The 143,808-nt window shown below is 44.6% G+C and overlaps 2 protein-coding genes and 2 long non-coding RNA genes across 8 annotated transcripts; 3 read left to right on the top strand and 1 right to left on the bottom strand.

Moving 5' to 3' along the window:
• The first annotated feature begins 25,311 nt into the window (after positions 1–25,311).
• On the top strand, positions 25,312–106,368 carry PINX1 (PIN2 (TERF1) interacting telomerase inhibitor 1). 3 transcript variants are annotated; one of them, XM_082469020.1, is made up of 7 exons: positions 25,313–25,461; positions 29,752–29,861; positions 31,472–31,564; positions 33,304–33,382; positions 43,969–44,061; positions 50,511–50,587; positions 105,668–106,368. In XM_082469020.1, exons 1-7 carry the CDS (start codon positions 25,443–25,445, stop codon positions 106,139–106,141), a joined length of 945 nt encoding a protein of 314 aa, XP_082325146.1. In that variant the 5' UTR covers positions 25,313–25,442; the 3' UTR covers positions 106,142–106,368. The 3 variants fall into 3 exon arrangements, with proteins under 3 accessions (XP_082325147.1, XP_082325146.1, XP_082325148.1); XM_082469022.1 differs by lacking the exon at positions 25,313–25,461 and adding an exon at positions 25,505–25,674; XM_082469021.1 differs by lacking the exon at positions 43,969–44,061 and having other exon boundaries at positions 25,312–25,461.
• LOC309664124 lies at positions 33,393–37,662 on the top strand. Its single transcript, XR_014265636.1, has 2 exons — positions 33,393–36,434; positions 36,805–37,662. It is a non-coding gene; the product is annotated as an uncharacterized lncRNA (long non-coding RNA).
• Positions 106,369–118,935: 12,567 nt separating the features above from the next.
• On the bottom strand, positions 118,936–131,728 carry LOC309664112. Its single transcript, XR_014265625.1, has 3 exons — positions 131,581–131,728; positions 127,853–128,032; positions 118,936–126,797 (listed from the first exon to the last, which is right to left on the bottom strand). It is a non-coding gene; the product is annotated as an uncharacterized lncRNA (long non-coding RNA).
• Positions 131,729–131,928: 200 nt separating this feature from the next.
• Positions 131,929–142,699, top strand: SOX7 (SRY-box transcription factor 7). Of its 3 annotated transcripts, none has more exons than XR_014265550.1 (3): positions 131,929–132,339; positions 135,676–136,981; positions 141,942–142,699. XR_014265550.1 is itself a non-coding variant. In XM_082468945.1 (2 exons), the coding sequence occupies exons 1-2, from the start codon at positions 132,102–132,104 to the stop codon at positions 136,593–136,595; spliced, it is 1,158 nt and encodes a 385-aa protein (XP_082325071.1). In that variant the 5' UTR covers positions 131,929–132,101; the 3' UTR covers positions 136,596–138,453. The 3 variants fall into 3 exon arrangements, 1 of the variants encoding a protein (XP_082325071.1); XR_014265551.1 differs by lacking the exon at positions 141,942–142,699 and adding an exon at positions 137,145–138,453; XM_082468945.1 differs by lacking the exon at positions 141,942–142,699 and having other exon boundaries at positions 135,676–138,453.
• Positions 142,700–143,808: the final 1,109 nt, after the last annotated feature.

The following is a 143,808-nucleotide window of genomic DNA, read 5'->3' as shown; positions in this document are numbered from 1 at the left end:
GTGGGAGGTGTATTTCAGTGGGATGTGTCAGATGATTTAAGAATTTCTCTTACCTTGAATTTGAAGTGTGGTGCAGCAGTGGTAGAGACTTCTTGACCTTGGACCACTGGGTCTGCCATGCACTGACGCTCCTTGCGAGGACAAGGTGGTGGATGATGAACTGATTTCATCCCACTGGAGCTTTCCTGCCAGACAGCATTCCCACTTCAAATTCAGTCAGTCACTTGGCTCTCAAATATTTCTTAAACACCTACTATGCCAAGTGCAGGGCTAGGGCAGAAGGGGCTCTAAAGAGAAAACAAACCTCAAGGAATTAAATATGAGAGGGAAGAAATGTGCATAAATAAGTATAATACAGTGAAAAACAGAGCCCTAAGAGAGTGCAAGGTGCTAGGGGCATCCAAAGTGGGAAGCAGCGCTTCCAAGTGGTGATATAAGAGGAGACTTTAAAAAGACTGGTATTTGAGTTGGGTTTTGGAGGCTCCATAGGGTGCCTGAAGATGGCTGAGTTGAGTTGACTGTGCCTACAGTCATGTGACATCATTCATTCATTTGAGATGTTGCCTGCCTTCTGATGAGAAAGCAAGACAATTTCCAGCAATGTCACCGTCTGTTAACATTCACCCAACCTCGTTGAAAGAATAGTCCTTCAAGCTGCAACCGGTTTCTCTGCAATTGGTACTGTGATTCAGAGAATGGCTTTCCCTTGTCGCTAAGCCCTCTCCCTCCTCGAAGGCTTCACGGAGCTCCCAGAGCCGGGCTTGTGGATGCTCATGTGTGTTCACGTGCACATCTTGGCTCAAAGTTTAGTTCCCTGCAGCTTTGGTATGTTTGAAACCCGTTCCTCTGGTCCTCCCAGTGCGGTGGAAGCCAGAAGGAATGAGGCCTTCACGTGGTGGTGATGTGCGTATCTCCGCAGGTGAGGGCAAACCAGAGGATTGGAAGGTGTCCATTGACCGTTCCAGGTTTGAATTAAGGCCAAAGGGGAGGAAGGCTTGAACGATGAATGGGATTTCTTAAAGCCCAAAGCTGCCCATGAGACACAGAAGAGCCCAGTCTCTGTTTCTTAATGAGGTTTTCAGTTCAGTCCTGCTCAGGCCAACCTTCCAGAATATTTGAGACCACTTCAGCCTCCCAGAGGGACTGAGGCCTGCAGACCTCAGCCAGCTCTGGGTGTTCCCTGTAGCAGCTGGTCACTATGGGCACAGCATATCCTAAGGGAGTCTGAGTCTTTCAGACACTGGATGAGAGATGCAAGGCACAAAGAAGCAGGGCAAGCACGAGACCCTACCCACCAATGGGTCCCTTCCTGGAATTCATGTTTCCCATTCGGAGTGGCCTGGCCTTTGGTACAGACCTCAGATTCTCAGCATGTCTAAGTGGACATGCAGGGGTGGCTGTTCTGAACATTAGACCCTGTTAATAGAATAAATAGGCTTGGCCCTCTAATTGGAATCCCCTAATTTCCTTGGTCTGGTTCATTATAGTCATTCCCTCTTTAACCTCCATAAAATAAGTCTTTGTTGCCAATCCATGGCCTGGAATCTTTTTAGAATGAGAGGGATGATGGCCACCTGCATCCCTGAGGCTGACAGACTAAACATATCAGCCTAGCATCCATTCAGAAAAGGTGGGCTGCTATTCTGCACAAGTTATTTTTAAGAATAAGTTAATAGTGACCTTATTATCTGGGGGAATCTAATGTAGAGCTTTATTTTACAGAGGAGGAAAGAGACATAGGGGTTTGAATGATTTGCCCAACTTCCCTTGATTAATGAAAGACAAACCACGATGTGGGCTCAGGTGTCTTGATTGAAAAGGCTTGCACCCCCTACTTAAACTGGTGGGGTCATCTTACCTTTCTTTCCTTCTCGCTGCCTAATGGAACTCTGAGGGTCCACCCTACAGTGAGACGTTTATCTAAGCCTGTAACAACCCAAATGGCTTGACTTGTGTATAAACAACTCCTACTGAAATGGGCGAAGAGCAGGGCCCCTGCTACTGTATCAGGGTCCAAGGCCCCTGATACTCAAGGTATCAGCTTGAGTCGACATATGGGAAAGAAACCCTTTCCCTGATTTCCAGTGATGCTCTGAAAAAAAAAAAGGGCCTAAACAACATATGAGGAGTTACTTTTTAAGTCAATCGGTGTTCCTCTGATTTCTCCCGACGGGCTTCTTGAGCAGGATCCACCCGTGTTGTAGAGAAGAAATCAGGGCATTGAGTGTCACCATTATCTTTCGGAGCCCAAGCTGCTAAAAAATTAAAACAAAACAAAAAATGCAGACAGCAAAGCTCTGCATTCAACAAGAGCTCCTGCCTCCAGAAGGACTGCCCCGCAGACCCGGAAGAACCCTGGTTCTAACTCTGCTTCAGGAAGCTTGTGAAGACCTGGCTTGGCCTCATCCCAGCTGTCAAAGCTGCAGCAGTCTTTCCTGATGTGAAGGAGAGCCCCTTCTTTGAGAACCAAGGGCTCAGGACTCTTGACTCATGGCCAGTCTGTTCATTCTCTTCATAATTTAGTCTCCTTATTTACTCACTCATCCTTCAACCAGAAAATATCCCAGGCATTGGACTAGGCCCTGTCCTCAAGTAATTCACAGTCTGGGCAGGGAACTAAAACCTGTACATCAAGGGCTGAAGGGTAAGCCTGAAAGTGATGAGTCCAGATACAGCTCTCTGAGCTCTAAGGGGGAGGAGATGACATGGGTGTTGTCAGCTCTTTGCCTCCACCTGTCTTTCTGAAAGACTGCTGAGCATTCCTCGTGGGTGGCACACTTTGGATTTAGGACCTTAACACAGTGTGTCCCCTACTCTTCCTCTCCTTTCCCTAAAAGTAACCCCCAGTGTGCACCAATATATTGGTTCCCTTGACCACCATTTTTAGCAGATACCTCTTGTAAGATCACCAGGAGCCCTGCTCAAAAGCAATGCTCTCTTCGGAAAAATGGCTTGACCAGAAAGAGGAGACAGAGAGAGGAGAGTAATGAGAAGATTCCCCTTTCCCAAAGACAGACTGCTCTAGAAAGAAAACAGGTTGCTTCATCCATAATCATGTTAGCCTTGATCTGGAGCTTTAAAAGGGATGCAGATCAGGAATTCAGGAAAGGACTCTGTCTTAGTTTGGGCTTCTATAATAATAAAATAACAAAGACTGGGGTTGGGGGGTTGCTTAAACAACAAACATTTATTTCTCACCGTTCTGGGGGCTGGAAAGTCCGAGATCAAGGTGTCATAGGTTTGGTGTCCGGTGAGAGGTCTCTTCCCAGTTTGCAGATGGCTGCCTTCTTGCTGTGTCGTCACGTGGCAGAAAGAGAGAGCTCTGGTCTCTTCCTCCTCTTATAAGGGCACTAATCTCATCATGGAGGCTCTACCCTCATGACCTCATCTAAACCCAACGATCTCTCAAGGACTCCACCTCCAAATACCATCACATTAAGAATTAGGGCTTCAACATATGGAATTTGGGCAGGGACACAAACATTCAGTCCAGCAGACCTCTTTACTGCCTTGCCTCCAGGAGATGTGAAACTCAACATTCCTACGCCATTCTAGCCATTGTTCTTAGCCATCATTTCTTCATGTCCACGAACACATACCTCCATCCTGAGTTTATGGGCTTACAAAGTGTAGGTTCAGCAATGTGCTATGAACGTGTACATGGGTTACAGAGAACAAGAGAGAAGGCTATTCCCTTAGGAGAAGCCAAGAGAGAAACAAGGCACAATAGCATGACTGTATCAGTCAGCTAACCTTCAAAGTTTACCTGTGAAATACGAAGCCCTGGGCTGATCCCCACAAAACGCTCACGATGCCCCTTTAGGCCAACGAAGAATTGTCATTAATTCCTCTTAAGAATGATTCTTTTGGGGGCACTGTTCTGTTCTCATGGTGAATGCTGAGATATGTCTTGAGGTCAAGACATATAATGATAATGAGGTCTGCATTATCAAAAGAGTTTTTGAAGTCAAGACATATCAAACTTATTGCATCCATCACTAACCAGGTGCCCATCTCTAAAATATTACATATTAATCTCCAAGTAAGTTCATTTTAAAGCTACAGGTTATTCAATAGGTGGTGGGTTTTTTTTTAAAAGTCCTCGGTGTTTAACAGTGATGAGAAATAGTGGGCTTTTTAAAGTCATTGTTAATTCCTTAACCCCTAGTTCAGTTCACCCAGCTGGACCACTGTAAGCCTATCAGTAGTTTATCCAGCTGCTCTAAGCATGGCTGGGTGAGAGCAGGGTAGAAGGACTTCTGTGGTAGAAACACAGATTGTTTAGGAAGCTGTGCTGTTACATCACAGGGCCAAGGAGAGCTGAGCTCCAGCCCCATCTCCCCTCCGAGCAGGGTCCCGCTTCCCTGCAATCCGTATGCAGAAGCAGGGCCACTGGAGTCGCCACCAACCCACTGAACCGGCTCAAGGACAGTTTCTCTCCTGCAAAATGAAGACGACACTCCCTAAGGTCCCTTCCCATCCTAAAATTCTGTTCTCATCAATACATCCACTCACTCAACAAATGTCTGTGAAGCTGTTAATTGTCTCCAGACGGTGAACTAAAATACCCCAGGGGAAAAAAGGTAGCTTTTCCTTTTAAACTCATCCTCATGTTTATAAGAACCTAGGAGATCTTCCTTAAATGGAACGTAAACATCTCCGAAATCAATTCAACTATATTTCTCTTGCTTTAAAAGAAAAGATGAAACCAACTTCTCACCGTCTTAATAAACATACTCAAAATTTGTATCTTGGAGGTAAAAAACATTTTGTTTCCCTCAATCCCTCTTCTGTTGTTGTTGTCAGTTTAAGCGTACTGGGGTAAAGACCAGAGCATCCGCTCGTCATGAGAGGAGAATCAGCCGGATTGGAGGTGCAGAGATTATTGACCACCCCACTTCTCCCACCATTGTCCCTGGGATGATGGTACCTATGCTCTGCAACACCATTCCTGGAAATCTCTTTCAGCCAGGGCAGCTCCACAATTCATGGTAAATAGTACGAAATAGTCCCAGGAACCGAAAACGGGGCATCACGGCCCAGTTCTGTACATTTTCACCAGGCTTCACGTTTGCCTGGGGACCACAATAGGAACTCAGCACAGAGGAGTCTTGGAGCATTTCTTTAGCCTTCAAGCCACACTACATACCATTTCATTCCCTGACTTCATCCCATCCCTTCGCTCGTGTAAATACACCTGTGATCACAAATCCTCAAATGATAGTTCAGTGGCCAACCGCCAGATTAGAAACACACCACTTGGAGAGAGCAGATCTAGCTGGGCAGAGCTTCTGGGATTTATCTCAGGAAGAACGCAGGCGTTTGCTGAGGCCATTCGGGCAAAGCAGCTTGCACCTTTGAAAAGTCCTCCACTGGAGGGGAGACCCATGGTCAGCGGTCCCTGTAGACCTCAGCTGGCTTGGAGGCGACCAGCCCCTTGGTGGCACCCAGAGCTGTGAGCAGAGGGCTTGTTTGGGGTCCCACCACCTCTGTACACCAGGGGACCAGGCTGTGGGCTGTATTTCGAGTCAGAGCTGGGGGGCGAGCACAGAGAATGTTTCTAGAGCAACTGCTTTGCTAGAACAGGTCGGGTTGGGTAGTGAACTCTGGGTAGGCTGGGTAAGAAACGGGATCGGGGAGCCTAGGAAGGGGCAGGGTCTCTTATGGCCAAAGGGATGAGGATGTGTGAGCATCTTGTGCTAAAAGCGATGGACACACACGCAGGTTCTGCCTGATTCCACAACCCCTAGGGTCAGAGCAAGCCAGGGAGGTGTGCTGGGGGAAGCCTCGCGCTTCGGCTGAGCACGGCGGTCCCCTCCCCGCTGGGGAGCAGAGCCGGAGCGGTGTGGAGGCACTGGGCCTGCAGGGTCTGGCGGAGCTTTCTTTTCTTCTTGAGGAATGTAGCAAAATGTGCAGAGGAAGCCCAGATTTCCTCCAGTGACCAGATCACAACCAAACAATTGAGTGCAGCACCTCACACTCTATTTCAAAGGTAGGAAGCTTTTCTACCAGGATGGAGGAATGTGTGTTTCTTCTCTTTCTCGGGGATGTGGGTGTGAGTAAAGGGGTCGCTCACCTACGCAGGTCCCTCGTGTGAGGCAGGTAGATTCCGCCACCCGGGCCGCATCCCAGGGGGCTGGGAGACTGGGCTGCCCACCCCTTACGCAGGACTGGCGGATCCCCGGCCCTGAGTGACAGCCTTGGCTGTCGAAAACTGTCCCCTTTTAATTTCAACAAACCTGGGAAGAGTGTGCCCCACTGAGTTAGGAAGAATTGAGAGCGAGTTCTGCGTGGGTCTGGGCTCGAGGAGGAGGCTCAAGAGGGGCTGGGAGGAACAGGGGCTCTGCGTGGCCCCCGCAGGCTTCCGGCCTGACGTCTGTGCCCACGGCTGCCAACATCCGCCCGCTCCTCTTGGAACGGAGAGAAGGGCTCTTTGAGGCTTTCCAGGGTGTCTTGCCTCTCCTGACCCAGGCTGACTGTTGGTTCTGGAGAGGAAAAGCATGATTCCTCACTACCCTTCCTTCTTCTCCCATCCCACAGCATGAACGTGAAGGCTGTCGCCTTGTCACTTCATTTAGCCAGGTGGCTCTCTTCTGGCCACTTGCCCATCTCCCAAAGGCAGGCTCTGGGGCAACGGTGGCTCTTCCTCTGAGATATGATTTGCGGTTCTTGACTCCTTCCTCCGCATCCTTTCCAGAACTGGCTCTGAGAGTGGCCTTGACAAGGGCCGTCCTTTTGCCAGACGAAGGCTCCTCAGTCCCTGCCCACCCTGGCCCCCCAGCCCTTGCTTAGCAGTTCCGTTGTCCTTTCCTGGGGGGCGATTCTTGATGGCACAAGGCCGTGACCTCCATCACGGTTTCCTTTGACCCCGTGAGGTGGTGCTGCTTCCCTTCCCAGCAGCCTGGGATGGGGGCCAGGGAGCGGGACTGAAGCACAAGGCAGCATTGCCCAAAGAGGCTGATGCTGAAACAATTCTTTTTATTTTCAAGTACAATGGGAAAGCTCAGTGACGTGGGAAACTCCCTTCAGATGCTCCGCCCTTCAGCCCCAGATTTCCAGTCCTTTTCTTGTTGGAATTTTAATACCATCCATTTCTTTTTCCTTTTTTCAACGGAGGAAGAAACTCATGCTAATAGGTTGTGCAAAGGACACCATCTTTTGTTACAATTCGAAGGGGTGGAAGCCCTAGTGAAGTGTGTTTCTGTTGAGACATCCATTTCTTGTGCTGGGTTGATTTCAGACTGGTGCATCCTCACTTATCAGGGACCTCTGATTCCAGCAGAGCAAAATCAGCTACTTACTCTAGTTACTGTAAGCAGACACATAACTTTTACTGTAATTTGAAAAACCTTGCACTGTAACGGTTTAAAAACAAACAAACAAACAAAAAGCAAATCTTACCGAAACTGATTTTGTATTTTTGATTACATCTGAATTTTCACATTTTTGTATCTAACCGTGACCATGGTAGTGCTTCCATAGCTTGTGTTCAAGGTCTTGTTTCTTTCCAGGTTGAATTCTTAGGATCGTGTTGACGCCAAATGTTTCAGGGGCAGGATTGGGGCCTGGCTAGCAGGCCTGTCAGTGGGCTGTGTGCTCCCTCCACCAGATCACCGGCTGGCACGGGGAGCTTGGGGACCCGGTGAGCCGACGTCGCATTCCACTGCGTGAATTCCCACAGACAGCTCATATCTCCAACTAATCTAAGGCCAACGGTTTTGGCCAAACCTTTGCCAAGGACTCTTCGAAACTCAGCTGCCCCGACCCCTGCACTACCCAGCTTCCTGGGTAAGGGAGGACATTTTTAAAACAAAACTTGTGAAATTAATTTGTGATTATGGTTTTTTTTTTTTTCTTCTCGCTGGAAACGTGCTGGGAACCAGACAGCATGATGTTAATCGCTCTTTCTGCTTCTCCAAACCAATACACCTGTTGTGCTCTTTTGCTTCTTAGTGAAGAAAATTCTAGACACAGACCTAACTATGAAATCTTTTCCTCCTGTACTTCTGATTAGCAACTCTCCCTATGTATTCCTAACTTGTTGAAGTGTTTTCCTTCTTAGCATTGCTTCTCATATCTTTATTTTTTTTTACTGAACAGCAACAAACCCACCAAGGAACAAATAATCTCTTTCTCTTTTTCTCTCTTTCTCTCTCTGACGTGTAATGTTGTGTTGTCCAGATTCTGTATAAAAATATGTATATGATGTATCTGATATTCGGCAGCCACTGGCTGTTACTTTAACCAATATAATTAACAAAAAAAAATGCATATTGTTGGTGTTTGATTTTTTTACAAAAAAAAAAAACAACCTAGTTAAGATGTTTGTGTATTTTTGCATGGTTAAAATGTACTTAGTGCATTGAGAAATGTCGTGGAGGTACTCAGTGAAAAGGCCGGTTTACTTTTTGATTCTAATGGTGATTGGTTGTTGACCAGACTATTCCCTATGATGTCTGTCTTTAATTTAGCATAATTCTATTTACAACTTGTTTTACGACTCAAGATTCAGCATAGTGTATCTCTCTATCTCTATTGTATTTACTGTTCCTTAAAACCAGGTGGTGGAAGTTCGCGTCGTCTGGCACAGATGCCTCCATTGCTGATTTCTGATGAGTTGTGTCCCATTTAATTTGCTGTACAGTCCAGATCTGAAGCACCCCCAGCCCAATAGACAAAGACTGTCATCTCTCCTTCCAGAGGTCTGTTCCTCTGAGCAGTACTGTGGTTTTCCCTCACCATGGAACATCTATTTTTTTTTTCCAAACCAAGTTATGTAAAGGAAGAGAAAAGGACAGGGAGTTAAGCAGAAATCTACAAATTATTTATATTTTATACCTAAGAGTACATATATTATAGATAAATAGACAGGCAGACAGACTTTAAATGCAAATGAAGCAGAAAGGCAATGGAAGATATCAAAAGAGAGAGAGAGAGAGAGAATGAGAGAGAGAGAGAGAGAATGAGAGAGGGAGAGAGAGAGGGACCCTGGGTTTCCCTCCCAGGTGTGTCACTAGATCAGTATGAGAGCTGCAGAAAAACTGTTTGTCCTTGCTGTGCCTCAGTTTCCCCAGATGTAAGATGAGGAAGGGCAGTGTTTGGGGTGGGATGAGGGGAGGCAACTACAGTTTCCTGAATCTTCAGTGCACGTAGAGCAAGAGTGGTCTTTAACTGCCTAAGAGATGTGACTGCCGTGTGTCCGGAGACCATGCTGCTAGCGTCCTCGCTCCTCCTCAGGACGTCTAGGCCTGTTCAGGGGAAAGACGTGTCTTAAAAGGCATGAGCCACCCTGGTTTGGCATTACCCTGGCTTCCGAAGTCTTCTCTTCCGTGAGGTGGCGCCTGCCCAGCTTGGAAGGAGGTGGGATTGGTAGGCAATATCTCTGGTGAATGGAATTGACTTTCTGTCCCCTGGAATCATATCTTTTCTCTAATCGAGTCGAAATCACAGGCTTGCTTTTCCCCGAGCACACAAGGAGATTGCTATTCTGTTTTTTCCCACCAAAAACTGATAGACTCTCCCTACCCTGACTGCTAGGAAACAACATGCACAGTTGGTATTAGAAGCCCCTGTATTTCCAGCATTTGTGGTTTTGCAGACGTTGGTCTTCTGGCAGAAAAAATCAGCTGTCTCCAAATAGGCCTTTCCTTCCACCTCAAATCTAGAGACACAGCCAGTTCTCTGAGGTCTTCAGGCTTCTTGGCTTTGCAGTGAAACATCAGTCCTGACAGGCAGCCAGGTGGAAACAAGCGCTTACTGCTGTTTTCACTCTTTGGAGTGGAGACCTCAAAGCTCAGTCGCTTGTCATGGGCACTTCATCTTGTTGGAACGTACGTGACCATGAGCACCGAGCTCATTACTGACCATTGCCATGGACATCTTTCAGGATATATTGACGTTTTCATTAGGTTGAGTAGCACTTGCTACACACTTCCTCAGAGTCAAGGTTGACCGCATAGTGGCAAGATGAGGAAACTCCAGTCCAGAGAGAGGAAGTAATTTTCCCAAAGGAACACAGTTAGAAATTACATCAGATCCCCACGGTGACGCTCATTTGTCCCTCTCCTGACTTATAACCGGTAGCTCAGAGACCTTTTAATTTGTGAAATTCAGATGATATTTCCCAAACCGTCATGTTTTATATAAGTTTCTGGGGAAGAAAAGCGTCTATTTTCTCAGTTACTGTGGGCAATGTGAACACACACATAGACACACGCCCTCTCCAAACCCAGCTCTCTGTAAACCAAGTTAAGAAGCTTAGGGTATTGAATAAGAAATGAGCTGATATCTTATTTAACCTATATTTGGAGGGACGAGGAAGAACAGTGAGAGTAAGAAATAGCAGAATTGGAATCTATAACTTACTAAGTCTCTTGCCAGAACAGATTTTTCTAAATAATCGGAAGGGTGTGTCCATCCACCCAGCCACCCCATCTCTCCTTCAGTCATTACAACTTTCCTGGACATCTTCCACGCCCAAGGCATCTCATCTCTCCACGAGAACATTCCACAGTTTCTTTTAGCTGTTTCGGGAAGCCCACACATTTAAAATCCAGGCTAGTGTTCATAATTCTTACTATAAATTCCTTCTGTATTTTGGGTTTTTTTTTCAATCTCACCTCTCTCTGCTAACTTTCATCTCAGCTGAGCCACCAGAACCCAAAGCGTGGTTTCCTTGTGCAGAATGATGGACCCGGAACTTTCCTGGGTGTCATTCTTCTAAAATTGGTGCAGGCCTTCTGACCTCACCTTCTCCCTGTTGGGAACTTGGAACTGCCTGGCTTTTATGGCCTGATTTCCTTTGGGAATACACCCTTTGAGGTGTGTCCTCATAAGCTTACAAGGATGTATCTGGAACATTTTTAATGTTCAAACTAAAGTCTACAACTTGCTACCAAGGCCCCTTGGTTCCCTACCCGTGTCATCACTGTGAGAAGAGCCCTGTCTCCTGTCTCCCTTTCCCAAGCCTCCAGTTCTTAAAAGTCTTTTTCGTATTAAATGGATTAATGTCTTTGATTCCAATTAGATTACAGTGCTCTTTCTCTAAAGAGATCCAGTAACCTGGGTGGAAGATTTTTAAAGGGATTTATTCCCTTCAATGGCTGCCATACCAGCCCTTTACACCCCTACACCCGTCATAAATGTGACACTCCCCTCCCCCTACCGGGCCCTCAATCAGGCTCCAGAGAAAACTGCACACGGCCAGGGGCTCAGGAAGGACATTCAGTGCCCTTCCTGGTGGTGGTTCCCGTGAGAAGCAGCTACAGTGACTGCTTTGTCCCAGGAAACCTTAGGGGACAGTGTCTCCCTTTGAAATGCTGGGACAAAAGAGAGCCTTCACAGAAAGTGCCACTGGTGGCTTTATGGGAGAAGGGTACTTGCCATTATTATTATGTTCTTAGGGCTAATTGGCAGGATTTAAAACAAAAAACAAACAAAAAAACCCCCTGCTTTTCAGCGTGGTAAGAGCAGAGCTGAAGAACCTGACATTGATTTAAGGATGTCAATCCAATCCATCTATCTTAATCCCTGCAGAAAGAACGCTGGGGTCTAGTACCAGTACTGCATGAACTCCCCATGTGATTCTGGGTGCTTAACCACTGAGTTCTGTCTGGAAAATGAGGGATTAAGTTAGAGAACGTCCAAGGGGCCTTGTTTTGTATTGTGGATAATTTCAAAACATATATTTAAACACAAATGAAAATAGAATTGTACAGTGAAGTCCCACAGAACTACCAATAGGTTTCAACAGTGATCAACTCCTGACCAATCTTGTTTCATCTGTACCCTCACAGCTTGATGATCACATTGACTTTATTATAGATGTGTTATTATAATCCTTGGATTCCTGGAAGAAATGTTACCTATTTTTCTTAGGACCAAAATAATATGGCTTCCACAAGAGAAAAGTCAGGCAGGGCACTGGCCCCCAGACGGCTGACCATTACAACTGGCATTTCTCCTTCTGCACATCTGGTCCCCGTGAATGCCCCCTTTTGAGGTGGTGCTGAGTAATCAGTAATCAGTGGCACAGCTGCCACTGTGTCCAAGCCATTGCATCCTCGGGCCCCAGGCATCTCATGGAGAGCTCTGGCATTAGGCTGTAACCTAGTGCTACAGGATAGAGGGGATATTGCCTTGTTTACTGAGCTCACATTTGCTGGAGTGAGTAGCTGTACCTTTTAGCAACTGCCTGAGAGTCAGTTCTTCAATTCTAGGCCCCAGCAGTCAAATCACCCTGCATTTTGCCAGCAGCCTGCCCAGAATGGAGGCAACTGTTAAGGTTTATCCTTCCCATAGCATGTCAAGGTCTATTTCCTTCACTCCAGAACAAGGGCAAAGGAAAAGTTTCTTCCATCTGTTCTGTTCAGTCTTCTGTACATTTCCCTGTGAGTGGATTCAGGTCAAAGGAGCTTCTTTCACTCCCCTGAGGACCCAGACATGAGCTCACAGACCTTCCCAGGACCTCACATTCCCATGGACTTCGTAGCCGTCATTCCATCTGATGTAGGGGGAACATTTCTGAACCCTGAAGGGCTAGTCCTGTTCTCCAGCTGAGCATAGGTCTCACTGGGGCATTTGAACATCAGGCCTTGCTTTCCAGGACACACAGTGTTCAAGGCCACTGGGATGGGCCAGATGGTCTGTGGCAAAGGACTTGCCCTAACTCTGCGTGAACCTTGGTGCTTCCACTTTTCATTCAACAGCTGGGTGACCACAGCTTGCCCTCCTGAGAGGACCTCAGGAAAGAGAGCCTGGAGAAAGGAAACTTGGGTCAAGTTGCCCCAAGCCAGGGATGAGCCTTCTTTTCCATGGAGCCTTCCAAAGGGCAAGCCATCTGCTACCGCATGCTGTAAATTGAGAGCTTTGTGAGCTGAGACCTCCTGTGCTTGGGGCGGGAAGGTAGCTGAGGAGAAAGGGACTCCTTCTCACCTTTTGTTTGCCTTCAATCTGGCTGAATTTAGCTGCCCTTAATGTCTAGTTTGCTAAAGTCCTTATTGCCTTAACAGCCACCTAACGACGGGAACCAGAGGAGGAAGCCCCTTCCGTGGCATTCATGCAAGCCCCACACCTGTCCCCGTCTCCCCCATGCTGCTGTGCCTGAAAAGAGTCCCAGCCCTGTCCCCAGAGCGCTGGGTTAGCCCCTTGCTGAGACAGAAACGTTCCCAGGCTGAGGGCAAACCCAGAACTGCTCAGGTGGAGAGACCACCCCGCCCCACTCTCATTACCAGCCACTGTTTCCATCCTGCCCACTTACTTTGCTTCAGATCTGGACTCGTCACGCTCTCAGCGCCAACTCTTGCTCCAGAGACCCTCCACACCCCTCATTCTCAGAGGCGTTCCTGAAGACCGTCCAGACTTTCCGTTCTCCTGTACATCCTGCCCACCTTCAGCTCAGCAAACTCCTTCAGCCTCTCCACCAAGCTCTTTAAAACGAAAGGCAGTTGCTGTCTTCCCGTGGACAATACTGAATGTATCTACTGTTAAGTGCAGACCATGCAGAGAAGTGGCCGGGTTCATCACAAAGAGGGTTTTTGTAAAGCCTGTTTATTTTTTTAAGTCGGTTTTGAGCATTTCTATTTTATCACCCTTCACATGGTTTTGGGGAACCCAAATTGTATCAAGGTCTCATGCCAAAACAAGCCAAAAGTTGTTTTCTTTACCTTTTTCCTCCATGCACCATGATTTAAATGATTGTTTCAGTGTCATTTTAAATGTTTTCTTGTGACATGTACTGACGATAAAAGTCATCTTGACAAAAAAAAAAAAAAAGATTTATACATGAATCAGAAAGTATTTATTTCAATTTTGTACCTTTCCATTTTAATACATTATAATGTATTGACTCAACTGAGATATATAAACAGTTCATTTTAATAACATGTGTGTACGTGTGCCTTTTCCTTTGTTCATGGTGGGGGAGGGACAGATGACTGTGGAGTGGAAAACTCTGGGTGCTTATTGGCAGCAGTGTAAGCTGAGGTGGCCTCCGATTGGACCAAAGGCTTCTCAGAAGCAGCTGGCAACCCCCAGGAGAGGAAGAGACCTTACAGGGGGAGGGAGGAGGTAAGTGGGTGGGCCCTCCAGGCACTGGCCACCTCCTGATAGGCTGATACCGCCCCCCTCTCCAGGTAGGAAAAACCCCGGACCCCAAGCTACTGACTCTTGGAGTCTGAATGCAGGCTGGCAATCAAAGGTTAGGATAGGGGGCTATGTAGGGGAAAAAAATCCTTCCTAAAATTGAGTTTACCTGCTTTGCTAAGTGGTTTCATCAAAGGCAATATAGAAGACCCTTTTCAGCTACATGGAGAATATATGAGTCTAGAATGTCAGGGTCTTCCCCTGTGCCAAATGGATTTGCACTTGGGGATTTGTGATTCTGGACCCTCTTTTCTGTGTTATTCGTAAAGAGAAGTTCGGCTGTCTTGGTCCCTAGCAGTTGGAGTTGGGTGAGGGGCTAACTGGGTGAACCACTGTCAAGTTCATACTTGCTGACCACACACACACACACTCACACGCACACACACACACGACACCCTACTCCCAACACACAACCCATCAGCCCCAGGCCCCCTAGCAAGTGCTGCTGAGGCCGGTTAGACTCACTTCTTCAGGCGGAAGTTGAGCCGTCCTCCCTCTGTGCCCTGCCCCGTCCCTCAGCTTTTCCACCTCGCTTTCTTCCTTCCAGCTCCTTCTTTAGCTTCCTCTGTGGTCTGGGCCTGGTCTGATCGCCTCTGTCCCCAGATTTCAGTCCATGCATTTGACTTGTGGTCCCATGAAGACCTTCAGTGCCACAGGAAGGGAGCGCCCAGCCCAGGACTGGGAGTGCCTTTCCTCATCCTCCCTGCCCCAGGCTCGGGGGAGCGGAGAGGAAATTCATCCATGTGGCCTGGGTCTCCCTGCAACACTTTGGCTTCCTGACTTCAGAGAGTAGAGCTGCGGCTGCTTCCTTGCCCCCCAGCACTCTCCATCCTTAGAAGAAGTTTTCTCTCTGGTGCAGAGTGGTGGGAGAGGACTCATGCACTCAAATAAACTCACACTCCTCCCCTTCTTTTTTTTTTAAGATTTTTTTGATGTGGACCGTTTTTAAAGCCTTTATTGAATTGTTACAGTATTGCTTCTGTTTTATGTTTTATGTTTTGGTTTTTTGGCCGCGAGGCATGTGGTATCTTAGCTCTCAGACCAGGGATCGAACCCACACCCCCTGCATTAGAAGGCGAAGTCTTAACCACTGGACCACCAGGGAAGTCCCCTCTAGTGACATCTTGAGGGGGACAGAGCCACATACCAGCCCCTTACCTGACATACGCCAAGCCCAGGGAGCACATACACTGCTGTAGCACCTTCAGGAAAAGAGCCTCCATCCCCTGTCCACAGCCCCATACACAGCGATGGCAGAAACGTGAGGCTCGCCTTGGGCATAGGAGAGACACACAGAGAGGAAGGGAGGCCCCAGAATCTTCAGTAAACATCGCCCTCGTCCTTCAAAGCTGCTTCTCAGATCCCCTCAACACCCACACCTCCTCGGATGTGGGACACGGAGCACTGATCTAACTCAGTGTTGAATTTTCAGATCAGGCTGCAGCCCGCAGGGCTAACAGCCAGTGGGAGCTGGTCTCAGGCACAGAGAGGCAAAGCCTTCAGAGGCTCCGTCTAAAGGACACACGATGCAAAGCTTAGGAAAAATGTAGAACACAAAGGAATAGTCAAGAATTTTCATGCATACGTTGAAAATCCCCCAGCTCTATTTGGATTGTACTCATCTTGTTAGGCAAACCCTCCCCATCTATCTGCTGAAGGGGAAGGGCCTTGGGCATTTGGGGAGGAATTTTAGAAGCTGCATTAGGAAGATGAAAAATGTGCTGTGTCTTGCCCTCTACCTGGAAATAACACGTAAACATGAACAGAGAAGGAAAGAAAACATATGGAAAATTTTTCACTTTCTGTTTGTTTTCTGGGAATAGCTGATCCTTTATAGACCTTGAACCAAGAGCCTAGAATCATAAAATTATGTTGGATAATATTTCTGCACCTCACTTTTCTCAACTGTAAAATGGGGACAATAGTATCACCCATCTCACATAATTTTGTGAAAATAAATGAGATAGTACCTGTAAAGAATTTAGAACCATGCCTGCTTCTGACAAAGACTCTCTTCTTGACCAAATTCTAGCCAGACCCCTCTGTGCCCTCTCATCTACTAGGCTTCAACACTGGCCTCAAAAACTTGAACAAAATATTAACGCAGTTTCTAACAGCTCAAGTCTACATAGCCTGGGCTGACCCTAACCTCCTTAAAGTGCCGGCCTGAGAACACTCAAGGCTGCTAAAAGAATTTACTGTTTGTTCCAGCCGCCATCTGAAGACAGCGCGCTGTCTCCCAGCCTCTGTGGGAGGGGAGGGGCTTAACTTGAACCAGTCCCAGTTAGAAACCCAGATGGGTTTCACAGGGACCAACCCCCTCCTGCTTTTAGTAATTTTTCACGTCCCTGACTCTACTGAGCCTCCACTCACCCCTCACCCCCTCACTCTCCCATTAAAACATCCAGTCACCTCCGTACAAAAGGATGCTAAACTCAGTTCGTGCTGGCCTCTTTTCCCCATTGCAATAGTATATTACTGATTAAGACCAGTGCTGACCACTTTAGCATCTGGCTTTGCTTGCCTTTGACACTGCATAGTAATACTCAATAAATGTCAGCCATTTGCTATCATCATTTAGCATTATATAACATAATATTTCCCTCTTTGCACGGCTGCTATAAGCTCAAAACCAAGTGGGCAGCTCACCTTTGACCTTTAGCTCATGTTTATGGTATGCATTTCCATATGCTAACTTTACCCTTGATCTAACTTATTTTTTCTAACCATATTCCCTTTGACCCAATTTCTTCCTATTTTTATAATATTTGTAGTCCAACTATTTTTGTATGTCACCTCAAGTTTTCTTGATGAAGGAAATTACACATTTTAAAAATAAAATTCAAATAATAAGAATTAATAGCTACAATAATCAGGAAGATCAATGGCTCAAAGCTGGGCTTTCGTGGCTTTGAGTATTTGCTTGTATTTTCTACAGATATATTATGGAAGTTGAGACCTAGAAAGAAATGTTGACCTTTGTCCCCTCCCCATCTCAGTAAAGAGTCAGAACCAACTAATAAGGATGAGAAGTCATGAGGTCTAATAGCCAGACACCATCTTCAGAGGCTACAAGTTCAAGAGCAACTTATGCATGTTTAGCCTTGGTCCTGCCTGTGAAGTCACTAAGTCATACAGCAGTCACCACCTAACCTGTGCTCTACTCTTCCTACATCAGGATGTGATTGAGGTAGGTCCCCTGTCCCAAAGGAAACCTACTCAGTGGCATAACTGGAGAGATATAATGGATGCCATAGAAACCAACCCCTAGATTATGCCGAATAAAGAGAGTTAATACTCCTTGCTCAATGCAGCACCTATGTCGGCTAGCATAGCTCTCTCGTACCGTGATTTCTCTCCCAACCCTCTTCCCTACAATTTAGTCCTCTTCCCTGCATTATTTGAGTGTAAAGATAAGTCAAGTTCAGTATCAGATTTTTGTTTCTACATATATTATCTCAGTTAATAATCCTTTAGCCAACCCCAAAGTAAATATTCTTAACCCCATTTGAGAGATGAGGAAATAGACTCAATAAGGTTAAATAACTGGTGATTTAGAAATACCAAGCCCATCAATTCCACTCCACCTAGGTTTCCCGATACCCCAGCACCCTCCCTGCCCACCCACTGGACGTCCCCCCTTAGCCTTGACTCTCAAAAAAGCTGGAGACACTGCACGGAGCCACACCCAAGGCAGTTCTTTTCCAGATAGAAAATTCCCACACGCCCTCTTGTTGTGAAGCTCAACACGCATCTGGGCTTTGCTATATAGACAAGTAGCAGAACCATAGGACCTCCTGGCCCAGGGAAAAGGAAAGTTTAAGATGAAAAATACTCGGGTTGTGACCAAGGAGTCCTGGTCGATGACTTGGTTAAACATAGACTCATTATCACAACTATTATGACTATTACCACTTCTTCATCGTTTATAATTCTCTTTCAAGCATATCGTCCCATTTGGCTGGGTATTATTATCTTCTTCTTTTTTTTTAAATTAATTAATTAATTTATTATTTTTGGCTGTGTTGGGTCTTCGTTTCTGTGCGAGGGCTTTCTCTAGTTGCAGTGAGCGGGGGCCACTCTTCATCGCGGGGCGGTGCGCGGGCCTTTCACTGTCACGGCCTCTCTTGTTTCGGAGCACAGGCTCCAGACGCGCAGGCTCAGTAGTTGTGGCTCACGGGCCTAGTTGCTCCGCGGCATGTGGGATCTTCCCAGACCAGGGCTCGAACCCGTGTCCCCTGCAGTGGCAGGCAGATTCTCAACCACTGCGCCACCAGGGAAGCCCTATTATCTTCTTCATTTCATAGACATGGGAACTAAGCCTCTGAGAGGCCAGTTGACCTCCCTGCCCTGGAAGTGGCAGAGCCACGCCTGATTTCTAGGACTGTCTGCCCCCAAACCTGTGCTCTGCCCACCACCCTGTCACCACAACACTGCATATACACAAACACTCAATCCTAACAACACCGTCCCCACCCACGAAGTTAAAAGGGTCTCGTGGACCGCACCAGGGGTCTAAATGGAATGATGTTAGATCTAGTTAACAATGGATTTGCCAGTTCTAGGAACAGGAAAGCAGGAAGAAGAGCTCCTGGGGCAGAAAGAGCAACGAAGGGCAGTCTTGACGGCAAAGCAAACAGCCGCAGAGGACTCGAAAGTAGCGCAGTCCAGATCCAGAAGCCAGGAGGGAAGTCCTCTGGGGAGACATCTAAACGAGGGCTGGTTGAAATCGTGAAAAAGAAGGAGCCCTAGAAAGCAGTGAGACTCTGTGGAGAAGAGAAGACCAAACAAGCAGCTTAGTGATAGCTAAGGTCAGACATCTGGAGGAGGAAGAAATGATAGCAAAGGGGAGAGAATAAAACGTAGGGAAAGCACTTAGTGGGTGTCAGGCAGTGACAGAGTGAGTGATGAGAGCTGCGCAAGGCCCTAGGCTTTGGAAGGAGGCCAGCGGTGACCTTGGAAAGTACCTGTATCACAGCATCCTCACTCCGCAAAGACTATGGAGTTAGGACTTACCCAGCCTACGGGGCAAAAGGGATAAGATTTTGCAAACCTCGGCCCCTATCTGGAGCCAAATCTTGGAGTCAGTAGACCCCCTTTATCACTGGCTTTTGCTTCCCCGTGTTGAGTTTGACTTTGAAGAATCATTAATTCCATGAAAAAGGCAGTGGCCCCAAGCAAGATCCTGATATCAATGAATGAAGCTCTTCTCCTGACTGCACTGCATTATTACCTTAGCATGTGGTGTATACCCAACGCACAGTGTCCGGTAAACTGGATTGGAGCTCACGCCTTAGGATCACAGCCTAAGTGAAGCTTCTTCTCTGCCTTAAGTCAGACTCCTTCCCCAGCTAGCTGAAGATCTCCAGCGCTGCCACGGGTACAGGAAGAGAGGGAGAGCGAGAGGAAGCAAGATGGGCAATCTCACCCTAAAGAGACAACCCTGGCTCAGCCCATTCCTTCTGCCACCAGCGAGAAAGCCACATCCAAGTGTGTGAACACATGGCTTTCACCACACACGGTGACCTTCAGCATTAGAAAATGTGGTCTGATTGGTATCTTGAAACCTGGACCCTGTCAGTTCAGTATATCTTTAACTGTCTTAGGGAGGACTAAGCTGGGGGGAGGGGTGGGCAGGACACAGCATATATTCCTTTTTTTTTTTAATTTTTATATTTTATTTTATTTTATTTATTTATTTTATTTTTGGCTGCGTTGGGTCTTCATTGCTGCTCATGGGCTTTCTCTAGTTGCAGCGAGCAGGGGCTACTCTTTGTTGTGGTGCGTGGGCTTCTCATTGTGGTGGCTTCTCCTGTTGCGGAGCACGGGCTCTAGGCGCACAGGCTTCAGTAGTTGTGGCATGTGGGCTCAGTAGTTGTGGTGCACGGGCTTAGTTGCTCCGCGGCATGTGGGATCTTCCCGGACCAGGGCTCGAACCCGTGTCCCCTGCATTGGCAGGCGGATTCTTAACCACTGCGCCACCAGGGAAGCCCCACACAGCATATATTCTTGACCCCCTGCCTAGTCCCCCACAAGCTGCTAACAAGTGTAAAATGGTGCTTCCTATGGCTTTGTAACTCATATGGCTGGATTTTCTATTGATAGAGTTAACTTTAAAAAAGTGGTTAAATGTGGGCAAAAGGCCTAAGCAGACATTTCCCCATAGAGGATATACAGATGGCAAATACATGAAAAGATGTTCAACATCATTAGCCGTCAGGGAAATGCAAATTAAAACCACATGATATCACTATACAACGAAAACAGTGGCAACACCAAATGCTGGAGAGGCCGCAGAGAAACCAGGTCACTCACACACCATGGATGGGAAAGTGAAATGGGACAGCAACTCTGGAAAACATTCTGCCAGTCTCTGGGAAGTCCCCGGTGTCCAGTGGTTAGGACTCGGCACTTTCATGGCCGGGGCCCCGGGTTCAATCCCTGGTCGGGGAACTAAGATTCTGCAAGCCACGTGGCTGCGTGGCCAAAAAAAAAAAAAAATGTTGTCAGTTTCTTACAAATCTAAACATGGATTACCCGATGACTCAGCAATTGTACTCTTGCGCATTTATCGCAAGGCAATGGGTATTTATGCTCACACACGGGAATGTCTGTGATAATAGTTCCGAACTGGAAACAGCCCAGATATCCCACAACAGGTGGATGATGCAACAGTGATACATCCACACCTGGGAATGCTGCTCAGCAACAAAGAAGGTACAGACTGTTACCCATGCGACAACTTGAATGAATCTACAGAGACCAAGACCATAGACGGCTGGCCTGCCTGCAAATACTGAAGATGTCATTTTAATCAGAAGAGAGTTGCAAAGCCATATGATTGACGTCTTCACATTTGAAGCTTCCCTCTCAGATATCTAGAAATTTCCACAGAGTTGCGTCACAGGCCAATGCCAGGCAGGGCTGCCCAAATGGAGCCAGACAGGTAGTCGTGGTGTCTGAGCACCTGGGGCAGGAGAGGTCCTCAAGAAATCAGGGACCAGAAAACCAAAGAAAGTCGAGCCAGGATCAAGAAGTGGGAGCCCGGAGGTCAAAGATCCCTCAAAGGGACAGATTCAGAAGTAGGAGCTGGAAAGCCACAGAGAATCAAGGTTGAGGGGAGTCTGAAGAAACATGGACTCGTGGCAGAGCCCACAGGCCCACAGGGGCCACCGCTGTACAGCTGGACATCATTCCCAACGGTTCCCTCTTCGTCCATCTCTGCCTCAGGAACACGCTAAAAGTGTCCAGTGGTTTCCAAAATGTTGACAGATTACTGTCACCTGTGCCCGTGACAGGTTTCTGGTGTGCCTTGGATTGAGTGGATAAGATGGAATTAAATTTCCAGGCAAGATATTTACGTTTGTTCCACCAGACAACACTTCTATAGGGAGCATGCATATTAATACATAGAATATATATATTTAAACTATTCTGATATAATAAAGAAGTAATGTGTTATTATGATTTAAAAGTCCTGATGATATACCAATACGTATTGCAGAAAATGAAAAGTCTTCCGTAATTCCTTTCCCCACTCCCCTGAAAATGCCAGTATTAACAGTTTGGCATATAGTCTCCCCCAGTTTTTCCATGCATATGCTAACGGTATATGTATGTATATGTAGACTATTATATTTACTTTTTATTTTTAAAAGTGGAATTTAAAAAAAAAATGGGGCTCCTACAGTTTTGTGAATGGTATTATTTACTTAATGGTATCTCTCATAACAAAGTTTTTTAAAAGAGACCAAATGTGAACGAACTCTGTGTAAGTAAAAGATGACCCTAAAACACTTACAGAGATTTCCTTAAAATATCCCCTGATGTGAATATTTGTGCGCCACGATCATGGCCTCCTCTTTATAACCTCCTCAGTCAGCAGTGACCCTGGCTAGCGGCTTAACAGGTCTACAGTTCCGAGGGGTTCTATGCCCAAAGGCAAGATTCCACGCCCCCACCCCCGCCGCCAGGAATCTCTCTCATCTGTTACTTTCACTGGAGAGATTAAGATGGTGGCCTTGGTGTGCAGTTAAAAAACAAAACTGTGTGCACTCAAATACAGACAGAGCCATTTCTCGAGTTCCTTCTCCACGCCAGACACTGTCCTCCACTACTTCAGAACTTCGTTTAAGACATTCATTAAATCACTTCATTTAATCAGCATCACAACCCTTTGGGGCAGGTACCAGCATTATCCTTATCAGATAGATGTGGAAAGTGATGCACAGGACACTTAGTAAGCTGCCCAAGGTCAACAGCTGGTGCTCAGTAGGAGATGAGAGAGGAACGTGAAGAATAAGGATGGGGCAGATTCGGCCCAAGACCTGCCCGTAATTCTCAGGGTAAACAGCCATGGCTGCCTACAGTATTATAGTGCTGTAGCCCACAAGGTGTCCTCATGTGCTTTCTACTTAATTCTCCCAGCAACCCCATGGGATAGCAGATAAAGAATCAGAGAGCACACATAACTTGCAGGTGTCAGAGCCAGATCTGAACCCTGTAACTTTGGAGCTCATTCTGTTAATTACTGCACCAAGGAAAATCATGGTGGGGAGGACGGACCACGCGGACATAGCTCCCTGGGCTGTGCACTGCTTACCCAGAGAGCAGCAGAAGCCAGAAGGAAGATGCCAGAGGGGTCAGGGAGAGCCACAGTGAGCCTCGGGGAACCTCCTAGGGGATCCCAGGGTGTCCATCATCACTGCCATGGTGCAGTCCCTGCCTGACATGATGCTTTCCCACCCTCAGGACAGGGGTCCTCGGCCAGCAGCTCAGGGCTGGAAACCCTCTCACGTGGTGACCAAGTCAGCCCATCCTCCTTCATCATCCAACTCCAACCCTGTGTCTACTCATTCCCTTTGCAGGCATCTCCCTGCCCCCATCCCCATCACCCTCCCCACTACCACCTACAGTCCTAGAACTATCTCAAGACAAAGAGACTAAAGTGTCACCACCTTGCTCCAAAACTAGAGAAGGCTAACCTAAGACAATAAAGAAAACGATCATAAGGCAGTCAGGATATCAGATTTTTTTCCCTTTGATGTCATTAGGTGACTTGATCTCTGGACACGATTTTCCATTGTTGAGCTTTACAGATTTTGTGGAGGTTAAAGCTTGAAGTCATAACATTTTGATAGGGAGGATCAACAGAGGAGGAATTGCAGGCCAGAACTGCTGCCGGGGAGCCGGAAGGTGTTTCTGGACTAGGATCAAGAGGGAGTCTTCCCTGCACAAAGCAGTTGGCTAGGGTTTGTCTTCCTAGTTGAGCTTCGATAACAGACAAAGACTGCAAGAGAGGACAAGATAAACTACTCGGGAGGCCTGGAAGATGAGAGTCCTGAGTTGGTATTCACTGGCTTGTCGACTTAAGAGAAACAGTATCACCAACACATTCCCCTACTCACAGGCATAAGCAACAGAAATGGGGTGGAGTTTAAAGCAGATGCAGGGGGAACAACATAGCAAAACCAGACACCCCCCCACACCCTCCCCCAGGATGGGTAAATAAATCTCAGCAAGACATCAAGCATCCATTTCTAGGGTACTGGATCTCAGGGTGGGTAGGTGCTTCTCAACTTGTGTTCCTCGTGGGGCCTGAGGAAGATTCGGTGAGGACCGCAGGAGAAATCCCCTAGGGAGAGATGAGCCTTCCACTCTCTGGGTTACAGCAACCGGATCGGATTAAAGTAATTCTCTGAAAGTCTCTTAGATTTGGAAATAATCTGAGATCATCCTTTTTTCATAGATTGAAACAGTGACATCAAAAGAGGTGAAATGACTTGCACAAGGACTCACCCCAAGCTGGTAGCAGAATTTAGGCTCTGTCATGTTCTCTGACGGCTCCCCCCAACCCCACTCCGGCCCTGCATTGTATCACACTGGTGTCTCTTTAGGAATGAGCTAAATTAAACTGGCAAGATTCAGCTTTATTTCTTTTATAGATAAAATGTTAGTGATATATCTGGAATAGAATATAAAGATGTAATGCAACACATAAGAATTTCTTTCTGTGACTGTACAGAATGTGTAGCTAGCTTTTACAATTGTACGCATGTGAACAGTGTGGGGATGGGAGGGATGGACATGAAACTTACCAGAGCTATAGAAAAGAAGGAGGGCTTCCCCAGTGGCCCAGTGGTTAAGAATCCGCCCGCTAATGCAGGGAACATGGGTTCGAGCCCTGGTCCGGGAAGATCCCACATGCCACGGAGCAACTAAGCCCGTGCGCCACAACTACTGAGCCTGCGCTCTAGAGCCCGCGAGCCACAACTACTGAAGCCCATGTGCCTAGAGCACGCACTCCGCAACAAGAGAAGCCACCGCAATGAGAAGCCCGCGCACCGCAACGAAGAGTAGCCCCCGCTCGCCGCAACTAGACAAAGCCGGCCTGCAGCAATGAAGACCCAACGCAGCCAAAAATAAATAAATTTATAAAAAAAAAAAAAAAACAGCAGCAATCATCGGTCCCTGATATTGGTCTTTACTTGCTTGAAGGCAGGGGACTAGCACAGATGACTTACCTAAATACCTTCTTGGTTTGGTTCTTTGAAATATTTTGAAAGCGTTTATCACCATCACTTTATAAAGTGTTCTTCATAAAGCACTTTTCTTGAACAGGAAAAAAGAAAAGAGTATATTTTAACCTTGAGTTCACTCATACCTTTGGTTGTTTAATGGCCTGCTACACAAAGTAAGCCCATCATCATCCACGTCCTTGGAAGCTTGTTAGAAATGCAGAATCTCTGGCCCCATCCCAGACCTGCTGAACCAGAAACTGCATTTTTAACAAGATCCCCAGGTGATTCACCCAAACATTAAAGTTTGAGAAGTCCTGCTCTATGCGGGTCTGCCATGAGACTGAAGAATAAGATGGAATGTCTTACACTGAATCACCTTATTTTTAAAAGTGCAATATCTACTCCCAGCTGACAATTTAAAAATATCAAGATTCTGTAATTAAAAAAAAACTCCAAACTTAATAACAGTTCTTTTTAGTGGATCATCCTTATAGATATTTCATAGACACACGGAATGCTGGAGTTGGAACAAACCTTGGAAACCGCTAGTCTACCCAGCATCCACCCAAATGCGGAGTCCCAGGCTTCCCGCGCCCCGCCCACTCGCCCGCTGCGCGGTCCAGGAGAGAGTCGCGCCTCACTGACGTCAGCAGCGCGCGCCCTCGCCGCTGCAATTCGCCGGGCGTGCGAGGCTAGTGCTTCTAGCTTCTCCGCGAGTCCGCCGAGCGGTAGCCACCGTTGCTCAGGTCCCGAGGCCCGCGGCGTCACAGGCTTGGCGACATGTCGATGCTGGCTGAGCGTGAGTGTTGGGCTCGGAGGCCCGACCGGGCGCGAGGGTGAAGGTTCCGGGTGACGCGGCGGCCGGACCGAGTGGCGGGGGGCACCAGTCGCCGGCGCACGGTGGGCCGGGGGATGCCGGGGCCCGGGGTCCCGGACGCCCTGCTCGGCTCGCCCTGGCTGCCGCGGAGATTTCCCAGCCCAGCCTTCCTCGAAAGTTAGCTGCGGTCTGCTGGTGAGAGACTGCAAGTGTCCATTTGGGACGCTTGTTCTCACGTTCAGACCCGAGCACGCGAGTGGTGGGTTCGAATGGGGGTTCGGACACCGGTTGTGGGAACCCGGCCTGGCTCTTTCACTTCCCCGGGCCTCAGCTTCCTCTGGTTAAAAAGAGGCGGTTGGGCCAGCAGAATCTCTTCAGTCAGTGAAATCCCGTTCTTGAAGGTGTATTGAATCAAGAAAAAGAAAAGCAAAGGGGTTAGAAGCATCAAACACAAGAAGTTAGCGTTTTTTAGGGGAGGCGGGGCTAATGAGTGATTCTAAGTAAGACAGTGGCGGTTTTGACTTTGGTAGTTGGAATTACTAACACTCTACTATGGAAGGAATGTTGGCCTCAACGCCCCACCCTGCCTCAGTTTGCCTTTGACGTTTTCCATCACTGTGAAGTTCGTTAATTCCCTCCCTCTGGAGAGGCTGTTTAACTTCTGAACGATACCTGTAGCTAAGGCTTCCGGCCACCAGATGGCAGTCGTGCCTTGGTCCTGAAAAGCCGGCCGGTATCTTTGAAAGTGTCTGGTGAGCGAGAAGCAGAAACAGCTGCTAAATTTTAACAGACCCAACAGACGCTACACAGGGATTCCATGAAATAAATGCTGTCGGCATCCTCTAATCTAAGGGGGTGGAGGAATGGGAACACAAAACGGAGTGGGTAAGGCACCATTCACATTTTACAGGGGCAGAAATTGAGGTTCAGAGGAAAGTAATTCACCCCAAGGTTATTGAGGTAGAAAGTGACAAAATTGATCTAGTTATCGCTATATCTTTACGTTCTTGTCACTAGGGTCAGCAGATTTCTATTGTTTTTTAAACAGGGACTTACAGAAAGGAGTATGTTTTACAGTGTGACCCTGTGGGCTCTATTTCTTCACCTGTATAACCAGTATGGCTAAGATTTCTTGTGGTTTTAATATTCTTTGATGTATGCTTAGTTCAGCGTGCACTTGGGAACATTAGCCCTGGCTCTGCTATTCATTTATGTTTCTTTCCCTGATCAGTTTCTGTGGGGCTGTTAAAAACTTCTTTGATTATGTTCATTACTAGGTTGGCTTAAATCAATGAGATGGTGAACGTGAAAATAGTTCAAAGTATGAAATGATATACAGATGTGAAGTGCCATCTGTGGACATCAGCAACTCAAGCTGCATAATTTCATGAGAATATTTTCTGTTCTCTTCCCACCATGACTCCAAATTTTCAAATCTTTGACATTAGTAGTATATAATATTTTGTGTTTTTTAAAACAATTTACTAAATTAATGTCTATGGCATCCCTTATGATTAGATATTTGGGACTGGTGTTCTTATTTTAGAAATGAGAAAATAGAAGCATAGAAAAGTCCCAGTCTGCCATTTCACTACCTAGCAATTATTTTCTCTGATAGTTTATAAAATTGGGATAATTCTGTAGGTACAGTTTTATAACCTACTTTTTTCCCATAATTAACCTTGGTGAACATTTTCACTTCAGTAAGTATGCTAATTTCCTTTGTTTTCTCTTGCCATATGGACTATATTTTGTTTTCTTTCATCTTCTCCACAGTCACTTATCCCATTTTTGAAATCTAGTAGTTTTCTTTGTTTCTCAAAAACATTTTTTATCCTGCATTTCTCTAATTATCAAATATTATTTTATTGGTTCTCCCCTATGTCAGGTAAGGAATCTCGCTTACATAAACGTAAGAGAAGAATTTCATTTATCACTCTCACTTTTCAGTCCTTATTTAATTCAGAGTCTTAGACCCATATTTTATCAAGATACTACTTTTTTTCATAGACTCTTTTCAAGACCAGTTTTTGACAATTGCAGTTATTACATTTTCTAATCAAATGACAACACGATAGTTAATGGATTTCATTGCATTAAGATTTTATGCTGCAGTTTCTGTAACCTTGAATATGTCTTGAATAATATTTTAATAAGAATACATGGGTGATATATTTTTTGAGGTCTTGAATATGTGAAAGTGTCTTTGGGCAAAGAAAAAAAAAATTTCTGTCCCTGGCTCTTGGAAGTCAGCACACTTTTCAGAGTAAGCTGAATCCTGGCGTAAACCTTGTGGCATTAGGCCTGGCAGCTGTTGTGTGCAGGGCTGTTTATTGGGGTTACCCTGAAAGTATCCTATTAGATCTCCATGTAGGAGGAGTCCCTGCTAGAGGATGGTTACCCCCGCCCCCCCGCCGTCATCCCAAAGAGTGATCGTGCAGATTCAGGGCACTCTACCCTGAGCGGAGCAGCCGCCCTACTCCGCTGGTCGAGGCTACCTGCCATTTCCCTGGGGAAGAGGAGCTGACCTCGCCGCCTCTCCAGTCTTGTGTCAGCACTAGCGTCCGCTGTATAGACATTTGTGACATAAACTGTATGCCGTCTTTGTTGCAGCGGGTGGGTGCAGTCATTCTCAAAAATGTCTCCTTCATACAAGCCCCAGTCGGAGCCCCTGGCAGACACTACAGTAGAGACATGAGCTCTGACACACGCCGGGAAGCGGCCTTACAGAGATCCTTGGTTAACAAGGCCCAGCTCGTATGCTGTTCATTAGCTGAGTACTTACTAGATAAGTAAAGTGGTAACTTAGTCACGTGTAGCATTTTGGGGTCACCTTTTTTCTGCAGAGCACTGTAAATGTGAGCCCAGCGTGCTTTTCTTTGTAAGCAGTCTTCCTCTGCCTGTGTGCTGGTGAAGGTTTACTTACTTTTGCTAGGGCGTGGATAGTTGCAGGTCTCTTCATTGGTTTTACGTGCAGTACACTGAGCCTCTCTGACTGGAGGCTGCGTTATTTTTTTACTTGTTAGGAGACTGCCAAGGCGTGAGCAGCTGTTGACAGTGAGGTACTCTGCTTCCATTGGTGCAGTAGGTGAATGATGGTGACACCTGACCTCCAAATTCCCCGCTTGGCCACAGTTTACTTTTGGGTTTCATATGCTTGTTTAATAAACTTTTGGAGTTCTTTCTCTCTGCCATAATTGTCCTTAAAACTATAGCGATAAACTTGAGTTTCTAATGGTCATTTATATACATTAAAAAAAAACCTTGTAGGGACTCAAAGCAGTTCCTTCAATTCAGTTATCTTCCTTTTTTTTTTTTTCTTTCCCCTTTTCTTGTCTCCTTTCTTCAGCCTTCCCTCCTTTTTCCTTTCTCAGTCATTCATACATTCATTCATGTTTTTCCTGAATGCTTGCTATGGGCAAAGTGTTTTTCACTTCTCGCAGTGAAGCATAAGAAAGATAAGACATGGATGTGAGCCGTAAGGAGATTATGGCGTAATAGCAAACATAAGAGATGGATATAGACAGCCATGATAACAGAAGAATGTTGATTAAATGCCAAGAAAAGCAGCCGGTAATTTACTGTGTGAGTTCAGAGAAGGGGTCATATGGCTTTAGGGCGTTTCTGTGAGAAGGCATGATTAGTACCTGTAGGTTGTGCAGAGGGTGGCTCTCCCCAAGATCATGACTCGTATGCTGTGGATTAAAAATATAAGCTTTGGAGTTGGTAGGACCTTGGTTTGTATAAAGGCTCTGTTTTTTGTTTGGGGGCATTAGGAACATTCCTTCTGTAGGTCTCAGATTTTCTCATCTGAAAAGTGCAGATCTCTCCTCATTGGGTTACTGTGAAAATTGAACCTGAGAATATATGGATGGCATTTGGCACTTAACGTATATGTCTGTAATGACTGTTGCTGGTGATAGTGACACTGGTGTCACAGGTGCCTTAGGTTGCTGCCAGTTGCTGAATTGGAAGGCCCAGCTGATGGTACATCATGTATTTCGATCTGTCACATTTGGGGGAATATTTTTATTTTAATCTTATAAGGTCAATTTGTATGTTCAGAATATACAGTTATTGGGGAAACCAGGATAAATGATCCAAGTTGATACTATCTCATTGGATGCCAAATCTGATATCTGTATCTAATAAAACATAATGTTTGCTGCATTTATGCAAGTATCGTGTGTATGCATTAGGTATGTGTGTATTTGTGAGGTATTCTCCAGGTTTGAAAGATAAGCTGCTAATGAGATAATTTGTCATTTACAGGTCGGCGGAAGCAGAAGTGGGCTGTGGATCCAAGAAACACTGCGTGGAGTAATGATGACTCCAAGTTTGGCCAGAGGATGCTAGAGAAGATGGGGTGGTCCAAAGGAAAGGTATCTTGGAGAAGAGCAGAGAAGTTGGAGCCATGCAGAGAGATTTCAGATCAGGAGAATACATCTTCCTTAGGAGACTGGGAGAAATTTATTTTGGATCAATAAGGGATTTTGGAGAAATAATTAAATTATAATGACCTTGTGATGATAGAGTTAGAACTGAACATAAACGTCAGCTGTCTTTGTTTATTGTTTAACCTGCTGTGATTTTTATAAATGGTGCCTTTTAATTAGTTGCATTTGGAATCATACTTAACCATCAGAGTTTTATGTTGCTTAGAGTAAGATTTTATTCACCCTTAAAGCTAGACTACACATTTTCTCCTTTTTCTCACATTCCCTTTATTCCTGACTCAAGTAGGACTTCTGCTGATATCTCTGCACTTAAACGGTTCTTGTCAAGGTCTTTAAAGATCTTGCCAAATCCAGTGGATCCTTTTTTGTTCTCACATTACTTTATCCCTTAGCAGCATTGGATGTAATTGACTTGAAGTACCTTGAAATACCACTGTCTTGGCTTCCACAACACTGCCCTCTCCCGGTTTTTCGCTCTACCTTACCAGCCACTGCTAAATTTTTGTTGCTGGCTCTTCCTCCTCTAGACTTTTTTTTTTTTTTTTTTTCCTCCTCTAGACTTTTGAGCTTTGGAATTCCTTGGGGTTCAGCCCTAGGCCCTTCTCTGTCCTCATCTCAAGTAGATCATTTTTATTATAAAACTCTTGATCCTCCCCACCTCGCAAATCTTTTTCTTCTCAAGTTTTCCCCACTTTTGCAAATAGCACCCTATCAACTTACTCAAACCAGAAACCTGGGAGTCATGCTTGATTCCTTGACCTCTCTCACTTCCCGAATCCCCAGTCATTATTCCTCTCTATCCGGGGCCCCATCCTGGACCAACTGCCACCATTGCTTGCCCTGATCAACGCAGCAGCCTCTCAGCGGCCTCCCTGACTCCCTTCTTTTCCTCCTCTGGGCCATTTGCCATACAGCAGCCATAACGAGCTTTTAAAATACAGAAATTAGATCATGTCATTCCTTTGCTTACAAGTTCGGTGGTTTCCCATTGTTTTAAAAAATAATATCCAAATTCTCCCCATAACTTCCAAGGTCCTTAAGGTCTGGCCCCTTTGTATCATCTTATTTTGTCTCCATCCACTGTGCTGGAGCCACCTTGGGTGCCATTTAGTACACCAGGCGCTCTGGGACTCTTTACAGATGAGTGTTAATGATGCGGGGGACTTGGAGTCCCCTTCCTCAGTGTTGTTTTGTAAAATTACTTAAGGGAAAGCACCACAGACTCTAATGCCTCTGATGGGCTTCCATTAGTTTGGCAGTAGCGCTCCGCTTTTGAGCATCAGAGAAAGGCATGTTCTCCTTAGTGTTTCCGTGGTCCTTGAAGTGGGTCACAGGTTGAAGGATTGGCATTCATTATTGTAAGTGCATCCTTGGTATTACAGAATCTTGTAAGAATCCCTTAGACTGTGTCCTCTTTGAGGACAAGGATAATGCCTCCTAGATGTTTAGTGGTTAATCAAACAGTTGATGAAGGAAGAGAGGTATTTTTATACCTGATAAAAATGCTGAACTCTCTTTGTGTTTAATCTCCACAGGGTTTAGGAGCTCAGGAGCAAGGAGCCACAGATCATATTAAAGTTCAAGTTAAAAATAACCACCTGGGACTAGGAGCTGCGATCAGTAACGAAGTGAGCGACAGCGTCTGCTGGGGGTTTTCCTTGCATAATGGATATTTTTGTCAGTGTACAAAATTTAATCCAGTCAAACTGATTGATCAGTTTTAAGCTGTTCAAGCGTGTATCCTACATGTTTTAGATAACTAAGGAGCCCGTAACTAAGCTGCTGGGCGTCTGTAACGTGTCATCGTTTTGCCTCATTGCCCTACGGGATTCTTTACTTGCTTATGCATAAGAGATCCAAAGTAGCTTTATTGCTGAACTTTGCAAAAAGTATTTTTTTTTAAGAAATATTCATTTCAGGACAGCGAGGAATTTTCATCTTTACCTGCGTTGTAATATTAGCTTCTATTGTTAAAATTGGTGGCATTTCATTTTGGAAATACTGAAAGAAAGTGGTATTCTTTTCCTGTCCCGTTGTCTGTTTCTGACTGTTGGTGTATAGCACTTGAATTTATTCACATTTCCCCTTAAACACTGACACTTTGAAAATATGACCCTGTAATTAAAAGTTCATGGCTTACCCTGCCTTTCATTTTCAGTATCATTGCTCACTGTAGAAAGGATCTAAACCGAAAGCTTTGTTCTTACATTTTTGCAGCCAACAGAATCTGGTAGGAAATCTGGGGAATTACTTTAGGTAAACTGGGTTACATTGCTTAGTTCAATAGCTCAGAGTAGTGGACTGGAGCAGCTAAAATTGTTTGGGCTAACAGCTAAAATCTTAAACTACTAAAGGAAGAGTTTAACATATACATGTTGTCAAATCATCATGTTGTACATCTAAAACTAATATAATGTTATATGTCAACTATATCTCAATAAACTGGAAAAAAGTGGCGGGGGAATGTTCTATTTCTGAGGACAAAATCCAAGACCAGTACTTCAAAATGTTTGAAATGTCACACAATTACTAGATGGAATGTTTAGCAATATCGTTTATGTTCATCAATTAATAAACACACCTTGGACAATTTTAAAAAAAGAGTTTATGTAAGGTTGATTTTGAAGGTAGTTTTTGAGAGGTGGATATACAGATATACGTAACTTTTTAGGAGAAGCATTGCCCGGTAAACCTATTCAATATACCTTAACCTTAAGCATTCTTTAAAAAGTACGCATGAGGCAAGTTCCCGAATTGAAACCCTGCTCCCCGCAGGCTGATATTGTTTTGGAGACGTTCATTCTCTTTTAAAGCCAGGTCGTCTTTGTTATTGATGAGCTTGTTAACTGAGCGCCTTGTAAACGGGTGCTGACGGATTCAGGGGAGCTGGGGTCCTTCTCGCTCCCGTCCCCACTGCTGTTTTCTGAAATTGGGGTGGAAGCAAGCAAGCAGAATTGGGCAAAAGACTTTCAGGTCAATTGAGCAGAGGAGGGAGCCCTCAAATCTGCTGTCTCCCTTTGAGCTGCATAATTCCCCATAGTGAGAAAAAAAATATTTTATTTTGCTTTATTTTAACATTTAGCACACAGGTGGCCCGTTGTTTATTTGACTATAAGTTGACTTGATAAGTCATCTACATTTGAAATCAGGGCTTAAGCTTCCAAGATCCTCATTTTTAATAATGATATAGATAAATTACGTTTCAAATGTATACTATTCCTTTTTCATTCAAATTTATAAAATAATATTTTGGTGAAACATTTAAAAATTCACATTAACTACCAGATTTCCCTGATTCCAATATATATCTTATCTCAGCTTAGGTAAACTCCAGGCTTGTCTCTAATTGAGTTTTTGCTGTTTTCAGGACAACTGGATTGCTCATCAAGATGATTTTAACCAGCTTCTGGCTGAACTGAACACTTGCCATGGGCAGGAAACAGCAGGTAAGGAAACTTTGCTTTTTATCCATTAGGCTTATAGAAGACATAATCTCAACCTAAGATATTTTTATCAACTCTTTTTACTGTAAGCAGCCTATATCTGAAAGTTAATTGATTGTAGCTATCACAAATAGTCATTTCTGTTTATGTTTTAGGAGTATTCTCATTGAATTAACCTTAGTCATAAGCAAAAACTTTTTTCCCCTTAAGAGTTTGAGAATGACAAGATAAAGCTTTTATTCAGTTTACATTTCTCTGTTGCCTTTCCCTTATCCCAGCCTGACAATGTCCGGGGTCCCGCAGTTCCGGCCTTGGCCCTCTCTCATCTCTCCTTGGCCCTGGCTCTCTTCTTACGCCCTCCGGTCTCACGGGGCGATGTGTGGTGACCACTGCCACACTTCCCTCGACTCCTTCACCCTCTCTCCTGAACGCCCTGCTCAGTGTCTTCATTCAGGGTGTCGTCGACTCCTGGCACCCAGCAGGTCCAGACTCCAGTTATGTACCTCCCCCACCTGCACCCTGCAAACTGTTTGACACCCATACCCCACAGCCTGTTTTCTCCACCATCTTCCCCATTTCAGTTGATGTCAACTTCATCCTTCCAGCTGTTCCAGCCAAAGAACAGCTGTGTCCACTAGGAAATCTTGTTGGTTCTACCTTTAAAATATATTCAGACCCTGACTGCTCCATGTCACCTGCGCGGTAACCAGCATGGTCTGAGCAGCTGTTATCTCTTGTCTGGATTATTGCAGGCGCCTCTAAAGCCGGTTTTCTCCGCCATGGCACTGCTGACGTTCCGGGCTAGATAATTCTTTGCTGTGAGGCTCGTCGTGTGCATTTTAGGATGACGGGCAGCATCCCTGACCTCTACCCCCAAGATGCCACTAGCACCCCGTCCCCCTAGTTGTCGCAACCGGACATATCTCCAGATCGTGCCAAGTGTCCCCTGGGCAGAATGCCCGGACAGGGAGCTGCCGCTCTGACTTGATGTTTCTCTGTCGCGCGTGCACTCCTCCAGTGCGTTCTCAGCCTCACAGCCAGAGGGACGCTTCTAAAGTGCTGCTCCTGCTCGGAGCCCGCCGTTGGCTCCTCCTTTCTGCTCAGGATAAGAGCCGGAGCCCCTGCAGCGGGCTTGCAGCCCCACACAATATGGACCCTCTCCCTTTCTGACTTTGTCTCCTACCCTCCCCCTTCTTACCAGTTCCATCCTGACCACACCGACTCCTGTACTGGGTTCTGAATACACCAAGCGTGCTCCTGCCTTGGGGTTTCGCACTAGCTCCTCCCTCTCTCTAGAACACTCTTCCCCCAGGTAGCTTCTGTGCACCTTCTCAACAAGGTCCATACTCAGTTGCCAATTTAAAACTGCATCCTGTTCCTCAGTTCAGTTTTTGGAAGTCAATTGAAAATTGGTAAGAAATAGCAGCATGAGAATGTTATCGAGAAACGTGGAGTAAGGAAAATGATAAGAACCAGCTAAGAGTGCGGGGTCAGGGGACGGGGCAGGGAGTCACTGCACTTTTTGTTAACAGCTTTGTTGAGGTGTAATTCACATGCCATTACCATTCACCCATTTACAGTGTGCAGTTCAATGGCTTTTAGTATATTCAGAGTTGTCACCAGAGCCAATTATGAAACATTTCATCACCCCCAAAAGAAACTCTGTACCGAGTAGTATTCATTCCCCACTTCCCCCAACCACCCTAGGCAACCATTGATTTACTTTCTGTCTCTAAAGATTTGCCTATTCTGAAATCAAAACTGCAATGAGGTATCACCTCACACAGGTCAGAATGGCCATCATCAAAAACTCTACAAACAGTAAATGCTGGAGAGGGTGTGGAGAAAAGGGAACCCTCTTGCACTGTTGGTGGGAATGTAAATGGATACAGCCACTATGGAGAACAGTATGGAGGTTCCTTAAAAAACTAAAAATGGAACTACCATATGACCCAGCAATCCCACTACTGGGCATATACCCTGAGAAAACCATAATTCAAAAAGAGTCATGTACCACAATGTTCACTGCAGCTCTATTTACAATAGCCAGGACATGGAACCAACCTAAGTGTCCATTGACAGATGAATGGATAAAGAAGATGTGGCACATATATTCAGTGGAATATTACTCAGCCATAAAAAAGGAACGAAATTGAGTTATTTGTAGTGAGGTGGATGGACCTAGAGTCTGTCATACAGAGTGAAGTAAGTCAGAAAGAGAAAAACAAATACCGTATGCTAACACACGTATATGGAATCTAAAAAAAAAAAAAAAGTTTCTGAAGAAACTAGGGGCAGGACAGGAATAAAGATGCAGACATAGAGAATGGACTTGAGGACACGGGGAGGGGGAAGGGGAAGCTGGGACGAAGTGAGAGAGTGGCATGGACTTATATATACTACCAAATGTAAAATAGATAGCTAGTGGGAAGCAGCCGCATAGCACAGGGAGATCAGCTCGGTGCTTTGTGACCACCTAGAGGGGTGGGATAGGGCGGGTGGGAGGGAGACGCAAGAGGGAGGGGATATGGGGATATATGTATATGTATAGCTGATTCACTTTGCTATAAGGCAGAAACTAACACACCATTGTAAAGCAATTATACTCCAATAAAGATGTTAAAAAAAAAAAGAGATTTGCCTATTCTGGGCATTTCATATAAATGGAATCATGCAACATGGGTCTTTTGTGACTGGTTTCTTTCACTTAGCGTAGTGTTTTCAAGGTTCATCCTTGTTATAGCATGTATCAGTACTTCACTCCTTTTTATTGCCACATAAGAGTCCACTGTATGGATATTCTACGGTTTATCCGTTCATCAGTTGAAGGACATTGGGTTTTTTCCACTTTTTGTCTATCTTGAATAATGCAGCTTTGAACATTAGCATACAAGTTTTTGTGTGGACATATATTTTAATTTCTCTTGGGTTTATACTTAGAATGGAGTTGCTGGGTGATACCAGCAGTGTATGAGGGCTTTAATTTTTCTGTATCTCAGCCAACACTTTCTATTATCTGTCTTTTTGATTATAGCCATGCTAGTTGGTGGGAGTGGTATCTAAGTTTGGTTTTTTTTTTTTTTTTTTTTTTAAAGGTTAGACTTTATTTTATTGCCTAGATTCTATTTTTTTTTTAAATTTATTTATTTATTATTTATTTATTTTTGGCTGTGTTGGGTCTTCATTTCTATGCAAGGGCTTTCTCCAGTTGCGGCAAGCGGGGGCCACTCTTCATCGCGGTGCGCGGGCCTCTCACTATTGCAGTGTCTCTTGTTGCAGAGCACAGGCTCCAGACGCGCAGGCTCAGTAGTTGTGGCTCACGGGCCTAGTTGCTCCGTGGCATGTGGGATCTTCCCAGACCAGGGCTCGAACCCGTGTCCCCTGCATTGGCAGGCAGATTCTCAACCACTGCGCCACCAGGGAAGCCCTCTAAGTTTGGTTTTGATTTGCATTTCTGTAATGGCTAATGATGCTGAACATCTTTTCACATGATTATTGACCATTTGTGTGTCTTCTTTGAAGAAGTATCTATTCCGATTTTTTGCCCATTTTTAAACTGTGCTATGTGTCTTTATGGTTGACTTGTAAGGATTTTTAATATATTCCAGGTACAAGTCTTTTATCAGACATATGATTTGCAAATATTTTCTCCAGTTCTGTGGGTTGTCTTTTCACTTTCTTGAGGGTGTCATTTGAAGACTAAGGATACAGAAATAGATAAAAAGACTCATTCCCCCTGTGAAGAAACTTCAAATCTAGTGTGAGAGAAAGAAATGAAGTAAATACCAAAATAACTAGATTCCCCAATTTTTCTCAGTTCCTGAATAGTTGAGAGACAGTAGCAAAGATATGAGGGATTTATTTGAAAATTTATCCAAATCTCTTTGTTTCCTAAGCTTTTTCTTTCCCATCAGGTATTCATAAGTTTGCATTATTGATGACTTTAGGTGGCTTCTAATACACAGGTTTGGATACTGAATGTGCTGTTGGGTTTAATAAAGTAGACACGGCTGAAGAAAGTGTAGACCATAGATTAGAAGATAGTATCCATAATGCAGGTGTGAAAGACGAAACGATGGAAATATGGAATAGAAGTTTAGGTGGAGGATAAAGTGAGAAAATCTAATATCTAATAAAAGTTCAGCAGCACAAGAAGAGAGAGAATGGAACAGAGGCAAAATTTAAGGAGATAAGGGCTGAAGACTGCCTAGAACTGGTGATAAAGCAAATCCACAGATTCAGAAAATTGAGAGAATCCATGCAGATTACATTAAAAGTCTCTACTCGCAAATGTAATAACAGATGTGACAACATAGCATCATGGCAGAACAGCATACACACACACACACAAAAGAGAGAAGATTCTTAATGCAGCCAGAGACAATATGCTTATTATCTTCAAAGAAGCAACAGTTATATATGAAAGCAGAGTTCTTAACAATGGGAGCCAAAGACATTGGAGTAATATATTGAGGGAAATATAACTGGCAACCTAGACCTTTACATTCAGCAAATATGTCTTTCAAGAATAAATTTTCAGACAAAAAGTTTACCACCAGTAGGCCGTAAATGAAGGAAATTTTCAAGGATGTACATCCTTCAGTCAGAAGGAAAGAATACTTAAAACACTATCTGTAGTATCCCCAAACTGGCAATAACCCAGATGTCCGCCAACAATAGAATGGAAAAGTAGACTGCCACATTTGTAAGTACAAAGAAATGAAGAATAAAGTACAGTTACATGCGAGAGTATAGGGCAGGGTTTGGCAGACTTTCCACAAAGGGCCGGATAGAGATATTCTGCAGACCGAAGCGTCTCTATGACAACTACTTGGCTGTTGGAGTATGAAGGCAGCAAGAGATGATATATAAACAAATGGATGTGGCCATGTTCCCATAGAACTTTATTTACAAAAGCAGGTGGTGGGCCGGATTTGGTCCACAGGCTGTAGTTTGCTTCTGGTGTCGAAGACTCATTAACTCAATGCTGACTGAAAGAAGTGGGACACATAACATGCAGTGTGATTCCACTTACGTAGAACTTCACATGGAATGCAGAAATCTGGTATTTAGGTGCTAGACTTGGGTGGTAGAGTTACTTTGTTACTTTGTTATAACAAAGTTATTTTGTTATAACTTTGTTGTAAAGTTACTCGTGGTAGAAATGAGTACTCTACTATGAAAGTCACAGTAGTGATTCCCTTTGGGGAGGGGGCGGGGTTTGGGACGGAGAAGGGGCTCATGGGGAACTCCTGGGCTGATAGTCTTGTTCTGTTTCTTGACCCAGTTGGTAGTTACACAGGTATGTGAGTACATTGTGCTTTATGCACTTTCTATGGCTGTTACCCCTCTCCCCCCAGAATGGTTAAAACCAGAGCGAAAAGCAAGGGGAAGGGTGGTTATCCCAAAAATCATGGTAATGGTTACTGTTAGGACAGTGGTTCTCAACTGGGGATGATTTTGCCTCCCATGGGATATTTCACAATATCTGTGGACATTTTTGGTGATCACAACTCGGGGGATGTTCCTGACATCTGGTCAGGAGAGGCCAGAGATGCAGCTAAACATCCTATTGATACAATGCACAGCGCAGCTGTGTGTCTCCTCCTTGCCCTGAACAGATACTCATTCAGCCCCAAATGCAATAGTTCTGAGGCTGAGAACCCCTGTTATAGAAGGAGGAGGCACAGGGGTGCAGGATGCGTCTAGATGCAGGTAGTGTTCTGTTTCTAATCCTGGAGGTGGTTACGAGGGATTTGCTTTATAACTAATTGTACAGACTTCAAGTACTCCTATGTATGGTGATGTTTGTGGCGATGAGAGATTACTGAAAATTGCATGGGCCCTTTTCTGGAGGTAAAAACATGGCAAGTGTAATTTATGTCATGTTAAACTTGTAATGAAGGTTAACTAAAGAGTACAGATGCAACAATTTGAATATCAGGAATCAATGTCTACCTTAATGAAAATCTGGTGTTGTATAAATGGCCATCACTTTTCGTAAACAGGTTCAATGACATGATTAAGGTGTCAGACTTGAGGTGGCCTTTACTGTGACATCGTCATGGAGGCAGAAGCTCTTGAGTCTGGGTTCTTTTACCTAGAGGCATTCACAGGTTCGTTCTTTTTTTTTTTTATAAATTTATTTTATTTTTATTTATTTATTATTTTTGGCTGTGTTGGGTCTTCGTTGCTGCATGCGAGCTTTCTCTAGTTGCGGCGAGCAGGGTCTCTTTGTTGCGGTGCACGGGCTTCTTAATGTGTTGGCTTCGCTTGTTGCGGAGCACAGGTTCTAGGCGCGCAGGCTTCAGTAGATGCGGCACGTGGGCTCAGTAGTTGTGGCTCACGGGCTCTAGAGCGCAGGCTCAGTAGTTGTGGTGCACGGGTTTAGTTGCTCTGCGGCATGTGGGATCTTCCCGGACCAGGGCTCGAACCCATGTCCCCTGCATTGGCAGGCGGATTCTTAACCACTGTGCCACCAGGGAAGCCCCACATGTTCATTCTTGAACAGGGAAAATTCTCACCTTGTTTGGTATTATAACTTTCTCCTTTGATGTACTGAGTTAGAGAATACTTTGTAACTTTTCAGGTGATAGGGATGCCCAGAAATTATCACACCAGGATTCCATAAAGGAAGGAGCTATGAGATTCATTTTTGGAGCTGTGGAAAAGAGAAAGCAGATTTTTGAGCAGTTTGCTTTTGAGATTTGACAGTGATAGCTGGAAAGTTACTTTTTTCCAATTTGATAGTATCGTGATTACTGTTTGCTAACTGAGAAATGCCCTTGTAATAGCCATGAAAACCCTGGTTCGGGACAGGTCCCTTGGTGCTGATTGCCCAGGCTGAGCACAGTCACCGCAGCCGGGCCTTCCTGATGGATTCCCGCAAGGGCGGTCAGAGAAGTGTTGGCGTGCCTCGGGGAAGCCTGTGTTACTCGTCAGGAAGGTGGCGAGGGCACATCAGACCCCAGGGGGCGGTGCCTGTCCGTGTGCAGCCCCATCCACAGGCTCACCTGTGCAGGCTGAGTCTTTTTCTGCGGGAGGCATAGAGGTATAGTAAATCATTAACTGAGTTACTCATCTATAGGTTAACTTCCACCTCAAGACCACTAGAGGGTGCTGCACCCCTGTGGTAGGGACAGTGCTGTTCGCTCTGCCTCCGTCTCGCTCAGTACAGTCCAGCCTTCAGAATAGTCCTTTAACGGAAAAGCTGGCCAGGGAATGGATCTGGAGAGCTGAGATTATCTTTCTGCCAAGTCATCTTTGGTAAATACAGTATCTTCATCCAAATGAATTTTTGGTCTTATGACTTGAATTAAAGCTGACAAGCAGAAGACACAATAACCTAGTAACATATTTTTCTGGTATAATAATATTTTTAGTTCCTTAAGATTGCTTACCGAATCAACACAGTTTGCCTTTTAACTAAACAGAAATTCTATACTATCCTTTTCATAGAATCTTGCAAAGGTTCTAGAAATAACCCTTATTCCTTTGTGGGACACAAAAATCTCTATATTCTTTAAAATTTCATTTTTAAAAATTATCCTATCTCAATTAGTTACTCCCAGACTCAATTGAGCTTTTTGGTAGACTTATCTCATGGTTTTGAGAAATGCTTCTTACTTCTGTCAGGTATTTTGTCCCTTGTGATTTTAAATATCTTGGAAGTAACCTGGGATGCTGACAGCCTGTCACCCACAGAGGTGTGGTTCAGGACAGGCATCTTCAAGTAGCTTTGCTCCCAGGGCTCCTGAGGGAGTTTCGAGAAACAGTATAGCCTATCTCACAGTTTCAGATCGACATCTATAATGTTTTTAATCACAGCTCTAAATAGTTACAAAGAATATAATATCTGGCCTATTGAGAAAAGTGGCATTTTAAAATAAAAGCATTCCATGAGTCCCAAATGTATCCAGTGGATGTTCAATACCAGAGCAATTTGATATCCATGGTCACCTCTTTAGAAATAGAAAAGTAAGTCCTTTAATATTCAGAGATATTATGTTTCCTAGTTTCTTTTCCTCTGAAATATTTCCCTTGTATATATCCCATAATATGTTAATATATTTTTTTGCTTGAACTTTGAAAAATTCATTACCCTGTCATGTTTCTCTGCTACAAAACAAATACATATAAATTTTGGGTTTATTTCTAATAGCCCCAAGGCCTAAGGGTAAATACTTTTCCTTTGGATTAGGTTGCCTTTATTAATTAGTAGATTATAATGAACAAAACCAGGAAATATAAATTTTGATAATTATTAGAACAGTAAAACCTTTTTGGAAGTGCTGGGTTTGCGGCTTTGATTAAAAGACGCCTCCATGACGCCAGTACTGTGGCTTGTTCCTTATTGATCCTGGTGAGAGGAGAGCTGTGCTCCCCTTGTGTAAAGTGGGAGGAGGACGCAGGGGAGAAGCAAAGAAGAGGACCAGATGGATGCATCCACACAGAACAGAGCAGCTTTAGGAAAGCGTGTGTGTGGACAGCCAGGTAGAAACTGTCCCTCTAGGACGTGTCCGGGCTCGGGTTTGCTCTGGAAAGGCTGTGTGCTCGGAAGGTGGCAAAGCTCCCAGGGGGTTCTCACGTCCCCAGAAGTGTGAGCGCAGCTCCACTGGCACACAGTGTGGAGGTTAAGGATGTGTGCTCTCATGCAAATCTGCCTGGGTTCCACTTCCGTCATAGCCGCCTTGATGGGCCTTATTTTACCCCTCTTGCTTCAGTGTCCTGTGAAGTCGGTTTATTAATCATAGCAGCTACCTTCCAGGGTGGTTGCCGAGATGAAATACAGGATTGCATAGAAAGCTTATAGCCCAGCGCCTAGTACTTAATAAGCCTTCAATTGGTAAAAGCTACTTCAAGCTGATACTGTGCTTGGTAGTTTGTGTTTGGAACATCAAAATTGAGAATGCTATGTGCTATGTAGTGTTTGGCCACAAAAAAGAGCAGAAAGTTTCCTGGTGAGATGTTTTTGAAGAAGTCCCAAGCTGATCTTGGGAAGTGACCGCGGAGGAGAACGTTTCAGGCTGTTGATGTGATTAAGCTGCGCTAGGCATTGTCTGAAAGCTTAAAACATCTGCCTTTACATTGTTCAGAGCCTTGCTGTGTAATTTACACTTTGCTTTCAAAATGACTAATTTCCTGGGAGGGATTACAGTTAGCTAATGTGTTTAATGGACATGTGCTTGTTTTGCTTCACTACTAAGGTGAAAATTTCCTTTTTTCTCCTTTCTCTAACCTCGTATTTGTATTTCCTTATGACATAACCATAGGAAAATTCAGTCTCTTTTCTACCTATGACGTGCTCTTTCTGCTACTTAAACGTGACAAATAGATAAAGATGAGGGAACACAGGCAGCTACTGAGAATCCTGCCCCTGACTCTCACCCCGGATCTAGGTGCTCTGACATTTCAGGCAAAGGACTAAGGCTGCTTCCTGGCTCATGTTTTCCTGTTTTGTCAAAGGAGTAACCACCCGAGTTTATTCCTCCATGATTTGTTTTTGTTGTTGTTTTTGTCCTGAAAGGCGAGCCTCCAGTGAAATCTGGTGTTTGAGGCGGTGGCTCAGTGGCCAGCTCTGCTCCTTCACGCTCTACCCGATTATCTTCTCTGATCTGTTTTTGATGATCATTAATCTGTCTTACCTTTATTCACTTTTTAAAAGAACTTTTTGTTTGGAAACAATTGTAGACTTACAGGAAATTGCAAAAATAGTACTAGAAAGAGTCCTGAATACCATTCACCCAGTTTCCCCCAACGGTGACATCTAAGATAGCCGTAGCATAACAACAAAACTAGGAAATTGACACTCATGTTGACTAGTAACTAGAATGCAGACCTTATTCTGTTTTCACTATTTTTTTTAGCCTTCATTCGTGTGTGTGTATGTGTGTGTGTGTAGTTCTGTACAATTTTATCACATGTATAATTTCATGTAGCCACCACCACAATCAAGATATAGAATTGCTTCATCACCACAAAAGAGCTGCTTCATGATGCCTTTTTGTATTTACACCCACCTTCCACCCCTCCAACCTCCAAACTCCACTTTCATCTTTGTCCCTAGAAACCTTTCATCTGTTCTCCATCTCTGTAGTTTTGTCGTTTCAAGAATGTTATAGTCTAAGTGGATCACATAGTATGTAGATTGACCTTTTCATTTAAGCATAATGCCCTTGAAGTCCATCTAGGTTGTTGCACAGTATCAACAGCTCCTTCCCCTTTATTGTGGAGTAGTGTTCCCATATAAGGGAGTATCAGAATTTGCTCAGCCATTCACGCATTGAAGGAATTTTGGGTTAATTCCAGTATTTTACTATCACAGATAAAGCTATCATGAACATTCGTGTGGAGGTCTTTTGTGTGAACACAAGTTTTCATTTCTCTTCCTCCAGGATGTTATAAACTTCTGGAGAATAGCCCTGCCAGATCCATAGTACACAGTTTAAGAATATTTCTAATCATTTTTAGAGTTCAGTGATAAATAATAGGGCTCGTAGGATTTTATTTAAATAAGACTGTGTCACTGTAAGAGAATGAGAATGGAATGCAGAGAGTTTAATGTAATGCTTTTCATGCTTTTTTAAAAGACTCCTCAGACAACAAGGAAAAGAAATCTTTCAGCCTTGAAGAGAAGTCCAAAATCTCCAAAAACCGTGTTCATTATATGAAATTCACAAAAGGTAAAATTAAGCGTTTCTTTACTTGTTTGAAATCTCTGTGTTCACACTGGATTTCTTAAAGCAGTTTTAGCTCTTCACCAGCATCACTTGTTTTACTTACAAGATGGGGAAGGAGGGCCGCGCTGACTGGATTGATCTAAAGCAGCGCTGACGTTTCAGCTCTTGCTGTGAGTCACCGGGGGTCTTGTTAGGATGCAGATGCAGACTCATTCGTTCTGAGGTGGGCCCCAGATTCGGCTTTAGCCTATGTACAAGTCCTTTGGTAAAAAGCTGAGTGTGGAAGCTAACATGCTGTTTAGAGGAGAAAAGGGATTTTATGTGGCTAGATCAGAAAATTTTAATTTATCGCTCAACACTTTTAGTTACATTTTCCTGTTTTTCAAAGCTTAATGTTGGTGTTGAACAGCTCCTAAAATGTGCAAATTTAGAGAATTATGTGCCATGTTGAGATCTCCAGTATGAGAAATCTCACTCCCGAGTTGACTCTTCTATTATTCCACACCGTTTCTGTGTTTCATGTAGTGTTAACTTAGGTGTTCCATGGTCATTGCAAAAATAGTGTTAGAAAACATGTCTTCCTTCATCACCACCTCCCCACTCCCTTCCCAGTGCTGTACCTACACGGTCAGTCGTGGGTGCAGGTGTCCTCTTTAACCACTAGGTGGCAGTCTTGTATTGGAAAGAAACCATTTAACTTGCACTCATCAACTCTCCAGATGTTTTCCCATGGAACAGTGTTGTGTGCTGTGTACTTTTCAGGCACAAAACGTTATTTATTACATTAATATACTTGAAGTGTAAGTATGATAACTGTGTCATCTAGTCACCATTTGATGGTTCGTCTGTGGGAGAGTGGACGTATGTTTCTACCTCTGTATGCCAGGAAAAGCACGTGTCTTTGCTTTAGTCTCGTTGGCATGATTGAGAATTCCCTGACACCTAGAACCCTGCTGAATAGCAGTGGGCACTGGAATTCCCACTACTCTAAACTGTTGTTGGTGGCTCTCATGTGGAGCCAGGACCCCAAAAGGTAGACTGGGTTCGGTTTGAGGGAGGGCTCATGGCAGAGCTGAAGGGAGGAGAGAGCCGATTAGCTTCGGGGACGCGTGCAGGGAGAGACGGGGCTCCCCCTTCCCTGGCCCGGCAGCTATGGCTTGTCTGGCTCGTCGTGTTAGCCTCTCTTCTTTCTGTCAGGGTGGAACCTTCTTTGTCGTTCTCCTGTATGGCTTCTGAGCAGGCTTCCTCTCCACCCCTGACCTGCTGCACGACAGAAAACAATCCTTGTTGGCCCCTCTGTCCTTGTCGGGAGAGGCTAAATGGTCACTTCATGCCCAACCCCTTAAATATCCCTCCTCATTAGACCCTATAGGAAAAAAAAAAAAAAAAAATAGACACAGCGGGGGGGTGCTGAGCAAACATGAAATTAAAAGTGCGCTGTGACTTTTGGGTAGTACGGCAGCCTTTTAAGCTTTGACTTTTGGGAATAGAATCTTCTCATTTTCCTTTAGTACCTGACTACATGCATGATTTCATCTGAAGCATTTGCTGAAGCCGGGATAAACCTCTTTAATCTACTTTAATCTAATGGATGCCGGGAGTATCTCCTTTCTGTTTCTAGTTAAGCCACCCCCTTGCCAGGTGACCCTATCAACCTGCTTGGTGTGTTGTGCTTTCCTTTTCTCTCTTTTAAAATGAGGTTTGCTTATTTATTGGGGAGCAGGGGGCATTGGTATGCAGGGAAGGTAATTCAACATATATTGTCACAAAGGTAGCAGGGAAGATTGAGTGGAAAATAGAGGAATTGCAGATTGGGAATAAATAGAAAAGATAGAGGGAGGCAGAAATCCAGGTAGTGAGGAAAATAATCATTTACCGTCCATCTCAGCAATCCACAATGAAAGTTTATTTTTATTTACTTATTTATTTTTAATTTAATTAATTAATTTATTTGGCCGTGCCGCGTGGCATGTGGGATCTTAGTTCCCTGACCAGGGATCGAACCCATGCCCCCTGCAGTGGAAGCGCCTCCGTGCTGGACCACTGGACCGCCAGGAAGTCCCCCAAACGTTTATTTTAAAGTTCTTTAACTTACTGAAAGAAATCTTTCCTTGTAGAGCAGCTGTTGTCACTGGATGTGAATGATAAACTCTCAGTTTCCTCCAAGGAGGACTATCTTAGGCCACAGGAAACTGGATTCTGGCCATGACTGTCTCATACAAATCACTTAACCTCTTCCCTTCTTTTAGCCTCAGTTTCCATTTTTGTGAAATGAAAGATTTTTAAGTCATTGTTGGGTTCTAAAATAGGTTGTGCTTTAGAACTTACCAGAAATGATGCCGTTGTGTGGACATTTTGATTGTTCAGCATAGTGGATGATAAGGATTTTTGCCCGTGGGTATGCTCATAGTTACAGTAACTAACTCACTTATTAAATGAGGGTGATTCATACTGTAAGTCCATCTATGGTCCAGGAAACTAAAACATGGAAAGACGGCCTTTTGTTTAGCTTGGTGTGAAGAGTGAAGATAAAAATTTCACTTCAGAGAGATGACAGTAGCAAATAGCATTGTAAAATTTGTTACTGCCTAAATATTGGCTGTAGCATTTTAGTTCTGATACGTAATTATTCCTTTCTCTAGTCCTAAGTTTATAATTTAAATTTGACATCATTTATTACATAATTTCAAAATGTTAATTTCATCCATATTTGTTTAAAAGCCTAACTTCAACAGTGGTTTCTTTTAATTTGAAAATGTTTGGCAAGGCCCTATCTGCAGAGGAAAAAAAAATAGGGAAAATATACATTTCTCCAAAGCCGTTTTCGAGGTTTTTAATATTATACAGTGAGAAGTTGTCCAGAGAGCATTGCTTGTTGCTCCCAGTCATGCAGTGGGTGGGTGGAAGGTTGTGTACGCTGTACTTGTGTGGCTTCACTGAGGTAACTTATCCAGGCTTCTTACTCCTGTGACAATTTGTGACACCTCACTTCTTAGACAAGGGAACTACGCTCGTGGCGCGTGTCCCCGCGGCCGGCCGGCGTCTGGCCTGGGCGTGGACTGCGGTGTCCTGGCCAGGCTGGCTCCCTGGGTCGGGCTCGGGGGAGGGTGTTCCCGCTCCTCTTCTGCCTCTGGCTCTTTTCACATTTACCTGTGAAGTAGCGCCACTGCAGGCTTTTAAAAAGTTCCGCCTGTCTTATTATTGGTTGTGAGGGTCTCACCTATTTCACCCCCTGCTCTGATTCTCTCAGGTTTCCTGATTTTCTCACATTATTACCCTTTCAGTGAAGTTTCCTTAATCTCCTGTCCTAGGCTTATTATCAGTCCTATGTGTTTTCATTAAAAAACAAAAACAAAATATAATATCGTTTGTTTTATCCTTCTTGATTGGGGAATGCAAATACATTTTCTAAGCAAGTGAAGCTACCTACGTAACCCTTCAGTGTTTTTTATTTAACAAACATATTTCTCAAACCTGCATTTCCTTACCCTTGCCCCTTTACTCTGAGTAGAAAAACTCCGTTTTTTGAGTCCTGGATATAATACAGTGCTATAATACAGTTTTCGCCTTAGCACTTGTTGGGCTCTATGTGACTTTTGTCCTTAAACTAAGAGGTTCCAAATTTCCATGATTATTAAGTTCTTACGTTTATGTTTTATCATTTTATTTGCTTCCCATATGGACTTCTTGGTGTTGTAAGGGTGTCTGGCTGCGGTCATGTTCCTCTCTTCCAATTTGCTGCACTGATAGACAGGAACACCTGCTAATCCTCATGATTAGAAAAACAGCTAAAATGATCATAAATAAAGTGCTGTTCTCTGAAAGTATCAGATCATCCTTTCATGGACTTTGTTACATCAGCTTGGCTACTAGAACCTTTTTTCCTTGGTTCTTGAAATGTTACGGCCAACTGAAGACTGGTAGATAAATAAACCAAATCCAGGCAGATAACATATACTTCCTATTCTGTTCAATTTTTGGATTGTCATTTTCTCTAAGAGACAAGTTTATCAACGGTATTTGCTGTGATTTGACCGTCATTCAGAACTGAGGCCAGTAACTTTCAGACTCATTTTTAATATGTATATTTTATTTGAAACTGGCCATAATTTTATAACATTTATAAACTATTCAGCCAGGACCATTAACTAATAACTATTTCAACATCACTTCCATCTTCACAGTTTTATCTACCTTTAAGTTCCTTTCCATTGGTCTCTGTTAATTCTTCCCTGTGCTTTGTTTTCCAGATCAAATCCAGAGCAAGGCCTGTAACAATCCTGGTTTCTACATTTACTTAAGTGAACTTTGCTAAAGGATAGACATTTCTGATACGAGAACCCATCACCAAAACTTTAGAAACACTTGTGCCTTCATTGGTACATTCTCTACTAGCTTGACAGCTTTCCCTTTGATTCTAGATTTGTTTTTCATCACTGCGTGTTCATGTTTTGACATCCTGTTTTAGAATTGTCATCTTGCATGTACCCTCCCTTCCTTAATCCCTCCAGCATTCCTTTTAGTTCAGTTGCTGTAAAAGAGATTGTCATTTGCATTTCTTGTAGGGTATCTGTTCCATTTCAGGAGCTAGCTTAGGGATGGGTGGCTGTGCCACGTATTTTGAACTCAGTACAACTCCTTTTTCTGAACTAGAAACTGCCACCCGAATGTGCTCTGCTGTGCAGAATGGGTTCTGCTGAGGGCAAAGCTTGGAATAGATCTCAGACCTCATGAACGTTGCCCACTTCTCCCCGCCAGTTTTATTCCCCACTTTTCTGGTTCGTTTTCTGAGTTCCCATCTGGGATAGGCTTCATTTTGCTCTTGAGTAGCTTTCCTTTGGGGTCTTCTGTCTGGGTTCTACGTAATAACCAGGTAGAACCAGGAAGCTTCATTTATTTCCAGCTCAGGAAGAGAGGCGAGAGCAGCACAGAGCCATGCACGAGCCTGTCCTTCTGGCAGGAACAGGTTGCACTGACCGGACCCATGAGTCTGGCACTGCAGCCTAGGAAACTGGTTTTGGCGCCTGGTTTTGCATTAAATCGAAGGGTGTTTCTTTTTTTAATTTCATGGAGTCACTGAGCAATATCATATTTGAATGCCCCAGTGATAGTCAGTGAACTAGAACCCTTCTGGGTCATGACGGTACTTTGCCAAGTCAGTTTGCTGCCGGAAACCAAGAAGATAAGTGGGTCTGTGACAGTGGAACTCAGGCTTCCAACTCAGAACAAAGACTCTGGTGTCTAACCCAGAGCCTCACTCCCCCAGAGCCTCAAGACTTCATATGTAGTAGTTACATTTTAGAATACATTTACCATGAAGTTGACAAATGGGACTAGATTTGGTCCGCTGCTCACAGGGTATTATTGGTAGAAGTGGAAATTCCGTAGAAGTGAATTTTAAATTAGTTGGTTTGTGGGTTTGAAATTAAGTTAAAGAGTTTAGGGTTTTTAATAAGAATCAAGGATCCTTTGGGCGCTGTTTTTGCCAGAAGCCATTTAATTTCCGACTCTTATTATGTATCCTTTTATTTTAAAATGATATAGCTATTACAGTAAAAAAATTTAAAGAGAAAAATCTGAAACCCTTTCACCCCAATGCAACGAATTTTATTTGCATTTATTAAAAAGAATTTCAGGGGCTTCCCTGGTGGCGCAGTGGTTGAGAGTCTGCCTGCCGATGCAGGGGACACGGGTTCGAGCCCTGGTCTGGGAGGATCCCACATGCCGCGGAGCGGCTGGGCCCGTGAGCCACAATTACTGAGCCTGCGCGTCTGGAGCCCCTGCTCCGCGGCGGGAGAGGCCGCGATGGTGAGAGGCCCGCGTACCGCGATGAAGAGTGGCCCCCGCTTGCCGCAACTAGAGAAAGCCCTCGCACAGAAACGAAGACCCAACACAGCCAAAAATAAATAAATAAATAATTAAAAAAAAAAAAAAAAAAAAAAAGAATTTCATTCATTCAATTAATTATTGAGCTTCTATGTGTCAAATGCAGTATGTTCTCATTCCTGTGCTCATATGGGGTTTTGGAGCTATGTTTCTTAGCAGCATTTTTTTTATCCTGCATTTCATAATCCTAAGTATGTAGCTTATGTCTCCTTGAAGTAAACGGGATCTGTTTTCTAAGTGGGGAGCCCAGAGGCCCAGAAATCATACCTTGAAGGCATACCAGTAGTAGAGCTGCTTTAGATTTGAGCTTTCCTCTCGATCTCCATGCTCAGGGCTGTTCTAACATTAAGAGAAAGTCAAGGGTTCTGGTTCACTTATTTGATTTTTAAGTGATTTTTAAATTTATTTAATTGCAGTAATCTGTGAAGGGGAAACAGAAGGTCAGTAGTTTACAAAATTGTTTATTTCTTTTCCAAAACCCATCTTGCTTTCAGGAGTTTCATAGTTTATATTTGTATTCCTTATTTTAGAAAGAATGTATTACTGAAGGCATCATGTTTTTCTAGGGAAGGATCTCTCATCTCGGAGCCAAACAGATCTTGACTGCATTTTTGGGAAAAGACAGAATAAGAAGACTCCCGAGGTATTAAACCACATACGATTGATTTTTCAACGGTGTAGAGAACTATGTATATTTATTACTGATAGTACTTTCCAGACAAAGTTACCAAAAAAAACTTCTAGAGGCTTCATACAAAGGCTAAATGGTATCCTCTTAATAGTAATACTTGATAGATGATATGTATTATAAGGAACTTTAAAAAGAATGTGTGTTATCTGGGGTTTTTTCCTTCCTGGTGTGAGGACTAGACTACCTCCGGGAAGAATGCCTGTTGCTGATAGATTCCAAGGGGCCAGCGTCTCTCCCATCTGCACGAGAGAGGGAGGCGTTGCAGGCAGCGATTTTGCCCGCTTTGCTCAGACTGCGTAGCTCTCTGGAGTATTGGCTGTGGGGAAGACTGTCAGACTCACGCTCCGTCCTGGGCTCTTCCACTTGAAAAGCATTTTGAGACAGTGTTGGATCGGAATGGAGAATCTGGAAGGGATTTAGATGTGGTATTTCCTCCATTGTACAATATTGTTTGTTTCAAAACTAGAAGACAAGAATCGAGTGACTAAACTGTACCCTGAATGGGGTGCATCCAGAATTCATGATCCTAACTATTAAATTGGGCTCTGTAATACAGCACAAAGTTCTTTGTGCCATTTCCAACTGTAAGAGACAGCCCTGCATGTCGTTTGGATATCAGAATATTAGGATTCTTAGAATATGCGTTTCTGGAGATAATGGGATAAAAATATTTAAAATTGATCTTATTGATATCTATGAAAATCTGAAATATATGGTTGCTCTCACTAGCTATGGTAACTATCACTCAACTAATCTGATGTGTCATACTCACGTTCCTTTATTGGTTCCTAGTCAAGGCCCTGATGACTACAGAGCAAAAAAGACGTGTTTCATTTATTTCTGACATTTCTCCTGACTGTCAGAAAATTTTCCAGGATGGTAGCTATTTGTTACTTAATATAATTTTCAAAGACTTCAGAATTACCAGTTATTGGAAATTTTGTTTGGTGACTTCCTTTGTAGGTTAGGACCAAACTCCTAGTCTTTCAGCACTTTTCTGCCCCCGCATGTGTAGCTGTGAGGACAGAGGAGGCAGGCCTGGGCCCCGGGGCCTGCTGAGCGGCAGTGCCTGCAGCTCTGCTGAGTTACGTCCAGGCAGGTGGGTGGGTCATGAGGGAGGGGGCGTCCTGACTTCAGGCTGCGCTGGATGCTTCATTCGCAGGAGGCTGTTCAGGGTCATCAGACAACCCAGCTTCTGGTCACAGCTCTGCTCCGCCCTTCCCTGGTTCCTGTGGGATGTGGGTTAGGCCCTCTGCCTGGCTCACAAGGACGTCACCCCTGGCTTATCTCAGTCTTCCCCTCCGTCCAGCGTCCTCAGTACCCTCAGGGATGCTCTCTGAGCCTCTGCTCTGCCCTAACAGCCCCACCTGGCCATACCCTGCGCCTTGACCTCAGCCCCACGCCCCTCCCTGGGCCCCCGGCGACTGTCTTTCTGTCCCAGCTCTCCCGGTCGTGCATTCCCACTGCACCGGCTTTCCCGAATCCTTGCCTTCTTGGATTACTTGGTTCTCCCTGCTGCCAGCCTTCGTTGCCCCCAGCCCGCGTCCTCTCTCTCCAGCATCCTTTTTGAAATTGTACAGTTCAACAGATCGGGGAAGGAAATATTATTTATGGGCTTCTGGTAGAACTTTAAAAGAATTTATGTGGTAAGCACAGGAAAGCTTTTCGTTATAGGAGATGAGAGGTTTCTCATCCTCTGATCGCCATCTATTTGAGGGCTTACTGGTGTTGGGTGCCATAAGGTTTTTCAACACTGCGCGGTACTTGACTTTTTGGCGGTATAGTCGTTTATGATCTTGTTAAAGTGAGCCGTTCCTCTGTATTTGAGGAGTTCCAGAAACAGTTCCCTAGTACTACTAGCCCAGGGAAAATCTATTTTGGTACACTTGGTGTGGAGAAGACCAACCTTGATATAATTCTGTGTTTTGTGCAAGAATGATATCCAGGCACATCTTAATCTCTCATTCTGCTGATGCATTTAAGATCCTGCTTGGTGGAGAGGCTGTGTTCTATCAAGGTGGAGCTCCTGCTCTAGAGCAGCGCTTCTCCACCACGGTTGCACGAGAATGGGCTGAGGAGCTTTAAAAAACTGCTCTTGTCAGGGTCCCACCCCAGATCAGTGAAATCCAAAGTCTGGGTTAGGGTTACATCAGCATGTAAAAAAAAGAGAGAGCCCTTTTGTTTTTGTTTTTTTTTTAATTAAAAGAAAAAAATATCCTACCCAGATGATTCAGGTGTTTATTCTACCGTGTAATGAGGAGTAAGGATTGAGAACCACTAGTAGAGGCCCTGACGGGTAACTCTGCAGGTGGAGCCTCTGGCTGGAGTGTCAGGACTATTGCCTAGAGCAGGGCTTCTCAATCCTCATGTGTACACAAATCCTCTGGGACTTTTGTTAAGCTGTGGGTTCTGTTTCACAAGGGCTGGGTGGGATCTGAGATTCTGCATTTCTGAGGAGCTCCCGGGCGATGCCGCTGCCGCTGGTCGCACTGCTGCATGTGCCGCAGGGAGCGCATGGGGCCTCTGCAGTGTTTTGTTTTTTTAACATCTTTATTGGAGTATAATTGCCTTACAGTGGTGTGTTAGTTTCTGCTGTATAACAAAGTGAATCAGCTATACGTATACATATATCCCCATATCTCTTCCCTCTTGCGTCTCCCTCCCTCCCACCCTCCCTATCCCACCCCTCTAGGTGATCGCAGAGCACCGAGCTGATCTCCCTGTGCTATTCGGCTGCTTCCCACTAGCTATCTATTTTACGTTTGGTAGTGTATATATGTCCATGCCACTCTCTCACTTCGTCCCAGCTTACCCTTCCCCCTCCCCGTGTCCTCAAGTCCATTCTCTGTGTAGGTCTGTGTCTTTATTCCCGTCCTGCCCCTAGGTTCTTCGTGACCTTTTTTTTTTTTTTTTTTTTAAGATTCCATATATATGTGTTAGCATACAGTATTTGTTTTTTCTTTCTGACTTACTTCACTCTGTGTGACAGACTCTAGGTCCATCCACCTCACTACAAATAACTCAGTTTCGTTTCTTTTATCTCTGCAGTATTTTACATTTGACATACACCTGCATGTGTATATGTACTTAAATCTAATCACATTTTTTAGGCACCAAATAAAACGCCTGTCTGTAAAGCAGTCACTTTTAAGTTTGTCTTTTACACACATATAGATTTTCGTATATTGAGTTCGCTTTTATGGAGGCATACCTGTACCTTCCTTGTTGCTAAGTAAACCATTGCTAAGAAACCTTACCATGATAATTACAACAGCCCTTCTAGCTGAGGGCTGGAGTCCTTTGATCAGATCTGTTTGAAAACAACGTCTTTTGGCTCCTGTGTTCAGCTGGAAGGAATATTGCTTTGTTTTACTCCCTTGACCCCCATAGCAACATTGGCCTCAAGTTAATCTTTGGCATTGCCAAGGCCAAGGTGCTGCTGGAGGTCAGATTCTGGAGTCTCAGAAACCATGGTGGTATGAAATGTTAAAGCGGTAGTACCTCTCTGGGTGCTTTGGATAAGGTGCTGGTATTGATCCTGTCTTTGCATCTAGGTTTAAAGAACCTTGGGCGTTGTCCACATCAGGCTTGGGGAGCAGCATACCTCTCACATTAAGCCCAGCCCGTTGACTTCTACAACCCCTGGCTGTTACGATAATAGAAATTACAGCTTTATTAAGCTTCTGCGTGCCAGACACTGCACTAGACACTTGTTTCTCTATTTAATCCTCATAACTATCTTATGAAGTAGGCATCATTATCGACCTTCTTGCAGAGAGGCTCAGAAAGGTTTGTTACCAAGCTCCGAAGTGGCGCAGATGGGATTGAAATCCAGGTCCCTCTGACTCCAAAGTCAGTGTTCTTTCCCCTATACCACACTACTGCCAATGTTAATTAACTTTTGTTGTGTTTAAAAAAAAAAAAAAAAATCTGCATTTTTAATGATCTAGTTATGATGTAGAAATTTTATTTGAGATTTTGCCAGAGACATAAATAGTTAATACTTTATCAGAACTTTGTGGAAAAATGATTCTCATTTTGCTGAAAATAATAGTTTAAGTTTCAAAATGTCACTACCTTGCCTTCAATCAGAGATGAACTGTTAGGGGTTCGGAAGCATATTACCAAATGCCTGGGCCAGCTTTGGGAACATTTTACTTTGCCATTGGAGCTGCAGGCAGGCTGAATTAAGAACAAGCTAGCTTGAGTTCCTGGAGCATAGATACCATGTTACTTGTGTATTTTCTGGTCTCTCAAATGAACTGAATGATCTGAATACACACACACACACACACACACACACATCTCCCCAAAACATTAGCAGCCCTTAATTAATACCAGTCATGAGGTTTTTTGCTTTTTGTTTTTTTTAAACTTTTAATTTTGAAATAATTATAGATTCACAGGGAGTTGCAAAGATAGTACAGAGGGGTTGCATCTTATTAACTATCATACAAGATGAAAACTAGGAAACTGATGTTGGTGCGATCTGTGTGTAGTTCTGTGCCATGTCATCACGTTTGTGGATCCTGTAACCACTGTCGAATTCAGACACAGAACTGTTCCCTCACCACGAACGTCTCCCTCACGCTGGCCCCACTTACAGCCACACTCCCTCCACCACAGTCCCTCCCCCCAGCAATCACTGCTGCCAATTGAATTGTCTGATCTGAAATAGAATATCATGTATAGGGCTCATTGGATCTCTCACAGTCTGATGCTCAGTCCGCTCATATCAGTAATGATCAATACCCAGGTTTTTAAGGGCTGATTGTAGTTTCAGTGACCTGCCTCCTGCACTTTTCCATGCTAGATTTTATGTCTTCTATCTCATGGGTCTTTCGAGAACGCCTTGTAGAATCAGGTCATTTGATGTCTCTAAAGCCCAAGGCTATCGGTTAAGTCATTTACTTTAGTAATTCTGGAAGTATATCAAACCATAAAGTGATATATAAATACAGGGTGTATCATAATGTGACAGGTTTGCCATCTGTAATGTGTCAGTATAGGAGAGCTCCTTGGGCAGTGTCTCGGGGTACACTCATTATGGGGAGGTTGGTGAACTCTTTTGAATTGCATAAAGAATTTGTGTGTGGGTCTGTGTGCATGTGTGTTTGGATATATAAAGTCCAGTGCTTTCATCTGATTTTCACAGGAGTCCCTGAACCAGAAAGAAGCTTTAAATCCAGGACTATGCATAAAAACAAAACAAAACAAAACTCTTCCCAATCCAAAAAAAATCACTTAAAATGAAAATTTTCTTTGTGAGGGTAGTATGAGTTGCTTATAATATGTAGAAATAAAAAGAAATTCACATCAAAACAAAACAACAACCCAAGCTAAACTCAAGATGTCCAGGACATGTTTATGAAGTTTAAATTATGCCTTCTATTCTGTCTCTGACCTTTATACATTTAATGAAGAAATCGATCTACTGTATTTTTACATGTGGACTTTCTCATCTGTCACATACACTGGACAATGACCTACTTAAAGAGAGAGGACTTATGCTGTACTCGTTCCTGGGTCCCCAGGGTGTGATCTGTTCAGTGCTTGGCACATGGTAGGGATTCAGTAAATTGAAATTTCATTGTACTTCTGTTTTTAAAAAAATGGACTTAATTGTTACTCATCTTAAAAATCATGGCTTGTATAGCTTCACGGTTGATATTTGAAGTATTTTTTTCCTTTTGAAATGTTTTGATCAGTAAATAACTCTCTCTTCCCTGAGAACAGGAAAATTCCGTCAACTAATTTCAATCCAATTCCAAGCATAATCCACTAGTGTCCATAGTAGATTTTTGAGGAAGGATTATTGAATGAATGTTTGCTTATGCCATTTTATGTTTTTAAAAATCAATCCTGTTTGCCAGAAATTGGTTTTCCAGCATTGCATTTCACTCTGGAATAGTTTTTCACAGGCTTGACTGTTTTTCATTGCGGTAGAAGTTAAAGCCTTTCTGTCTCTTCAGGGACTACACTCTGACTATATTCATGGGAAGACGGTAACTCTGGATTGGAGTATGCCTAAACTGGAGATGTATGCACTTCCTACGGAGACAAAGAGATAATTGAATATGTTGAATTGAAATTACCAGGGCCCCATGAGACCCGCCGTGGGTACTTGTGCTGGCCAGTGCCTGCTGGGAGTTAGAGGCACAAGTGTGTGTGTGTGTCTTTTCTCACTTGGTTGCAAGTTGAAGTTGGAGATACTGAAAAACAAATTCTGTTAGTTCCTATCTCGTTGAACTTCCTGATACTCCTTTTTTTTTTTTCCCTTCTCTCATTTTTTCCCTCCCCCACCTTCCCAGTTTCCTTCCTCTATCCAGCTTGTTTCCTGATTCAGCCTTATCACTAGAGAAAATACTCCTAAACCATAGCGAGGACTGAGAGTGTGTTACCAGCATTTCTACTTTGTTTCTCTAAACAACACGCTTCTGGCATAGGCTTTGGGCCAAATAATTGTCATTTTCTTCACCCTTATAACGTGATTGAATTAGAAACCATGTATTTCTTATGTTCTCTCAGGATACCCAGCTAATGATCACTTGCCGTGCATTCCTCTGATAGCTTTTGCTTTTTGAACCAAAGCATGACTTCACTGTGGTTTGTGTCCCTTTCTCATTAATCATCACCAATCCCCTTTCCCATTTCTTGCTGATTGTCAAATCTGAAAACTAACTTCCAAGCAGACTCTTCTCTTTTGGGTGGTTGAATTCATGGGGTATTTTAGACCAGTCTTTCTTCTAGTTCTGTAGACTACCCTAAATAACTCAGAGGGAAGATCACTGGGGAAAGAAGTCTCTCTCTCTCTTTCTTTTTTTTTTTTTTAATTTTTTACTTGAAACACCTTTGAAATGAAGGCTGTTTCTCACTAGTTCTGAATTTTCATGTTCATAACCCGTATTTGTGAACTGGGTTGAGTTTTGTAAATGGCTCACCAGATGTGGGCTCTTAACTTTGAATGTCCCCACTTCCTGCAGACCTCTCTCACTCTGCCTCCTGCCTCACCCAGATCTGCATCACCATTCAAAAGGTGAGCAGCTTTCCAGCCTAGTGCTTGCTTAAGGTAATCTTATGATGAAGAACCTTTTAGTCAGAGATAAATTTAAACTAAGCCCACAAACAAGCTAAATAATACATTTATATATACTACTATATAAATAGTACTAATAAATAACATTATTTTTAATAATGTAATTGTTATAATAATATAATGTATTTATTAACACTAATAAATGATATTAATACTATATAAATAATACATTTATATAGTTTGTTTTTTGCCAGCAATGATGACGTCAGTAATTCTTGTCAGCATGTGTTTTTTTTTTGTTTTTTTGTTTTTGGCTGCGCCGCATGGCATGCGGGATCTGATCGAACCCGTGCCCCCTGCAGTGGAAGCACAGAGTCTTAACCACTGGGAAGTCCCAAGTGTTTTGACCATTGATAACAGAATCAAGATTCAAAATAATCTCTCTAAGCTGGGACATTTGGCCAAAACTAAATAGATGAAATTTTGTGAAGATATGTAAAGTCTCATTTAATCCTTGGAAAGAATTAATCTGGTAGCAGTTGAATGAGAATTAACTTAGAGCCTGGGACATGTAACCTCACCACAAGTTTAACCTAAGCCAAAATATGCAGTGTGACAACTGTCCTGAATGCAGGCTTGGGCTGCTTTAGAAGCAGCTGAAAGCAGCAGGTGTTTGGGGTGTTTTCTGCACTGGTGACTGTATTTGAACTCTTCTGTTCAGGCCTGGGTCCCGTATTTTATAAGAATGTGTTCAGAGCATGGCATTAGGGATAGAGGTATCTGGAAAGCATGCTACACACAGGAACAATCAGATGAGCACTTAGGAAATGCTGCCTGGACTACAGAGAGATCCTGACTTCGAACTTTCAAACTTTTGAATGGTTTCAGTGGTCCCCTAGGAAAGGAACAGATTTGTTTGGTAAACTTCAGAGGAGGAACTAGTACTGATGGATGAAATTCACAGAAAGATTTCTACTCAGTGAAGGGAAGCAGCATGGGCCGTCAGAGCTGGCCAGCTGGATAGGATGTACCTCGTGGTTAATTTCCTGGAGGGATTCCTGCAATAGGTGAGAGTCTGAACTACGTGCATGTGAGCTCTTCCAAGTCTAAGGTTCTTTGATTCTGGAGGAAAGAGAACACATGAAATACTCACATTTGAAATAGTACTTGACTTGAAGTTTTACATTTTCCTAGACTACAAAGGAAAGAACATTACTTGATTCCTCTTCCTTATTCTCATGTACTTGGGCAGTTTTGACTTTATCTACTTATGGTCTTTATCCAGGAGATGAATGTGAAAAGTGTTTGATGTGTTCAAATACGAAATTAAATAATAGTGAGGTGAAATAGCAAGTTGCCCTAGAGATTCAAGACTTAAAAGAGTTATTAGGAATGGTGAGTGTCAAGGTGAAGGTATCCTGTCAAGATAGTTGTTGTGGATATCCCTATTTTATCTGTAAACTTCATGTTCTTATTTATAAAATGAGAGTGTTGAATTGTATGTTCTTGTAGTAGATTCTGTTTTCCAAAGATGGCCTCAGTGATGCCTCGCATTCCACATGCTCTTCTAGATTGACCCCTGCCGGTTTCTCGTCAGAAGATGGAGCCCAGTGCCCTCCGCTTCCAGGTGGGCGGGCTTGTGACTTGCATGTAGCGGTGGGGATCTGTGTGACCTCTGAGGCTTCGTCAGCTAAAATTCTTGCTCTTGAAGCCTTCAGCCTTCATGTAAGCAGCCCAGCTGCCATGAGCCCCCAGATTGTCAGAAAGCCCAGAGCCCAAAGTAGCCTGCATGGAGAGACCGTGACACAGAGAATGACGCGGGTACCCAAGTCTACACAAAGAGCAAGAAGTGCCTGGCCAGCCCCCTGCTATGCCAGCTCTAATCCCTTTTTGACAGTAGCCACGTTAGAGACCCCGGGCAGACCCAGCCAGCCAGGCTTTTCCTTGAATTCCTGGCCCAAAGAAATAGTGTGCTAATAAAATGGTTGTTCTTGTTTTAAGCCGTTCCTTTGGCGGGGGCAGGGCGTGGGGTTATCTAGATAACTGAAATGGCTCTTCTAGGACCCGTCATTCTACGGTTCTGTGATTATCCATTGATGGTAAGCCTGGTAGAATTATCTAAACCAAGAGACGGAGGAAGTGATGTCATCTAATGAAATGTTCTCTTTTCTCTGGTTTCTTCTAAAGGGGGGCTCATTAAGTGAAATATAGTATTGAGAATAGACACTTCAGAGTTTCATAAACCTGTATTTGAGCCCATGAGTAGTTTGAAGACTGTGTGGTTTGGGGTAAGTTATTTAGCCTCTCTGAGTCTCAGCTTCTTCCTTCATAAAATGGGGATGATAACATATCCAGCAAGGATGAAATAACAAGGCACGTGGAGCTCTTAGCAGAGTCCCTCGCGTACGGTAAGTGCCCAGCGCGTCTGAGCTGCTGCTGCTAAGCGCACTGTCGTCACTGGAATTAACACTCACACAGTTACGATGGTGGTTAATAACTCCCACTGGACGTTTAGAAATGTGAACATTTTAATCCAGTGTGCACAGTCACGTGCTGACTGACATTTAATATAAGTGTACCGACTAAACCCACTCATTGCCAATGAGTCCTCCCTTAAATTTCTCTAGCAGAGAGGCTTTTGTTGTCATTTTGCCATTACAGCCATTAGAGAGGACTTCGTAGCACATCAATTCTGTTTTAATTAACATTTAAGATAGGTAATGACTGAGGTGGTAATCTTCCTTCTAATATGATGTCCTGTACAATTTGGGGGAGAGGTATAGGCATTTGTTTAGAGTGTAAAGAACTCATTGCTTTAAAAAAATGAAAGAAAACTGAAATGGAAGCTTTTTCTTCTCATCGTTTATTGAGTATCCATGGAGATGATGGTAGTGAAGTTAACAAAATGTTCAAAATGGATTTCGTGCTGTCGCTAGTCCCAAAAGATTTATAGTGTTTTAGTACCTTTAGAGTCTGTTTGTTCATATAAGGATAATGGATCCCAAGGACAGAAAGACCCTTAGGATCATGTAGTTTATGCCCCTGTACCCAGCAGGACTGTTTCTGTCATCATCCTGGAAATCAGTCTGATTCCATTAGCACTAGAAAGGGAAAACATTTTTAATGTGAATTTCAGAGATTAAGTGAGATATAAAAAATGTTCCCATTTAAAGAGGGTGTGGACAGTACAGATTATCTAGAGAGGTCCTAGAAAATTTAACTTTTGCAGACATTTACCAGTAGAATCAAATGCCTAAGAGAATTGAGGGACAGTCTATTTAAGAGGTATCAGGACGCCATTATCCTATCCTTTCTTTTCACTGGAATCCATCTAAGCAACATAACATCCTTGGAGATATGAAAACTAAGACAAAATAGTAAATAGTTTACCAGGGATATTAAGTTTTGAACCAAGATGATTCTTTGTACCTAGTATGACCTTTACTTCTATTGATACTCTGGAAGTCAGACACAAAAGGTATTCTCTTACAGGTTATGTATAGTTCTGTTTTCTTCTCTTCCACAGAAAGTATAGTTTCTTGGTACTTATTAATGGAAAAGCAGGAAAAACTTCAAAGTTATAAACATTTAACCATTCTGTAATTGTTTATTGAGTACCTAGTGTGTCCCAGTCATTACTCTAATTGCTGAAGCTACAGGACAATAGGACTCGGCTCCGTCTCAGAATGCATGGTCCTCTGCTGGAGGAGATGGCCATAAAAACACCTTGACCATGATGTAAAAAGTTATCTGTGAGAATCTAATACGTAGAATCTTTTCTACAGAGTATTTTTCCCAGAGCAGCTTGAGTGATCTTTTGAAAATGGGATTGAGATCATGTCACTACTTTGTTCAGAACCCTCCGAAGTTTCCCTGTCACACTCAGAGTAAAAGGCCAGTCCTTAACAGTGGCCTGAAGTCCCGCGTGACCACACCCACGCCTGCCCGGCTCTCACACGCGCTCTCACTGTCACTGCCATGCTCACCTCTGGTTCTCCCTGCCTGCTCTGCTCTTGTCACTCTGGCTTCCTTGCCGTTCCTCCAGTAGTTCAGGAGTGTTCCTGCCTTAAGTTTCAGTACTTGGCGGCTCCTCTGCGTGGAATGTTTGCCCCCTACCTCCTTCACGTTTTTGTGCAAATGTCATCTCACTTGGCCTTCCTTGATTTATCCTGTTTATAGCTGAAAACACAAACAATAACAACAAAAAACCCTGACACTCCTGTACCTTCTCCTTTGCTTTATTTTTCTCCATAGCAGGAATCCAAGATTCACAAAATAGTAACAGTGATGGCGGAGGTGGTAAATCCTCTTCAGGACAAATGAGACGTGTTTGTGATCTCATCTGACACAGACTGCTAGTTTGTGATCAAGTGGAATTGCACAGCAAAGACTGGCTGCTTGGACCCGTCTTGCTGAGTGTGGTCAGCGGTGTACTAAGCATGGTTAAGATGTGCTTCCTGTCTCCTGCATATGTGAATACTCACATCTGTCCTCGGTAGGAGCTCATACTCCGCTGATATTTGAACGTCTGCTTCTCCGTGCTTTGGTGCCTGTCAGGGGCGTGGAGAAGGGCGAGAAGCTTAGAGAACTTGGAGCACAGTGGGCAGCTGCCTGACTGTGGCGAGGCCGGTGTGTAAGTAGTGCCTTCGATCAGGTCCCTCGCTAGCCTCGTCTAATGCAGAGCGCAGGCGAGATCGTTCCGAGTGAGGAAGAAGCATTGCAGAGCTAAGTTTTCTATTGAGCACAGCTTTTGATAAAAGCAAGAGGAGCTAGATATTGACTTTTTGGTGCCTGTTCTATCAGTGGTCTGTTAATCAACAGAGAATAAATTATTGCTCTTCAGAAACAGGAAAGGATCCCCCTTGGCTTGAACGCGTTTCCACCTTTCTTTTCTTTGTTTTTTTCTCTTTATTGGTAGAGGATCTTTCCTGCAGCCATTTGCTCCTTGGGGGTTTTGTTAAGGACTGAAGGGAAACTGAAGGGAGCTCTTTTGATTTATCTTCTATCCTTTCCTTTTGGTCACTCCACAGGGTAAAATAGCCGAGTTGGCTTTAATGTGTCGCCATTAGAGACCAAACATTAGCTGGAATAAACCATCATGCCTCACAATGAAAAATGTCCCCTGATTGGCTAATTAATCAGTCAAAGGGGAATGACATGGCTCTTGGCTTGAGGGACTCTGCTGGAGAGAAACAGGCTGTTGATAAATGGTTTTCCAACAAATTCATATATCAAGGAAACTTAGTCATTTTTTAACTATAGTTTGTGTGACTGCAATTTTTTCCAACTTTCCCTTTTCTGCTGCTCTTGCTGTTTAGGCTGCGATTTTTGTTGTTGTTGATAGAAAAATATAGGATTTTAGGTATGAGAAAATAAATGCTTTCTCCTTACTCATGTCTGTTAGTCTGATTGGTTTTGATTGTCTAGGTTTATCAGTAAGTGAAAGAAAATCAGATAGCTTTTTCCAAAATTATGGATTATAAATTTTCCTGGCTTACTTCAAAGTTAAGATCTTCAGATTTTAGTCCACACTGTCTAAATTTGAATCCTGGTTCCGTCAGTTGCTAGCGGTGAGACACTGGGCAGATTACTTAACCTCTCTGTGCTTTAATTTCCTCATCTTTAAAACGGGGATAATAATAGTATCACCTAATAGAATTGTGAAAATTAAGTGATATCATCTACAAAGCATTTGGAACAGTTCCAGCACAGGGTGATTACTCATTAAATATTTATTGTTATTTTTTAATCAAAGTAATATATGTACATAGATTTAAAAAATTAAGCTGCCCTAAACATCACGAAAAGCAGCATTCCTCATTCGTACCCCTCGCCTCCTTATCTCCTAAGCCTGCTTCCTACAGCACTTCATTTCTTACATGGTATCTTGTATGGTATTTATAGGGCGATTATCTTATGGTATTTATCTTCATATTTAAGGTACATATCTTGCATTGATTTTCTTGATGTGTTAGTCTAACATTACCTGGACTTTTATTTTGGTAGGTTAGGATTTAGGCCTTTTACCACTCAAAATACTGATGTATTATACTTATTAGTTATTTTAGTGTTTGGTGTTTATATTTTTATGACTATGTAAATATTGTTCCCTGCTAAGCCAAGTAGTGTACTGTAACTATATTTCCTTTTACAATTTTGTGCTGTTTTCTGGTGGGGAACGAAAGGTGTAACCATGTAATTTTCCCCGTACCCTCTACTAGCCACGTCATATAAAACTTTCTGCAGTGTCACACATGTCTGATAATCTGTCAGCTCAGTCTTTTCCCCGGGAGACCGCCCTGCTCGGACCCTTTCTGCCCGCTCACTCTGGACTGGTTGTTGGGTCTGCTCTGCGCTGTCTGTCTTCCTAGACATTCCCCTCCACTTTGCTCCTGTTACCTCCTCTGTCCTGCATCCTGCGTCTGTCTCCTCACTCATCTTCCAGCAGCTTTCTGGGGAGGCATGCAGTTCTGAAGATCTCTATCATAATGCCATGGCAGATAGTGTGGGTATACAATTCTGGACTGAAAATCATTTTCTTTCAGAATTTTCAAGGCATTGCTCTGGTGTCTCCTGATATCCGTTGGCGCTGTTCTTATTTCTATCCATGACATATATCTGTTTTCTCTGTCTTGTCTTCAGGAGTTTTTAGGATCCTCTTATCCTGGGATTTATAAAATCTTGTGGAAACGTGAGTTGTTGGATATTTTTATTCACCAGACACACTTGATAGGCCTCCCAATGCGCAGTTTCATGTTCTATCAGTTCTAGAAAATTACCTTTTATTGATTCTTTGATAATTTTTTCCCCTTTGTATTTTCTGGAATCATTAGTTGTGTGGTGGACATCTTGGATTATTCCTCAGATATTTCTCATCTTTTGTCTCCTGTTTTTCTATATTTTTGTTCTACTTTTGGGGAGATTTTCTTAATTTTATCTTCCAACATTTCTATTAAAATTTTAAGTTTTGTGCTCATATTTTTAATTTCCCAGAGCTATTTTTCATCATCTGACTGTCCCTTTATTTTTAAATAGCATCTTGTTCTCGTTTCATGGATACAATATATTCCCTGGTCTCTGAATGCATTATGTTATGAGATTTACAGGTGGTTTTTCTTTTTCCCCCCGAGCTCCTTTTCTCTTTTGGTTTTGGTTTGTTTCTTTCGTGCTGGAGCATTTCCCCACGGCCTGACGTTCCTTTGCCGTCTGCGCTGATTTCAGAGTCAGTCAGCAGATGCTGAGAGCTGCTCAGGCAGCACCGCTCAGCTGGTGCGTTGTGCTGTGGAGTGGTCACGGCGACTTGGCTTTTTCCTTGGGGAGCCCCCAGATGTCAGAATTTTTGCAGGTCTTTTCTTCAGTGGATTCAGTTTCTCTAGAAAGGCACTCTTGCTTGGGGAACACGGGGTGGAGGTCATTGCATATGTGCTCTGGCCTCCCTCTTCTTGGGCGGCCGTCTCACCCTGCCATCCAGCTGCAACCTAGCAGAGCTTCTGTAGCAGAGCCTCTCAAGTTGAGTCTTACCAAAGATTAAACCTTTTGTCTCCTCACACATTTTTATTTTAGAGGGAAAAATCTCTATTCCCCATTCCGTAAGAGGATAGGGATATTCAGCTAATAGTTACTAAAGGAAAGAAGGTTAGAAACACTAAGATCCAAGCCTTTCACAACAAAAGGAAAATTTGTTCAAAAGTTAACAACGTTTTTTCTCATCCATCAGTTCCAAATTGTAAACTGTTCTGTCTCAAAAGACTTGGGCAGGGGTGTTGTTTTCAAATCCTGACCCTAGTATTATTCCAATTTTAATACAAAAAACAAAAGCTTACCCTATTTGCTATTTAGATTTACTTCCTTATATGAGGTGTCTGGAAATAATCTAAATTTTAAATTGTCCTGGGCCTCTCCTGTGGACTTCCTCTCCCTCCTCCTCTTTCTCCACTTCCTAACCCTCATCCTCATCCTCATCCTCATCCGAGTGTCTCCTACTCAAACCTTTAGAACATGAGCCTGATGAGACTGCAGAAGCCCCCGCTTTGAAGTGAAGGAGGTTGTGTATTTGTCGTTACCCTCCTTTCCTTAAGCTCTAATATTCGTTCTTCCTGTGAATTTAAGTGCAGGTCATTCGCTGCATGCCTCAGTTGTCTACAGTGTGTCATGGAAGCATGCAGTTCCTAATTCAGCCCATAGAAATGTGTGAGTGGATTGCAGAAAGTACTCTGAGCCTCCAGAAGTGCACTGTTGTTGCTACAACCCGGCGTGGAAGCCACTTGGGCTGATTCCTGTAGGCAGCAGGAAGCCATGGGTCACGTGTCTGCCCCTGGCTCCCATTTTCCTCTCCCACAGAAAGAATGCAAGGTGTTCTACCAGGAGAGATGGGCCTCACCTGCTGCAGGTGTGCCTTTCTTAGAATTACAATTGCTTTATTGGGAAAGATGAGTAGAAACTAGTGTGATGTTGAAGTGGAAAGAGTCATGAACTGAGTGACAGGAGTATCTCCTCTGTAGTCTTAGATCTCTCTTGGCAGTCACACTTGCGACTCCGAGCCAAGCCTTTAACTTCTCTGGTCCTGAGTTTTAGATTGAGGCATCAGCGGGGTCACTCCAGGTGAGAATGACGATGAGTGAATGAAACACATACCCGAAGTCGCAGGGAAAAACGTAAGAGCGCGAAGCATCTTTTTCATCATTGTGTATCTTATTTACCCTGCATAGTTGAATAGTGGACTTGAGTATGATATTTGATTTCTTTCTTTCCTTTTACCTTCATATCCCTTCAGACCATCACCAACTCCTGTTGATTTTGTATGTTGAACATACCTACCGCATTCATCCTGCTTTTCCATGTTTGCCGATGTCCTGATCGTTATTACCCCTGAATTTCTCTTGGAACAGGTCTCCCTGACCCCAACTTTTCCTTTTTTCAGCGTGTCCTATTATCATCAGTTTCCTCAGAATCTCTCTCGTAGTGTTACTGTCCTGCTCAGTCATCGCCAACATCACACACACACACACACACACACACACACACACACACACACACACACACACACACACACACACACACACACACACACACACACGCCCTTAAACACCCGTGCCCCAGACCCTCCACCACGTCGCCCTGCTCTGCCTTCCCAGTGCTAACGCCTGTTGCCCCGCGCTGCAGATCTCCCCCAGGACGGTCCCAGCCAGCCCCAGCAGCCTTTGTCCTACATCTTTGTTTCCCCACATCACTGCCTCTTCTTCCATTGCCCTCGCCTGGTCCACTCTGCCTTCCGAGTCCTTCCAGCGCAGTTCAAGTCCTGCTTCCCACCACTGAGGAAGGACGAGGCGGCACACGTAGTTGTTCTGCTGAGCAACCACTGCAATTAAGGTCCTGGCTCGTTGACGGCTTCAGCAGATTTTTACTAAATGCCTCTGTGCCAGGCACTGTTCTTGGCTCTAGGGATGCAGCAGGAACGAAGCAGACCGGAGTCCCTGCCCCCGGGGGCCAGCGTCGTAGTTATACCTTCATGAAGGGGTTCCTCTCCGCAGCCTCTTGCTTCACCCACCTCTGCACTCGTCTGAATTTGCTCTCCATGTGTGCTGCCTCAGTGTGCTACCTCTTCATTACCCTTCTAACAGTGTCTGTCTGACCCTTCTACCCATTAGATGGCGGCCGTGACTTGTGTCCATTCACAGGCCCTGGCCCAGTGTCTTTAATAGTTGCTCACTAAGAAACTAGGTAACTGTGAGTTAGATAGATTGAACTTTTTTTAATACTCATGGGAATCCAAATGTATTGTTTTAATTGCAAGTTAATTTTCCTGCTTCTTAATTGAAAAGTACATATAAGCATTGTTAAGTTTCTGGTTACTGCTTTAAAATTACATTAGCAAAGAACCAAGGGATGATGTAATGATGTGGCAGAACCTTGTTAACTGTTGATAGGAATATTGAGAGTTCACCAATTTTGTATAGATCTGAAAGTTTTCATAATACAAAATTTGTTGAGGAACCTACTAATTATAATATTCTTTAACATTTATTTAGCTCTGCTCAAAGAATGGTTCAGTTATTTCATGTGATACGTTCAGAATGTCACGGTCATTCTTCAAGTGCAAAGTTGTTAGTTCCTAGTTTTTGTCATAATGTGTCCTAGTTTGCTCCTCCCTTAAATCCTTTCAATAAGTCTTCTTGTCATCTATGTTAATATTAATAGAAATCAAGGATGGAAGCTGGAGGTGAGAGGGAATAAAGGTGGATGAAAGATGCCTGCCACAAGAGAATAGATATTTTGATTCTTTTGTAGAATGTAATTCCCCTGTTCTGTGAGCACTTCCTCCCCCCCATATCTAGAGGGCTGCCATGTTCCTTACTTATGGTTCATCTCCTTGATTGTGTGGGACAGAGTTGAGGCGTGGAAACAGTAGAGTCCTTGGTTCCTCCTGGGCCCACTGTCCTCTGTCTACTCGTGCCTGCTTGGGAAATCTAGATCTGGGAGTAGCAAGCAGGAAGGAAGATTTAGGAATGTAGGGTAACTCATAGGTTTTTGTCATCATTTGGGTTCTGGCAAAGGGACTGCAGTCCCAGAATGGGAGCAAGTTCAAAAAATGGTGGTTTTATCATCGGACTTAGGAGTGGAATGCAAAGCTCTTCCAAGCCTGGAATATCCAAATTAGATTGGTGTTCCACGAGTGAAAGTTGTTTTCATAGTGAAGTTTACCCTTGTACGTGGAGCGAGAAGTTGTGAGGGAATTGTCTTTGGTGCATGAGGAACACGCTGCGTGAAGTCTCAGAGGTTTGTTTCACCAGCCCAGGTGACCCAGGCATTGTCAACTCCCTGAGCTTATTCCTGAAGTTGTTCCGTGTGCGCCTGGGGAGGGAGTTCCTTGTACCGTATGTGATGGGATTTATGACTTGTATGTCCTTTACTTCCCTTTCACACTGGAGGGACAGTGCTGTAAGTTAGCTACGTTTCAGTGGCTCCCTTGCATGATACGATGTTTTCTTTACCACTTTCAGTCTGTGACCAGCAGAGTCTCTCATGGGGCAATAATGAAATCCATGGTCAATGATAGAAGTGCTTTTGTTTGGCTAGTAGTTAGGATTCTTGAGACACTGATCACAAGCTCAAAGCATCCAGGATTGGGTTGGAATGATAACAGTTGTTCTATTTATTAGAAGGGGCTTGGCACAGTTCAGTGAGTATTGATTGTTTTAAAAGCCGGAAATCTTAGGTGCAAGTCCCAGTTCTGTCACTTAACCCTCAGTGCGACTTTGAGCAAGTTGTAGGGTTTTAGAACTGAAAGGGACCGTCTAGGTCCTCCCTTGACTTGAGGTCCGTAGAGGTTGAGTGCAACCACAGGCGGGGTGAAAGGATTCCATTCTTCACTTCTGGTTGAGGGACCACACTGCTATCTGGCCACTTACCTGCTCTGTGCTTCTGCTTCCTCACCTGGACAGTATGGATGAAATAGTGTGTGTGTGAACGCATTTTTGAGACTCATTAAGACGTAAAGCAAATGTAAATAGTGTCATTATCTTTGAAATGGTAGGAAGTAAGTACAGGCAAATAACCTGGATCGTATTTATTTTCTCCTACTTTAGTATATGAGAAACTGAGTTTGAGGTGCAGTTTTGTAAGTCTTCAGTGGAAATCCATCCCGTTTCTTTATTTATCCCCACCTTCTCTCTCTGCAGGATGAGGCAGGATTAATCTGTGATATTAGGAAGAATTCGCCTAAGTTTTTATATGTTCTAGCATTCCATTTTTAGTAGCAGTATACATACATGAAACGTATTTGTCTCTGTCTTGCTGAGCTCGTGATAATAAAATGTAGAGCTGAAAAGACCTATGACAAGGATCCAGCAAGGTGGCGACTACCTAAACTTAGGGTCTGCTGTGCAGAAAGGAGAGTGGGGTGGATTTATTTTCCTGCTAAGCGAGCGCCTCAGTAAGTGCTGTGACGGGAGGCCGTGGGGAGGCGAGGCGAGAGAGTGGTGTAACCTTAGGAATTTGTACTTTATTCTCAACCAGCTCGTGTAGATAAACTCCATTCTATTGTTTTAGTTAACCGTGACTAAGAGAAACCCAATTTACTCATAACAGCACTTGCAGTAAAAGAACCACAAAATAATTATTGTTGACATTGTGTAGAACCCTGTGGTGACATCCAAATGCATCAAGGTAGTTTAGCAACAGGGTCACCCTTAAATTGGCTGGTTCGTTCACACGTTTGCAGTGTCAAAGCAGTCATGAAACCCCAAGGCTCGTACCAAATAACAGATTCTTCCTAGGTAGTGTCCCTGTACCCAAGGTCTCACTTTGTGGAAGTGACCAGTGTAGACAGAAAAATGTAATTTAAACTAAAACTAGGAAGAACAAAAGTCTTAAGGAACAGAAGTAACGAACGGTGAACGGTGTGGCACAGTGGGCAGGGTGCAGGCTTGCTGCAGACCTGGGTCTCAGTCCTGACTCGGCCCTGTGAGTTCCGCCACCTTAGACAGGAATTTTACTAGCTTTCCAGGAGTCAGGTAGTGACAAAGAGCCCAGCAAAGTTTTCCTAGACCCTAGCTGGGAGCAAGTTCCCTGTTCAGCTTTGTTGGAGGTCACCCTAACTTGGAAAAAACCTGCTTTTCCCGATAAAATTTCTAAGATCCGTGTTCCAGTCCGTAGGCCTTAAACATTGTACTCTGACCCCCTGTCCGCTGACTTCTTATCTCATGGACCCTGGCTGCTTGCTCAGATGCCAGGCCCCTTCATTCAGACGCATGCAGAGACGCATGTTTTGTCCACTGCACCCAAACTGAGAGTGGCAGTGGGTGATATTAGACAGCTGTGGGCTTGTTTTGCCCACTTGGCTTTGGCCCAAGTATCTGTGCTTTTCCCTGCATACTTCCTCTAGGTTAGGCCCCTCACCTGTGCATTTCAGCCCCTATCAAAGACGGACTTTCATAAGCCAGGCAGATGCAGTGGGAATGAACCGGGATCTTTTATGGCAGCTACAGAACACAGAGTAAGGTGAATAACAGAGCCAGACTGGAGAAAAATGAAACAAGAGCAGACAGGTCCGTTCGTCTCCCCAGCAACTGTCAGGCCTCTGGGGCCCGAAGGGGACTGTTCATCCTGTAATGTAAAAGCAACAACACCGAAGTGCTTCAGGCGTGAATACACATTTTGAAGTCTTGTCGGTTTTACTGAAACTGTCTTACATTGATAACGTATTCAAATATAGTTAATAGTATAAAACATAAGTGCAGGTCTGTCAGACATGTAACTGGGCCTACCGTTTTCTGTAGTTTTTTCCTTCTGTCCAGATAGAATAGATTCCAACTGCACTGAAATTAAAAAGTGGACAAAAATAGAAAACCTTTCTCTAAATATTCTAGCCTATTCAAATACATTTTAAATATCATGGCTGCACTTATCATTTTTCTAAGAAAATAGGAAGAGCCCTCATCTCTAATTTTCTGTAAAAGTGTGTTTAGGTGTGAGCTCTCACTTTCTTACAATTCATATGACGGAAGGAGCGAGTTTTCTTACAGAGAGAGAGCAGAAAGTGATGTGCTGGCAAAACATGTACCTCAGGCATCATAGATAATCCCTAACCAAATTAACAGGCAAGGAGAGGGGAGGGATTTTCCCCATTAGGGCAAGCCTTTTTTCTGACCACTGGTACTGAAGATTTGGGTGATGATTGTTCTAATATCAAATAATTGCTTCTCGTGCACAATTTGGGAAAACCGAGTATTTTCTGAAAAGCTGACACCAGGAGGCGCTACTAAGCAGTGATTTAGTCACTGCTTCCCATTCTCAACTCCAGGTCTTAACAGGCAGAAGAGTCACCTAGTGAGCTTGTTAAAAATGCATATTGTAGATTGGCTGGCCTCTAGAAATAGTTATTTTTTAACAGGCCCCTAGATAACTGCAATTTCAGAAACACTGACTAGGTCATTAGACTTGAAAGAATTCACCTTTCTGAAGTTAGGGTGGTCTTCCCCCTTTGAGAGAGTTGCAAAAGCAATTGATGAGGATATGGAAGGATTTCAGTTTCCAGCAGCTTGCTGCCAAAGGAGTTTTCCTAAATACCCACCAGTACAGCTTTTGAATCGCCTGGTTGACTTTTCATAATCAGGAGTCCTAGCTGCAAGCTTGAGTGATTCCAAGAAGTTGTATTTTTTCTCTTTTTTAGTAATTTCCATTTTATGTTTTCTTTTATGTATATATCAATTGAAAGTATACCTTCATATTGACTTTTCCTTTTTTAACCATGTGCTAGTTAAAAACTGATAAAAATAGTATGTAGCCACAATACCTCGTTCACCAGTTGTGTTTAGGGCAAATGGATGTGGAGGGTATGGACGTCAACTTTCAGTAACTCCTTGGGGCTGACCATCGTGCTTCTCTCAGTATTTGAGCCGCACACACATGCACATACTTTAGTGGGCATTAAAACCTTTACCCAGATCACATGTACTCTGGGAGAAGTTAAGTTTTCCAAAAATTTGGCTGACCAATTTATTCAAAAAAAGCCTACCTACCTATGTCTTATAGTCATCTCAGAAGCACATCCATTGCTAGGATAAATCCAGAGTGGACTCTGTCTCACCATCTATTCTTCATTTTTAGTATAGCTTTTACTCATGAGAGATCAAGGTAACTACTTCATATTTCCTCAGCTTAAAAATACTTGCTTTGGGTTCTGAATCAAGATGGCAAGTAGGAAGATCCTGAGCTCACCTCCTGCCATGGACACACCAATACTACAACTACATATAGAACAACTATCTCTGAGAACGACCTGAAGACTAGCAGAGCAGATTTCCTGCAACTAAAGATATAAAGAAAAGGCCACACTGAGATGGGTAGGAGGGACAGAGATGTGGTCTAGTGAGAATCCGCCCGCCTGACTTGTGGGTGTGATGACCCGTAAGCTGAAGGGATATCACAGCCGTGCAGGCCCCCCACGAGGAGCAAGTGGTCCGAGCCCCACGGAGGGCTCCCCAGCCGGGGGAACCTGACACTGGGAAGACGAACCCCCGTAACATACGGCTTTGAAAATCAATGGGGCTAATGTCCAGGAGAGCTGGAGGGCTGTAGGAAACCGAGACTCTGCTCTCACAGGGCTCATGTGTGATTCACTCACTCCGAATCCCAGCACAGAGGCAGTAGATTGAAAAGTGCTCGTACAGGAGGGAGATTCATTGATAATTTTAGGGCTCTGCTGGAGGGGCAGGGATCTGGTTGAATTTCCTCCAGGGACAGAAGTGCTAGTGCCTTTTTTTTTTTTTTTTAATTCTTCTTCCACCCATCTGAGCTAGCACTGATGGGTGCCATTTCTGTCACTATCCATCAACCTAGCTAACACAGTATGCCCCACCCCAGCATTCCCTTGAATGCCGCCTGCCCCACCCCAGCCAGCCCCTCCAAAGCAGTTCCCGCCCTGCCTCACTTGGCAGGTCACCTCGGCTAGCACTGGCACCCCTCCAATGCAGCTCCCACTTTGCAGGGCCAGCCTTGCACACCAGTACACCCACAGCAGTCCGCAGCCAGGCTTCGCAGACAGCCAGGCTGGGGGCCAGCCCCACCAATCGGTATGCCCATAGCAATTGTGGCCCAACTATGGCAGGAAGATTGCAGCCCACGTGGGATATACCCCTGGAGCACCTAGCTTTAGTGACCAGGGGGATTGCGCCACTGGGCCCCACAGGACACCTACACAAAGCCACTCTTTCAAGACCAGGAGACATGGCTGATATACCTAATACATAGAAACAGCACAGAGAGGTAAAATGAGGAGACTAAACAAAACAACAAGGCAAAACCCCACAAAAAGAACAAAACGCAACAGAGATACAAAATTTACCAGATAGAGTTTAGGGTAATAGTCATAAAGATGCACTCTGAACTCAGGAGAAGAATGGATGAACTCAGTGAGAACTGCAACGAAGAGGTAAAAAATATAAAAAAGAACCAATTGGATCTGAAGACTATAACAACTGAAATGAAAAACACACTGGCAGGAATCAACAGCAGATTAGAGGATGCAGACGAATGGATCAGCAATCTGGAAGACAGGGTAGTAGAAGTCACCTGATAGGAACAGCAGAAAGAAAAGAGAATTTAAAAAACTGAGGATAGTTTAAGGGAACCCTGGGACAACATCAAGCACACTAGCATTTGCTCTACAGGAATCCCAGAAGGAGAAGAGAGAGAGGAAGGGACAGAAAACCTGTATGAAGAGATAATGGTTGAAAACTCTCCTCACCTGGCTAAGGAAATAGACATCCAAGTCCAGGAAGCACAGAGTTCCCAAAATTAGGTGAGCTCAAAGAGACCCACTGTCAGACACATTGTAATTAAAATGTCAAAAGTTAATGACAAAGAGAGACTCTTAAAAGCAGCAAGAGAAAAACAACTAGATACATACAAGGGAACCCATATAAGACTGTCATCTAGTTTTACAGCCAAAACTTGACAGGCCAGAAGGGACTGGCATGATATATTCAAAGTGCTGAAGGAAGAATACTTGCAACCAAGAATACTCTACCTAGCAAGGTTATCATTCAGAATTGAAGGGGAGATAAAGTTTCCCAGACAAACAAAAGCTGAACTTTAACTTTTAACTCCTTTAGTTCATCACCAATAAACTGGTCTTGCAAGAAATGTTAGAAGGATTCCTTTAAATGAAAAAGAAAAAGTCATAACTAGAAACAAGAAAATTATGAAAGAAAAAAATCTCACTAGTAAAGGCAAACATATAGTAAAGGTAGCAGATCAACCACCTATAAGGCTAGCATGAAGGTTAAAAGACAGCAAAATCATCTATATCTAAAGTAAATGGTTAAGTTTTACACAAAATAAAAAGATGTAAAATATGACATGAAAAACATAAAATGTGGGGCAGGGGAGTAAAAATATAGTGCTTTTAGAATGTGCTCAAAATTAAGCAACCATCAACTTAAAATAGACTGCTGTATACATAGGTTGTTATGTATGAACATCATGGTAACCCCAAATCAAAAACCTGTAACACATACACAAAAAAATAAAGAGAAAGGAATACAAACATGACACTAAAAATAATCGTCAAAGCACAAGGAAAGAAGAGAAGAAAGGAATAAAAACTCCAAAAACAGAAAACAATGAACAAAATAGCAATAACTACATACCTATCCATAACTACTTTAAATGTAAATGGACTAAATGCTCCAATCAAAAGACATAGAGTGGCTGAATGGGTAAAACAAACAAACAAACAAAACACCAAGACCCATATATATGCTGCCTACAACAGACTCACTTTAGATCTAAAGACACACACAGGCTGAAAGTGAGGGGATGGAAAAAAGATACACCATGCAAATGGAATATATCACACAAAATAGATTTTAAAACAAAGACTGTAATGAGAGACAAAAGCATTACATAATGATAAAAGGATCAATCCAACAGAGGATATAACACTTTTAAAATATATACACACACCCAACATAGGAGCAGTTAAATACATAAAGCAAATATTTACAGACATAAAGGGAGAAATTGACAATAACACAATAATAGTATGGATTTTAACACTCTACTTACATCAGTGGATAGATCATCCAGACAAAATTAATGGAACACTGGCCTTAAACAAAACATTAGACCAGATGGACTTAATACATATATATATAATAATATATATACATACATATATATGTATGTATATATGTGTGTGTGTGTGTGTGTGTGTGTGTGTGTGTGTGTATATATGAGAGGGAGAGAGAGAGAGAACATTCCATCTGAAAGCAGCAGAATACACATTCTTTTCAAGTGTATATGGAATATTCTTCAGAATAGATCACATGTTAGGTCACAAAACAAGTCTCAGTTAATTTAAGAAGATTGAAATAATATCAGGTATCTTTTTCAACCACAGTGATATGAAACTAGAAACCAATTACAGGGGGAAACAAACTGGAGAAAACACAAACACATGTAGTCTAAACAACATGCTTCTGAACAACCAATGAGTCAGTGAAGACATTAAAGAGCAGATAAAAAAAATACCTTGAGACAAATAAAAATGGAAATGCAACATTCCAAAATCTATGGGGTGCAGCAAAAGCAGTCCTAAGTGGGACGTTTCAAGTGATATAGGCGTGCCTCAGGGAACAAGAAAAATCTCAAATAAACCACCTAACCTTGCACCTAAAGGAACTAGAAATAGAAAAACAAGCAAAGCCCAAAGTTAGTAGAAGGAAGGAAATAATAAAGATCAGAGTGGACATAAATGAAATAGAGACTTAAAAAACAATAGAGGGCTTCCCTGGTGGTGCAGTGGTTGAGAATCCGCCTGCCAGTGCAGGGAACATGGGTTTGAGCCCTGGTCTGGGAAGATCCCACATGCCCAAAGCAACTAAGTCCGTGCACCACAACTACTGAGCCTGTGCTGTAGAGCCCGTGAGCCACAACTACTGAGCCCACGTGCTGCAACTACTGAAGCCTGCGCACCTAGAGCCCGTGCTCCGCAGCAAGAGAAGCCACTGCAATGAGAAGCCTGCACACCGCAACCAAGCGTAGCCCCCACTCTCCACAACTAGAGAAAGCCCGCACACAGCAACAAAGACCCTACACAGCCAAAAATAAATAAATAAAATAAATAAGTTTTAAAAAACCAATAGAAAAGATCAATGAAACTAAAAAATTGAATCAATAATCAAAAGACTCCCAACAGACAAAAGTCTAGGACCAGACAGCTTCACAGGTGAATTCTACCAAACATTTAAAGAAGAGTTAATACCTATTCTGCCCAAAAAATTGAAGAGGAAGAAACACTTCCAGACTCACTCTATGAGGCCAGCATTATCCTGATATCAACACGAGATAAAGACATTACCAAAAAACATAATGATGAACATAGATGCAAAAATCCTCAACAAAATATTAGCAAACCAAATTCAATAGTACATTAAAGAATCCATACACCACGATCAAGTGAGATTTATCTCACAGATGCAAGGATGATTCAGTATCTGCAAATCAATCAATGTGATATACCACATTAACGCAATGAAGGATAAAAGCATATGATCATCTCACTGATGCAGAAAAATTATTTGATAAAATTCAACATCCTTTATGATACAACTTCAACAAAGTAGGTATAGAGGGAACATACCTCAACATAAAAAAGGCCATGTGTGACATACCCACAGCTAATGTAATACTCAGTGGTGAAAAGCTAAAAACTTTTCCTCTAAGATCAGGAACAAGACAAGGATACCCACTATCACCACTTTTATTCAGCATAGTACTAGAAGTCCTAGCCACAGCAGTTAGGCAAGAAAAAGGAATAAAAGGCATCCAGATTGGAAAGGAAGAAGTAAAACTGTCACTATTGCAGATGACGTGATACTATATGTAGAACACCCTAATGACTCCACCAAAAGCTATTAGAAGTAATAAATAAATTCAGTAAAGTTGCAGGATACAAAATCAATACACAGGAACCTGGCATTTCTTTTTTAAAAAATAATTCATTTATTTTTGGCTGCATTGGGTCTTCATTGCCGCACGCAGCCTTTCTCTAGCTCTGGTGAGTGGGGGCTACTCTCTGTTGAGGTGCACAGGCTTCTCATTGTCGTGGCTTCTCTTGTTGTGGAGCATGGGCTCTAGGCGCGTGGGCTTCAGTAGTTGTGGCACCCTGGCTTAGTTGCTCTGCGGCATGTGGGAATCTTCCCAGACTAGGGCTTGAACCCATGTCCCCTGCCTTGGCAGGCGGATTCTTAACCACTGCGCCACCAGGGAAGCCCACCTGTTGCATTCCTGTACACTAACAATGAGCTATGAGGAAGAGAAATTAAGAAAACAGTCCTATTTATAATTGCACCAATAAGAATAAAATACCTAGGAATAAATTTAACCAAGGTGGTGAAAGATCTATAGATCTTTCCCAGTCTGCAATAATATACATGACTCAGACTTTGTTTGTCTTTAGAAGGTTTTTGTTGTTGTTGTTGATTTTGGATAACAACTATATTGCCTCCTGTAACCATGTGTTCAAAACTTTCATAGAGGACAGTAGAACCACTGTTGACCAGTTCAAGCTCTCCCTGGAAGGTTTGAGCTAAATGCAGAAGGTCCATGCTGTTAAACTGGAGCCTTTTTATTAGACAGAGAGTCGTTCAACAACAACAATAATAACAATGCCATACTTTTTATGGAGCTTTTGGTTTAGAGAGTACAGTCTCAACATTGTTTGATTCTACATCATTAGATACCAACCCTGAGAGGGAGGCAAGGCAGGTGTTCAATATGAGGAAGATTCAGAGGTTCAGTGACCTGGTTGAGGATTCGCACCAGCGTCAGGGCCTGTGCTGTAAAACAGTTTTCAACCCAGCAGCATCCTTGCTGCAGTTCTGCCGTCCTGTGCCATAGACTGACGCAGGGGAGCTGTGCTGAAGTCAGGGGATGCAGACACTGGATCAGCCTCAGTTCAAGCCTTGATACTGTTTCTTCTCGTTGGTTCTTACTGTCAGCATTGCTGTAGGGCAGGGTTTCCCAAAAGGTATTCCCTGCAACACTAGATGGTGTTAAGAGATGTTGAGGAGGGGAGGGAGGGCTGGGGGTTGATGATTGTCATGTCACATGTTCGAATACATTTGGGAGACACCTGATGAAACATATAATTATAAAGCACGTTTTCTTTTGTTTTGTTTTTTTTTACTGCATCCTTCTTAGAGTTTTTTTATGTGGTAACGGACATGGTATATCTTCAAAGCTTCTCTGACTTATTTGACTGTGGACGCCTCTTTTTGAAAAACCACCTATTTATGCCTCTTAAAACAAGCTGAGGAACACTGCTCTAGTAGGCAGAGTAACAGATTTTTATAATCTATCTGAAGTTAACAAGTTAGTTTTCTAGGTCTTCCTATGTCCTAAACATTTTATGTTTTAAGGAAAATATATTACCAGAATAAAACTAAACGAATAGAACAGCAGTGTCCAAGCCATGCCTCACCAGCTGGGTCTTCAGTATAACAGAGAATTATTGTCATTTCTTTTCCCATTCTGTTCTCTGGAATGTGATTTGACGGGCAAGTGAATATTAGGATGGAGGCTAGAATATAAGGTAGAAAAGTTCTGACTCATCAGATTCTTACAGATTATCTCCACTCTGGTTGAAATTAACCAAATCAAAATTCCTGTCAGCTCCACTTGGCCCAGCTGACACCAGTGTCCCTCACCTGGCTAGGGTCTTTGACTTAAGATGGGCGCCCTCCTCCCCAGGCTGCCCTCTACCTGGTTTTTGTGCATAGTTTCGTAGAAGCCTTTCTTACCAGAGCCAACAAGCTGCTTCATGCATTCGGCAGTTATTGGATATGCTTTTCTCACCATTATTACCTGCAGCCCTAGACACCTTCCATCTCATTCTTACTTGAGCCCACTGTTTCTCCAAATCTCTGAGCTCTTTCACCACTTGGCATCCAAATTCATCAGCAAGTTCTCTTCATGAAATACCTTTACCTTTCTTCTGTGGGGATAATAGTTTTGCTTAAACCATGCCAGGCAGTTGAAGGAGGCACTTCATTTTATTCACCCTTACAAATTCTGTGTTCAGGGACTTCCCTGGTAGCGCAGTGGTTAAGAATCCGCCTGCCAGTGCAGGGGACATGGGTTTGAGCCGTGCTTCAGGAAGATCCCACATGCCGCAGAGCAACTAAGCCACAACTTAGTAGTGCCACAACTACTGAGCCTGCGCTCTAGAGCCTGCGAGCCACAACAACTGAGCCTGCGCTCTAGAGCCCGCGAGCCACAACTACTGAGCCTGCGCTCTAGAGCCCGTGAGCCACAACTACTGAGCCTGCACTCCTAGAGCCCGTGCTCCACAACAAGAGAAGCCACTGCAATGAGAAGCCCGCACACCACAACAAAAAGTAGCCCCCGCTCGCCGCAACTAGAGAAAGCGCGAGTGCAGCAACGAAGACCCAACGCAGCCAAAAATTCATTAATTAATTAAAAAAAAAAAGCTGTCACAAGAATTAAAAATAGAAAATTATGTGTTCAGTTGAAAGGGAAGGACGCTAAGGCAGCATGAAAAGGATTCAAATGATTTTTGTGGGTAGGGGCCTTTTGGTTGTTTTTTTGTGACTATCATAATATTTGGAATTCCCTATCATAGATTTTAATTTTTAAAAATGTGAGATCACTTTAACTTTACCTATTTAGGTAATATAGTATGCTTTGAGAGTCTTGGATTTTTTTTTTTATAAGTAGTGACTCTAAACTATGTCATGAAGTTACAAGGTAAAGACTTTCTTTTACTTAAGGTGACATTGATTGTTGAAAATTTTTGTTGGCACCTTTAGAAAGGACCCTTTCTGACTCATTGATTATAGCAGCTAAGAAAGACTACATGGGAGTGAGCCAAGTCCTTTGTCTGTAACCAGGTCAGAGGAATTCTATGAACTTACTTGGCTGAGGTGGAGGTTTGATAACCCTTAGCCATGTAGGTCTGGTGATTTTTCTTTCTTTGATATTAGCACTTTACCCCAGTCCAGGTGATTTTCGCTGTTGTTGTTGTTGAGTGAATTAATCTTAGAATTTTTCACTTTTAAAATCAAGAAACTTCTGAATTTTCTGATTCTCTAAGTGAATACCCACTTTCTAAGTGGGCATAACATTGACCCTCTTTAAATATTTGGAAATGTGTGATGTGTTTATTTCTGACTTCCACCTCCTTTATCACTGTTTCTCTCCTTCAGTAATGTTAAATTTCGCATTCTGACATGGACAAGGAAGTTTGCCCTGAATAAATACAGTAAATAAATGGTCTTTCTCTTCCTGGCAAGAATTCAGAGCACTTTGTTTTTGATGTCACACACACAAAAAATGCCATCTTAAAAATATTGGTGCACTTGGATTTTAGTTTTAAATTCTAAAAGTCTAATTTGAATGCATATATTATTTTCTCACTCATTTAAAAGTAATAATAGGCAAAAGGTTTGATGCTTTTTACTTTGCAATATTGTTTCAGCCTTAAGCAAATATATAACAAAGCTACTTCTTGTGAGAAAACAAAAGTTCCTTTTCTTCTTGGTTAAAGGAGGTGTTTGTGTGAATGTTTACAGAATCCCTGTATTTTTAAATATATTTGTGATTGCACATGTTAATTGGTGATAAATTTCCAACCAGTGAGCACTGGTAACTTTGGTTCTTATGAGTCCATTCCTAGAAGTACCCCCTCATTGCCCTTCCATAGCATCCTCATTTTTGAAGAGAAAAGTCAATGAAGAGAGGTATTATATTACTTGACAAACAACTGCTAGGCAGCGAGCAAATCCATTTTTTAACAGTTTACATTTGTTCAGATTCCTAAATCTTTGAATGTAGTTTTCTTATATAAAAGCTATGCGGACAGCGTAGCTTTCCACACACCCGTTTGAATTATTTTGCTTCTTGTTTGAATCTGTTAATAGATATCCATTACAATGATGTTTGTTTTAAGTTTATCTTAAGTTAAATCTCCACAGGTAATAAGGAGTATACTAAAATGCTCTTAAGTGACTCATGTTACCATGATTTGTTATAACAACGTTCATTAACTATATTCATGTTGCTGCTTTGACAGAGATCCCTGAGGCTAAATGACTTGTAAACTCGCGCTGCTTTTATTTTTGAAAATACACTCCTTTTTGTTTGGTTATTGAGACTAATGACCTTTCGTAATAAAAATTAAAACAGGTGCCTACGTTCCACTGGACCCGTGTGTTCTTCTTTTAGCATTAGCCCATTAGAAGCTTTTGAGTGGGAAAATAGCGCAAGACCTTTGAACAAACCGGGCTCAGGAACATAACTCTTGGCTCAGAAAACTCTTGTGTCATAAATAATAATTTGGTTTGAAACTTTTTGTAGACCAGCTAATAGAGGATTATATAGACAATATGCTCATTAAAATAGTTTAGGGAATGCAGACACTAGTAGATACGTATTTGAGGGCAGGAACTACTCAAGCTTATGCTTCTAGAAGCTCCTCAAGGCAGATCTCTACCCCTAGCAAAGTCCTAGCACATAGTAGGCACTCAACGGATGTGACAAGGGTTGGAAGAGTGAGCGCACTAAGAGCCGCAGCCAGGGGAGCATGATGTGGGAAGAAGGCAGTGTGGAACGGGGCTGCGAGTCCAAGGGGAGAGTCAGCATCCACGTGGGCGCGGGAGGTGCCTACCTGGGGAGGAGGTTGAGTTGTGATGTATAATTACAACTAGAAGTAATACATGTTATGATGTAAGTCATATCACAGGTTATAACTATATCAGATATATGTGTGATGTGTATACACACATGCACACACAACATAGAATGCCGTTTGTTGCTAACCAGAGTCATGTACACTATAGGCCATATATCTCACATTAAAGCAATCCTATCCTGTCCCTTAATTCAGCAGTCCCCAACCTTTTTGGCACCAGGGACCGGTTTCGTGGAAGACAATTTTTCCATTGGCGGGGGGCATGGTTCAGGCGGTAATGCGAGCGATGGGGAGCGGCAGATGAAGCCTCGCTCACTTGCCCACTGCTCACCTCCTGCTGTGTGGCCCGGACCGCTACTGGTCCGCAGCCTGGGGGTTGGGGGCCCCTGCCTTAATTAGTGCCTTTTTTTCTACTACATTCACCTGTTGATAAACCATTAGTCTGAAGATCCTAAAATTATCATTAAACCTGCAAGAGTCCCTTGTCTGCATATGGTGCGCCCTTTGCAAATCTCTCATAAATTCAATCACTAAGATTATTTTACTGTGACTATGCTTTACTTCCTTCATTAATCATGAACAGTTCTTGAGTGTGTGCTGTGTGTCAGGCGCTCTTCAGTGCAGTGGGCTGGAAGACAAGGCTTCCCAGACAGCCCGGTGCAGACACATGCCAGGAACTTAGACCGTAGTGTCTGCGTGCATTTGGAAGCAACTGAGGGATTTGAGGCATACAAGGGGCATGATTATTTTTGCAATTTAGAAAGATCCTTTGGCTGCAGGAAATATGGAAATAAGAATGAAGGCAGGAGGAGGAGGCAATAGGCAATTCAGTGAAGAGGCTGTTGTTCCAGAGAGGCATGGAAAGCCTGAGCCAAGGTTGTGGCAGAGAGCTGGAGCGACAGGAACAGATTTGAGTGATACCAGGGGGTGGGGTGGATGCCCCAGGACTCAGGGTCTGACTCGGCTTAGGCAGCTGCACGAGTGGATGGTAGTGTGGTTCCCTGGGCTGAGGAAAGCCGAGGGAGGAGCAGATCTGTGTGTACTGATCAGTTCAGCAGTGAAGTACCAGCTTGCAAAATGTGCGTGTCGTCCTGGGCCTTCCCTGCAGTCACACTTTTTAACTTTGTTCCCACTCACTGTATATTCACTTGCCTCTCATTTCATTGCTGTTTCTATTAATTGGTCTTTTTCACGCTTCACCTGATGCTGTGAGGTCCTCTTTTTGTGGACCTATCCACATCTGCCAAAGCCTTTCTTCCCTGCCTTCCTGATAAGCCTCCTTCATTGTAATTTGGCTACTTTCTCCTGTCACTGCATGTGATTGAAGGCTTTTTCCCTTGGGTCTCATTAGAATCCCTGTAGACACGAGCTGGTGGGTTTGGCGGGGAGGAAGCTTGAGAGAGGCATAGGGACCATCTGGAGGTGAAAGGGATGAAGGAAGGAGCTGGGCGAGTGGCAGAGGGAACTCAGAAAATGCCTCCTGGGATTGGTTCAGAGGCAAGGGCCACACCTGCCACTTGGAACCACGGCAGTCTGCCCTAAGTGCAATTATCCTGGAGGAAAGAGCACTCTGCCCTAAGCTTGTGGGGTTTTTTCTGTTTGTGTGTGTGTGTAAATTTCAAATGATTTTTTTTATTATATAAGCAGTAAATATTCGCTGTAGAAAAACTATTGCCTATAGATATGCATTAAGAAGAGAAAAAAGCCATGATCCAAACACCCAGCGGTAACCGTAATTAAACCTTGGAGTGTGGAGGGCCGTGCGTGTGCTGGAGACGGTGTCCACCACTTCCTGGCCATTGCAAAAGCAGGATCACAGTGTACATACTGTGGTGCACCGTTTTAAAGCTTCGCACATGGTGTCTCTTTAGGAGCTTGCGTGTTTAGCTCTGCCCCTGAGCCCAAGGAGTGTGCTGCTCACGGCCCCAAGCTCCCTGGCGGCGTTCTGAAGGCACCTCGCTGGACCACTGCTCTCTGGACAGCGGAGGGAGCGCCTCCGGCCTGCCCCCCACCTTGTTGGCCCTCTGTCCTTCTCTTCACCTAGCATCCCCTCCGGCCTGCTTGTCAGCTATGGAGAAGATAGGCTTTTTCGCTCCCCCAGCATGTTTTGATGCCCTAAAAGTTGCCTGGTAATCGAGGGAAAGAAGGAGCTGGCTGGAAGGGGTGAGGCTGGCAGGAAGCCGTCCTGGGCTGGGCCCCTTTAACGAGCCCACGAGCAGTTTCCATTCCCCGCCTCCACCTTCATCCTGTGCTCTTCTCTACCCCTCATCCTGCTTTTCCCAGTCTCCTCAGTTCCCTGCTATTACATAATATTCCTGTTAGGCTCAGTTCCTGTTTTGCTAGCAAGAGGAATTGTGACTCTTTCAGGGAAAAACCCTGTTCTAACATTAGCAGTGGCTCTTGGTGGCCAATCCATGATCTCATATGGGAAACACACCGCTTTGCTGGCTTCTGTGTTCCCGTCCGAGTCAGTGCACAGATGGGATTACCTTTCTGCCTCGGTTGGGTTCCCCTCTGCCTTGTCCCTTCTGTGGGAGTCCGAGGTGGTATCTCTTAGGATAATGGAACTGCCGGCTTCAGTCCGGCCAGTTAGTGATCACTTCCACTCACGAGTAGGTGCCTTGGGTTACTCACTACACTCCGGAGACAGTTCTCCTAATACACTGGCAGACAAGACGTACATTCACTTTTTAAAACATTTTATTATGGAAAACTTAAAATGCAAGAAAAGTAGAGAGAACAGTAAGGGTCCCCACCTACCTGTTCCCAGCTCAACAGTGATCAGTTCAAGGGCCAATATTATGTCAGCTGTACTCCACCCACTTTCTCTCCAATTATTGAAGCAATTCCTAGACATCATATCACGCTATCTTGTTATCTGATTTTAGCATTTCATTATACATCTCCAAAAGGTAAGGACTCTTAAACACACCATCCCAGTGCCGTTATCGTACCTAAAGAATGAACCACAGTTCCTGAATGTCATCAAATCCAGGCAGTGTTCAAGTTTTCCCAGTTGCCTCATACTTTTTTAGTTTGTGTGTGTGTGTTTGAATCAGGATCCTAAGAAGATTTGTATAGTGCAATTAATTGATAATGTCTTTTAGACTCTTTTAACCTATAAGTTCCAATTACTCCTCTCTTTTTTCCTTGCAGTTTATTGTTGAAGAAACCTTGAATTCCTTGTCTTATAGGATTTTCCATACTCTGGATTTTGTTGATTTCATCTTCATACATCCTTTAATACATGTAATACATTCACTTTTTAAGCCCTACAATGAATCCTTTTATAACATAAATTACCATCCCTGCTGAGACCCCTCTTTTATCATTTAGGAACCCCTTGCCTGGCTCTTTACCAGGTAAATGGTTCCTGCTTTCATGTAACTCACAATGTATTCTGAAAGACAGTAGTTAATATTGTAAGCTCTTCCAAAGTATTAATGTCCAGTAACAAATATTATAAAGCATAATGTCAAATACAGGCATCTCTGTTATAACACAATATACGTGTTCTTGAAAAATGTTACATTTTGCAAAATTCCATGTTAAAAATAATAGAGCTTGTGGGGAAAATCAGATAAGAGTAAACTGCTAAAACCTATGCAGTTTTGTAACCAAGACCACACACGTTGCCTGCCTCGCCACACCACCTCTTTCTCTCTCTCTCTCTCTCTCTCACACACACACACACACACACGCGCACACACACACACGCGCACACACACGCGCGCACACGCACACACACGCACACACACGCACACACACACGCACACACACACGCGCGCGCACACACACACACGCACACACACACGCGCGCGCACGCACACACGCGCACGCACACACACACACGCACGCACACACGCACGCACACACACACGCACACACACGCACACACACACGTGCACACACACACACACACGCACACACAAAGTTGCCTCATGAGAGAATTCACTCGGACCAGGAAGACTCATTAGGGGGATCTTTAAAATGCTCGAAAACAGCAGAATGAACACATTGGCTTATAGGTGGTGAGTCACTAAGGACGGAAGTGGAGCTCTGAGCTGTGGGGATGCCATTAAGGTTGGTTCCCTGGGAAGCAGACTCTCAAATGGACATTAATTAGCATGAAGGAATTGTGTTGGGAGGTGCTTCTGGAGTCTTAGCTGGGAGGGGTGCCTGGGGGAGGGGAGGGATCAGGATCGGGCACGGGGAGAAGTTGGGCTGCCATGATGTAGTCACAAGTCCTCTGCTGACTCCACAGGGACCTCTTCAGAATCGCCCCAAATCTTTGCAGGATGCTGGGCCTTCATGGCCCTGCATTGACCACTAGTCACTAGGGCCAGGCCCCTGCCCGCCAGGAATGGGAGTGTGACCTTACGCCAGGTGGCTGCTCCCAGAGAGGACTGACCCAGGAGCAAACCCTTCAGTCCTGAAGGGCGGGTCTGGGGATACAGCACAGCAGTTGCTGCCAGAGCTAGTTTTAATTTTCTGAAAATAGAGCCGAAAGGGTCATGCCTGAGGAACAGCCAAACTGACAGGTTTGGGGTTTTCTTCCTTTCCTTCAGGCAGTATGTTTCTACACACACTGCCCTGGCTCCCCTGGCCTAGAAAAAAATCACACAACTTTCATGTTTTACTGTGACTATTCCCCTGTTTACCTGTGGCAGATGAACCTCTTGGTGTTACAGAAAGAGATGCTGTCACACTACAAGCTATGTGAAAGAAGAGTAAAGGAATAATACCAGGGCCTCTTCACTTTTTCATTGACCTCAGAAAGTGTCGCCATTCACAGACGTGGCCTTGGCAGTTAATTGTCAGGCTTAATGGCCCTGAGAAATTCACCTAAAATGTAAGACTCTTGCCATGGTGGCACATGATAAATTGTACCTAACTTAGGCATCCTCTCCCACCAGATGTCACATCACAGACTTACAATGGTTAGTTACTACAGAACAGCAGAGGAACTGAGAAAGTAGTCATTTCTCTGGCCATCAAAACACTCTGCTAATTCCTTTCAGTGACTCTTCAAATACATTGACAAGGAAACAGGTGATGAAGGATAGTTCTAAAGCATTACAAGGCATTTTGGGTTAATGAAAATGTGAAAAAATGACTAGGATCATGAACTCCAAATAGTTTTCTAACAAGTGCTCAGACTTATTTTATGTCTTTGACTGCAGTAACCTAGATTCGGTGAGGTTTCTGTTTCTATAAACAGGGAAGCTACTTTACTTAAGTATAATCTGAACATTTCAGGTCCTGTGGAATCTGTGCACCTTCCGTGATAAAATGGGTGGCCTCATCTTGCTGCTCACCGTGCCCTAGTTCTGACACGTTAACCATACAAAATCCCTTCATCTCCTAGCAGTAGACCGAGCCCAGAAATTTTAGGCAACCAGTCCTACCATCTTCAATTTGATTTCCCTGACAACAAATTGGAACACTTGTCTAGCTAAGGAGGAAAGAGCTATTCACAGTACATTGCTTGTTCCTCTTAGGATGCATTACTCCATCCTCACATGGCAAGTGTGTACCCACATATATAGAGAGATGTAGATAGACATATACCACAACATGCACTCATAAATTGGGTACTTAAAAATTGATCTTCCAACACTGGTTTGTTCAGTGTTGTGAAGAGTATTTGCATTTAAGATTTTCTTTCATTTCTTATTTATGTGTGGGGTTTAAGAACCTTTGTTCCATAGGAAAAAAAACAGCTTCAACCCCAGCTTATTGTTTAAACTGTTCCAGTGGGATTGCTTTGATAAGAACTAATTATAATTAGTACAGCAAATATTTATAAATGAGCATTCCTAAATTTCTTGAAGCCACCTGAAAGCGTTTCTTTTAAGAAATTTAAATAGGTATTTCTCTTAGCCTTAGGAGTTCTTTGTAATTTAGACTATTTTGTAATTAAGTCATCTGGTTAATTGATCACTGAAACACTACTGGATAGAGCTTAAGAATCTTGTCTTTTGTAGACTTTGGTTGTAAAGTAAAGTATTAAGGAGGATTCTGATTTGTTTATTTGCTAGGCCGTAGAGATAATGTGAGAAGCTTAAATCCAGCCCTAAATTAGTAAGATTTCACTAGTAGCTCTAGGTGTAGTTTAATATAGTTCTCAATGTTTATCAGTCATTAAATTGTAATCCTAAGTAATTCCACTGGATCCACTTTATAACAGCCAAAAATTTCTGTTTAAAATTCAGTCTTTAACCTCAAGGTTTACAGGAATTTTCCAGGTAATTTTTTCCTCCATAAGATGTAAATGGTAAATAAGTTCTCGTGTTTATTGGGAGTCAGCGTGCTCGTAGGTCTTTCTGTTAGTCAGGGGTCTGTTCCTTCTTATCTGAAGCCCAGTGAGCCGCTAGTAGGAAGGTCACTCGGAGTTTGCTTTCTTTGAATAGCACTCAGTCTCTGCAGACAGCACAAGGCCAAAGTGCTCGGGTTTTGTTTTGTCATCTGGTGTCCTTTGACAAGTTTATCTTTTCTGCATCAGAAGGAGTCGTTTTAAGCAACATAGTAGCAGTAGTGACAGCCAGCCTGCAGTCACCTGTGTCCCCTGACCTTTGTTTGTCCAGGACTCCTTTTATAATTCTCATCCCAACTCTTAAAATCATATGGAGGATCTCAGTTTTACTTGACTGGTTTTGAAGCATTTTGTGGGCCTGAACTTTAAATAGCTTTTTAAAAAATATATATATAAATTTATTTATTTTATTTTTGGCTGCTTTGGGTCTTCGTTGCTGCGGGCAGGCTTTCTCTATAGTGGCGGCGAGCCAGGGGCTGCTCTTCCGTTGCGGTGCGCGGGGCTTTTCATTGCGGTGGCTTCTCTTGTTGCGGAGCACGGGCTCTAGGCGCGCGGGCTTTAGTAGTTGCAGTGCGTGGGCTCAGTAGTTGTGGCTCACAGGCTCTAGAGCATAGGCTCAGTAGTTGTGGCCCATGGGCTTAGTTGCTCCACAGCATGTGGGATCTTCCCGGACCAGGGATCGAACCTGTGTCCCCTACATTGACAGGCGGATTCTTAACCACTGTGCCACCAGGGAAGTCCCTTACATAGCTTTTAACAAGTACTTAAATTTATTTTATGTCTTGATTTTAGACCTAGATTTGGTGGGGTTTCTATTTCTCAAACAGAAAAGCTGACCTGGGGAAGGTACTTTACTTAAGAACAATCTGAACAGTCATGTTAGTGCCCTTTCTAAAAGGAAGGTAGCCTTTTTTTTTTTTTTTTTCTTAACCCCACATTTGTTTATTTTATTTATTTTTGGCTGTGTTGGGTCTTCGTTTCTGTGCGAGGGCTCCCTCTAGTTGTGGCAAGCGGGGGCCACTCTTCATTGCTGTGCGCGGGCCTCTCACTATCGCGGCCTCTCTTGTTGCGGAGAACAGGCTCCAGACGCGCAGGCTCAGTAGTTGTGGCTCATGGGCCCAGTTGCTCCGCGGCATGTGGGATCTTCCCAGACCAGGGCTCGAACCCGTGTTCCCTGCATTAGCAGGCAGATTCTCAACCGCTGCGCCACCAGGGAAGCCCCAGGAAGGTAGCTTTTATAGGAAATTGTTGAATAGACTTTGGAAATCAGTACAGTTAATTTATTCCTATGTATCACTGAAACCTGTAAATAGAGTATCAGCTTTAGGTATTCATCTAATTCTTATTCCAAAGTTGTTAAAGTTTCAGATTGGAAATTGTTTACCTGCTTACTTTGTGATCCTAAGAAAATCTTTTTAAAAAATGTATGATGTACCTTTTAAACAGTGACGTTTTTCATTTAGTTAAAGCAATTATTTAATTTTAAATTATCACCCTCATGCCCATCCCATCCCTTCCTCCCTGTTAAGATGATAATTACATTTTTAGGGAGGCGAAAGCATAGCATTTGTATTATTCTGTTTTTTAATGGACCCCAATTACTCGGAATTGGATTAATCATGATGCATGACACATTATCATTGGTCACAGTTTCTTTTAGACTCCCTTTTAGGGATCCTGATAAGGATCTAGAACTATTAGGCTGATACCTTGTGGGCACCTTCTTGAAATTAACGGATCAAATCAGCTGTCTTTGAGCTGAAGTTAAAAGTGAACTTCAGAACCTGCTCTCTAGTCATCTAGGCTCAGCCTAGATCCTCTAGTTTAGGCTGTAGAACAGGCTATATAACTATATAACAGGCTATAGATAAAGAGGCTCGGGGCTTGGTCACGACTCCCTGCAGTGTAGTCTATCATTATTTCATCATTCTTCTTCTGAGTAATATTATTTTAATTGCTTTCTTTGTTTCTAGTTCCCCTGATCCAGACCCTTCCAATTCCTTTCTCTTCTTAACTCAGATGTTTCTCCTTGCCATCCAAGAGCATTGTTGAATGACAAATGATGAAACGAATAAGACACAACCCATTTTCACAGTCTAGTTGGGAAGTCAGAGATGTGCAAAATCAACTGGAGCAAAGGCCTCGAGTGCTGTGCCAGAGGTCTGGGGACATACATGATGTAGTGATCAATTCAGCCTGCAGAGGTTAAAGCAGGTAACATATGTGTGTCGTCTTAAGGGGTAACAGTTGCCAGGTTGAAAGGCCTTGCAAGGAGAAAAGAAAACCATACCCACAAAGACACAGATCCTTGAAAAAGCAAAGGGTCTTTGGGGAGCAACAAGCACATTTATAGGGCTAGACTGTAAAGGTGGGTAGAGACGGGCAAGCACCCCATACACTTACACACTTCTCCCCACCGTGTTACTATAAATAAATCCCAGAAATCATGACATTTCACCCACGAACACTTCAGTATTTCAGAACATATCTCTAAAAGGTACTTCAGGACATATCCCTAAAAGGTAAAGGACTTTTTAAAAATGTGTAACTCTAAGACAATTATTATACTCGGTAAAAATTGGTAAAAATTGCATACTATCATCAGTAAGTGTTCAGAGTTTCAATTTTCATAAATGTCATCAATTTTAGTTTTCTTTACAGCTTCTTTGTTTGAGTCAGGCCCTAAGTAAGGTTCACATATAATGATTGGTTGATGTATCTCTTTCAATTTCTTTCAATCTGTAGATTCCCTCTCCATATCTCTTTCTTTTCCTCTCTGATTTTTAGAATGAAATTTAGAATAAAGATTTTCACATATCTACTATTTGATTACCTAGGGGTAATAAATAAGTAATAAATATTTTGTTTATTTCCTCTATTTACCAGTTTTCAAATGGAAGAGCTTCTCTAGCATTCTCTGAAAGGGACCAGTGAGTTTTCCTCTTCTGTATCACTCATGGATTGAAATATATTTATGTTTCAATGTGTTGCATTTGTCATCTTTATTTTTTATGATGAAATTTTCCATCTGCCCAGTGAGAACCTCTTCAAGTTGGTTCCTAAATTCTTTTGACGTGACCCTAGATGGTATTTGATCACTCCTCCTACCTGGTACAAGATTTTCCAGACCCGCCTTGTGCGTTTGCTGCCCCAGATTCGGAGTCATCCATTTCTCCCTGTTTCCTTTTTGTGGTAAATGATATTTAGAGACCAGATCTAGGCAGTAGGGTTGCTCACTGCTACTAAGTTGGTCTTTGTTCCTGGGCCTTAGAACACTGATAGAACTGTAATTTTTTTTAATGGTAAAGTATATTATGAGCCTATATTTGTATTGCTTATTCAAATTCAGGACCATAAGACTTAGCCTCATTAATCTTTTATCTTTATTTATCCACAGTAAGATTCTTGGAATCTATCAATTCTAGAAATAAAAAGCATTAAAATATCACATTACTCATTTGCTTATTTTCCATTGTATATATAGTAGTCACAGAATAATATCTATAATTTGATTATCAAAAAAAAAAAAAAAGTACATTGAGGGGTTTTTAAAAAAAGGTTTTTTGGCCAATTCTTCTTGTCCTTAGGGTATATCCCATTAGGTTATGTACAGTCAAATTACAGTGTTTTAAAGTCATTTGGAATTTTGTTCTGTGAAAGGATTCAACCAACTGGTTGCAAAGTCAGGTTCATTTTTTTTTTTAAGAAATTGCCTTCTTAAATTTTAATTGTGCTATATGTCCATTGATTCCTGATTATGTTCTCCATTTTTATTCTCTTGATTATTCTGTAAATTATTCACTGCTGTAATTTGAACTTTGCACAGACTTTTACACGGAACCCGATTTCCAGATCTTTCTTCTTTACTTGGTTATCCCACTGGTCAGACCGTGCGGCTCTTACTGCTTGCACATAATCCCAAGAAGAAAATATGGTTATATTGTAGGCAGTCTTTAACCTTGTTACATACATACTTGGCATGATTTAGGACATATTATTTCTCTGCCACCGTCTATCCCAAGATGGAAGAGTGATTTTTCTGACTAAGCCTGGGAACAGATATTCCCATTTCAATAATGGGGTGGCTAGGGAAGAGCTAGCCTTTTCTCCCAAAGTCACCTAGCAGACTGGTTGTTCATAACGGGATGCTTGCCTGGTCCTCTTTTCACCTCCCTACCAGGTATCTGCCATTTTTGGTAAAAGCTCACCCCCTTAGACAGGCCAGGGTAGATCAAAGATTTAGGAGAACTACTCATTTTATCCAGATCGTGGCACTATCTGCGTGAGCAGACCGTCTCAAAGTAGGTTCAGCGTAACTATGCTAATTCCATGGGATGGCCGTGATGTTATACCGCAAAGCGTTCCAGAGTGAAATAAGTCTGGGAAATTCTGAAATTTAACAACTGCCGATCTCTCAGATGATGGTGTGCATTATGAGCTGAAGGGAGCAATAGCACAGGTTTGTTTCTCAGGCTCACTTAACTATGAATCCATCCCAGCGTGTCATCAGGTGACATGCTGTGCTGGAAAATAAGCCTCCTTCTAGATTTCCCTTTACAGGACATAGGCGGGACAGAGGAACATGTTAACGCCTGTCACAGGGATCCACTCAGCAGAATTCAGGTTCTGAGAGAATTCTCTGGGACACACAGCTTGGTTCCATCAGCAAGAACTTGAAAAAACAAAAAAGACAGGCGGTGGGAACCTATAGTCTGAAAGAGACAGGAGACATATCAACCAATCACAATATATGAACCTTATTAGGAAACAGATTCAAATAAATTGTAATAAGAAATAACTTAAAAGACAATAAAGGCAATGTGAACACAGACTAGATATTTAGTGATGTTAAAGGATTTTTGTTAAGTTTTTTATGTGATAATAGTAATATAGTTGTGGATTTTTCTTAGAGCTGTTATCTTTTAGAGATACATACTGAAATACTTATAAAGTATATGATACTTTTGATTTGCTTTGAATTAATATGAGTAGAGATGGTTATAATGGTGATAGTTGGTTATTGTGGTGATAAATTTTGAAGCTGGGTAATGGGTATGTTGTGTTCATTATACTAGTTTATCTGCTTTTCTGTATATTTGAAAATTTACATGATAAAAACATTTTAAAAAGAAGACTGCCAGGACTTCCCTGGTGGTCCTGTGGTTAAGAATCCACCTTCCAATGCAGGGGACGTGGGTTCGATCCCTGGTTGGGGAACTAAAATCCTGCGCACCACAACCTGCATGCCACAACAAAGATCCCACAGCTGCAACTAAGACCCAACACAGCCAAATAAATAAAATTAAATACATTACTTAAAAAAAAAAAAAAAAGAAGAAGACTGCCAAATCTGTATCACTTTCACATGAGTTCCTTAGAAATCACTGAGGCCATAACTGATTTAAATTTCCTTGCTTAGTTTAGCCCAGTTTAGCTGCTCCAGCAGCTTTGTTCCCCAAAGAGGTCATCAGTGACATCCTCCTATATTTGGAAGAGTATCTCAAAGCCTTGCTTGTTTCTTTGCGATATGGAAATGGAGTGGCCCAAGAAGACACTGGTTGTCTAAATGGAGGCACGTGTGCCTGTAGGAAGCATTCTCTCTGCAGCCTCTGGTTTATAGGCCCCTGGTTGGAACATAGACAAGCAGATCGGACTTGTGCTACGTGCCCGGGAGCCAGTAGCACAAAGCAGTTAGGGGCAGGGCTCAAAGCAAGGAAGGTGGTGGTGCATTCCAACCAGAAAGGAAGTTCTTGTAAAAACTTCTGTCCCTGTTGCTGCAGTTTTAGCAAAATAAGATGTAAAATTTGTGGTTTTTTTAAAAGACAGTTTTATTTGAGCCAAACCATTTTAAGGTACGTTAAAAACCTCACCTCTTTTCTTCATTCTACACCCCTTCCTACCTCACTCCCTCCGATCCCCAAGCTGCTCACCACCCAGCCCCCCTTAGGCTAGTTTGTTGCCAGTCATGGTGCTGTCCACTCTGGAAAGTAGCAGGAAGAGCTGATAAGGTGCTGAGGACAGAAATCTCTGGTCTTATCTCTCTCCAGCACGCGGTGCCGAGAGTGCATCCTTTTCCTGTCCTCGGACAGGAGACATAAACCGACCATCTCCTGGCAGCAGGGACTTCAAACAGGGCTTGGGGGCCTGCCTCTACTTTCTGTAAGGCCAGAAAGGAGAAAGTGGCTCATTGCTTTTTTGAAGGTTGTTTTAGTACCAGTAAAAATGTATGTTGTCTTCTAGATCAACAAACATAACTTCATAATAAGACACGAAGTAAAAGAGCAGAAGAAAAGAAGAAGAAGCAAGGGCTGAGGGCAAGGGCTCCCAAAACAACCAGAGCTGTTAAGACAGTGGGCTGTTTTGTTTGGTTAGACTTTTTGTAGGTTTGGCCCGAAGGATTAGATTTGGCTTTTTGTTTGTTGACAGATCAAGCAAATGGTTTTAAGAGCTTTTGTGATAATAAAAAGTTGATACCCAGATGGCCCAGTGTTGGAGGAGAAGAGTGAAATATTGGTTCATTTTTCCTTCTGTCCCTCTGTTGTGGCAGGAAAGCAGAAATAACATTCTCTCCCAGATTTTCATCCTGTGATGTAATGAAAATAAGATGAAGAGGAACCTTCCTTTGGGTTTTAGTGCAGCTGGTGGCTGGTGAGGTACTTTGCTTCTTATGCTATAGTCTGGAGTGACCATGATAGGGACACGGGTGACATGGGTGTAGGCGTTACCATCTCCCCTCTGGGTCCTCCTTGGAGCCTCACCAGGTGGACCCAGAAGAGTCAGTCAACCTCACTTCATCCTCAGTCATCTGGATCCTCCAGTTTGCAATGCAAAACTTTACAGTATAGAAGAGACCAGGCTTGATACTTTGTTACCATTTTTGGAAGACATTGGTCACTGGCCAATACTCACAAACAGCCAATTGTTGGAATTCCAAAAGTTAATGACACCTTAAGAATTGTGCTTATTATATAATAGTAAAGGTCCAGTTTTATTCTTGCAAGTTTCTTAGTCTCCTGTTACTGAGTGAGTGCTGTGAAATTATCTAGGCTACAATGAATGTTAGAATTATAATGGACCTTAACAACACAGCTGTTGCTTTTCAAACTGTATTCCGTAAAGCCCCGAGAGTTCGTCAAAGATGCCTCGGGGGCCTTACAAAGGGAGAGGAGGGTCAGGACATGAGCTTTGGGTTCCCCCAACGCCACCTCAACCACTGTTCCCCTGGTGTGTTACACATTGGCCTTCTGTTTAAGATTTCGTCTGGAGAAAGGCACGCACTGCTAAAACCATGTTTGAAAAAAGGCACTGAGTAGCCCTCCTTCCTTGTTTTGCAAACGATTTGCTTCGAGGCCCAGAAAGTACAGTGACTTGTCCAGGATCACACATTCTGTCAGCCGTGAGTCAGATTTCTTGACACCCAGGTCATGGCCACTTCTACTACACTGAACTTAGCACCTTTCTTTCTTTCCTTTGAGTATTTTATACCAGTGCCACTCAAAGTATCATCCACAGGCCGGCCCGTGACAGGACAGAAATTGAGAGTAAGCATTTAGAAACTTTTATAGTAGTGTGATTAATTTTTAGAAATTGGATCTTGTGTTTTATATGTCTTTTTGAAATTTTGTTTTCTAATTTTTTGTTTTTTTAACAAAAATCTTGGCCCACAATAGATCGGAGATTTTAAAAAGAAAAATAATTGGCCCTTCACCCCTGGTAGTTTGGGAAGCACTGTGATGCAGGGCATTGAATCTCCACAGAGGTTGAGCCAGTTATGGGCTGCAAACAAGAGGCAGGTCTTGCTTTAAGGAACTTTTTTGGATTCTGAGCAGGTAAGGAGGCAATATTACTTGTTCTTTTTCCTTAATATGTTTCTTGCTTATAAAATAAAATTACAGCTTGCATGAAACTAAGAGATGATATATTTAAATATATATGATAATATATGAGAAGAATTATGTATTTAATAGCAGTAGTAATGTTTAATTTTTATGAACTGTTTGGAATTGTAATCTCAGTTTAATTGGTTAGCGGTTTTGTTGAATGGAGTTGTATTGTAGTTGGTTTTCTTGTTTAGTTTCTGTCTATTCTAAAAAATAAATTCTCCTGATGTATTTTTTTTTTTAATTTTATTGTGGCCAGAACACTTACATGAGATCTACCCAGACCTTTTTATAATTTTTTTTTTTTTTAACTGTGTGTTTCCCCCAGATGGGAGCTCCTGTCTGGGCCCCGGCCCTGGTCAAGTAAACAGTAGCTGCTGTAGCTGCTCAGTGGATGTTTATGAAGGACTGGATGGCCACAGCTTTGGACCTCAGCCTCCTCAAGATCTTATTTTTTTTGTATAATTTACTTTTATTACACGACTCAGTGATTTCAGGATTTTATCTAATTACTCTTACTAACTTAAATATCCTTTAAACATAGAATTATTTTGCCCTACCAAATTTACTCCTAGAAGTATTTTTAAAGTATTTGTTACTTTAGTTTCTGGTCAATTAGAAAGAGATCTATATAACGATTAATCCCATACAGTATACAGGAGCTGAGGGAGAGGACTTTATTAATAACTTCATTCACCTGAATTAATTTACCTTTCTCTTCTTAGTAATCTTGACTATTCCAAATAACTATTCATACTCTATTCCTTGTTTCAGAATAGTAGGTTCTCTAAAATCTTCAAAAGATGCTATGCTTTCTATAATAAGGAGCCTAAATTTGAGTTGTTAATGATTCCTAAGCGATTTTCAAGTCAGTGGAGTAAAGGTGGAAGAGACAGGCCCTTCGTCAGCCTCTGCTTCTGCTTTTGGAGGCTCAGGCATTAGCCTTCAACTACTTATAAAAGCTTTTTGTCCTGTCTCCAGAGAGCAGGGAACAGAACCAGTTGACCTAGAATCATAAACGATAGCCAGTTTGGATTATTTTTAGGCTTCAATCAAAGAAATTGGTACCTGTGTCACATTGATCATTTCTAGTTTTGGAGGAGGCTCGTTTATCTTGTAACGGCCAATGTGTTGTGAAATGTTGTCACATGGATCACTGCAACTTTCCAGGCCTTAAGACTGTTGAGGGAGGCAGGAAACCTGCTCCTTTTTTCTTTTCCCTCTCTTTCCCCAGAGGCTGTATGACTCTTGTCAGTAGCTCTGATGTCAGTTGCTTGAGAGAGGTTGTTGCCATGGAGAACCATCCTTTTAAAACATGTTTATGTTGGCTTTTCGTAATGAGTGGTAATTTGAGCAGCTGATGAGGCAAGTGGAAAAAAGAAAATGAACGGCTTTGTTAGCATTGGCCTTCCTACGAGGAATTTGGCATTATTTGTATTTCTTTGCTGTTGTCCAGGGAAAAACAAGCTATTCTGTCCCTTCCAGTTCCCCATTATCTTCTCTGAGATGTCCAGTTCATTTATCTGAGTCTGTAAATCCAGGCAGGGTTCTAACGCCTAACGTTAGGGAGGTATCTGCCTGCTTGCAGTGGGTTGGGAGTTCTCTTTGATGTCAGATCACTTCGTAAGCAAACTTCGTCCTTGTCTGCCAGAAGTCAAACGGCAGATGGCAGCCCTCTCTACCCCTCACTAGCATAATTCAGTAAATTAACAAGAGACTGAGATTGAGAACTTCATCAAAACCCAGAGCCCTCCAACCAACTCGGTGTGTGTGTGTGTGTGTGTGTGTGTGTGTGTGTGTGTGTGTATACTTCACATGCATCTAACATTTCCAAAAAGCAGATTATATTTCATAATAAATTTATTCATTCAGCAAATATTTACCTAGCATCTGTTTACTTATATACTAGAGAGAAAACAAATTTTTTTTACTGATGAAATTCAAAACTTTATTTATGGACACTGATATTTGAAATTCACATAGTTTTCATATGTCATGAAATAGTCTTCCTTTGATTCTCCCCCCCCTCCCTCCCCCCATTTAAAATGTAAAAACCATTCTTAGCTTGTGAGGTATACGAAGATCGGCAGCAGCCAGATTTGGCCCTTGGGGCATACTTTGCCAGCCGTGTTCTAGAGAGAGCCCTCCTGGAACCCCTGCACAGGTCCTGGGTTCCTAGAACCTGTTTGCATGAGCATTCACACACTGTACACATGTACACACTCATATAAAGTTAAGAGTTGCCGTGTAATTCTAGTTCTGTTGTTGTATTTTTTATTTTTAACCCCTCTTCAAATCAAAACGTCCCGTCAGTCAGTGGAGTCTTGTATTTGTTTTTAACTCTTGTGATGCTTGCTAATCCTGCAAGTGATTGTGTTTCCCAGGCAGATTCCATGAGGCTGGTTATTTCTGAGACTTTGTGTGTTTATCCTAACTCCAGATGTGAGTGAGTGAATGATATCTTGAAAAAAACACCAGATTTTACCCCTGAGTAAACTTGAGTGCAAAAATAGCTCATTGTCAGTGAAACAGTGTTTTCAATCATGTGGAAACCAAAAAGGTGCCATAGAAAGCAAGAGAAGAAATGCTGACATAGTCGCACAATCCCTGGTTTATGACCAGCATGTTGATCACTCCTTGCTCAACCTCTGGAGGCAAACCATTCTGATGACTCCCGGGAATGCACAGCTTCCCAGGTTGTGTGATCAGCTCAAGATAACATGTAGGCTGCACCTTAACAACCTGCTGCCGGGGGCTTCTCGTGGAACTTGATCCACCTGTTTTTCTTCTCAGAATGATCTCCTGACTTTGCCTCAGATGTACTCTAGAACTCTCTTGCTTTCCAGCCTCTTCTTTTGATGGCAAGAACAGTCAACCCATGCATGTTATTTTATTGCTGATGTTCAGCCCGCCCCACATCATGCATGTGATAGTTCCATAAAACACAGCACCTCATTTTTCCGATTTACCTAATCTTCCAGAAGGTGACATGGTAACATGTGGAATAACAGACCAGAAGAGACATGTATGGATCGTTTGCTGAGCTGTGCATCGCTCAGGGCCACAGGGAGTGATGGGCTGGTCACACTAGAAGGCCCTGGGGTGCACCTGCAGCAGTTAGCGAAGCGATTTGCACTGTGAGGCAAGGTGGCATCTGATTAGAAGGGCGTGGTTTCATCTGGGTGGGAAGACTGTCCGCTGCAAAATGCTGCTTCTCTCTTTGCTTGCCACCCTTCCAAGCCCCTTCTAGTCATGAGCCCCGCCTGGCATGCAGGGGAATCTGTGCTGACAAATACAAAGCTTCTGGCTCAGTGGGGGAGTGGGAGTGCTTCCCAGCCTGGGTCTGCCTGGGGTTGGTGTCTTTTGTGCTTTCCTGGAGCGCTCACCATGTGTTTGTTCTTCATTAGAGGCTGTGCTGAACACAAGTGAAATAGGAATGATTTCTGCCCTCAAGGAACTTAAAAATTCCTGGGGAAGATGCTTGGAAAGCAAATTATACAAAACCAGAAAGTAGAAGTAACCAATTGCTAGTCACAGTAGTAAACAAGAGAGGTTGTTCACAGGGGACCAGCTTCTTGAAGGAGGCAGCTCTGCACTTGATCTTTAAGGGAGTGACGCACACAGCTGTGTATGAAGGGTCTGGAAGAGCGTCGCGGGCGACTGCGGCAGCGCCTTCGGCTCCCTCTGTTGGCGAAGGGTTTTGTGCTCACATGTCCGGGCACCCCCTCACCTCAGCACTGCCCCCATCTTGACAGGTCATGAAATGGCTTCATACCTGAACTCATCACTGTCCTAAGTGGACGGGCGCAATTTCTGCCTCCCAGGAGACGTCAAGACATAACTTGTGTTTGTCAGAGCTGTCCTGCCGGAAAGTTTAGGAAAGATGCAAGTGTTCTTTCAAGCTACTCACTTGCCAAGCTTTCTTAACTCTTCACAGACTAATCCAGCACAAGCTGACGACACGGGCTGGGGTGGAAGCGTGCGTTTGTTCATCACAAGCAGTAGTTCTCAGAGCTAGTGACCCCGTTGCTAAGTCCATTACCCTTGAGCTCTGGGTGTCTGCTTTTTCTTTCCATGAGAAAGTTCATTGAAGGATTACTGTTGCAGCCTGTATCTCAACGTGGAACTCAAAAGGCTTCAGTCATCTTGTCACTTAAGATCGGCAGTGACATGAGAAAGGCTGGTGAGCTAAAGTGTGTGCCTTTGAAACCTCATCCTGGACTGTATGCTTATCATAACTGGTAGATTTTATGCTTATGGTGCATCTACCCCAAACATCTCTCTAAATTCTCTATCCAAGCTGCTGTGTTTCCCTGCCCCAAGAGTTACTAACAACATTCTTCTGAGAATAGTAAAGAGAATCCTCTGTATTTGAGCAATTCACTGTTAATCCATCTCAGTAGACGTGTTTGAATGACACCGAGGACTGGGAACCCAGAAGGGCTTGAGCAGCTAGCTCACTGAGCTGCAAAGCCTCTAGGCAGAGTACCTAAAAGAAGCGATTCAGAACAAACTCATGACATTCTGTAGCCATTTGAGAAAAGGCGACATGCATCTTTCAGGCATCTGAGATGACTGTGGTATATGATAGCTAATTTCTTAAGTGTCTCTCTCTGCAAGGTCTTGTGTCCTTTGCATCCAACTCTTCCCGCCTCCCGCCCCTACCCCATTTGTAATTCAGAATCGCCAGAGATAGGTTTAGGCCTTAGGATTTTCCAGCTCTAATTATAAAACTCTTAAGCCTGGTTTCAGGCTATTTTTTTTATTTATATGAATTGCAAACTAGATAATAGAGTATTTTTCTGTTTGGAAAGTAGTATCTATTTCTTGTGGCCTTTTTTTCGACCTGAAGTTTTAGCATCAGTTAACTTCTACCTCATAAAGTTGAGCATGGACCAATTGATATATACTTCAGTGTTGGGATGCTTTCTGAAGAGCGAAACGGTGACAGGTGGGTCTGTGTGATGCAGGCCGGAAGTCGGGATGCCGTCGTGGAGGGAGGACGGGCTCTGCGCCTGGCAGCCTTGGGCCAAATCCTACTTCTGCCAGCTCCCACCGTCAGGCCTTCTGAATATTAAGTGCTTTGAGCTTCGGTTTCTACCCCTGTCAAGGTGGGGTGACATACGATAATAAGTGATTGCCACACTGAAGGCATCCAAGAAATGATAGCCGCTTTCTTCAGTGCACCGGGCTGCGGGCACTCTGGGTCAAGTCTCCACACATGATGGAGGGAGTAGTCCCGCCGGGCTCTTCTGGCTTTAAACCACTGACGTTCTGTGAGCCGGGGAACAGTCCTCCTGGGTTCTGACCCTCAGAGTGTTTATTGGTTGGGGTAGAAATTAAGGCCCTTGCTATCGCTTGGGAAAATCCATCATCAAATGTTCTTTTAAACACATGCTGTACACTCATAGGTTCTGAAAGAAACGAGAACACTGCGGGGTTTTCTGAGACAGACAAGATTAACCCATGAAACAATGTTTTAGAACAACACAGACTATTTCATTTTATATTTTTAAAAGGGTAGCTTTTTAAATATATGGAAAATAATTCAAGATTCTCAGTGTAGCTTTGGATCTTTCTTTTTAATTAACAAAAAGGGAGGTAGGGTAGTGGATATATTACAAATTTAGGGAGAAACCTTTTAAACTGTTTTGTTGATTCCCTTACCGTTTCCCCTCATTGACTGAACTGTGTCTTTGGAAAGCTTCTTCGTCTTAGTTGCACTGCATGGCCTCGGATATGCACAGCTACAGGCGACATGTCCCTTCCCCAGCTGAGTGAGGAGACCGGTGAACTGACGGGACGTCACGGCCAACAGAAAGGCTGGAGGTTCCACAGAGAGACCCCTACCTAGCTCCTACTATAGAGACTCTGTCCCTCCCTGTCCCCAGGGGAAAGCCTGACTTTGTCCTTGTGTATGCTGTGACTGGACAGCTATTTTATCTCTTGGCATTCAAGCAGGACTTAAGGAATCTTAGACTGTAGAGGCATGAAGCTGAGGGAGAGATTGCCAGGTCATTCGTTCCAGAAACCCATCACATTTCCGCTTCCATTCGGATAGCTTCATTGGTATTTTCCCGACTCTCTGCCTCTTGAGAACACAAATTTAGGGTATGTAAAGGATCAGTGGAGACTTTCAAGCCAAGGTATATAAAAAGAGAACCTTCAAAACCTTAAGCACAAAATGGGAATTTATTATCATTTTAAAAGTTCCAGCTTCTTACTACCTTTCTTAGAAATATTGGGATGATTTCCAGGACTTAGGTTTAAAATAGATTCATATTCCAGTTAGTAGTCACCCCAGTTTTTTGCTTTTATTGATTTTAGCTTCTAATATATAGTGTCAATTCTTTTAAATGAATGCTTACCAATTATTCATTGCAAAATAGTGTTTGGCCCTTTCTGTTCTCCTAAGTGGTGTTACTAGATCTGCTGTCCAGCTGTGTGCTCTCTTACAGGTGGTGTAAAATATTCTCCGTGGATGGGCTTGTAGGTGCATTGCTGTCACTCCTGCATCTTGGCCTGACAGTTGGGGTGATAGTCGTCTGTGAGCCGAGCTCATCTGCTACCTGCTTATACAGCCTCACTATCCCTCCTCCGCTGTCTGGTGTCACAGAGGAATGGCCAGCCCAAATGTCATTTCAGAGTTCAGTAAATTTTAGACTTTCAAGTCTAATTTAATCTATTATTTGACTTGATTAGTAACTGAGACCCAGAGAGGTTATGGGATTTATCTAAGGCCCTCCATTAGTTAGTAGCAGGAATTAGAATTTTAAAAGAAAAGGTTTCCTAAATCCCTAAGCTTAAATCAAATGTTCAGTAAGATCATTAGTTAACCATACCTCCCTTGCTGGTATTTTGTATGGAACAGGAAGTTTTCAAGTTATTTGTAAATTTATTTTACTAGTTTTTAGAACACTGTTAGCAAATTGGGATTCTCGAAGTTTATGAAGCAGTGAAAGTCACATTTGGTATTACAGATTTTTTTTTTTTTTTTTTTGTGGTTGCATTATACGTTTAGTGGAAATGTGGGAAGAAGCGAGTTTGTTGCTATTTCAGAGCACTAAAAAGTTGCCAGTGCTTTTCTCAGTACTTGTTTACTTTGAAGAAGAGACCAGATATGAAAAGTATTCGTTTTCTTAAAAAGGTGTACATTGTTCACATTCATGCATTCATGGCTGAGAATATAGAAACAGGGATTGTAATCACTGTAGTAAAACTGGGTTTATGATTTATAAAGTCATGAAATATGAGACCTGGGCTTTGCTTCTACAGCAGTCAGGTCTGCAACCTATTCCTCCTTTGTTTCCATGGTTTTCAAAACAGGTACATTCCTGGAGTGTGGGAGGCTGCCCACCACTCTCCCCTGCAAGGCATTGTTTTGCCTCCACTTCCCTTGGGTGCTGGCACCTCTCTGGCTTGTCTCCACGCCCCGCTGAGCTTGGTGTGCAGTGGCCCGTGATTATTAAAATCCTTATCACCAGAGGACCTGATTACGAGCAGAGTTATTTTCTAGGATTAGAAAGGCCCGCAGAGTTCAACAAGTGACTCAAAAATGATCTTGTATTTTCTAGTAATTAAAAGTGTGATTAATACCAGTAATTAGTTCCTGTGATTTAACTGTTAAAAGCAGGAATTCAGAAGGTAATAAACAGGTGAACAAGGTAAGGAGCCATAGGATATGACTCGGATTTGAGTTCCTAAGACACAGATACACTCCAGAGGAGCTGGCCCACGTAAGACAAACTCCTTTCATTACTGTGAAGCTAAGTGAGACCTATTTTATGTAAACAGGCCTCCTTCATGGAGACTTGCCGTGTGTGGCCGTGCGCCGTTACTAAATGGAAGGCAAGACCTTTCTCGTCCATCAGGCGGGGATTGGCTGGGATCAGGAGAGCCTTGAGAAGATTTTTCATCCTGCTGTGCAAAATTTCAGCTCTTTTTCAACATTTGAGGAACAAAAAGACAAAGTGACCTTGTTTTTTTGGCTCCTGTGGCAGCTATTTTTAAATTTTTCTCAAAATTACCTCATGGGATTCCAGCCAAAATTGAATATTGATAGATAACATTTAAAAAGCTCATTTGGTTTATTCCACATGTTCTGCATTTTACCTTTTGAAATTTAAGAAACTGACTACGTGATTTTGTGTTTTTAGCCCTGAGTAAAATAAGGTTTGTGCTGATTGGATAAGCTGTGATGTTGTTGGTAAGGTACCCTTTGGGGAGAGCTCTCTGGGTCAGCGGCCATTCAGAGCCCAATTGCCCACTGATACAATATTGATTCACCCGAAATTTCAGACGGGAGGCTACTTTGATCCCACTGAGCTGGGTTTCGAGTGCTGCAGTAACAAGAAAATACATGGTCCAGTTATATGTGTGGTTGTAATAAAGTTAGCTGCACAAGCAGAGCTTTGCCTGCCCAGTTCAGAATAATTTGCAGACTCCTAATTTGGAAACTGATTTATTCAGAAAACTGTTTTCCCACCCCATGAAAGGGTCGGACCACCCATCTCGTCCTGTGCGAGTAAGTGAATGTGAAGGGGGAAGCCAGGTAATTATGAAAACCTAAGTTTTAGTGTACTTGTTTAAGGGTTTGATTATTTTAAAAGACTGTGGGCAGAATTATTCCAGACACTGACCTTACTTAAAGCACAGTCCTTATTTACATGTTTCCATTTGAAGGTGCTTCCTTTTTCACGCACACGTTTTCATCTCCTTACTGCCAGCCAGCCACAACCTATATGGTGTGATACCAGCATTTGATTTTTTATCCCAGCCTATTAAGTTAGGGTTCTTTTTCTCTTCTCAAGCCTTACAACTGAGTGTATTTATGTAAAATTAAAATGTAAACCACACTTAATCCCGGTGATTGTGAGTGAGTAATTCCTCCATTTAGAAGCAGACGGATACAGCCATGGGTGTCTAGTTCACGGCAGTGTCGGGGGGGGGGGGCGTCTCATGTCTCCCACCCCCAGCTGAGGGCAGAGGGCACCCCAGCTCTCCTGTTCCTTCCGGGAGGAGGGGGGCACACGGGCCCTTCCAGCCCTGGTGCCTCCTCTCTCGAGCGGCTGCCAGAGGGCCACGCTCTGGACACACCAGGGTCGAGGCTGGCACGTGGCTCCTGGTTTAGCAGGGGCTCCCTTATACGCATGGCGTCTGAGCTTGTGGGTCAGGGCGCAAAGGCCTGTGTATCCACAGCGAGACCAAGTAGGTGTCTGACGACACCCCAGAGCTCCGGGCTTTTAGGGTCCTTGTTTCTGATGGAGACTCTAGGAACTTCGTTGCCATTTATAAGGTTGTTGCCAAGGAGCCGTTCTGTCAGAATGGCGTCCAGGTGACTCACCATCTACCTTGTGAAGTTAGCCTCCGACTCCCTGGCCTCCCACCCCATACGGCCCTCAGCTGGTGCGCGTGGCCATCTCATTCCACACCTTGCAGCTCAGCTCTACCCGACGGCCGGCGAGGAGTCCAGGGGAAGCCCGGCCCCCCAGCCACGTGGTCTCCGGGCTGCCGAGGGCGCGGGGCTCCGGGTGGTGGTGAGTAATTAGTTGATGCATAACCGGTGTTACTCTTTTCCCCACCTCAGGACCACCCCAGTCCTGACGCTGCAGAAGGGACTGACATCTCCCCCATGACCACCAGTGCCTTCACCATCCGCGAGTACTTTGCCAGGCGCATGGCGGAGCGCAAGAGTAAGGCGCAGGGCACGGCCGTGGGGCCAGAGGCTTCAGAGACCCCAGTGGAAAGGAAAGCAGGGAAGAAAAGAAAGAAAGAGTCGAAAGATAAAAATGTGGAAAATTGCACCCACCCCAAGGCCAAGAAGAAGGGAGACCAAGTTGAGTGGCAGCTGGGAGACCCCCGTTGGGATGAGAATTCGGGTGCTGCTTCTGAGGCTGGAGAGGGTTGCATGGGGCCACTCGATGACCGGGACTCTCCCTCGAAGCCCAGAAAAAGGAAAGAAAAGAAAAGGGGACAGAAGCAAGCTGAGACAGCAGAGGATGGTACGCTAGATGAAACACCAGTGAAGAAGAAGAGGAAAAAGAAGAAAGGTTCCAAATAAACTCTCTGGAGCCAGGGCCTCCCGGCTCCTCGGCTGTCAGGGCGCTGCTGGGGCAAACTCCCTGGCCCGAGTCAGAGCCGGTTCACCCCGGGAGCCGGGCACAGCCTCTGACACGCCCGGCCCTGCTGCGTCTCGCCCTCACGCTTTCCCAAATCAGATTCCCAGAGCTTCTTAGTGTTCCAAATCATGGCTCTCAGAAACAAATACATTTCTTTTTTAGACTCTGAGTCCACCGTATTTATTCCCCTTCATGTGAATACGTCATTATGTGCACGCGCATGTGTGTGTAGGTCTCTCACAGTCTGCATTTGCTCTTGATTTCTTTCAGTAACAGTGAACTGTGCTTCCTTCTGAAGGAGTCAGTCTAATTAAAGGATTAAGAGGCAATAGTTTGCATTCAGATAGCTCTTTTTGTTCTATAGCCAACCATATGTTTCTGCCAAGTTGGTTTTATATCATTACATTCCCAAATCAGAGAGTTGTTTTGGTCTGGTTTGGTTTGGTTTTGATGGGGAAATTGTTTTAATGCCGTCTTTTCCACTAAGCAGTGGCAGCCGTGTATTTTGAGGAGTTTAAGAGGTGAGCTGACGGTGGGGGCAGTTTAACTTCCCAGCTCTCACAGGAGCCCTCTTGCGGTTCCTCAGCGAGAGTCGGTGGTCGGATATGTTTCCATTAGGTGTCCTCAAGGACAGCTGCCCTAGAGTGGACTCCTGCTTAACGGTAACCATCAGGAGATCCTCAGGAAGTTGAAAAAAAACTGAGACTCTAAGGGTATGAAATTCATTTCGTCTGGATAGGGACTGCCTTGTGAAAGTTCCTAAAAGTATAAATATCACATAAAGAGTAAAAGATACCTTCAGTCCTGCTCATGGCAAATGGTGTCACCTCCTGTGTTTATACTGCCTCTGCCACACCCCGGCGTGTCTCCCTGTGTGCAGGTTAAACTCTCCCCACGCGGGTTTCCCCGGAAAACTGCAGACACCTTCACACCCTCTTTGGGACACAGAATGCAAAAGAAAGCGCATGTTTAAGATTTAGAGGTCCAGCACTGTGGTTTCCTCTCTTCTGCTGTCTTTGTTCTCTTGACCTCTCCCTTCTTTTCTTTTTCATCCTTTCCCCCTTTTACCCCCTCTTCCTTGCTCCCCCCGCAAATTTTCAGTTTCCAGTTTTCTCTTACCCCTTGCTGGCTGCCTGCTCCCGGTCCTGCAGACCTTTCGGGAACTCGGAGAATGTGGTACAAGGGCGGGTCGTGTGCTGCCTTCCACCTGATTTATAGATGCTCCTGGGTAACAGTAACGAAAACTCACTACAACCTGATGAGCTTTTGCCCTGGATTTTAACCCTTGTAGTCACACATTAGATATGAAGCATGGCCCCAAGTTTCTTAAAACTGAGAAAATATATGAAGAATGTTTGATTTTAGTCTCCTAAGAATTCTGAATGGTGCTAGTTGTTTACAAGGATACACACGCACACACCCCACAGAGAAAATTTTTATGAATTCAGAGCCTGAGTTCTAGTTTCTGAGTTTATTGTGGCCCTCAGAGTTTAGAATCCCAGGCAAGGTCCAGTCTAATAAAGCACCAAAGATTTTTAAAGTCACTTTTCTTCACAGAGGGCACATGCCCAAGTTATCTGTGCTTGTTCTATCTTGTATATGAAACTAGAGTTCCAAAAGAACTAGAGTTCCAGAAGGAAGTTCCAGAAAGAAACTAGAGTTCCAGAAGGAAGTGGGAGCTGCATCTCGGCCAGGTGGGGTGAAGTGGGTAGTGGGAAGACCAGAGGAGGGAGGTGCTCAGGGGCGCTCTCGGAGTTGGGAACCCAAGGCAGTCGCATCGTGAGACTGTTGAAGTGCGACTCTCATGGAAAGTACCTGTAGACTGTGGCAATTATTATTTTAAAGGGCCGCAGAAAGAACTGAATGATTTTAATAATCGAGTGGGTAGCCTGAGAAAAAGGTACACGCTCAGCAAAGAGCAGACATCGTGACCATTTGCTTTGAATAACACAGAGTATTTTCTCTAGAAATGCTCAGCTTTCATTTTTCCCAAGTGTCTCCTTTTCAGGCCACTTAGTTTTCTGAATCAAAGTGGAATTTAGAACAATGAAACGTATGCTCTCTGGACACTTGCATTTCATAGGCATGATATTTTAAAAATTGTTAACATATGAGCCCTATTTTTTGCCCTAATTTCTTTCACTCGGTGAAAATGTATTAATTCTGTAGTCATCAGTGCTTTTCTTGGCATCCTTCAGTTTTAAGAGGGAAAGTAGGTTCCCAGGAAAAGATTTGTCCCATGAAAAGGTTCTTAAATGTTGTCTTGTAGTGCCCTTCTTTTGTTTTCTGTTAATTGTAATAGAAAATAAATATTACTATATGCTGTTTTATGTGCCCGGCCCTGTTCCAAGCACTTTAAATAAATCAACTCGTTTAGTCTTCAGACAACCCAGTAAGATAACCATTATTGTTTATCCCCTTTTACAGATAAACTCTGCTTTATAAAAGGACCTCTTTGGATTTTTATCACTAGGTTTCTGCTGCTCCCAGGGAACCGGCAATGCTCTCGTCTCCTCTCTGCCCTGGCCACACATCTGCACTTTTTATTTAGTCCTCACCCTTGTGACATCACCTGTCTTTAGCAAGGTTTTCTGTGGCTGATGCTCTTCACATGCCACTGTTACTTTTAAATGAGAATATATTTGAAAGCAGCTGGCCAACTGTGAAGAGTTTTACAGTTAACTTGAGTTAGTATTGTTGATAGGAACTGTCGAAAATGCTTTCTAACACCGCATGTTAGAAATTCTTGATGAGTTTTCCCTTCCAATGTGGTCAAGAGGTTGGTGGGAAATTGTTTAAGTAACTCAGCTTCATAAGGCCTGTTTGCCAGTCTACAAAACAAAGGCAGAATTTCTTCCAGTTTGTAGAAAATACTGATCCTTCTGAAAGATGAAAGCAAAACAAGCATTTGTTCTATACCACAGTGCCTATCTCTGCTTCTCTCCTCACCTGCTGGCTGACCCTGGCAGGAGCAAGCCGGGACCTGTTTTGTTTTGTTTTTTTTTAGGAACACCATCAAAGAAATGTTTCAGCACCGTCTGCCTGAGCGATCTCAGCCTCTGGACCAGCAAGCAGCGCCGTACTTAGATTTGAGGAAGAACTTCCCCACTGTCACCCTGTTTGTCTTTCGGATTCTGCAGCCACTGCAGTTTGGAGCCTGCTGCGCTGGCTTGTGAGGCTGGGGAGGTCAGATCGGTGCTCTGATATCTGACTTTATAGTGCTCAGTTATTAGTGAGCAAATTAGTATGTCCTAATAAAGGGGATGACTAGACTCCTTGCATGAAAGTATGCTCTCCAGTTAGGAGGCACTGAACACACTCAAATGACATGCACAAAGCCCATGGGAACAGGGCAGGGGATGCCGAGAGAGGCGCTTGCAGGGAAGGGTAGCGGGGAGCGGAGGCGCGGTCCGGTTGCTGAGGCCCTGTGGCTGCCTGCAGGGCGTGGGCTAACGCGCACACGCCCACCAGGTGCTCGCCTCCCACCTGTGCTGAACTTATTTATATAAGCATTAGCAGTCAGCTTTTAAGGAAAACTACAGTGAATTATGTGACCAAAGGAAGAATTTTGTAATTAGTTACATCTCAAATTTTCTGTTGGTATTTCCTATATTGTGTTTCCTTAAAGCAAAGTACATGGTTGCCGAAAGACATTTATTTGTTCTAAAAACATTTACTGAGCTGCAACTTCAGGCTGAGCCCAGGCCAATTCAGGATGGGGAAACAGATCCACTACAGGGTCTACCCACCCTCAAGACCTACCAACTTGTGCCATTGAGAATGGGCCGCTGTGCCCTGGGACGCTCTCTGTGGGACATACCCGGACCTGGCTGCGTCTACGAGGGCTAGATGGTGTTGCATCTCCTTCAGCTTTTGTGCGGGGGTTAAGTTGGGTGGTTAGCTGTGAGACATTCTGTGCTCACTCGTTTGACTTGAACCTGAGGAATGACTTTCTACTAAAATCTCCCTGATTAACAGGATTTCTAAGTCTGTGATAAATAAGCAGAGTTATGTGCACATTCCTCCATATAGAGGAAACTAAAAATGTGTTTTGCGTAAGTGCGGAGTGTGGGAAAGATAGACCCCAGCTTCTCTCCCTCCTCCTCCCGTCCCCCCTCATCCCTCCTGCTACCAGCACATCGGCTGAGGGAACCAGGTGTGGAAGTTCTAGAAGGGGTGGCCTTCAGGTAGCCTCACATCACCTATCAACCAGGACACCCTTTGAACATAGATGGAACAAACAGCTATTGACAGGCATTTGTTAAGGAAATGGAAAACGGCTGAAGGCAAACCCCAACTCCAGCCTTCAGAACTTGGGGAAATGGGGGTGTGAACTCCAGGGGCGATGTCCAGCACCTTAGCTGGTGGAAGCATCCCCTTCTCCCTCGTCCTCGTGGCTTCCCCCCGCGAGGGGCTTCATTCCAGGCTGTCTCCGTCTTCCGCCTTCTCCTAGACTCCCTAGAACTCCCTTCCTGAGTGTCCTTTCGCAAATACCCTTTGGCCCTTCCTCCTACTACTGTCAACTAAGCATGAGAAGGAGGCAGGAGGTTTTTGAAGGTTTCGGCCGCACTCTGTTCTCTCTCCATTCCCTGTACATATGTATTCATGGCTGACATTTCTGCGCATTTCTGGACGAGTCTTAGCGCTGTGTCTCTGTCCCTCACCAGTCAGTCTCAAGCCAGGTGATGTTTTCATCCGGCATCTCCAGCCAGCCATCCCGAGGGCCCCTCAAATTCAGTGGGTCTGGAAGGAACTCTGGTTCACCCTTCCCAGGCCACCTTCCGTACCCTGTTACTGCTGCGTGTACCCCATGCTCTCAACCCTCTGGCTTTAGCATCTGTGGTTGTTTGTAATAATTCAACCTGATTAAGTGACCACCGTCAGTGTCCTAGGTGAGTCATCGCCCCACGGGGCTCACAGCTTAGCGCTCCCTCCCTCCTGCCCCCTCGGCCTGGCTCGTGGCCTGGCTCTCCCTTCCATTCTTCCAGTTCACTCTGTAATACACCCTCCCGGACCCTTGCATCCAGTGCCTCGAGGGTCCCCCACCCCGGCCTGCAGTCTCTTGCTATTGCCCATGACGGGCTCTTCTCTATCACCGCCCCCTCTCTCCTGCTGGCCTATCTTCTTCACCTACTGGCCTTCCAGGCCTGCCTTCGATGCCATCAACAGCTTCTCCAGCCTTTTCTCATCAGCCCCCAGAAGCAATCTCTCCTTCTTCCGAATTTTCGTAGCGCTTCCTGATGCAGAGTCTACCCTGTGTTAGAACTTGGGGACGTATCATCTTCCCCATGCAGGGCGAGCGCCTCTGGAGGTGAAGTTACTCTTTGTATCCCTAGAGCACCCAGGACAGTGCCTTGCACGCAGCAGGTGCAGGAGGACCCTTAAGTGAAGGAGCAAACGAACCGAAGGCCTGAAGTGTATCCCAAGACCAAGATGCCTAATCAGGGCTGCACGGCCGTGGCCCCAGCCCCACTTGGAGATCCTTCTGATTCTCAACACGAGAACCCGTACGTGTGAGACCTCCTCGCCCAGCCTGAGGGCTCAATCGTGAATTCCTCCCCGCTCCACCTGTAGGCCTTCCTTGTGACTGTCACCCTGCCACTGGGAGCTCAGATGACCCCCTCCCAGGGCCCCATTTTCAAGACTCCCTTCCTCAAGTGGTGGCGGTAGGATTAAATGGAAAAAGGACCCAGCGAAACACCTGACAGAAAGCCCTCGATGCATTTCCTCTCCTCCTCCAAGCACAAGAGGAGAAATGAGAGTAAGTGCTGCCTACACAAAGTGGAGACCCCAGACGTGGGAAGGCGCTGGCGTCCCCGCCCTCGCAGTGCTCCCTGTCACCGGGGCTCCCGAACCACTTCTTCCGTGCTCGTGCTCGTGGCCGACCAGCTCCAGGGTGCAGCACAGGAAGGTGTGGCCAGGTCATCCTGAAGACACCGGAGTCCCAGGAGGGTTTAGGGCTCCCCACTGGGAGGTGAGCTGCGAGCTGGGCCCTGGGGCAGGTCAGGTGTGGTCACATTGCCTCAGACTTCTCAGGTGACAGGCTCTGGGAGCCTGCCCTCCCTGCGTCTCCTTGGTGGCCCAAGTCAAGCAAGTTGTTGCAATTTGGCCTGGAGGGATTACAAAATCCTGCCGTGATGGGGCGAGGCGCTGCCAATCTGAGATAAACAAACTATGTTAGCTGCCCCGGCAGAGGGGGGACGAACGTACTCAGGCTTCCAAACCCGAGGATCCCTCCAGACGTTCATCCCTGAGCCCAGCGATCCTGCTCACCTCAACCTCAGCCTGTAAGAGCTGCAGTATTACATTCCTTGTTTTGTAGATGAAGAAATAGGCTCAGAGTTCCTAAGCACCTTGACCAAGGTCACCAGTTCTTAGAGTAGCAGGTGGAATGGTGTCTCCCCAGCCCTAACCCTTTTTTGATCCTGGAAAGGTTATGGATACTACGTTTGATTTTTGTTTTGAATAGTTGAATTTATTCTGCTCAAGGTGTGATTTAGTCCATTTGGGGATGGAAGGTGCCTCCCTAGCCACTGCAGGGTGATTCACCAGTAAGGGGAGAGTTGTACTTACTCTGAGGCAGAGTATTGTCGCATGTGCCCACTTCATCTTCCCACAGACCTGAAGCAGCAGGGGCCAGGAATGCAGATATGACAAAGACACGGTCCCAGCCCTCAGGAAGCTCATCGTTTAGTGAACTGTGTCATGAAAGTTGGAAAAACTAAGCCATATGATTCCTTTGGATAGTCACAGTTTTACGTATCCAAATGCAGAAGGAAGTTGTCAAAAGATTTTGCAGGCCGAGGAAGGCTCATTTGCTGTGCATGGGCACCAAGACCCCTGTGTATGAAGGCGTGAGTGTGGCAGTTCAAAGTTAAAGGAGCTAGTTAGTGCCAGAGTGCTTTATCAGAGGGGTGATATCCTTGAAGTCCCTTTGCTGGGATTTTGTGTTTTGAATTTTGCTTCGTGGATCATGGAGTTTTAGAACCAGAAGGAACTTTAGAAATGTCACTGGAAAGATGGAAGTCAGAGCAGCGATGTGGTGCAGAGCCCCCCCAGGCAGAAGGGAAGCCGCTGGATGCCTTCGTGGCTCCTCTGCCGGTCTCTGGGCCAGGGCCACCTCCTGGCGGGCTCCTGCGAGGACACTCCACCCCGGCTCCGCTGCTCATGACACTGTGTGAGTCTTGACTCTCAGGGGTCCCAGTCACCTCTCTCCTTATCCTCGTGTCTGACCAGGATGGTAGAAAGAGTTTTATCATAAATGGCTGAGAATGGCTGATACGTGTACCTCATTATCAGTTATTAATGACATCCTTCATTAAGCTGGATGCTTTGTGATTATTTTAACATGTATTTTCCGAACAACCTACAGATAATTATGATTACCCTGATTCTGGGTGTGGAAAAAATGAGATTCTGCTTGATTGACGTTTTTGCAAGGTCCGACAGCTAGTCAGCACCCAGAGCAGCACTGGGGCCCACATATGCCCGACTAGAAAGCCCCCGCTGTCTCCTCTGCGTTACAGAGCCTCCTAGCTCTCCCTGAGGATCGTCACGTGAACATGTTTGGGAAGGAGCACAACATACTCATGATTCAGGATTTCTCTCAGCAGCCACCTGCGTCCCTGACCACTCTCGGTCCGGGCTACACGTCCCTCTCCTGTGCTCCTTTGGAGCCTTTTCCTAAACTCATCACAGAATAAGCTTTGTCCCTCTGTATCCCCGACGCCTAATCCTGTGCCTATCCCCTAACACGTATTTAAGAAATATTTTTTAATAAATAAATAATGGAATCAATGAGTAAATGAAAATTGTTTCCTCTTATTCCACATTTCTGTGTATCTTGGGGCAGTGGGCACCTGTAGCCCAAAGAAATCTGTGCCTAGCACTCAATTTTGTACTTTTAAAGTCAGACTGATTCAAGTGTAATTTACAAACAGTAAATTCACCAATTTTAAGTGTGCAATTTGATGAGCTTTGAGAAGTGGATACAGTGTGTAATCATGACAACTATCGTGATTTGAACATTTCCATCAACCAGTAAGTTTCCTTGTGCTCTTTTGCAGTCAGTTCCCTCCCCCCATGCTCTGGCCCCCTGGCAACCACTGATCTGCTTTCTATCATTATAGCTTTATTTCTTCTAGAATTTCATGTAAGTGGAATCATTTCAACTTAGCATAATGCTCTTGAGAGTCAACAGTGTTATTGTATTTGTCAATGGTTCATTTTTATTGCTAAATAAATTACATGTTGTGGAGAGACCACCGTTTATCTATTTATCACATGAACATTTGGGTTTTTCGCAGTCATGTACTCTTGTACGTAAAACTGCTGTGAACCTTTCAAATACAAATTCTTATTTGGATATATACTTTCATTTCTCATAGAGAAATACCTAGGATTGGAATGGCCAGGGCATATGATAAAAGGTTGCTTAACTTAGAAACTGCCAAACAGTTTTCCAAAGGCTACCACGTTACATTCTCACTAGCTGTTTATGAGGCTTCCGTGTGCCCCACATCCTCACGAACACTTAGTATTCTCATATCTTTTAAATTTTAGTCATTCTAATAGATGTATAAGATTATCTCATTGTGGTTTTAATTTGCACAGTCCCCTGATAACTAATAATGTTGAGCATCTTTTCATGTGCTTATTGGCATTCTCATACCTTCTTTTGTAAAGTGTCCAAATTCTTTGCCTACCCCTTCATTGCATTTTACTCAATACTGAGTTGTAAAATGATTGTCTACATAGAAAACCTCTAGGAATCTACCCCCCAAATCTCCTTGAACTGATAAGTGAGTTTAACAAGCTCACAGGATACAAGGGCCACACGCAATTATATTTTTTATACTTTAATGAACTATTGGAAATAGAAATTAAAAACACAGTAGTATGTTCAGTCACTCAGAAGAATTAAATACTGGGGACGTCAGCAAGGTGGCAGGCTAGGAAGATCCAGGCCCTAGTTCTCCCACAGAAACATCAAATAAACAACTATATGCTAACCAAAATAACATTTAGAAGCTCTGGAAACTGGCAGAGATCTACAGAAACCAAGTGAACACTCAGTCAAGAAAAAGCTTCACTCAGAATGGTAGAAGATTTTGTGATGCTTTTACTTGCCCTCGTTCCACCCCCCACCATGAAGTCAAGAGGAAGTGGCCCAATCTTCATTTGTGTCCCTTGGGCCAGAAAGAGTGGAGTGGAAATTGTTAACATTCTAGGCTATCTGTGGGCTGCCCAAGGGACTGGTATCTTTCTTCCTGACTCAGAACTCAGGGAATAGCAGCAAAGTTTGGATCTTAGTCTGGAAGCCATGGAAGGAACTGGTGGGCACCTTGGCATGTGAAACTGCAGGGGAACCACAGGTCCACAGGTGCCTGGGGGCAAAAGATTGTGGGCAGAGGAATACACAGGACATCTAAGACCCTGAGAAAAAGCTGGAGTGAGACTCTTTGGGAAATAAATACATTTATTATTTTTTTTTAATTAAATTTTATTTTTTTATACAGCAGGTTCGTATTAGTTATTTTATACATATTAGTGGGTATATGTCAATCCCAATCTCCCAGTTCATCCCACCACCACCCCACCCCCCGCCACTTTCCCCCCTTGGTGTCCATACGTTTGTTCTCTACATCTGTGTCTCTATTTCTGCCCTGCAAACAGGTTCATCTGTACCATTTTTCTAGATTCCACATATGTGTGTTAATATACGGTATTTGTTTTTCTCTTTCTGACTTACTTCACTCTGTCTGACAGTCTCTAGGTCCACCCACATCTCTACAAATGACCCAATTTCGTTCCCTTTTAAGGCTGAGTAATATTCCACTGTATATATGTACCACATCTTCTTTATCCATTCATCTGTCGATGGGCATTTAGGTTGCTTCCATGACCTGGCTATTGTAAATAGTGCTGCAATGAACATTGGGGTGCGTGTGTCCTTTTGAATTATGGTTTTCTCAGGGTATATGTCCAGTAGTGGGATTGCTGGGTCATATGGTAGCTCTATTTTTAGTTTTTTAAGGAACCTCCATACTGTTCTCCATAGTGGCTGTATCAGTTTACATTCCCACCAACAGTGCAAGAGGGTTCCCTTTTCTCCACACCCTCTCCAGCAATTGTTGTTTGTAGATTTTCTGATGATGCCCATTCTAACTGGTGTGAGGTGATACCTCATTGTAGTTTTGGTTTGCATTTCTCTAATAATTAGTGATGTTGAGCAGCTTTTCTTGTGCCTCTTGGCCATCGGTATGTCTTCTTTGAAGAAATGTCTATTTAGGTCTTCTGCCCATTATTTGATTGGGTTGTTTGTTTTTTTAATATTGAGCTGCATGAGCTGTTTATATATTTTGGAGATTAATCCTTTGTCCATTGCTTCATTTGCAAATATTCTCTCCCATTCTGAGGGTTGTCTTTTCGTCTTGTTTATAGTTTCCTTTGCTGTGCAAAAGCTTTTAAGTTTCATTAGGTCTGAGAAATAAATACATTTAGAAGCAGCCAGGGGAAGGGGGTGGGCGGGGGCAGGGGTGGTTGAGAGCATATACACACAGGCCCAGACAGGATATACTCCCAGAAAAGACCTTAGAAGCTCTTAAGCCTTCACCTTGTGCTGATCTCCAGGCTCAGGGACCTGCTAATTAGTAAACGTCTCCCATGGCAGTCTGCAAAGAGTGGTAGAGTGGCTGTTTTTTCAAATGCCTGGTTTTCAGTAAAAGATCACAAGGCATGCAAAGAAACAGGGAAACATGGCCCATTCAAAGGAACAAAATAAATCTCCAGAAACAATCTCTGAAGAAACACACACAGTGGACATGAGAGACAAAAAGCTATAAGCATACAGACAAATACGTTACAACAACTGTCTTACATATGCTCAAAGAACTAAAGGAAATTAGGAAAACTACATATGAACAAGACAACGATATAAAATGAGCAAAACAGAAAATTCAAGGATGAAAAATACAATAATGAAATTTTCACAAGAGGGATTCAACAGCACATTCAAATAGGCAGAAGAGGGCTTCCCTGGTGGCGCAGTGATTAAGAATCCTCCTGCTAATGCAGGGGACATGGGTTTGAGCCCTGGTCCAGGAAGATCCCACATGCCATGGAGCAACTAAGCCCATGCACCACAACTACTAAGCCTGAGCTCTAGAACCTGCGAGCCACAACTACTGAACCCACGTGCCACAACTACTGAGGCCCACGCACCGAGAGCCCATGCTCCACAACAAGAGAAGCCACTGCAATGAGAAGCCTGTGCACCTCAACGAAGAGTAGCTCCTGCTTACCGCAACTAGAGAAAGCCCACACGCAGCAACGAAGACCCAACACAGCCAAAAATCAATAAGTAAAATAAATAATTTTTTTTAAAAAATTAAAAAAAAACAAATAGGCGGAAGAAAGAATCAGTGAACTTGAAGACTGGACATTTGAAATTATCAAGTCTGAGAAGAAAAAAAGAAAAAAAAAGGAAGAAAAATGAGCAGAGCCTAAGAGACTTGTGGGACAGAACAAGCAGACCAGTATAAGAATTATGGGAGTTCCAGAAGGAGAAGAAAGAAAAGGGGCACAGAGAATATTTGAAGAAATAATTGCTGAAAACATGTCAAATTTAGGGAAATATAAGGATATAAATTCAATAAGCTTAACAAACTCCAAGTGGGATAAACCCAAGAGACTCACACCAAGACACATTATCATCAAAGTGTTGAAAGCCAAAGATAGAGAATCTTGAAAGCAGCGAGAGAAAAATGACATCACATTGATCATCACAAATGATCCCCAATAAGACTATCAGTAGATTTCTCAGCAGAAAACTTGTAGGCCAGAAAGCAATAAGATGATGTATTTTAAATGCTGGGGGAAAAAACCTTCAAGTTGAAATACAAGGACACTAGAGAATATGTCTATACTCTCATATGAAAATAAATGGTTTTCTAGTAAAGGTAAATACATAGACAAATAGAAAAAATAGTATAGTGATTTTGGTTTGTAACTGCAATTTTTGTTTTCTACAGTCTTTTAAGGCAAATTAATTAAAAATATAAATCTCTGTTAATGGATATTCAATATATAATGATGTAAATTGTGACATCAATAACATAGAGTGAGGGGAGTGGAGCTGTAAAGGAATAGAAGTTTTGTATGTGGTTGAAATTAAGTTGGTATCAATTTAAGGTAGATTGTCATGACTTTAGGATGGTGTATCTAATTCCCATGATAACCACAAAGAAAACGTCTATAGAATATACAAAAAGAAAATGAGAAGAGAATAAAAATGTGTCACTACAAAAAGTCAGCTGAACACAAAGGAAAGCAGTAATGGAGGAAATGGACAAAAAAGCTATAAGCATACAGAAAATAAATGGCAAAAGTGTTCTCATATCAGTAACTAGTTGAAAGGTAAATGGGTTAAACTTCTCAATCAAAAGACATAGAATGGGAGAATGGACAAAAAAAAAAAAATAGTATCCAACTATAAGAGACACTAGATGTTTTAGATCTAAGGATCATAGGTTGAAAGTGAAAGGATGGAAATGTATACTAGAAAGAAACTATTTCAACATACTAAAGGCTACATATGAAAAACCCATAGCCAACATGATACTCAGTGGAGGAAGACTGAAAGCTTTTCCTCCAAGATCAGGAACAATTCAGTGATGCCCACTCTCACCATTTCTATTCAACATAAGACTGGAAGTTATAGCCAGAGAATTTTAGAAAAAAAAAATTAATAAAAGGTATCCAAATTCCAAAGGAAGAAGTAAAACTACCTCTGTTCACAGATGATATTATCTTATATACAGAAAACCATAAGATTACACACATACCAAAACAAAAAAGAAAAACTGTTAGAACTAATAAATTCAGCAAAGTTGAAAAATCAACACACAAAAATCAGTTGCATTTCTATACACTAACAATGAACAATCCAAAGAGGAAATTAAGGAAAAATTCTCATTTAAAATAGCATCAAAAAGAATAAAATAGGAATAAACTTAACCCAGCAGGCTAAAGACTTGTACACTGAAAACTACAAAATATTGCTGAAAGAAATTAAAGAAGACAAATAACTGGAAAGACAGCCTATGTCTATGAATTGGAAGACTCAATATTGTTAGGATGTTAATAACTACCCCAAACGATCTACAGATTCAATGAAATCTTGGTCATAATCGCAATGAGAGATTTTTGCAGAAATAGAAAAATACATCCTAAAATTCATATGGAACCTTAAGGGACTTCAAATAGTCAAAACAATCCTGAAAAGAACAAATTTGAAAGTCTCACATTTCCTGATTTCAAAACTTACTACCAAGTTACGGTAACCAAAATTGTGTGGTATTGGCATAAAGACAGGCATATAAACCAATGGAAGAAATATAGAGCCTGGAAATAAGCCTTCAGGTATATGGGCAAATGATTTTCAACATGGGTGCCAAGACCATTAAATGGGGAAAGGACAGTCTTTTCAACAAATGGTGTTGGAAAAACTGGATGTCCACATGCAAAACAATAAAGTTGGACCATTGCCTTATACCATATACAGAAATTAACAAAAGGGATCAAAGACCTAAATGTAGTGACTAAAACTATAAAACTCTCAGAAAGAAACACAGGGGCAAAATTGGATTTGACACTGGATTTGACAGTGATTTCTTGGATTGATGTCATAAGCACAGGCAACAAAGGAGAAAATAGATTAAGTTGCACTTCATCAAAATTAAAAATTTTCGTGTGACAAGGAACATTATAAACAGAGTGAAATGCAACCCACAGAATGGGAGAAAGTATTTGCAAGTCATATAGCTAGTAAAAGATTGATATCCAGAATATAGAAAGAATTACAACTCAATAGCAAAACACAACTCTATTAACAAATGCTCAAAGGACTTGAATATACATTTCTCCAAGGAAGATATACAGATGGCCAATAACCACAGGAAAAGATGCTCAACATCACTAGTCATTAGGGAAATTCAAATTATATGCAAGATATCATTTCACACCTACTAGGATGGCTGTTATAAAAAAGAAAGGAAAAACAAACCACCACCACCACCAATAGCAACAACCATAAAGTTACAAGTGTTGCAAGGATGTGCAGCAGTCAGACTGTTCATTCCAGTCTCTCCTCGTTTGGATAATTTCTGAAGAGAAGCCCCGCGTAATTCTTATTCTTGCTGCTCTACTGGTAGGACAATTTTTCCTCTGGCTTCTATCAGGATTTTTTCTTTGTCTGATTTTCTGCAGTTTGAATATGATGTGCCTAGGTGTAATTTTTTTAAGCATTTTCCTATTTAGTGTTCTCTGAATTTCCTGAAAATGTGGTTTGGGGCTTATTATTATTGCTTTAAATATTTCTTCTGTTCTTTTCTGTCTTCTCCTTCTGGTACATGGGAACGTGCATCATTTTCATTACATATATGCTACACCTTTTGTAATTGTCCCACCATTCTTGAATATACTGTTTCAATTTTTTTGTCTTTTTTCTCTTTGCTTTTCAGTTTCGGACGTTTCTATTGACATATCCTCAGGCTCACTGACTCTTTGCTCAGCTGTGTGCAGTCTACCAATGAACCCATAAAGGCATTCACTTCTGTGACAGTGCTTTTGATTTTGAGCATTTCTTTTTTATACTTTCTTAGAATTCCCATCTCTCTGTTTATATTACCCATCTGTTCTTGCATGTTGTCTAGTTTTTCCACTAGAGCCCTTAGCATATTAATCATAGATTTTTTTTTTTTTTTTGGCCTCGCCACGTGGCTTGTGGGGACATTCGTTCCCCAGCCAGGGATCCAACCCATGCCCCCTGCAGTGGAAGCGTGGAGTCCTAACCACTGGACCGTCAGGGAAGTCCCAATCATAGTTATTTTAAATCCCCAGTCTGATAATTTCAACATCCCTGTCATATCTGAATTTGGTTCTGATGCTTGCTCTTTCTTTTCAAACTGTGTTTTTGCCTTTTAGTATAATTTGTAAATTTTTTGTTGAAAGCCAGACATGATGTACTGGGTAAAAGGAACCTGGTGCTGCTTCCTGCGGAGGTTTCTCCTCATGGGTTTCCGCTCTGGTAGATTGTGATTCTCTGTATCCATCTATTTGTCTCTCCAACCTCGGGAGCAGCAGCTCGCCCTGTGTTTTGACAAAACCTCAGTTTTCCTCCTTCTGAAGAGGGGGAAAGCCCAGTCCTTCCCTCCTGTGTGTTTCTTCCCTGTGAGTCTCCTTTACGACTCACACAGAACACTTCATTTCTGGTCACCAAATGTGTGTGGGGTTTTCACTCAGCAATTTTCTGCAGTACCACCTGGGTGTCCTACAGTTTAACTCAGTTCTGACACTACGTGGAGATAGTATCAGATCCCACAGGTTAAGGACTCAGTCCCACAAGACTGCCCCGCACGAGACACAGACACTTCAGACAGCAGTTGCAAGCCCAGGTTATCACCTGTGCTTCTGACCAACAAATTACAGATCAGAGTTTCCAACACCCCTCTCCTTGGGTCTGATTAAATTGCTAGAGTGTTCACAGAACTCAGGGAAACTCTTACTTATGTTTACCAGGTTATTAAAGCATATGATAAAGGATGCATATGAGTAGCCAGATGAAGAGATACATAGGTGAGGTCTGGGAGGGTCCCCAGCGCAGGAACTTTTGTCCCCATGAAGCTGGAGTGCACCCCCCTCCTGGTGTGGATGTGTTCACCCACATGAAGGCTCTCTGAACACTGTGCTTTGGGGATTTTATGGAGGCTTCCTCATGTGGGCACGAACAATTAATAACTCTATTTTCAGCCCTTTTCCCTTCTCTAGAGGATGGAGGGTGGGGCTGAAAATTCCAAGCTTCTAATTATGGGTTAGTCTTTCTGGTGACCGGCCCCCATCCCGACGCCCACCCAGAGTCACCTCAATAGAACAAAAGACGCCCCTAGTGCTCTTATCACTTAGGAATTTACAAGGGCTTGAGGAGCTCTGTGCCGGGAACCAGGGGCAGAGACCAATATATATTTTCTATTATCTCACATCCTGTGGCCTAATTCTCTGATGGATCTAAGAAGAGTTGTTGCTTTTCAGTTTGTTCATCTCTTTGCTTGTTGTTAGAATGTGACTGATAACTTCTAAACCCCTTCCATGACAAACTGCAAACCAGAATTCCCATTCTTTTACTTTGAATTTATCTGTGTCTTTGTGTTTAAAGTGGACTTCTTATAGTCACCATATAGTTGAGTCTTGCTTTTTTTATCCAATCTGACAATCTCTGCCTTTTAAATGGAGTATTTAGACCACAAATGCTTAATGTGATCATTGACATGGTTGGGTTTTAATCTAACATCTTACTCTTTGTTTTCTATTTGTCCCATCTGTTTTTTGTTTCTTTTTTCCTCTTTTCCTGTCTTGTATAAACTGGATTAATTGATTTTTTATGATACAGTACTATCTACAGTAATAGTCTATTAATTCATTTTTAAAAAATTGGTTGCTCTAGGGTTTACAATATTTATCTTTAATTGATCAAAGTCTACCATTAGATAATGTAATACCACTTCACATATGGAACAAGAACCTTACAAGTATATTTTCATTTCCCTCCTCACGGTCTTTGTGCTATTTTATCGTAACATTTTACCTCTACATATGTTATAAATTCCATAATATATTGTTATTTTTTTTTTGCTCGTAACAGTTATCTTTCAAAGAGGTTTTTAAAAATAGAGAAAAAAAAAAGTCTTTTCTATTTACCTGTGTGTTACCATTTCTTTATGTGGATCCAGATTTCTATTTGGTTTCACTTTCCTTTGTGATAGGACTTCCTTCAGCATTTTTCATAGTGCTAGTCTACTGATAATGACTTCACTAAGCTTCTGCATGTTTGAAAAGCTTTTATTTTACCTTCATTTTAAAAGATATTCTGGCTGGGTACAGAATTCTAGGTTCAGAGTTTTTAATTTTTTCTTCCAGTGTTTTTAAAAATGTTATTCTGGATTGCATGGTTTCAAGCACAAAGTCTACTGTAATTCTTATCTTTGTTCCTCTGTATGTAATGTGTCCATTTGCCTCTGGTTGATTTTTAGATTTTCAGAAATTTGATTATCATGTGCCTTTATGTGGTTTTCTTATGTTTCATCTGGTTAGAGATTTTTGAGATTTTTGAATCAGTGGGTTTATAGTTTCCATTAACTTTGGGAAATTTTCAGCCATTATAGGTTCAAATGTATATTCTGATCCCTCCTTTTCTTCTGGAACTTCAATTACTTTTATGATAGGCCACTTAATACTGTCTCACAGTTGTTGCTTCTCTATTTTCTGTCTTTTTTCTCTCTGCTTTTCATTGTGAATATTTGTCTCATGTTCACTAACATTTTCTTCTGTAATGTCTAGTCTGATGTCAATCTTAGCTAGTGTATTTTACATTCCAAATATTGTACGTTTCACCTTTAAAATTTTGATTTTGGTCTTTTTAAGATCTTTTCATCCTTTCCCCATCGTGTTCTTGTTTTTCTCTACCTGCTTGAACATATGGAGTGTATTTAAAACAGCTCTTTTAACATCCTTATCTGCTAGTTCCATTATCGTTTCTGGTTCTATTTCTATTGACTGTTTTTTTCATCCTGGTTATGGATTGTATTTTTCTGTGATTTTTTCCCCCAAAAGCCAATGCTCTTCTGAGGACACTACCTGATGCACCATGTATTAGGACATTTTTCCACCCTGGCTGGTAGTAACAGAAACTCTTTCTTTGAAAGAAAACTCTTTCAAAAACTTTTTTTCCAGTGTTTTTTCCACAGTCTTGGTATTTTTTTTTTTCACACATGTGCATATGAGTACTCAGCCAAAGATTCAAGGAGACCCTTCTGCAAATCTCTGAGGCTCTCCCTCTCTGCAGGCCCCTCTTCTTTGCTTTGTCCTCCCTGAATTCAGAACACTGTCTCCTCAACACAGCAAGACCACTAGTCTCTGTTTCAGTTTCTCTTCCCTGTGTTGTGACCTGGAAACTTTGTCCAGACAGGGAGCGGGGGAACTTGTTGGGTTCACCTTGTTTGTTTCTCTTTTCCAGGATTATTGTTCTACATTGTGTACAATGTCTGAAAACTTCTGTTTCATATACTTTATCTAGTTTTGTGTTGGTTTAAGGTAGGAAGGGAAATCTGATCCCTTTTTCTCCATCATGGGCAGAAGTGGAAGTTTCTATAATTTAAAAGGTGACTTTCTTAAGTGCTATTGTTTCTTTGGTCCAGCCTCATTTCATTCAAGCCCTACATCTTGTGGAGAATTAAGCGATGAATGGGTGTCCTTGAGAGAGCCTTGGAATGAGTACTGTTTTGCCACTCACTAGCCGTCATTTCATTTCTGTGGGCCTTAGTTCCTCATCTACAAAACTAGGGTAAGAATGAAATTACTATTACCCTATTTCTACTATTTTCTTTGGGGGAGCTTTGAAAAACCTTTTGAAGGAAGGGCATTGTGTAATGTATGTGGGAGGAAGGCATGAAGAAGAAGGTGACACACTTCTTTGCCTTGACATTGGCCTTGGGGAGGGAAGGAGTATTGTTATGAGTTACTTAGTTCCTTATCAGTTTTAAACCTCTGACGTTCTCACCACCACCCTCTCACACATACACACACATCATGGTAGTTTGAAGACATGGCCACAATTCTTTGATACTCCCCATATTGAGAATTGGGGATCTATGTTCTTTCCCCTTAAATCTGGCCAGGCTTCTGACTGCTTTGACCAATAGAGAATTGGTGATGACAGAGTAGAGGTGATGCCATGTGATCTCTGAGCCTAAGTCATAAAATACCATGAAGCTTTTGCTTTGTTTGTGGAACACTCATTCTTGGAGCTGAGCTGACATGTAAGAAATAAACCTCCTCTAAGGCCACCATGCTAAGAGGAAGGCAAAATAATATGGAAAAGCCATGGATAGACACTCCGGCTAATAGTCCCAGCTTAGCCCAGCCTTTGAGTCATCCCAGCCTTGGTGTCAGACATATGGGTGAAGAAGCTTCCAGATGGTTCCAGCTTCTGACCATTCAAGCTACTCTGAGCCATTCATGTCTTTCCAGCTGACACCTCAGACATCATGAAGCAGACACCCTTGCTGTACACTGTCAAATTCCTGCCCATAGAGTCACTGAACATAGTAACAGTGGTTGCTTGCACTGCTGCATTTGGGGTGGTTTGTCACACAGCCATAGATAACTAGAGCACATCTCTTCCCTGATCCCTGTCAGATACTAGCAGAAGTGCAGGGTGAATGGTTCAAGGACCAATTTAAACAGGTAGTGTAAGTGATGTTGAATGAGGGGCGTGTTTCCCAGTGAAGGCTTCATAAAGGGACATCTAACACTGCTGAGACATCCCAACTTTCTGAATGTAAATCCAGGAGCTCTTGGATGGGGTCCCCCCATGAGCTGCTGTGGGCAACTCCCTTTGACACTCGTGGGGAGCGAGGCTATTGAAGTCAGCCCTCGTGTTGCCCAACTAGCCAGCCCACTGTGCACTGTGCCCTTCTGTCCTCCCTCACTCCCTCCCTTCTCCCTCCATCTTTCCTCTTTTATTGAGTGCCCATTACATGCCACACATTATTTTAGGTGCCGGGGTGTCAGCGCTGAGTGTATATTAACCATGTCTCTTATTGTCTGTGTGCTGATGATTTGACACCTGGGGCCTTGCTGACTCTGGAGGGGCTGCCCCTCCCAGGGCCAGCTCCTTCCCAGAGCAGTAAACAACTTGCTGGCTAGTGCACTTCTCAAGTCTAAACCCACACCCTAACCACCTCCTTTAAGGAGCGCTCGCACTCTGGGCCACTATCCACCTGCCCTAATCACCCCAAGGCCGGTTACCAGACAACCAGGAACAGCCCCTATACCCCAGAGACCACCCAAATTATTCAACCTAGCCAATCCTGAGCCTGATTTGCCTCCCTCACTTGTTCCTTCCTGAGGAAACCGTAATAAAATCTCTTGCCCGGTCTCCCCGCCCCCAGTGCTTCCCCACGTGGCCCCCATAGTGTGGTGCGCCCTGCTTGGGAGCTGAGTAACTAGCCTTTCAATGGCAATTGACTCCTTGTCTATTGGCCTTACTATACCTCAAATTTTCTCTTCATATACTACATTTTAAGACAGAATGACACCCAGTCCCTGCCCTAAAGGAACTTAAAACTTAGTGGTAGTGGGAGCCTTAGCCCAGTAGGGCCGGCAGCCTTCTGTTTCGTGCTGTGTGCACTGCTTATGCAGGTGTGGTCACCTGTGAAATCTCCGCCGTCACGCACGTCTGTGCGCTTCTCTGTGGGCACACTGTACTTCAATGAACATCTGATTAAAAAAACAAAACGTAAAACAATGGTAGCTTGAAATCTGCCCATTAAAGCAGTCTCATAAGCCAAACAAGTGTCCTTGGTTTCTCACAGCAGAATTGTTGGTTGATGACAGACTGCTCCTGATGAGATCGCCATCAGTCCTGCCTCTCGTCACTCAGTATCCTGACGTGTGTGCACCTCGGCTCAGAAAAGACTTACTTTCCATTTTGTATTATTTACAGGCGGTTTCTAGTCAATTTCTCTTCTTCCTCTTAGGCATCTGGAAAGAAGAGGCAATAGGATTAAAGAGATGGAACATACGTCCTTAAACCAACCTTAGTTTCTCTTGTCATCTGTTGGTTTTTCCATTTAAATTTGTCAGAATTTAACTTCTGACCAATTAAATAAAGATCGTTTCAGTGCAGTAATCCTGCACACGTGCTCCCTTACAGAAGGAAATCTGATCATTGTTCAGAGTGGAGCGGGAGAAAACGAATGTAGCAAAGGTTTGTTCTTGGCTTGGAACTCTCCTGGCCCTCCGGGCTAGGAGGAAGCAAACACAAATCCCAGGATGAGCAGAGCTTACCGCGGTGCTGTCCTCGGTGTGCACACAGCACAGGCAAGCCCGTCATTGGTTCCCTGGGCCTCCGAGGCTCTCTACCCTGTGCACTGGCTAAGAGGCTTGCTCAGATGTGCTCAGCCAGTAGTGGCAGATGGGACTGGACTTATGTCTTCTGGCTCTAAGTCAGGATCTATCCACCATTCACTGGCAGACATGACTGATCAGAGACGAGCACACACATGTAGAGAGGGCATTGTATAGTAACCGGAAAGTCTGATCTGGGGAACTTGGGTTTCTCTACCCCAGTGTTTTGTTACTATAAAGTCCCTCTTACAAAAGAGTTTTGATGTTGCCAGGGGGTCTACACTACCCATGCTCAGAAGCAATGTCATCTGAAAATCCTATTCCTTTCCCCCTAGTCCCCTGTAGAAAAGCTCTTAAACCTAAGACACTGTGAAACTCTGTCCAGGTTTCCTTGTGTCCACTCAGGTAAGCCCCCAGATATATCTTAAATCTCTGCTGTGTGGTTTAATCCCCCCGAATTATTCTAAATCTGAGACCTTGACAAATTTCTCCTAAATGACTATGAAGAGATTTCTGTGGGTTGAAAGAGAGGAACTCTGCTTCTTGGAGGGAAGCCAGGCGCGGGGCCGGGTTGGGTGCGTGGAGGGGAGAGGAGAGGGCAGTCAGCAGGCCTGGATGAGGTCTCCTGGCTCTCCAGCATGCACCTTACCCGTGGCCAACAGGGTTTACCCATTTGCTTTTCACCTTACCTTGAACTTGCAGTGCCCTTTGGATGAGGAAGGGTCCAGTGGAACTTGAGCGATGGGTCTGGAAGGGCACACAAGCAGGGGGAGACACAGCAGCTGGTTAGAAGCCCTTCTCTCCGGCGTGGGGCTCTGCTTTGAGCTGGAAGCTGACCCGGGGTAGCCCCGGAATGGGGAAGCAGAGACCTGAGGACGAGAGATTGTATTCAGGTCTCTGCTGTGCCACCTGCCTCATCTGGGAATTGGCTTACTACTACAGCCTGGGCCGCCCAATCCACAGAGGGTTGTACAGACACAAGGATGAGCTGGGAATGACCTTTGCAAAGACTGTCAGTCGAGTACAGATAAATCAGTGTGAGCAAAGATGGTCACGGTGATGATGATTTCAGCCACCAGCCAGATGTGAGGGACAAAAAAGCACCAGCAGACCACGTGCACAAAACCGTTGCAGAGAGGAGGGCTGGGAGCCACGGCACCTCCAGCCTGGCACAGCTGCCAGCACGTGGTCCTGCGCAGGGCTCCAGCGCCAGGGGCCAGGGCTGGAGTCGGGTCGAGGCAGGAATGTGTGCCCTACTCCCTTCTTTCTCCTTCCCCTAGAATCACCGAAACTCTTCAGTTTGGAATAGAATAAGGAAAGCTCCTCACGGGGAAAGTTTTGTGGGCTCGACCCTATTAATTTTATATTTAGAATTCCATCCATTCATTACTTTACCATATTTCACAGTTATTTAAGTGTACGAGGTTCTTTCACAAACACCACATCAGTAATCCTGTATTATCCCCATTTTACTGGTGAAGAAACCGAGGCTGAGATCAGCTGAATGAATGATCATCACACTGCTAGAAACTTGAGGCAACCGGTTTCTGACTTCAAGTCCTGTGTTCCTGTAAACCCTGTTCAGTGAACTACAGACCTAAATAAAGGCGGGAGGGAGGGGAGAGATAGGGGAAGGGAGGAGAGAGGGGGGAGATTAGAAAGGGAAGGGGGGAGGGAGGGAAGGAGGGGAGAAGAGAAGTACAGAAGAAGGAAAGGGAAAAAGCAAAGGAAAGAAAAAAGTCATTTGAGAAAGAGAGCAGCGTTCACACAATACACACCGCAAGAGTAAGACTCAGTCTGTGGACAGGCAGGCCCACTGTGCCCCCGAATCGTCACACGCAGACCCGCCGCTCTACTCTCCATGTCTGCGGGAACCCCCATCCCATCCCGCTGCGGGTCCAAGCACCCGCAGGACCGGGCACCGCAGCCCCATAAGTTTCGACCCTTCTTGGCACGGTTGCTCTAGAATTCACCGCGCAGAGTCTCCATTGATGAGCCTCTGCCGGCAACTGGCCGCGGTCCAGGGCCCAGCGCTGGCCAGGCAGGTGTTGGGGGTGCCTCGGAGGACGCCAGCACTGACCCTCTCGCTCAGGCCTCCGAGCCCTGGGCTTTGGGGACATTTGAGGTCTATGCGGAGCTCGGCGGACTGAAGGTCGCAGTGACCCAGCATCCCTGAGCGCCGCCCGCGGCAGGGCGCGCTTGCATAAAGTTGCCCAGGTGAATCAATGCAAGTGAGTGAAGATATAAAGGAATGGAGCGAGAGAGAGCGCCCGGTTCCCTTGTGCACACAGCTCACATGCTCGGGGCGAAGCCCGTGCTGGCGATGTGGAGTTTAACACCCAGGTCCTGCACAGCCCAGGCTCGCGCGCGCTCTCCGGACGAAATGCAAGACATTATTATTATTGGAGACAACAGTCACAACACGTATTCTCTTTGTCCCCGCCCCCGCTGTTTTCTCCATCTTTGCTGTCGGACTCTGGAATCCAACTGGACCGCTCCGCGCTCCCCGGCGCCCGCGCAGCTTCCTAACCTGGCGCCTGGGGGCGGCCCCACCGCGCGCACGCTCTGTTCCGGAACCGCGCACGGAGGGCGCCAGGGGCTGCGAGCCGGGAAGGGGACGCCCACGGCCGGCAAGGGGGCGCTGTCCCCAGAGGCCTCTGACCCTGCGGAGCATCGTCCCGCCCTGGAGCGACGGTGAGGTTAGAAAGGGCAGCAGTCGGTTCCTTCCAGGGGCCCTGGGCTGCCGCGCAAGTACCCCTGCGGGGATCCCTTCTCTCCCCCAGCAACGAGCTGCACCCCCGCCCGGGCGCGGCCCTAGTTCCCCGCGGTTCCCGGAGCATTCTGGTCTGGGGATTTTTCTTAAGGAATGTTTGGCAGAGGGGTTCAACACGGGAAACGGCCTAGGCTTGCCAAAGTAGGGAAGTCAGCCTAGACCGCGGACACATTCTCTCCGCAAATCACCCCCTTCCCGCCGGATCCCCGGTGCCAGCCAGCCCCGCCCTCTCCACCTCGGGTTCCAAGATGCTTTCCCGGCTCCCGACACGCACTTTCCAGCCAGCGCTGCTCCGCGCCCCGCGCCCCTCGCTGGTCACCCTCGGCCCGCGAGAGCGGCGGGTGGAGGGCCCAGACCTAGGGTGCTGCTACTAGGTCCTGGCTGTAAGGGAGAGGGAAACCTCTCAGTCTATTCTCTGTGAAGTCCGGGGCTCTAGAGGTTGAAAGTGGGACTTAAAAACGGAGAAGTTGCACTTCTCCACCCACTTGCCCGGTCTTAGCCGTGGGGCCCGGTCCGGTAGGGCATGTTCCACACGAGGCACCTGTGAACTCAGTCACTGAACGGGGGACCCTGAAATCCAGGGTTAGAAGTTACGGGATGCACGTGAACAGTTATATTAACATCAACCATCATGTATGTGTGGAGTTTGAGCTTCCACACACGGCCCTGTGAGGTCAGTCTTACCATCCTCCTCCTTTTAGGATTGGGAGAGGAGGCCTGGGTCACGCATGGAGTAACCCACCACTGAAGACAGGTCCTGACTGCAGACCCCACGGTCCTCTCCCAGTGCCACCTCCTTTCAGGGTCGCCTCTGCGGATCCCTGCACGGGGTGGGGGTGGGGGGCACTCAGTAAATATTTGTGGATGGGATTCCAGGATCTCGCCAAGCCTTATGACTGCCCTGTTTTATACAGTAGGATGTGTCTAAGCCGTATCTTCGCACTCATTTATTCATTCACTTATTCTACATTTCCTGAGCGCCTCCTGTGTGCCCGCACTGAAGTGAGAGCCAGGGGAAGAGCCCTACTCACACGAAGTAGCGGGACGCGGAGCTGTCCTCTGAGCAGGGGGTTCGCGTCCACGAGGGATGGCCCTGAGCTCCCAGCCCGCAGCCCTTCGAGTTGAGCGCAGGCCCAGAACCCGCAGCCCCGTCTACCCTGGGATGTCAGGAGGAGGGGAACTCGGGAGCTCCCGGGTCGTGCCAAAGCCTAGGGGACGCGGGAGGGGAGGGCCGGGCTGACTCTGCTCGGAGGAGAAGAGAGAAAATACGAGAAGGGAATTCCGCGAGAGAAGGGCTAGAGGCGAGGGAGCGGGAGGCCGGGACACCGGAGACCGGGGTGGGATGGGGGTAGGGGTGTGAGAAGAGAGAAATCAGACCAGACGGCAGGGTGAATAAGGGAGAGCTGAGGACGCAGACGTGCTCTCCGAGAGCCAGGGAGCCGCGGGGCGTCGAGGGGGCCCTCGGGTGGGCACCGCGGCGAGCCCGACGCGGGATCCAGCCCTTGCCAGCCTCTCTGGCCGCCCAAATTGGCTGGGGGCGAGGTTGTCGCCCCTTAGGTCATTTTAGAAAAGCAGTAGGTGTGTTCTATCACAGGCTGGGATTCACGGTCAAAGTCACTCGTGCCCGGCCACCCCCAGCGAAACCTGTTTGGCTTCTATTCTCCGTAGGATTCCACACGCGGGAGGAGCTGGCGGAGCCTGGCCCGCGGAGGCCGCGGCCAGTCGGGACAGGGGGCTGGAGTCCGGCTCCCGCTCCCGGGCCCGGTGGCCGCGGGCGGCGCCCGCCTCCCGGCCAGCGGCACCTGAGAGGGGAGCGGGCGGGCCGAGGGGCGGGCCCGGGGCGGCGGGGCGCGGATCCCCGGGAGGGACCTGGGAGGCGGAGGGGCGGGCCGGGGGCGGGCGCGGGGGAGGCGGCCCTCCCTCCCGCCTCCCCTCCCGGCAGGTCGGAGCCGGGACGCGGCGGCCCGGGACGCAGGGAGGGGGCCCGCGTCGAGAAGGAGGGAGGGGCCGCGCCGCCTTCGAGAGTCATTGGAGGACGCGGCCGCCCGAAGCTGATAAATAAGGGGCCGGGCGGCGGCTGCCGGCCAAGCTGGACGCCCCGAGCGGTGCGAGGGCCAGGTCAGCGCCGGCCCGTCGACGCGAAGCGAGGCGACCCCCGCGCGGCCATGGCCTCGCTGCTGGGAGCTTACCCGTGGCCCGAGGGGCTCGAGTGCCCGGCCCTGGAAGCCGAGCTGTCGGACGGGCTGTCGCCGCCGGCCGCCCCCCGCCCGCCGGGGGACAAGGGCTCGGAGAGCCGTATCCGGCGGCCCATGAACGCCTTCATGGTGTGGGCCAAGGACGAGAGGAAACGTCTGGCGGTGCAGAACCCGGACCTGCACAACGCGGAGCTCAGCAAGATGCTGGGTGAGTGAGCGCGCGGGGCGCGGCCCGAGGTCGGCGGGCGGGGGGCTGGCGGCTGGGGGCCGGGCGGGGTGGGCCAGACCCGGCGTGGGGCGCGCGCCGTGCCCGCGAGGTTGGGCATCGGGGCGAGCGTGGGTGTGCGCTCGGGGACGGGGATTCCGAGCAGGGATGCCCGGACAAGGCCCAAAGTGAACCCGCGCGGCCCTCCGGGGTGGCCGGAGAGGCGCACTCGCGGGGACGGGAGCCGAGTTGGGGCCCCGCGCGCACAGACGGGCCGGGTCGGAAAGGCCGCGGCCGGGTGCACCGGGCGTTCGCTAGGCGTTCCGGAGCGGGAAAAACCCTCATTCCCTGCACTCCACCGCGGGCACAATCGCAGAGGGTGGTCGTAACTCTCCTTAACGAATATTCGTGAAGAGAGACCTTGCGGGAACGCATTCCTGCTTTACCTTAATTATTAAACCGACAGCAAAGGGGACTTGAGTCGAGCCTCTGTTTCTCAGTCTCAGGAGTGTAGAAAATTTGATTCGGATGCTTAGCGCGGCCAGTGCGGGTCTGTCCTGGAGCCCGGCCGCTTCTCGAGGGCTGCTGTGCGGTCCCAGCCCCGGCGGCGGGACTGGGGCCAGGGACAAGCCAGGCCCGGGAGCCTAGAGAGAAGATGTTCCCGGGGGTTTCTTCTCTCTCCCTTGTCAGGAGCTGAGCATGTATCACCTCCGCCCAACTCCTAACCTCTTTGCCCTTCAACGTGGTTTTTATTCATTTCGACGGATGGGAACTTTTCAAAGCACTTTGTGTGCCCAGCGGGCGCCAGGCCCTGTGAGAAGGGACAGTGTGTGGTCACCCGAGGCTGGCCCTGCCCTCTGCAACCCCACCCGGTCCAGACTGCAGCCTTTTTCCTTTTTCCGTTGGAGCTCGGGGCACCTTCCCCAGATCCGTGGAGTGAGGGCTGACACCCACCTTTGTGCGGGCTAAAGCCACAGGCCCTCCGGCGGAAAGGGTCCCCCTGCAGTTAGGCGCCCTTTCAAAGCAGCTGATGGAGTGCTGGTCTCAAAGAGCCTCCTACCCCCCGGCCCAGCCCCCTGGCTAGCTGTGCCCAGGATGAATTAGTGGACCAGTGTCTTAGTGAGCCCCTTCCCCCATAAAAAATATTTTAAGTCATACTTTATACTGTGTTGGCATAAAGAAACATATTAATATATACAATAGTAAAACATTTCTTCAAGCAAAAAGTTTACATTTTTCTTCAGATTTCCAAAGAAATGAAAACACCTTTTTTGTTTGTGGGCCCCTAAAAGTTTTTTTTTTTTTTTTGGTGTGCCCAGGTGCCATGCCTTTTGCCCAAGCACAGCTCTTGTGACCAGGATAGAGCAGGCCCAGGCCAGTGATGGGAGAACTCAAGCTGGGGAGCCTTGCAGGATTAGGGCTGCCTGCTCTCAGGGAGAGGACAGGCAAAGGGACTTGGGTGACAAACGCTTCCTGTGAGCTGATCCTTGTTGGCAGTTGGCACTTAGGCTTCCAGAGGTTACAGTGCATTTTGCAGGAAAGACACGGATTCCTTCCTGCTTAACCACACGCCCCTGGCACCAGGCAGAGGAAACCAACATGGTGTTGCTTTGAAAAATGTGGACTTTCTACACCTGCTAGTAGGGGGGCAGCAGGATGATCTATTTCCACCCCAAGCCCATGATCTCGCCCAGCCCTTTCCTTTCTGACTTAGGAAAGGGAAGGGGCTGAATGTGAGAGCCCAGACTTTTTTGACTATTAGCTCTGCAATCTTTAACATTAAAAACTTCACCCAGGAGCGCTGGTATTTTTTATGTTATGGGTGAGAAAGCAAGTAAAGACAGTTACACATTTAGTGGTTTTAAAAATGAACCCATACTTTATGAATACTACACTATCCAGGTGCACCTAGAAACTAGAGTCACATTTTATATTCAGTCCATAGTCAGGGTGTGGGTGTATCTGGGTCTTAGGCCTCTTGCCACGACTGTGGCCTCAGCCACACTCTGGAAACTAATCGCCAATTCCAAATCTGGAGTTCCTGACACTTTTCAAGTTGCCTTTTTAAGTGAGAGCTAATTGTATTAATTGACAAGTCTGTCGGAATAGTTGGCACACATGGCCAGCCGGTACACAGCTCTGGACTCGGCCCTGTGCAGAGTGCTCTGGGTGGGAGGTGTGGCCCCTTTCCTTCCAGGGCTTGGAGGCGGGAGCTGCCCTCTGGGTTAGTTTGTCTCAGACTTCAGGATACAGTAGAGTCATGGGAGAAATTGTCAAGTTATAGAATCCCAAGCCCATCCTAGGAGGTAACAATCTAAGGGGTCCAGAAGCAGCCTTTGGAAAATCTGTAGCAGGAGGGATGTGCAGTGTATTTTGAGAGAGAAAGAGATACTAAAGTGATTCACAAAACAACACGTAAGTGAATAAGGATGAATAGAAAGTACATGTAAAACCAGCATTTTCGCACCAGTGGGATACACGTGTGCGATGCTTCTTCAGGAGAGAGTTTTGAGTTGCGTAACATCGCAATATATTTTTTATAGTGAGGAAAACAGAGACCAGGGGAAGGTAAGGGATTTGCTTCTGTACAGGGAGTCAGTGGCTGAGCAGGTGCCCCCTGCCACGGTCAGAGGGTCCTAAGTAGACAACCGGAAGCCATAGCTTGTGTGCGTGTGCGTGCGTGTTGCATGCAGTAGGGTCCTATTTGACCTTCAGATGTAAGGGATAATCCTCTGATGCCCTGAGATCCTGTAATTTATGTCCATCTGTAAAACTATTGACTGAGCCTGAGTTCCCTGACAAGAAGGCCTGTGAGATTTATGCCACAAATAAATATTATAGTCTCACTTCCTGATGGGGCAGCGATAATCGAGGAAGACAGAGTTTTCACTAAAATGCACAAATGATTAGCACTGACCCTCCAACGGTAAAGGCAGCCCAAATCAATGTAGTCGTGACATGTTTTTGTCGTGTCGGTGACGTTGGGTCAGGTGGGCGTTTCACCGCGAATCCCGCACTGTTGATACGTTCGCGTTATCTGGTGGCTTTGACAGGAGAGGTGCCAGTGACTGTGCCTAGTTGGTACGAGCGCCTCGGGGCGTGCAAGCGGGAGAGGTTGGTTTGGCCTCACTGTGCGTGCAGGACGTGGGCTGGGAAGAGGATGTGAGGAGTGCGGTGCGTCCTGTGCGGAGGGGGGACCGCGGGGGGGGGGGGGGACGGGGGACCGAGGCGGCCGGCGTGTGCACGTGCGATGCTCCGAGGCCGAGCCTGAGACAGGTGCACGGGCCGCCGCGAGCCGCGCAGAGGCTGAACGCGGCCTTCTCTGACTTGTGTGAGCAGGAAAGTCGTGGAAGGCGCTGACACTGTCCCAGAAGAGGCCCTACGTGGACGAGGCCGAGCGGCTGCGCCTGCAGCACATGCAGGACTATCCCAACTACAAGTACCGGCCGCGCAGGAAGAAGCAGGCCAAGCGCCTGTGCAAGCGCGTGGACCCCGGCTTCCTGCTCAGCTCGCTCTCCCGCGACCAGAACGCCCTGCCCGAGAAGCGGGGCGGCGGCCGGGGCGCGCCGGGGGAGAAGGAGGACGGGGGTGAGTACTCCCCGGGCTCCGCGCTGCCCGGCCTGCGGGGCTGCTTCCACGAGGGCCCGGCCGGCGGCGGCACCCCGGGCAGCGTGGACGCCTATCCCTACGGGCTGCCCACCCCGCCGGAGATGTCGCCCCTGGACGTGCTGGAGCCGGAGCAGAGCTTCTTCTCCTCCCCCTGCCAGGAGGAGCATGCGCACTCCCGCCGCATCCCCCACCTGCCCGGGCCCCCCTACTCTCCGGAGTACGCCCCCAGCCCTCTCCACTGCGGCCATCCCCTGGGCTCCCTGGCCCTCGGCCAGTCCTCGGGCGTCTCTATGATGCCCACCGTGCCCGGCTGCCCCCCGTCTCCTGCCTATTACTCCCCAGCCGCCTACCCTCCTCTCCACTCCAACCTCCACGCCCACCTGGGCCAGCTCTCCCCGCCTCCCGAGCACCCCGGCTTCGACGCCCTGGATCAGCTGAGCCAGGTGGAACTCCTGGGGGACATGGATCGCAATGAGTTCGACCAGTACTTGAACACTCCTGGCCACCCAGACTCTGCCGCCGGGGCCGGGGCCCTCAGCGGGCAGGGCCCGGTCTCGCAGGTGACGCCGACGGGCCCCACGGAGACCAGCCTCATCTCCGTGCTGGCTGATGCCACGGCCACGTATTACAACAGCTACAGCGTGTCATAGAGCCCGGGGCAGCCCGGCCGGCCCGGCCTGGTCGCAGCCTCTCCTTCCCGCGCGGAGCGGAGCTGATGCGCAGCGCCCCGGGGTGGGCGGGTCTGCGCTGCCGACCGGCTCTGCGGATCCAGGGCCCCTCCGCCCGCCCCCTTCCCCGCCCGCCCCGCCCCCTGCAGCCTGCGTTTTGAGTATATTCCTTCAAATGAGTTTTCATTGGCCACACCCTGGGAATCAGGCCCGGTCGTGGCTGAAAGACGCTGTTTCCCGGGAGAATTTTCACTGACCTCTCCTCCCAGTCCCGGAAACAAATTCGGGAAAAGCCCAGAAGCATTCGCATGTCTCCTGCTTCTGACACAGCCGCAGGGGTACAGCCGTCCTGACCTTTGGTCGTCCAGGTGAGGAGAGCCCTGGGCTAAGATTCAGGGGACCCGGGATCCAATCCCAATTCTGCCTCAGGGGGCTGGTGAAACCCGACTCCCCTCCCCTCCCCTCCCAGCCCATCCCCCCCATCTGTAGCGTGAGGGACGGACTCCGCATCTAAGGGCCCCTCTGCTCCAGGGTTTTCTGATTTAGGATTCTCTCGAGGCTAACACAGGAAGATGAAGTTGGCCTCAGTGAGCGCATTCACGTGCAACCTGGTGACGATTCCATGTACAGCCCAAGGACACCAGGCTGCTGCACTTGGTCACAGTCTTCCAATATGATCATAGTCTTCCAAAAGGACGCTTTGAGAAAGAACACTCACCTTGATTTGGGAAATTAACCCCTGGGGTTAACTGCATCACTGAAAATGAGATTGAATTCAAGATTTAAAAAAAAACAAACAAACAAACATATTTTTTTAGACAAGTTCTTTTTATATTACACACACATTTCAAGAGAATATACACAGCCTGAATATATACAGTGTGTGTGAGACACACACAGCACACACATCTCCACGCATAGCCTGAATCAGACACTCTTTGCTGTCCTTGGCAGCTTCTCGTCAACCCTCTGTTCCTAACAACCCAAAGAGCAGGGAACTGGAAAAGAATTTCAGCACAGTACCATCACTTTCTTCCAATCTGAATGTGTTGATTTCTTGAGCAAAATTTCATCACGCTCTCCCTTCTGCAGATGCAAAAGGATCTTCCTTCCTGCTGTCTCCATCTCCCTTTCCTGGAATTTCTTTTTTCTCTTCTTTTCTGCTTATTCTCCACCCCTGAATTGGCCACTAGTTCAAAGATCCCTTGACTTAAAATTGCAGGCATGATTCCTATGGCAGAAATGGGAATTTGTTCTCCTCACCAGCCAGCTGGTTCTTTGGGTAACATCTTCAGCCCACACATCAAAGGAGCTTCCCTTTATTATACTTACTTCCCAAAGAACAGAAATGCACTGTGATTCAGAAAATATTTCTGAGCCCTGACCCCATCCCCAAAGCATTTCCATCCTTCCCCCAAGCCTCCTTTGAAGGAACATACCTATCAGTGTGCTAAAAGACAGTTGTTTGTCTTTTGATTTCAGCATATTATTGCCTGTATGAAATATGTACGTGTTTTATATATTCTCCTATTAGTTTCACCTTATATTTCATATTGTTGAAAGATCCTTTTTTTTTTTCCTTCCAAGGAGTCCTCTTGTAAAATCTCTTATGTGATTAATCTTTATGCTATTACTGTATATGACATTTGGTAATAAATAGTAAATCATGGACAATATGATTGGTGCAGTCCAGAATGTATGTTAATAATCTTATAAAACATTATCACAGACATTAAGCTAAACTGTTCCATTTTCTGTAAGAACTACACATGCTTTGGAATGGTTGTAGATATTGATTTGTCTAAAATATTTAATTTAAATAAACATTTTTGTACCGTGACCATTCTGTCATTCGAAATACAGTTTTGCAAAAAGAAAAAGTTTTCAAGGGAGGCGTAGGTATTATGCCCAGTGCGCCTTCCAGCATCGGTCAAAATGTTTTCTCCCTCAACTTTTTTATTTTAAAAAGTTACCTTGTAGGAGTGGTTGGTTTTATTTTATGAGTTATGGTAAAGAGATAAAGCCTAATTTTACACCTTAGAAACACTGTTGTTGGCATTGATATTGAAAGAAAAGATGGATTCATAGCCTACTTGCGAAACAGTTTTCTCCTCGGGAGGGATGACTTCACACTTGTAAAGTGGAATGAGGTGGCCGTCAGGCTGTCTCAGGATGGGAAGTAGTGCCCAGTTATTTGCTTCCTTAAGGCTACCACATTTCCCCCTTCTTTTTGGAATCATCTTTTGAAGAATATTTAGATTGCCCTCTTTACTATGCACTTATAGATGTGGTATTACAAGAATCGTGTGCTCTCAAAGCTCCGTGGAGTGTTGTGGAGAAGACAGGGGAGCACAAGTTTGGGTAATTTAATTAAAGGATATAGCATCTTGTGAGGTTTAGGACGAAAATCCCAGCCAAAAAGTGCCTGGAAAAAACCTGATGATCCCTCAGTCCCCAGGCAGGTCACCGCGTCTGGCTCTTCTCTGCAGGGAAGCCGTTGTAACTTGTTTATGTCAGTAGTAGCCTTGTGTTCTTCCAGGGCCTCTGGGCCAAGGAGTAGGTCTTGGGAGGGTCCGCACAGGCAGACGTTCATCCTGCAAATTTGATCGTAATCTCTCGTCATTACTTTAATAGCACTTTATAGATGTAAGGAGTTTTACAGCAAGTTTTATGGTCTGTTTCTCATCCCCAGCCCCAGGTGGGGCCCGTCCTCACTCCACCCCATCGCGCAGTCAGGAACACTGAGGCCCAGGGTGGGAGGTAACACCCTGGAGTCACCCTACCGGCGGAGGCTGAGATTTCAGCACTTCTTCAGATGCATCTGCTGGCGGTGGAACAGTCTCCCAGCTCCTTTTATAGAGATTCACCAGGCATGGCATTACATACGGCCCATTCGTACCTCTTACAGCCCAGGGAACGAGGATGGACAAAGAGGAAACGGCAGGGCCGGTGTTAGATGAGCCCCGAATTCCTTGCTGCCCAGGCCCACCAGCGTGGCCGCTGACAGTGGCCGTCTGCGGGGTCATCAGCTGGCGGGAGGGCTTGTCATGCGGCGTCTGCTGGCCTTGTCTGTGTGTCAGCGTCGGGCCCTGGACGCTGCCAGATGGGCGTGTTTCATTCCAGGCCACACTGCGGGGTGGGGGCGTTGTCCCTGCTTCTGGGAGGGCAGGACACTGGCAGGCGGCAGGGTGGTCTCTCACTTTTGCTCAGCTATGAGTGAAACGGTCATGCCCGGAAGCCGGGGGTACTTCAGAGTTTTAGCTGCCTATCCCGGGGACCCAACTCCCAGCCCCCGCCCCCGGTGACGAAAGCACTTTTGGCTTTGGCTGATGGGAATTGATGGGTGTGCACAGTTATGAGTTGTTTTTCTAAAACATAGATGTTACCACGTCACGCTTTTCCTTAAGACCCTTCAGTGCCTGTGCGTCGCCCATGGCACACAGGGTGAGTGCAGTGGTGGGTCCACAGGGAGCCAGCGAGGTTCCTGGGTGCTGGGAGGGTGCTGTGTTCACATGGCCAGCCCCCCGCCCCTCCCGCACAGTGTACCTACTGCACGGAAGGCCTATTGTTCTCTGAAAATGCTCTCTTTTCCCATGCTTCCATGCTTTTCCCAGAGCTACTCCCCGACCAGGGAGACCCTCACTCCCATCACCTGTCTGATGACATCCCACCCACATTCCAGATCCAGATCAGACGTCCCTACCTGTGCAGGTAGAGGGGCGGGTCACTCTCCTCCCTGAGCTCCTGCAGGACTTGAGCAGACCTGGCACTTACAGCTGCCGTTGGTGTCAGCCACCCATGCGCATCTTCCCCAGCAGGGCAGGCACGTAGTAGCTGCTCAACAAATAAGTGAATGAATAAATGAATAAGGTAAACATCTGAGAGGTCCTGTAGGTGTTCCAGTTAGTCCTGGTGCTAAAGACCTGAAACCTTCTGGGTTCGTAATCTCACTCATCTCTCTGGGAACTCAGACTCTGGAGCCCTTGTGTGTGCAGTTCTCAGGGCTCTGAGACTGGAGGTGATGCAGCCATGGCTGTTCACCCTCCCCTGCTACAATGTAGCCTGGAGTAAACAGGTTAGGAGGTGGGCACAGGGGACCAGAGCATCTCCTCTCCCGTCCCATCCTAGGGCAGCAGAATAGAGCTGAGGGCGGATGATTTGCAGTGTTTGTAACTGCCTACCTTTCCTTTCGAAAAAGCTGTGCTCTTGATTTCATCCCAAGTGAAAGGAATTTGGAAGGAAGGAAGGAAGGAAGAAAGGAGGGCAGGAAGGGAGAGAAGGAAAGAGATATTATCTATCTAGCTAGCTATCTATCTATCATCTATCCATCCATCCATCTATCCATCCATCCATTCACCCATCCACCCACTTCACCTACCCATCTATCATCTTTCCATCCATCCACCCACCCACTTATCCATCTGTCAATTATCTATCTATATCATCTATTGATATTTTAACTCTCAAAAGAGACACAGTCTTTGTGGCAAGTTTAGGAAAAAAAAAAACATCATAGAGAAAAAAATAAATCATCTATTGTCAACAACCTAGAGAGACATTACTGGTAATTTTTTTACACATATCCACCAAGTCTTTTTTGTTTGTCTGTCTATAGCTCTACATATACACATGTCTTTGATAATAGACATTTTTATTCATTAATATTAAATAAACGTTTTTCTATGTTCTTAAACTTTTTCTGCAAAAGGTGTTTTCTTTGCGGTTGAAAAATCAATAAGAAAAAATTTCAGAAAAAGAGAAAAATTACCCACTCCATGACCTTGACATAACTATTTTCTTTTTTTAAAATTAAAAAGAATTTTGTTTTGGCTGTGCTGTGTGGCTTGCAGGATCTTAGTTCCCCAACAAGGGATCAAACCCATGTCCTTGGCAGTTAAATGGCGGAGTCCTAACCACTGGACCACCAGGTAATTCCCAACATGACTATTTTCAACATACTCATTTTTGTATACTGAACTCCCCAGTCCTGTATTCATGTGTTCAAGACACAGATACCATTGGTTTTTGGCTTTATCCTTTCATCATCCTATTATAGAAGTTTTGCCACATTGATATCTGTCTTCATATTTATCATTTTTGATGAAAGCACAGTACTTCAGTGCATGAATGTGGTTTAATTTACTTGGCCATCCCCTTGCTATTAGATAACTAAGTTGTTGCATTTTCATTTTCGCCATTATAAATAGCACTGCAGTGAACATTTACTTGTTTCTGTCCTTGGCTAGATTCCCAGTAGGGTATCACAGGTCTAAGCTATGAACAAGTTTACAGTTTTTGATCAGGCTGCTTGTTTGTTGGCCCTCCCAGCACATCTCAGCTGGCTGTCGAGGCACCAGATGACTCCATGCAATTCCCAGAATGAACTCATTCCTACCAGGAAGAAGGAAAACTCCTGAAGACTGTTTATAACTAACTCCAATCTGACTGTGCTCAGTGGGCTTCCCCTGTCATGGTGGCTTGTCTTCTTGAGGACCAGTTATGGGCTTGCTGCTGGCTTCATCGGCACATTGGAGGTGTTCCTTTCCTCAAGTGCCATGGTAGATGGCACACCCTTCCATCTACATCAGCTTACTATATGGGGGAAAGGCTTCCTCTGTCAGTCAGCACGGGAACTGGGTTGGTCCCCAGAGTCCCCTGGAGCGCAGAGCAGCTGTCTGCATTCACAGGGCGCTCGGAGCTCCAGGTAGTGGGAGAGCATCTGGAAAGAGCCGGAACTCAGGGCAGGGGTGTGACCTCACCCCATCACTGGACTTTGATTGGACTGGGGGTAAATCTCTGGACCTGTTCTCTCATCCAGGACAGGTAGTTTGTGAATCTGTGGGCACCTGAGAAATTGTAAGGCTTTATACACATGTACAGAATAGCTATTGTCTATTTCAGATCTCTTTAAACAATTTAGATTTCTTTTAGGCCTGGAGGCTGGTACTAGTTTAAAAAACCCAGAGTCACGTGTTCAGCAGTTTCCACGCTGAGACTGATTGTGCAGGAGAAATAAGGGAACAGACCTCATGAGAGGGGCTTGTAGAGGATCCATCCGTTTCCTTGTCTGGCACTGAGCTGGGGTTGACAGAGACCGTTTGGGTCATTGAGTCCACTCCCCTGTCTCTATTGAGGACTGCGTCTTAGCCATTCTCGGCAGACGGGTTTCTATTTGATTGGAGTCCTCTAGAGAAATGAGTTTTCTCTCTGTAAGTTCGTCTAACGAGTTCCATCATCAAAAAGTTCTTTCTTGTACCTCACCTAAATCCCTCCTGCTCAGTCTAAATCCACATCTGCTTGATGTCATATGAGGAGATTTACGGGATTTGTCCCCAGGTGGTCCTACCCCTGAAGGCTGGTGGCCACACTCCTTTCCTCCTTGTTATGGGACCATGTTGAGGCCCCGGTGTGGGCTGAGTTTTCCTCCAGATCAGGGCTGTTTTCCCCTGAGCCGGAGGCTGAAGGTTGTAGGGACGTGGGAGGGGGAGGGATGAGGAAGGTTCCATTATACAAACCGTGATTGAGGAAAGCGGGGGATCACCCGGGACTGGGAGAGGGGTCTCTATGGGCACTTCTGGAATGTTCTGCCTGTAGGCATGGGGTGTAGACATCTCTCAGAGGGCCACACCTGGGCCAAAAGGCGGCTCCCTTAGCTCTGCTGACTGTTCTTTCACTGGTCACTCACCTTCATTCCATCCGAGGGGTGGGGAGGAGGCACAGGTCTGGGACAAGTGGGGGGACCTTAAAACAAGAAAAATATTCCGCTGGATTCTGGAAACAATCAGTGGATTCTGACGACTGAAATGTCTTTGCAGCCTCCAGGGGCCTCAGGGAGCTGGCTATTGTACCTTAGAGGTTCTGATGACAGGACCTGAGAGGTGTGGTCGACTTCCACGGGTGGGGTCCTGCCACCAGGGCAGGGGCCCAAAGGCGTCCACATGCTCCACGTGTGTCTCTGCATGCCGGTTTGTCCTTCTCATGTCAGAGAATCCAAGAGAGCTTTGTAGCTCCTCCACTCCAATTCCGACAAGTGTCAAAACTTTCTTTTTCTTTATTCCCTTCCCTGAAAAATAGGAGCACCAGCTCCCACGTCTCAGGGTGCCGTGAAGGTCCAGGAAAGTGCGTAACATCCTTTAAAATCTGCAAGACAGGGTATAATAAGATAAAGCGATTTGTTCCGATGAGGACCATCAAT

This window comes from Balaenoptera physalus (assembly GCF_965194825.1).
Source record: "Balaenoptera physalus genome assembly, chromosome: 7".
Lineage (NCBI taxonomy): Eukaryota > Metazoa > Chordata > Mammalia > Artiodactyla > Balaenopteridae > Balaenoptera > Balaenoptera physalus.
Note: the sequence above shows the minus strand (reverse complement) of the source record. Positions and strands in the feature narration are given on the sequence as shown.

Excerpts from the sequence above, each read along its gene's own strand:
- PINX1 (XM_082469020.1), top strand. Across the intron at positions 31,565-33,303 it reads GAGCTGCGATCAGTAACGAA|GACAACTGGATTGCTCATCA; the intron begins GTGAGCGACAGC and ends TGCTGTTTTCAG. Across the intron at positions 33,383-43,968 it reads CCATGGGCAGGAAACAGCAG|ACTCCTCAGACAACAAGGAA; the intron begins GTAAGGAAACTT and ends CTTTTTTAAAAG.
- SOX7 (XM_082468945.1), top strand. The coding sequence starts at position 132,102 with ATGGCCTCGCTGCTGGGAGCTTACCCGTGGCCCGAGGGGCTCGAGTGC. Across the intron at positions 132,340-135,675 it reads GGAGCTCAGCAAGATGCTGG|GAAAGTCGTGGAAGGCGCTG; the intron begins GTGAGTGAGCGC and ends TTGTGTGAGCAG.